We start from the raw sequence: 121,896 nt of genomic DNA, 5'->3' as shown, positions 1-121,896 counted from the left end.
GGTCCCTCCATGCTGAACCAGAGGGTACAAGATTCTTATTTTGACAATGAAGTGATGTAGTCTGTATTTTAACTCAAGACCGTATTCTCATGCACCAGCCTTTTAACAAAGTATAGGGGAAAAGTTCTTATATAGGTATCCATTCTAATTTGACCGAGTGCTGGAGAAGCTCCCATAATTTTGCATAAAGCGTTCCATGAGATTTATGTCATCTGCTCTTATAATTTTATTTTGGCTTATCTTTTCTAATTGGTTGCAGAAATCGAGAAAACCTAATACAGCCAAGAGTGAAAAAGGAGACCTAGATTCTCCTCACCTAACTTTCCTAGGAGGGGAAAAATAAAAAGAAATCAAGCTGATGCCTGTTGAACAATTAGGCTTACAACTGACCAACTAGGGAAGATTCATAGAATCTTTGGGTACTTTATCCAGAACCTAGGGATCTTCATTATCCATTTCATCATAATCCAACCATGATCAAGGATAGCTCGCATTTTCCAGAGAGAGGTACGACCTTTATGAACACTTGAAATGGGGAATTATCTTACTGGGGTTCCTTGTCATGGGTGAAATGATTACAGGAAGTGGTCTAATGCTTCCAGTATGACACTTCCACTTGGAGAGCCATCTGAGGTGGGCCCGTTATAGATACTGCCTTAGAGTAAATGGTCTTTTGTAACTGGTCACAGTTTAAAATTGGGCTTTATCTCCTATGAACCCCAGAATGAAGAAAAAATGAAGTGTTCCAGGCTTGTACTTCCCACCAAGAGCATAGGATATATTTGTGCTTGTTTGTATGAACTTAAAAGACTTGCCTTGCTCCCCATGGGATCTGGTAAGTTTGTTTTCTTTCCAATCCTGCTTCCCAACATAATATAGAAAAAATTGGGATTTAGGAATAAAAATGGTTTGGGTGTGAATCCTATTTGTTCAATAGCACTGAGGAACACACGTCTAGAATTAAAAGCTGTTTCTGGTTGGATGGAAGTGTTTTTTTGTTTGTTTGTTTGTTTTTTAATTTAACCTTGCTGTGAATGTCAGAACATGAAGTCGCCAAATCACCGTTAGCGTAGAACCTACAAACAGAGTTCTCCGTGACAGGACACTGAGGGCCAGGAGGTTTAAAATAGCTGTCATATGATACCAATTACAACGCAGTGAAATTTCGCAGTCCTGAGAACCTGTGCAGAGTGTAAGCCAAAATGGAAGATGGTTCTCCTTTCTATGGCTTTAAAAACATTTTTGTTACCATGTTTGCTACTTTTCTTTTCTTCAAGCTCTTAATTAAAGTTTTTTTGGCTCTCCTAACCCATTTCTATGTCGTCAAAGGAAATAGAAAAGAAGCAGCTAGGATAGCTGAAGAGATCTATGGTGGAATATCAGGTAAAAAGACAGCGTTTGTTAAAAAGCTGATGCATGAGAATAGAGTCTTGAGTCACAGTACACATTGTTTAAAAACCTCCCAGATAACTTCTATATATAATATTGCTAGAAGGCAGACTTAATTTATACTTTGGCTTTGAGTGGGTAATTTAAAAAATATAGATATATTAGTATATATTATTTAAAGTTGCAAATGGTGTTGACTACACCAGTGGTGAAGGATTTTCAGCTATAGTTTCTGCATGGTAGTTCTTCAATTAAGAGTTACTACTTAAGAAGTAATTAAAGTAGTGGCTTTCTAAAAGTATTTTGAGAAACCTTATTTCTACTAACCTAAGATTATTGTGTTTATATTTTTAATCAAATGTTAACAATGCCTTAGGACAAACCTGAGTTTTCTCAGGAAACAGAATGACCAAGAACTTTGGTTTAAAGCAGCAAAGTTGGCAAGTTGTGTTTATTTTGGTGCTGCCATTTGCAATCCGAATTGATTAGCCACTTGTCACTATAAGGAGAAAGATTTTACTAAACCCGTTTTACTCAGTACCGTGCAAAGCACCGCAAACAAAGGTTACTATACAAAATGCCAACATTCAGGTAAAACATTTTGCAGTCGCCTGCTTTGTAGAACTTGGTGTCCTACCAAGAAATGATGCAACTTAATTGTAGTGAGATGCTACAAAAGTGAGTCAGATATCCTCGCCACTGCCAGGATCCTCGCTCAATGGAGGAGCATTTATTCATAAACAGTTTGGAATTTCCCTATGGGTTTTTGGTGTTCCTAGGGTTCCAGGATTACATCAGTCTTTATCAGGTATCCATTTCTATTTGCATCTAGGGTTCTCTTTCAAAATAGACCAGTGCTTTGTGGTTAGAATACACTAGATGACTTGGAAGACATTAAAGAACAGCAGTCTTATCCAAGGAAATAAGACCTCCAAAGACAAAGCATCAGAATGCTTCAATTAACTGGGGAAAGTGAGAAGAATGTGGAAGTTTCAGGAAGTGCCAGAAGGTCCGGGGTGTGGAAAGAGCTTTCTTTTGGGGATTACATTTGCCACACATTTCAGGGAGGTATGTTGCTCAAACTCCCTTTAGCTTCAAGCCTAGTATGACCTGAAAAAGCTATTTTCTACTTTAATATGTAAATTTGGGCAGGGCCTGTTTAAACGTTTCAGTAACACAGTTTTGATGTTCTTATAGATCCATGGTTCTCATGGTGTAAATTCGTTCAAGTCCAACAAAGTCATTGCTGGCAAGGGCCTTAAAATGTTTTCTGTTGCTCGTGTGCATTATTTTTCTCTTTGTGACCCTTGATCAAGTACACTCTTGGAAGGGTTTTCTAACAGAATCTATGGAAGCATGGTTTAAGTTTGGGGCCACAATGTGAACCTCTTTAATTGAGCTCATTTATTTTTTAGCTGAAATATATTTGTTCAAGGTCCTAGGATTGTATTCATTTAATTTGCAAGTAGCATAGTGTTTAAAGCTGTATTTTTCAGTTATCATGAAACAGAGGCAACAGAGAGGAGAGTGCATGTTTATTTCTCAGTTTAATTTCCTTCGTGTGTGTGTGTGTGTGTGTGTGTGTGGGTGTGCACACACACTTATGCCCATAGTAGAGAGTACACCCAGATTTGGTAAAAGAAGGCTTTCTATAATAAGACAGTAGTAACATGCTAGAAACAGTGGTTTTTGCAATGTTCTAACAGTATGTTTTCTGTTGACATTGTTAGCAGTCAGATGCTTGACACTTGAAAATGAAGAACAAAATTTTGTGCAAGGATTCAACTCGAACCTGAAATTGCCTTTGCTGTTCATTGATCTAATGTTTGTTGGGAAAATATATAACATTGAATTAGTAAGTTAGCTAATTAAATTAGCAAAGTCTGAGGAAGGTTACTTTTTTTTAATTCCAATAGCATATTATGTTCCTGTACATTATCATCATTGCTATCAAAAACAAGGGGAGGGCAGGAAAATACTTAGCCAGGGCAAAATTGAACCTGTCATAGGTGCTGGCATTTTTTGGAAATAGCATCTGGCGTCATCTCTCTTATTAAATAATTTCTTTTCCTTTGTAAAATCTTTTGGGGAATTTTTTTTTTTAATTTCTCATTCTGGAATACATCATTCAATATGTCTTTACGGTTTAAGCTATTACATTTGTAGATAACTTGTCAGGATTGAGTTAAGCTATGGTTGCTTATTTTATTTTGCTTTTTTTCAGGCTGCTTTGTGTAGTTTGTCAAATTTATATTTTGAAACATTGTCATTGGCCCTTGACATTATATTTAAAGCACCAGACAGGTCACTGGATCCCACCTTCACCCCGTAGATTTTCCTCAGGTGTTGTCTTTCTCCAGAGAGATGTGGCGTATGATTTTTCAACCTTTGCTAATTTGGCCAGAACTAAAGCTGTATTTATGTCCAGCAACTTGGTCATCAAAGTTAATAAAAAGAAAGTATAGGTACAGGCTGATAATGTGTTTTCATAATCCTTGGACCAAATAGGATTCAGGAGTTTTGGGGGATACTAGAACAATTACATAGGGTATATAGTGTATATTGCATAGCATTCCCAGCTGGGCCTAGAGCTGCCTCCCATAGTCAAACATTTTGATATTTCCATAGTGAACATATAAATACACATACCAAGTGAAAATACAAAATTGAAAATAAGTTGCTTAACCTGAGTCTTGGTTAAGTTTTGCTGCCAAAGGAGTTTGAGTCAACCTTGGTGAAACATGGTTTTTAGAATGGTAGATAAGATATTATACAATAATTATACAATTATTGCATTTTTTAAAAGGGCTGTTTTGAGCTAAAAGATTGATTCTATTCTAAGTGTTAATCTTAAAACTAGTTGCCCTTGTTCTAAATTAAAAGGACTGGCCTTGATTTGATGGCCACGCCTCGGCCAGACTCATCAATCTGACTCCTTTTTCTCATTTTTCCCATTTGCACAGGATTTTCCTGCGTTTGGTACATTCATACCTTATCTTCTATCTAGCTTTCTATTCTTGTTTCCTCAGCCTTGGCTCAACCATCATCTGAGTGATTACACATCACAGGTGCTTGCTGGCTTTCCCAATTTGGGACAACCAGTCCTCAGTAGGGACTCTACCTCCCCACCTGTTACCTAACCCAGCTCGCCTGTTCCTAATAGGTTTAAAGGAAACACTGCAAAAAGGTGTCCATTGACTGTGGTTCACCTTCTGGCCAGAGCTGAGTATTCTAAACAGAGTGCATTTTAACTCAATTATATTATAACTAGTAGCCCTGCGCATGAATTCCTGCGCCAGTAGCTCTCTGCTGCTCTCCAGAAGCTTTCCACCTGTTGCCCTGTCCTCCTATAGCTCCCCTACCCTCCTTACTCCCACCCCCCCTCATAGCTTGCTGCCCTGCCCCCTCCTGTAACTCTCTGCTACCCGCTTGTAGCTCACTGCCCCACCCTCCTGCTGATCCGTGAAACTGTCATTACAGTCAGTCATTACACTTCACAGTGTGACGACCATTTGCATATTACATCTTTATTATATAGGATATCTTAGGTATCTCAGGAAATTTATTGTATGTTGTTTTTTATAATTACCTTTGTGTTGCTTAAAATATCATTAATTCCACTAGGCAAGTGGTCGGCAAACTGCGGCTTGCAGGCCACATGAGTCTCAAGAGCCGTGGTTTGCCACTCTGTTGACTAATGAGTTTGCCAACTACTGGTTAGGGGCTTAGTCACAAGAACAACAACAGCCTGTAATTATTGGAATCGAGAGTCTAGGTCAGTGGTCAGCAAACTGCACTAGGCCCTTGCCTATATTTTGGTTCAAAATTGAAATCCCTTTAGGATTTTGTTTCCTTTGATAAATGATGCAGGAGAATATATTACTTCATATGATTTTGGGACTTGACTAATGGGAAGAGATTGTTTCATGTGAACTAGATATTATAATCAGATGGCTATATGTTTTAAAAAATAACAAGCCAGCTGAAACTGGTTTGGCTCAGTGGAGAGAATGCCTGCCTGCAGACTGAAAGGTTCCTAGGTTCGATTCCGGTCAAGGGCATGTACATTGGTTGCAGGCATATCCCCCGCAGGGGGTGTGCAGGAGGCAGCTGGTCGATGTTTCTCTCTCATCGATGTTTCTAGCTCTCTATCCCTCTCCCTTCCTCTCTGTAAAAAATCAATAAAATATATTTTTTAAAAAATAACAAGCCAGCCCTAGCTGGTTTGCCTCAGTGGATAGAGCAGCCTGCAGACTGAAGGGTCCCAGGTTTGGTTGCAGGCTCTATTCTAGGCTCTATTCAGGGCACATGCAGGAGGAAACCAATCAAAGTGTCTCTCTCATATCAATGTTTGTCTATCTCTCTCTCTCCTTTCTACTGTCTAGAAACCAATGAAAAGATATCCTTGAGTGAGGATTAACCTAACACACACACACACACACACACACACACACACACACTCACACACACACACACTCACACAACTAACCAGTAATCTCAGGTACTTGTTGGAATTTTTGCAAAAACTTTCAAAAATAATAATTGATTTTTATCTTGAACACTTGAAATGCAGGCAACTGTTTTCCATCTGAACCAATTTTGTTATTGAAATCTATGGTTTTGAAAGTTGTCATGAAATTGTTATTCAGAGTCTTGTAAGTAGAGATATAAATCATATTCTGAGAAAAAGTCAAAGTGGGGGGGAGTGAAAAAGTACTTGAACATTTTCCATACGCCTCGTCAGGAACAAGTAAACATATCTGTAGAGTAAACTATCCTCATAACATGCTTGCAGCCCTGTGATGCGGGCATTCTGCCAAATAAGTAAAAATAGACTATCTCAGAAGAGAGTGACTGATTCCTACTTAAGCATTCATTTATTTGGAGAGCTTGGTTGCATATTTCCTGCAAGGAATGGAAAAACTCCCTAGCTGCCAAATAACTTTTATCCTTAATTTCTCACCATTAGCTCCAATTTGCAAAACAGGAATGATAAGAGTGAGAGACTGAGTGTTGGGAATAAGAGTAGAAAAGCAAGAGAGCCCAGCTTGACAGAATTTTCTGGAAAAGGGTTTTGTGAGAAAACTCTTCAAGATCCGAGCAAGTGCTAGAGAACAATGTGATTAGGAGGGTGACTTGGTTTTGTTTCTAGTTTGGAAACAGAAATTATTTCTACACATAAGGTGATGTGATTGGCTTCATTCACATTATCTATAGAGAGAAGGTGGGTGTTAGCAAAGCACTCCAGACAAGTCCATCTCTCATGAGGACAGGCAGAATTTAAAAACCAGTGGTTCTGAAAACCAGAATAGGATGTGTTCTGAAATCTCAAACTGGATGTTAGTCCGATTTCTCCCACTGACTAGAAGTGAAATCTCTTCATGGGGGTCAAGGGAGTTATGCATTTGGGGGCATTTCAGTTCATGACACAGGCTCTCCCCTCCTCTATTAAAAGCCAAGGGATATGAGCTCCAGGAGGGAGCCTGGTGTTTTGTTTTATTTTATTTTATTTATCTTGTTTATTTTTTATTTTCCTATAATTCATTTCTTTATTGATTCAGGTATCACATATTTGTCCTCAACCCCCCATTCCAATTCCCCCCACTCATGCCCCCACCACCCTATAGTCTACTGGTTAGGCTCATATGTATGCACACAAGTCCTTTGGTTGATCTCTCTCTTTTATCCCCACCCTCCCTTTGAGGTCCAACAGTCTGACCCATGGCTCCTTATCTCTGGGTCTGTTCTTGTTCATCAGTCTATGTTGTTCACCATTTCCCCTAGATGAGTGAGATCATTCTTATAAGTGTATTTCCAGTAGGAACCTGGTGTTTTACTCTCAAATTAGAAGTGTGCTTAGATAACTCACTGAACTACCCCCTGTCCTCTCCAAATAGGGGAATAGATTCGGAAAGCATTGGTGGGTGAGAGAGAAACCCAAGACAACCTGCTGTTCTTTCTTTCTTGGTGGCATGGGTGATGGCCCCATGGGTTTGCCACAACCTCAGAAGCACGGGTGGGAGTAAGAGGCATCAGAGGACGCTGCATGGACGGTGGACTCTAGAAGAGGTGGTCAAATGCCAGTACACAGCAAAGGAGCCTGGGATTGTTGAGGCCCGCTGAGAAGGACCGACCTGTTCTTTGTTAGTTGGGAAGACATCTTCTCTGTCCCCCAGTTCTCCCCACTCCTAAGACACCAGATGAACTGGCACCTAGAAGAACCAAGAGCGGACCTACTTGAGAACATGTTGATTTTCTCCCTCCAGCTGCTGGGGCTGCAGAGAGGGCCGTACCCTGCCTGGAAGCTGGCAGAGGAGCAGAGCGCAGCTGGTCATTTAAAACGGGTCATTTTTAAATCTCTGCATTGAAGTCTGATGTAAATACAGACAAGCGCACACATCCTAAGCGAACAGTTGGACACTTTTCTCAAAGCAGACACAATCAGCTATACCACCTTCTGAGAGCAAGAGCTTGCATATTATCAGCATGGTCTGCACCAGGTCCTCCCCCAGTCAGTCCCTGCCCCCCTCAGGCACTTTGCAATCCTGACACCCAAGGTGAGTTTGGCCCTGTTATATACTTTATAGAAAGGAATCGCATTGCACACGCTCTTTTGTGCCTGGCTTCCTTCACTCAGTGTTATTTTTTGTGAGAACTCTCTGGCTTGTGCAGAGTGGGTCTTATGGGACTAATGAATAACAGAGTCACTAGAAATAAGATGCAGATGTGGCCATGGTTCCTGCTTCCTGGGGAATGGGGACGGCACCACAGCCCATGTGGAGGCAAGTTTTACCAATAATGAAGCCATTTCATGTTGACATCCTAAGTTAATAATGGTGAGTTACCACTGAAATCTTATTTTTATTTTTGTATAAGTACCGCGTGCTAACCGATTGCGCTACTGGAGCTCCCTATTTTTATTTTTGAATCAGATACTTGGAGTACCTTTAGGTGACTTTGATTGACTGGCTATTGTTAGAACAAAGGAATAACAGAAGGCTGTGGGTTTGCTTCTTTCATTGGTCAGGGTGCTGTGTCACCTTCCAGGGGTGAAGAATGTTCTCAAAACCCCGGTGTCCAAGAGCAGTTAGGCTAGCAGTTATGCAACATATATGTTATATGCTTCATATGGATGATATGGAGATGTATTACAAGAAACCCAAGACTGACCAAGTGAGGATGCATACAATATCTCATTCTCAGTTTATGGAAATTATAAGTAAATGTCCAAGAGATTTAAAAATACTCCACTCACTAACTTTTTTATGTTGTTGTTAATCCTCACCTGATTTCCCCCCATTAATTTTTAGAGATAGTGGAAGGGAAGGAGGGAGGGGGAGAGTGAAGAAGAGAGAGAAACATCAATGTGAGAGAGACATGTCAATTGGTTGACTCCCTCATGTACCCTGACCAGGGTGGGTATCGAACCAACCCAGGTAGTTCCCTTGACCAGGAATCAAATCCTAGACCCTTCAGTTCAGGCTGATGCTCTCCCAGGGGTCCTCAAACTTTTTAAAGTGGGGGCCAGATCACAGTCCCTCAGAGAGCTGGAGGGCCGGACTATATGAACTACTAATTCCTACTGTAACACCTCGGCTGCGCTCACTGCCCAAAAAACCTGGTGGGCCGGATCAGACTCCTCTGCGGGCCGCATGTGGCCCGCCGGCCGTAGTTTGAAGACGCCTGCAACCGCTGAGTACACAAGCCAGGGGCACTCATTAGCTTTTAATTCTCTCAGGAACAAGTGGAGATGCAAACAATTGTATCTGGTTTTTTTCAAAGTAAATTTGAAATATGATTTTTTATTGATTGCTAGAGAGAGAGGGAGAAAAGAAGGGAGAGAGAGAGAAAAACAAAACAAAACATTGACCAGCTGCCTCCTGCGTACCCCCTACTGGGATCAAGCCCGCAAGTTGGGCATGTGCCCTGACCAGGAATCCAACCCTGATCTCCCGGGTCAATGCTCAACCACTGAGCCATACCTACTGGGCTATTTTTTGTTTTTGTTTTTTATAAAAGCATTACATATATCTGGAGTATGGAAACACTAGTGATTTTATTTATATATAACATTATATATATATATACACACACACACACACTTTTTTGTTTTTAAACTAATTTCAAAATGACAGAAAAGTTGCCAGTGGTACAAAGAATTTCCACTTCACCCAGAGACCCCACTGATGTTTTCCCAACTGTCCTAACGTCCCTGGTAACAAAAAACTCTAATCCAGGTACACATGTTGCCTTTTGATGTTGCGTCTCATTAGCCTCCTTCAGTTTGGAACAATCTGTCAGTCCCTCTTTGGACTGGTTACAGGCCAGTTATTTTGTAGACTGTCCCTCAGTTTGAGTTGGTTAACGGTGTTCCTATTAGATTTGGGTTATGCGTTTTGAGCAGGAGTATCACAGAGCTGTGCTGTGTTCTTTACATTGCATGCCTGCCATGGTACATGATGCTGCTCATTGTGTTCCATCAGATGGCACACGGCCAATTTGTGTCCATCATTTCTGATGTGAACTTCAATACCCTAGGTCAGTGGTGGGCAAACTCATTAATCAACAGAGCCAAATATCAACAGCACGACGATTGAAATTTCTTTGGAGAGCCACATTAAAAAAAAAAAAAGATTTTATTGATTTTGTACAGAGAGGAAGGGAGAGAGATAGTTAGAAACATCGATGAGAGAGTCATCGATCAGCTGCCTCTTGCACATCCCCTACTGGGGATGTGCCCACAACCAAGATACCTGCCCTTGACCAGAATCGAACCCGGGACCTTTCAGTCCCCAGGCCGACGCTCTATCCATTGAGCCAAACCGGTTTCGGCTGGAGAGCCACATTTTTTTAAACTTAAACTTCTTCTAACGCCACTTCTTCAACATAGACTCACCCAGGCCATGGTATTCTGTGGAAGAGCCACACTCAAGGGGCCAAAGAGCCGCATGTGGCTCTCGAGTTGCAGTTTGCCAACCACAGCCTTAGGTAAAGTGCTTTCCACAATTTTGTTTGACTGTAAAATTACCTCTGTTGCTTTTATAACTGGTAATTATTTTATGGGGAGATAATTTGGGGCAGATTCTATTATTCTACATTTCTGATTTAGAATTTTACTCTAAGAAAGAACTTTCTTGCAATTTATATAATATATTCATATAATAAATTATATAATAATTGGTATAATAAATTAATAATGAGGACTTATAGATTCCTATTTTATTAATAGGAATTAAATTATTATTTAATCTCTTAGTATCACTAAGTATCATTTAGTATCACTGTTTATTTTGATGCTCATATTGTTCCATATTTGGCTAGTGGAAGCCCCTTCAAGCCAGCTTCTGTGTCTTTTTGAATTATCCCATTATTAAGCACTTTCATACTTTCTGGGAAGGTATTTGAAGTCCATCTTACATTTTTCCTGGACCAGCCCTGGAATCAGCCATTTCTCTAAGGAGCCCTATAACATACATCTATAAACACATACATAACACACAGATACACACACACACACACACACAATCACATTTTCATACCAATTACTACAATTTCAATCCAACCTTATAGAGTTCATTCTAGTTTTCCCCCTATTTATACCCTAAAGGGTTAAAGAAGATAAAACCTGAGTTTCAAGCTAAGAAGAGAGCTTACTGAACTGTGTATAGCCCTGATTCTCATCAATTGAAAAAATTTACTTTGTCTCTGAGGCCTCAAATTCACATTCATTCCATCTTTGGTGGGATTGTTTCTGTCAAGGTAGCAGGTATGGGAAAACCAGAATTCTTTTTTTTATTATTCTTTTTTTCTTTATTGATTAAGGTATTACATATGTGTTCTTATCTGCTCATTCCTCCCTCCCCCTCCCCACACAACCCATCAGGATCACCTAGGAAGGTTGATAAGATGGACCCTTTTTGTTAAATCCAAATCTTTATCATCTGATATTCAGTGTTTGAAGAGCACAATTATAATTTGATGAATGCCCAAATTTTGCAAACCAGAATAGGTTTCCTTCTGAAACAGATGATCGATTGTCCTTTGGCATGTTTAACAGAGGGTTACATCTTAAATGCCCATGTAAGCTGGTTAGTCTTGTTTGCTGACTAGCAATAACAAGAGAACTATGTTTCTAAGGCAGTTCTGAAGCTGTTCCCTAGAGCACCGTCTTACCATATGTACTTATTAGCAAATTGTTTTGAACACCTACCATCATGAGTATATATTATTGGCCTACTGAGAGACCAGAGCACTCGCATAATACTAGACTACTATACCCTCATTTTATAGATCAGGAAATGGAGGCTCAAATAATTTTAGTAACTTGCCTATTTTGGCAGAGAAAGTGGTCAAGGAAGAGCTTTAACCCAGGCAGTGGGATCCACTGGCCCCATGCTTAGCCATTACCGTCAAACCCCACCCCCCAACAACGCTGTTTAGGGAAAAACTTCTGTCCTCTGAAAAAGGACTTTCTGCGTTATGATGATACATATGCTCATTACCAAAATGAAACAGGGACAATTCCCTAAGGAATTTAGACCAAGACCATTTCCGCTGACCCACTAGAATCTCCTTCATGGTACATGACAAGCTGTTGAGTCTAGAGTAGAGGTAAGGGTGAGAGGCAGGGGAAAGATGAAACTGGGGAAGCTCTTTGTCCAGCTTGGTCCTTCAATTCACTTTATTTAAAACTACTGATTCAAGCACTAGACTACATCTATTGCTTGTTTAAACTGGCCCCCAACCACAAAAGCCAGAGAGTTTGTGCTCTCCCTCTGCACCCACCGACAAACTAATGGACTATACATGCAGTTGCTTGTCAGCCTGAAAGTGACTGACAAGAGAGCCTGCTGCTTGGTGCAAGCTGTCCTCCTCTTCCTCCTAACCTCCTTTCACAGTGGGTGGGCAGCATGGATGAGCTGCGGGAAGACTCCAGACCTTGACACTGAGTTTGCTTTGTGTTTCAGACTGCTGGGCTGATCGATCCCCACTTCATGAAGCTGCAGCCCAGGGACGCTTATTGGCCCTTAAAACCTTAATTGCACAGGTAAGTAAACTGTAGACTGGATCCTTTGTGCTTCTGCTAGAAGCAAGCATCCTTCTTTATCAGCTTTGCTTGTAGCGGAGGGCTTGCTTGCTGGGTACCAGCATAGCCATGTCAGGGGTATGTATCCTCTTCCAGCTCACCATTTGTTCATCCTGCCTCTCTATTCTTGGGAAACTGGCTCACTTTCTGCCCAGTTCCATCCTCCCCATTCTGGGCCTCTTTCTTATCTCATAGGAAGTTTCCCTGCGAAGCTGATGGGAGATGCCCTCCAATTTATGTGGCACTAACTCACCTTAAATTCTCCCATGTGCCTTCGTGGCAGCAGCCCTGAAGTTGCATTAGTCAGCTACTGCTGTGTAACAAATCACCTCAAAACGTAGGAGCTGGAATCAACAGACACCTAGAGTCTCACAGTTTCTGTTGGCCAAAGAGCAGCAGTTATCTCAGAGCTCAACCAGGGAAGGATCTGTTTCCAAACTCACTCACCTCACGTGGCTGCTTCAGTTCCTTGCCACATGGGCCTCTCCATGGGATGCCTGCATGATGAGGTGGCAGCCGGCAACCCTCGAAGAGAGCACAAGAGTGTCTAAGGAGGAGGTCCAATGGGAAATCTCATTACTTCTTCCATAGTCTCTTCATTGGATGTGAGTCAGTAAACCAAGCCCACACTCAGGGGATAATGCGAGTGAGCCAGTGCTAGAATCAGGGCTCACTGGGAGCCATCTTAGAGGCTGCCCACCCCAGCAATACACCGCTATTTCAAGAGCAAACATTAAAATAGATTGACAATCGTGTACATCTTCTCCTTTGGGAAGAATGATTAAAGTCTTAGTTCTTAAGGCTACTTTATTGATAACTGTATCCCTTGAACAATGAGCAGTGGCCTTGTAAATATTTGCGAAAGGAGTGAAAGTGTGTGCGCTCCATTTGCTTTGTTAGTTTTAGCATCTGTGTGTGTACAGAGGAGGCCAGTCATGTAATCTTTCTTCCACATTCTAGCTAACGCCAAATCTGGCTTCCTTACCATTGTGAATTTAAACAGCTGAGCACACTGCTCTGTGTGTGTGTGTGTGTGTGTGTGTGTGTGTGTGCGCGCGCGCGCGCACGCATTTGCCTTTTTTCCCTTTCCTTTATGTGTTTTCTCCATTTTTAAGAAAGTAGAGGCAAAAAGCAAACTGCCAGTAATGATCAAATAGGCTTTATACTTTATTTTATCTCTTGCTTGTTTATTTTTAAGCACTTTACATTTTATTTTATTTATTTTTAACATGTAATATATTCACATAGTACAAAAATTAAAATGATATAAGAAAGGTCTACAATAAAAAAAAGTTTTATGTCTACCTTCTCTCTCAGACTCCCACTTTAATACTTTTATTAGTATTGTTAATAAATGTATTTTTGGATTTATTTATTTATTTATTTATTTACTTTTGCTAATCCTCACCCGAGGATATTTTTTCCATTGATTTTTTTTTTTAAGAGAGAGAGAGAGAATGGAAGGGAGGGGTAGAATCACACAGAGAGAAACATTGATGTGAGAGAGGCACATCAATTGTCTCCCACACATGCTCTGACTAGGGCAGGGAATCAAGCCTGCAACCAAGGTGTGTGCTCTTGACTGGAATCAAACCCAAGACCCTTCAATCCAAGGGCCCACACTCTAACTGCTGAGCCAAACAGGCTAGCGCTGGAATAATGTTTATGAAACATTGCAAAGATAGTGCAGTGAGTTCCCAAATACCCTTCCCTCAACTTTCCCTAGTGCTGACATCTTACATAGCCGTGGTACTTTAGTAAAAAAAAAAAAAAAAAAAAAAAAAAAAAAAGAAGAAGAAGAAGAAGAAGAAGAAGAAGAAGAAGAAGAAGAAGAGATCAAAATCGATCCAATGCCATCAGCTAAACCACAGACTATTTGGGTTAATACCAGTTTTTCCCATTAGTGTAGATTTTCTCTTCCAGGAGCCAATCCAGGATCCCATGTTGCATTGAGCATGTCTTTATTTTTAACTAGACTTCATAAGCATGTTGGTTTCTACAGTGTGCTTAAACATGTTAGGGAGCATTCTTCATAGAGCAGTTCAATTTTTCCTCAATACCCCTCACTTCCTTGCTTTTATTCACTAGCCAAAATGCATTACTCCATTTTATGTTACATTAAGATAGTGTGGTGTGCTGTAAAACACTCAACCAAGAATCAGGAGCTCCTCATAGTCACGCCACTGTCACCGCCAGCTGGGGAGCCTCAAGTCTCGCTAATAATGTCAACTTTCTGCTTCTCCTATTTCTCATGCACAGTGAAGGTGATGCACTCTCAATATTCTTTCAGGCCTGCTCAGCATTACATGTCTACGATTTCAGGGATTTTGAGTTTGCACTGATCAGTTTGTTTGTTTTTTTCTGGCACATAGCTGCCACCTTGTGGACTAGCCTGTTTTTTCTTTTCTTGAAAACATAATATGGGGAGAGAAAAAGGGACTTTTAAAATTGTATTCGATACTCAACTTGAAATCTATAGCACAGCTGTGGAGTAATGTTGTCATATTCAGGACATGAAAATGGGCGGGACTAAGGAGGCATAGAAAACCCATAAGGTGAAGGGATAGGCAATATTGGAAAGGGAGAGGCAGCATCATGGAGATCTGTCAAGAGGTGGTGAGTAGCTGAAACTGGTTTGGCTCAGTGGATAGAGCGTCAGCCTGTGGACTGAAAGGTCCCAGGTTCGATTCTGGTCAAGGGCATGTACATTGGTTGCGGGCACATCCCCAGTCAGGGGTGTGCAAGAGGCAGCTGGTCGATGTTTATCTCTCACTAATGTTTCTAACTCTCTATTATCCCTCTCTGTAAAAAATCAATAAAATATATATTTTTTAAAAAGAGGTAGTGAGTACTTCACTTGGGGTTTTGGGGTCAGGGTCATGCACCAGGGTTGGGAAGCTTTCAGCAGGCCAGTTAGTTACAAGGCAGAGTATCAAAAACAACTCAGCCAGGGACCTAATTCTTTTCACATATAGAAAGTGGTAATCCTGGGGGGAGATGGTAAGGGCCAAGTTACAATCAAGGCATGCAGTCAGAGTTGGGCAGCGGCTGGCTGATCCTGCCCTCTGTCACCTGGACTCCAAGACAAGGAAGGTGAGCATGGCAGTTTGGAAGGGTTTGTGTGCTAGGACTGGGCAGATTGCTGGGAGCTGGGTGAGGAGATGGGATAGGACAAACCCTTGGCCCCCAACCCTGGTACTACAGACTTTCGGACTCAGTGGAGTTGTGGCATGTGAGTCCTGGAAGCACCATCAACTTTACTTTCTAATCTTAAGCAGGGGGTCATCTTTCTGTTTCCAGTCAGATTACAGTACTGTAAGTGTGTTTTCTCTTCCTTATCATTTCCGTAATAACATTTTCTTTTCTCCAGCTTACTTTATCATAAGAATACAGGATACAATAGATATAACACACAAAGTATGTGTTAATCAGCTATGTTATCAGTTAGGCTTCCGGCCCACAATAAGCTATTAGTAGTTAAATTTTGGGGAGTCAAGTTATAGACAGATTTTTGATTGCATGGGGGTTAGGGTCCTTACTTGCTGCATTGTTTAAGGGTCAACATCTCTCTCTCTCTCTCTCTCTCTCTCTCTCTCTCTCTCTCTCTCTCTCAATCTCTCTCTTTCTTCTTCTTCTTCTTCTTCTTCCTCCTCCTCCTCCTCCTCCTCCTCCTCCTCCTCCTCCTCCTCTTCTTCTTCTTCTTCTTCTTCTTCTTCTTCTTCTTCTTCTTCTACTCCCCCTCTCTTTTTGCCTCCCTAGCTTGAAATTTTTTATGCTTCAAGTCTTAGTTAAATACTACCACATATGTGAAGGTTTCTTTTACTCTCCAAGCCAGATTCAAGGATATGCCCTGAGCTCCCAATTGAAATATGAACATGCATCCTGTACAGCAATATTTTGCTGCTCCCCCCATTTCTGTTTCCCCACTAGGCTCTTGGGGGAGAGAGATCTGTGTCTAAATACAATGCTGAATTAGCATTAGGTGAATCAATGAATTCAAGGCCCCCACTGCCATATTTAGATTCCTTGGTCAAGGCTCTTTCTCCTTTCTGTATGATCCCCATAGGCCTGTAGTCGGCAAACTGCAGCTTGCAAGCCACATGCGGCTCTTTGGCCCCTTGAGTGTGGCTCTTCCACAAAATACCACGGCCTAGGCGAGTCTATTTTGAAGAAGTGGTGTTAGAAGAAGTTTGAGTTTAAAAAATGTGGCTCTCAAAAGAAATTTCAATCATTGTACTGTTGATATTTGGTTCTGTTGACAAAGGAATTTGCCGACCACTGCCATAGGCCAATAAAAACATGTCTAACAACACTGCTTTCATTGCTATTGCTCATGCAACCTTTAACCCACTTCTCTCCACATTTTAGGGTGTCAATGTGAACCTCGTGACAATTAACCGGGTTTCTTCCCTCCACGAGGCATGCCTTGGAGGGCACGTTGCCTGTGCCAAAGCCTTATTGGAAAATGGTGCAAAGGTGCGTAACGCTCCCACCTCGCAGGTCTGTCTACACAGGTGCAGGCACTGCTGTCTGAGACAAGACTTACCGTGCTGTGGGTGTGCGGGTGTGGCCCCATCTTTATCTGTATTTCTGCATGGTCATGAAGACACTGCTGCTTGATGCTCTCTCTCTTCAGCCACTATGTCCATGTGTGAACATTCAGATGCGGTAATTCACAGGAATCTCGAAATTGTTATGTTGCCTTTTAAAAAATAAACTTCAACTAAAGTCATTTGAAAACTGATCTTGGAAATTTTATTGTAAAACACTAGAAAGAACATATTTTTAAAGGACAACAAAGAAACCCACCTTTAATTCAAAGCTCTAAACCAACAACTACTTTTTGAGCAAAATTATTAAACTGAATGAGCTTTTACTAAATAGTACAATGAAAAAAAAAACCTACAAAATTAACATTATCTTATTTTTAATGATATAGTTAAACAATATTTTCCTAGTATAGTAGACATTTAATATTATTTTATATTAGTTTTGGGTGTATGCATAGTGGTTGGACATGTATATAACTTATGAAGTGACCCCTCCTTGTTATGCTCAGTGCTAAGGTCTCACAATACCTCATTGTATTGTTCTTGGATTCCCAGAGAAATACGCCAGAGGACTGGCTGTAAAAGTCATGGGTTTATTAGAACTTACTGGTTGAACCAATAAATTCCATCCGGCCTGCGGATGGGCTGCACAGAAGCAGGGGGTGGGGGAGGGAGTTGGGGGCAAAGGAGCTATTGTCTCATCACCACCCAGTACAGAAACCAGAGAAAAATAGAGCATTCAGGGGGGAGGGGGATGTTTTTACACACAAGCTGTGTGAGATAAAAACTGCTAGTTGTTTTCTTGACTGAGGAGCTGGCTGGGTGCCCAAGGTCTCACAGTCTACTTACTGATGGCCTTCACTTTGTTTCCCACGGGATGGGAGGGGGAGTTGGAGCATGAGAAGGGGCCCATGTTCCCACTTACCATACACCCCTGACTTTATCTTATTTTTAAATTCTCTCTTTTTTTTTTTTTCAAGGAGTGACTCGGGTGCAGAACGTAATTAGATACCAGAGTAGAATTATAAAAGAAAACCTTTTGAAAATCTCAATGACATTTAGTTGCCATATACTGTTTTCCTGATCATTTTATTTTTAAATTAAGTACTTGCATTCTTTGTCTTTGAATGAGCTGTAATGTGTTAAGTGCTTAATGAAGGTTTTCTTTAGATTTTATATGGAAGTTGGGTTTCTACACATAGAACTGAATAGCAGAGTTTTCTGTGGGCAAAGTGATTTTCCCGATGCCATAATGGTTGTGTATTTCCATTAGGTAGTGTTTCCTCAAGATAGTCTTAGTCAACTCACGTGTAATGGCCAAGGCAAGCTTGGGGGCAGGCTTTTTCCTTTAGGTTGAATGATTGGAGTCACGGACAGATTGTGGGTGGGAAATATCAGACAACATCAGGCCATAGAGAAGCATTTGCTGGTACAATTCTGGGACGTTCTGTGAGGGGCAAAGAAAAGAGTAAGACATGGTCCCTTGTCTTTGGCAATATTATGAGGAAACAGCCAATAAATATTATTTAACATTTAAATCAGAATGACTGATGGGATAAGAGAAAGTTGGTCAATCAGTAAAAAATTCCTCAAAATTATGAGTCCCAAGGGTACCTCAAATTCAGTGCATCTGCAGTTGTGCTTATCATATTCTTCCTTTTGGGACTGGTTCCTCCTCTTGGATTCTCAGCCTCAGAGACCAGATGAAACATATTCCTTATTTCCCAAGCCCCAAACCAGGAATCATCCTATTTATTCTATCTCCTCTTTAATTATTCTAATTAATCACAACATCCTGCTAGTTTTACAATACTTCCTAAATATTTCCCAAGTCTATGCTTTCCTTTGTCCTGTTCCTATAGTGGTCTAAAGCATCTATGTTGTATCAAAATGATCACTTTTTGTGTTTGCCTTCTCTTGTAGAATTCAACCTATTCAACAAGAAGCAATTTTCTTATCTTTGTTTCTAAAAACATTGGCACCTAATAGATGCTCAATAAGTATTTGCTGACCTGAACTGAAAGAGAAACTTATAGAAAATCTAGTTAGAAAACTTCCTGGATTCAGGAAGAGGATAATACTTAGTAAAAACAAATCAAACCAGTTCTATCAAATATTTTTAGGAAAAATGTAAATAGGTTAGAAATCCCTAGAATGTATAAATTAACACACATGTCTTCCTGTCCTTGCCTGTCTCTGCCATCTTAGCATCTCATGTTTAACTTTCTAATTTAATGGGGTTATCCTGGCTCCTGTGGAAAAATACTTTTTGTTTCTGAAACAAGGAAATTTAGGATCCTGATTATCACAAGTATATATGCTTAGTTGTTGAGGCGATGTGATTTGACATCAAGCCCTTATTGTCCTATATTTCAATCCTATCAGAGCCTCCCCACCAGTGTTCCCTTGATATTATTTCCAATCTATTTCTAATACTCAAAGATGGCTCCCAGCCACACTCATTCCCAACTGCCTCCCACATCCCTAGTAGGCACTGGAGATGATTGTAAACACTATGTTAATGGATATTTTTTTTGTGCCATTGGCTTGGTCATGATCTCTTTAGGAGTCACTGCTGGCATATGTAATTTGTATGGATTATGGTAGTCCAGGAAGGTAATTTGTGGCAAGAAAGAAAGATGTGAGGAGTTGTTGAGGATATATATATATATATATATATATATATATATATTGTATATATATATATGCAAGCACAGATTTTGAGACCTTAAACTAGTTGATTTCTCTAGTACTTTTGGTTTCAGCCACATTTGTTCATGATTGAGAGGGAAGTCAGCTACATATTAATGAAAAGTGGATATAATTATTGTTTATTAAATGTTTACTGGGCACCAGGCAATGTTCCAAGTGTTTAACATAGAGTAGTTCAATCTGCCCAATAACCTCAAAAGATACATTCTTTTATGATCCCCATTTCATATGTAAGGAAACTTAGGCACAGAAAGTTAGTATCCCAACCAATATCTCTTAACAAATGAGAGAGAGAGAGAGAGAGAGAGAGAGAGAGAGAGAGAGAGAGAGAGAGAGAGAGAACAGTGATTTGAACCAAGCTAATGGTTCCATGGGCCATATAGGACCGCTCCTCAATGATTAGGAGGCTCCTAAGAATCTCTGGAATACCCTCAAATGCATTTTAAAAGCTTTGTCCATTTCCCCCCATTTGGGATATTATTTATAGAGGTGAGAGTTGATAGGCTAATAGTGCCTAAATAACATATACTGTAATGATGTAGAGTTCCCTCACTCATTCACTAGCATGGGCAGTTTCTCCAGGTAGATATAGATATATAGGAATGCAACTTGGAGATGGTGATAGAGAAATAGCAAATCCTCTGGGTCTCTCTTTGCCCATCATTAGGTCAATGCAGTGACGGTTCATGGAGCCACACCCCTTTTCAGTGCTTGCTGTAGTGGCAGTGCTGCATGCGTCAACCTGCTGCTGGAGTTCGGAGCCAAAGCCCAGCTAGAAGTGCACCTGGCTTCCCCCATCCATGAGGCAGTAAAGAGAGGTAAATGAGACATCACATTACACACAGAACATGGGTGGACTCATTCCAGTCTGCATGAATCTGTGGTAAGGATCACTAGATCTTTACAGTATACTATGTGTAGCTTAGAAATCCTGCAGCAGTAATTCCAATTGGCCTAAAACTTCATGAAATACCACCGGGCATGAAGCAGCTCTTCTTATAACCTGGGAATGGCTTTATGTCTCAGATGTCCCATTTACTGAGCACAGTCTCTTGACAAATATTTCTTAAGGCTCTTTGCTGGTGTTTGGTGCAACTGGTACAGTCAAGACTGCAGAGGTGACTTCCATGAGTCATACTGTGGTTATGTCTCTGTCCTTACTAGAAAAGAATAGCTCATCCCCCAAGCCCAAAAAATATCAACCACTAACATAAAATAAATTATAAAAGTGTTTGAAAGCCAAGGCTGATAGTCTCTCTAATGGAAGATTAAATGCAATTATCCACAAAAGGCAATACACTCTAGATGAGCAAATGACTTTAAGGTCCTTAATTACTGGGGGGGAAAAGTTGCAACATTAAAAAGCATGACTTTGGAATCCTCGAAGTTGACTCTAGAATTCTGTTTCCTCATTACTTTTAAAATGAGGAGAAAGAATAAAATTAAGGAATTTAAAAGTTTTCTGCATAAATTAAACATGAACAAGAAGATGCCACTGAAATGCCAAGGTCATTTGTCAAAGGTCATACTTAAAGAGCAACATTTCTATTACCCAGTGGTTGAATTATTCTCTTATATTGAGATCAGAAATAAAATGGATACATAGAAGCACACAACAGATTGAGGAATCTCAGAGGGAAGGTGGGGGAGGAAAGAGATTAACCAAAGACTCTATATGCTTATTGGCACAGCCTATGAACACAGACAATAATGCCTTAAAGGCACGTGGAGTGGGTGGGAGTGGGGAGGAGGGGCCAATGGGGGGAGGAAAGGGGAGCATCTGTAATACTTTTAATAATAAAGATACATTTTTAAAATAAAAAGATATTATTGTAAAATGAAAAAAAAATACAATGGAGAAATTAGAATACTGTAGAATAGTGACCTTTGCTGGTATAATTTGGGGTGAAAGTCTTTCTTTCAAAGGCAATAGTGAAATATTTGCCCCAATTAATTAAACATGTCACTTGGTAATTCTTTTGGAGTGGATTACTTTAAATGATACAAAAGACTCAATGTCCATTGCAGGGGTTATTTATAATAGCCAAGATTTTGAAGCCTCCAAGTGTCCACCAGTAGATGAGTGGATTAAAAAACATCAATATATTTACACAATGGAGTACTATTGTGCTATAGAAAAGAAGGAAATATTACCCTTTGAGATAGCATGGATGGACATGGAGATCATTATGCTAAGTGGAATAGTCAGAGAAAGACAAGTACCATATGATTTCACTCTATGAAATTTAATGTACAAACTGAAGTACCAAGCAAAATGGATACAGGCTCATAGATAGAGAGCAGGCTGACACCTGGGTTGGGGAGGTAGAGGGATTGAGTAAAAAAAAAAAGGAGAAAAATCTCAGACATGGACAACAATGTGGTGATTACTGGGGGTAGGGGGATAGAGGGCGGTTGAGGAGGATATAAGGGGAGTAAATGGTGACGGACAGAGACTTGACTTGTTGCGGTTAGCACACAATACAGTGTACAGATGATGTGGACCTGAAACCTGTATAATTTTGTTAACCAGTGTCACCCCAATAAATGCAATAAAAGACCCAAATCTCAGTGTATCTATGATTTTGATGTCCTATATATATTTAATAAACAGTTATTTATTAATAACTGATGATGGCCTTTCACAAACTTTAAGTAAGCTCTTTAAGTTGTAGGGAAATAGTCTATTTTGGAAATGATATAAAAATCTTTAAAACTTTAAAAATTGATTTGAAGTAAAAATTAATCTATTATTTGCATTTCATCTAAACATTTAAAAATAGATTACTATTGGGAATGATTTGAATTACTTAAATAATTCTGCAGTGCTTAAATGGTTACATATGTTGTGTTTGGTATCTATGTCTCTACATATTTTTTCCTGTATCATAAAAGCATGTTAGAGACCTTCACAGAATGGAAGGATGAATAAAAAGTCCACTATTTTAGAAATTATTACAGTAGTGCTAATCATTTTACTTTTATGTACTTTATTCATTTTTAAAAACTTCCTGAGAATACTTAAATTTAACTTGAACTAGGATCAGTTTCTCCTGCAAAAAAGGGATAGAATTATTCAACAATATTTATTAGATATCCTGTATTTACCAGCCAGGTTTAGGTACCGATTAGATATTATTTATACAATAGATTCTTAACAGCTTTAAACCTCTATGAACAAGCTTGGTCAGGCTGGGACAACACTTTGACATATTGATGTTATCATACAGGAATAATATTTACTTATATGAAAAAAATAAATAGTTTGAAGCCACAGAATCCTTATCTGTACGCTTTTAATGCATATTTATACATAACTCAGAATTTGTGACAAATCAAGCAAGTTTGAGGTGAAACTAATTTTTATGTTATCTGTAAAGAAAAGCTTGGTTCAGTTAATCAGCAATGATAAAAAAAATGTTTAAATCTTCACAGAGAAAAAAACATTTGCTCCTGAAAAAACAACAACAAGTTAACCATGTTTATCAGCTCATTGGGCAAACTCTTTTAGGAGAGCACTTGTACAAAGTTCTTGCTAGTCATTGAATTTGGAAGTACATTTAAATTAATTCTCACAGGTATCTTCCAGGTTAACCAAAAGAAGGAGCTTTTACTACATGGCGCAATCATACCCAACCTTGCACGCATGGGCGAAGAAGTGAATGAGAGGTTTGCAATGGAGAGGGATCAGGGCTTGGTCTTGGATTGGAGCCCTGGCTTTTCAGGGTAATAATAGGATGAGTCATTTACCCCTCTGGGTCTTGTAGCCTCTATTTGTAAACTGCTGGCTTCACTCCAGAGGATTTCAACTCTGCTCCTTGGTTTAGTTGGACCTACCTCAAAGGCTACAAAGAGGAACTGAATGGGGGAAACAGAGTCATGCTTCCCTTTCTAATAGTTTAGTTTTGGAGGTTTCTAAGATCTTCAAAATTCTTTCTGCTTAAAGAAATCTGTTATTTCTAAAGCCCATTCCAGATAAACAATCCTTTAATTCTGCAGATAGTCAATATCTGTATATATATTTTTTACTTAAGTTAGGTTTATCTTCTATTCCACCAGGTCATAGAGAGTGCATGGAGATTCTGCTGGCGAATAACGTGAATATTGATCAGGAAGTGCCTCAACTTGGAACTCCCCTGTATGTGGCCTGCACCCACCAAAGGGTAGATTGTGTGAAGAAACTTCTAGAATTAGGTAACTTCCAGAAATCTTGTCACGAAAAGAACCTGTTAACCTTGTTGGTTTCCCATGGACTTCCAAGACAAAGTTCTTGTCAGGCTGGACAAAATCTGGCAGCATTTCATGTTTGCATGCTGAAAACAGAACTTCTCCAGAGAACGAGTATCTGTGTTCTTTAGTTCTGCTTCCTCTGATATTTGTTTAATTGGTATGGGTCTCCTTGGTGGTCTCAAGAGAGTACAAGAGTCTTTTCCCCATTAAAGTCCCAGGGAGAAAAGCAATTGTATTTCATTGGCTCTTTATGAGTCACATACTCTTGTCTGAACCAATCATGACAACATTTATTGGTTTAGCCCTAGATTTCAGTCTACACTGCCATTGCTTGGCTTCATTTGTAACACATGAACTAGGAATCACGAGGATGGTTCCCCAGGGGAAATCTGAGTGTGCTTACCATGAAGATTCTGGATAGTAAAAACAACAGACATATGCCACAGACTACGTCTGATCACTCCTGCTTATTTAGTGATTTGTAAAAAATATGTTTATTAATTTTTTTAGAGAGAGAAGAAGGGGAAGGGAGGGAGGAGGGAAGGAGTAGGGGAGAGAGAGAAGAGAGAGGGAGAGAGAGAGAGAAAGAGAGAGAGAAGAGAGAGAGAGAGAGAGAGAGAGAGAGAGAGAGAGAGAGAGAGAAACATTGATAGATCAGTTGCCTTCCCTTTTCACCAACTGAGCCACCTGACTGAGGCAGTAATATTTTTAAATCTAAAAGGCATGTGCAGAAACTGAGAGTCTAGGGAAAAGTAAAATATCTTGAAACTATTATTTGTTTAAAGATTTCCCAAACTTAGCCATTGACACAAAGGTAGAACTTGTAGTAAGAGCCTTTAAATAAGAATTTTTCTCCCCAAGATTTTTCATGTTTTCTTTTTATCTGCTATCATATACTACTCCCTATGGTAGTTCAGAAATATTATTTGTGAATTCTGAATAATATAATTACTAGATAAACTTAGCTTTGTTCTCTGCCAAAAAGAAAAGAGTCACATGTAAAAGGAGCTTCAAATATTTAATTTTGTATGCCACAAAGTTCATATGGGAAAGCAAGTAAAGTATTTTAAGTGACTAAAATTTTTATTCACTTTTATCATCAAAGTATTTTAAAATACATTTTATTGATTTCAGAAAGGAAGAGAGAGATAGAAACATCAATGATGAGGGAGAATCATTGATCAGCTGCCTCCTACACACCCCCTACTGGGAATCAAGCCACAACCTAGGCACTGGGAATTTAACCATGACCTCCTACTTCATAGGTTGACATTCAACCATTGAGCGACACTGGCTAAGCTCTTCAAAATATTCTGTAAGAGTCTTAATAGGCATTGCTGAGGTTCTAGGCTTATGTCACATTTTCAAATATTTGTGAAACAGTCATGGCATTTAAAATGGCTTTATCTATACAGCTACTATATTTTAGGCTCATTGTGTTTCTACATTTGACATTTATTGTTGAATCATGGCCGTCTGCTTTGTTAAGGAGCCAATGTTGACCATGGCCAATGGCTGGACACTCCTCTGCATGCCGCAGCGAAGCAGTCCAGTGTGGAAGTCATCCACCTGCTGATAGACTACGGGGCTAACCTGAAGTGCAGAAATGCTCAGGGGAAAAGTGCACTTGATCTGGCGGCCCCGAAAAGCAGAGTGGAGCAGGTGCTCCTGCTCCGGGAAGGTAAGGAATGGCTGGGTGTCCATTTCTCTTTCTTAAGTGCATCTCTCTCCTTTCTATCTCATCTCTAGGCTTTCTTACCTTTTTCCTCTTCTCTTTTTAATTGGATGTGACATGTAGATGCAAAGTCCTAGCATCACTGAGGTGGGATTTTATATGCTGTATGAATTCACTTATAACCAAAGGGATTTACATACAACTGATATATTGTTTTGTACTTTCCATAGCAAGAAACTGCTTATCTGTCTATATCTATCTATCTATCTATCTATCTATCTATCTATCTATCTATCTATCATCTATCTATCTATATCTATAGAGAAAGAGAGGAGAGAGAGAAACATTGATCTGTTGCCTTCCATGTATATGTGCCCTGACTGGGATGTAACCTACAATCCAGGTATGTGCCCTGACTGGGAATCAAGGCAGCTACCTTTCAGTGCTCCAGAGGATGCTCCAACCAACTGAGCCACTCTGGCCAGACTAAAGACATCTTTATTGATAGAGTCAGGTTACAAAGTACTAGGACGTTACAAATGCCCCTGTATTTAATAACTAGTATTCCAGTGCAAAGCTACTTCATCCTACTCAACCATATTTTGGACTCTCATTAGTTTAATTGCCCTTAGAACTCAGAGCTGCTTAATGTCATAGGCATGATGACTCCATGAGACTCCATGAGAAAAAGGTTCAGGTTATAATGGGGTCTTAATGAGTTGGGTTCTTTCTCCTGATCTTCTATTGAGCTGGGATCCTTGTGAAAATGGGGGGCCCTCCAAGTGTGAATCAGGACACATGCAGCACCACCTTCTGGGAAGCTAGAGCCAGACAATACAGGGGAACCTTAATTCAGGCCCCCCCCCCCCCGCCCTGATACTGCATCTGTGACCATATAGGCTGGGCTTCCTGCTGACATCTTCTTGGCTGTTTTCCCTTGCTCTGCAGTTCTGTCTCAGGATCTTGCATGCCTAGTGCTTCTATTTGCATTTTCTCTTCAGCTCATATCCATTAGCACATGTGGTACATGAATATAGCAAATTCCCTTTAGACCATATGCCTCATTTCTAACTTGCCTCTGGTTAGCCTAATTTTTTATTATTATTGTTCGAAGTATTAAGTATGTCTCCTTTTTCCCTATCTACCCCTTCCTGGCCACTCCCACCTTCAGGACAAGCCCCCACTGGCCCAGTGTCCCTGTCCATTGGTTATGCTAATATGCATGCATACAAGTCCTTTGGTTGATCTCTTACCCCCTTTGTCTCTGGATCTATTTTTGTTCATCAGTTTATGCTGATCACTCTGCTGGCTTATTTCACTTAGCATAATGCTCTCCAGGTCCATCCATGCTGTTGAAAATTGTAAAAGTTCCTTCTTTTTTATAGCAGCGTAGTATTCCATTGTGTAGATGTACCACTGTTTTTTGTTTTTTTAATCCACTCATCTGCTTATGGGCACTTAGGCTGTTTCCAAATCTTAGCTATTGTAAATTGTGCTGCTATGAATATAGGAGTGCATATATCCTTTCTGACGGATGTTTCTGATTTCTTGGGATATATTCCTAGAAATAGAATTACTGGGTCAAATGGAAGTTCCATTTTTAACTTTTTGAGTAAAGTCCATACTGTTTTCCACAGTAGCTGTACTGGTTTGCATTCCTACCAGCAGTGTACAAGGGTTCCTTTTTCTCCACCAGCACTTGTTGATTTGTTGCTGATAGCCATTCTGATAGGTGTGAGGTAATACCTCATTGTTGTTTTAATTTGCATCTCTCTGATGATTAGTGACTTTGAGCATTTTTTTTATATGTCTCTTGGCCATCTGTATGTCCTCTTTAGAAAAATTTCTATATATGTCTTTTGCCCATTTTTTATTGGATTGTTTAATCTTCCTTTTGTTAAGTTGTATGAGCTCCCTGTAGATTTTGGAGATTAAACCCTTATTGGAGATAACATTGGCAAATATGTTTTCCCATGCAGTGGGCTCTATTGTTGTTTTGTTGATGGTCTCTTTTGCTGTGCAGGGATCTTTTTTTATTCCAGATGAATTTTTGGAGAGTTTGTTCTAGGTCTTTGAAATATGCCATTGGTGTTTTAGTGGGGATTTCATTGAATCTATAGATTGCTTTGGGTAGTATGAACATTTTAATTATGTTGATTCTACTAATCCATGAACATGATATATTCTTCAATTTGTTTATGTCTTCCTTTAGCTCTTTTTTTTGGTGTCTGTAGTTTTCTGAGTGCAAGTCTTTTACCTCCTTAGTTAAGTTTATTCATAGGTATCTTAATTTTTTTGTTGCAATGGTAAATGGATTTTTTTTTTTAGTTTCTCTTTCTGTGAGTTCATTATTGGTGTAGAAAAAAAAGGCATAGGTTTCTGGGTGTTAAATTTGTACATTGCCAATTTCATCTATTAAGTCTAGTAGTTTTTTGACAGAGTCTTTAGGGTTTTTTATGTACAATATCATATCATCTGTGAATAAGGACAGTTTTACTTCTTCTTTTCCAATTTGGATGCCTTTCATTTCTTCTTCTTGTCTGATTACTATGGCTAGCACTTCCAAGTACTATGTCCAATAGGAGTGGTGAAAGTGGGCATCCCTGTCTTGATCCTGTTCTTAGAGGAAATGGTTTTAGTTTTTGCCCATTGAGTATGATGTTGGCTGTTGGTTTGTCATATTAGTTAGCCTCATTCTTAAATATCAGTAATATAATTATCATAGGAGGTTCAACTTAAAGAAACATGACCCTGTCTAAGGGGGAAAAAACGGAATCCTGGGTGTATTGAGTGTTTGCACATCACTTTCTAATTCCTATGCAGATACAGCTTCTCTTAATCTTTTTAGAAAGTTTCAGCCTCTTCTAATCTTCTGGTCTCCCCTTCCCTCAACCCTGGCCATACTAGCACAAAGTTCAAACCATTTTAATTTCTTCTCTAGGCCCACCTGCTCTTTCCCAGCTCTGTCGCCTGTGTGTCCGAAAGTGCTTGGGTCGAGCGTGTCATCAAAGCATCCACAAGCTACATCTACCAGAGCCACTGCAAAGATTCCTCCTCTACCAGTAGTCCCAACTCTCCATGGAAGGTCTTGGGAATAATCAGGTAGTTGCCTGCTGTACACAGGATACTTAGTGTAGATGCCCAACAGCTAACCTCTCAGTGTCTTCAAATGAGTTAGGCCAGTTAGAGTAAGTCCCTGATGAATCAGAAACACGTAGGGAGTGGAAACTCGTGGTTAGTTTAATGTTCTCATTAATCAAGGGGCAATCAGAAACCTTTCATTTTTACCACTTGTTGTAGACACTTTTAAAAAAAACCTATAAAGTAGAATAAAAATAGTAAGCTAATTTTGAAGTCTCATGATCTACATTTATCTAAGGGTCAACATTCTGAGTATCATGTAGATACATGTAAATCAGGTTGAATAAGATTGTGATGAATGTGAATATTATAAAATGTGTTCCTCTTGATTTAGTCCCTCCCTCTTTCCCCCTTTCTTTCCTTCTATGAATAAATCTCTGCTATAATTTTGATTTTCTTGCCTCTTTAAATTTATTGGGGTGACATTGGTTAATAAAATTATATGGTTTTCAAGTGTATAATTCTAGGATACATTATCTGTATATGCATTGTGTCCCCACCACTCAAAAATCAAATTTTCTTCCATCACCATATATTTGACCCCCTTAACCCTTTATGACCACTTGCCCTCTTCCCTCTGGTAATCCCGATACTGTTATCGTGACTATGAGTTTTTGTGTAGTGATTAGCATAGCTGCCTTCCTTGCCTTTAAAAAACAAACAAACAAACAAAAAAAAAACAAATGAAAAAGAGGAATACTTTAAAAAACACAGCAGTTATCAAGGCTCCCAATTTTGGAGCTCCTGGTTGGTAAGAGAGTTGTTGGAAGATATTAGCTCACCTGAAGGTTAGGGGTCTGTTTCCCATCACTTTTGATTCTGTTATGTGAGGTAGACAGTTCTAGGATCCAGCAACACCAAGTGTTCCCACTACCTGAACCCACAGGCACGAGTTGATGCATGTTTCAACCTAAGCTTCCATCAGCGTATTTTCAAGACCAAGAGTACCAGGGTTTTTGAAATAATTACAGGTTGATGCCAGTCACCAAGATTTGTGGGTCAATATTATTTCTATAAGTAGGGGCCTAAAATAAACAAAAATACTCAGAAACAGCTTTCCTCTTCCCTTTTTTCTTCTTCTCCCTCTCCTTTTTCCTCTTCCCAACCTCCTCCCCTCATCCCTTTTGTGAATTTAAAACATGAAAATTGGATAGACTTTAATTATTGTAAGTACCCCTATTATGGTTCAGTGACTATAGTAATATTAGCTTCTAAATAGAAAAAAATTCTCTTTGATGATCCTAAGATTTTTCCCAAACATGTCTTTTCCCCCAGTTTTTCTAGACCACTTATTCTCAACTGGGGGACAATTTGCCCTACTTTTACCCAGTCTCAGGGACATTTGGCAAAGTCTGGAGACATTTTTGGTTGTAACATCTGGGGGAGGGATGCGACTGACATCTAGTGGATAGAGGTTGGAGATGCAGCTGATCATCCTACAAGGCACAGGACAGCTCTCCACAGCAGAGAATTAATCAGGCCCCAAAAGTCAGCAGTGCTGAGGTTGAGAAGCACTGCTCTACACACATGCTACTCACTACAGAAGCCATTAGCTACATGTGCCTACTAAGCAGTTGGAAGGTAGCTAGGCTGAAGTGAGAAGTGCTGCGAGTGTAAAATACATACCATGTTTTGAAGATTCAGTAGAAATAAAAAGAATGTGAAATATTTTATTAAAGATTTTGATCTTGATTGCACATTGAAATGATATTTTGAATATATTAGCTTAAATAAAATTCATCATTAAAATTATTTCCAATTATTTTTATTTTTTAAAAGTGACTACAATAAAAATTTAACTTAACATGTCATTAGCATCATATTTCTGTTAGTACTGTTCTGGACCATTTTCCTCATTTTGATGACTTTAGAATATGAAGTAAGTTAATCTTGATTATTATTTGTGGAAATATTAAATTCTTACTTTACATCATACTTCAAAAACAAATCTCATTTTTTTAAATGTTAAAAACTTAAAAATGATGCTATGAAATACTAGAATAAGATGTTCATGAATATGCATGAAAAAGATGGTCTTTTCTAAGCATAATATCAGACAGAGAAACTTTAAAGGAAAATATTGATAAATTAAAATACATATCAGCCCCAGTCACTGAGTTACCAGTCAAAGGCTCAGCACCTTGAGCCCCCTCTCTTTCTGATGCTCTGTCCCAGACACCTGCCTTCTCCCTCAGCAGCCTTCCAAAAGTGAAGGTCAGCCACTTCCACAAAGGAAACGGAATCCTATTTTAGGATTTTATTATATTGTATTTTATTTATTTATTTATTTTCTGTTCTCAGTTTATTACATGAAGGAATTACGCTAGTCCAAGTTAAAAGCAGAATCCAAATGCTTACACTTTACAAGTGAGGTCTTAAACTTGTGACAATGGACAGAAAGGAAATTCTCCTCATTGCAAGGAAATCCTCACTTTGGCTTCAGTGAGCCAAAAGCACTTAAAACCCATGAACCTTCAGCTGGTTATCCTTAATTTTTTAATATAGGATAAGAATTCACTATCCACAACCTCCACTCTTTTGACCCCTTTTCTGATGCAAGTAAGGGTAATTATCTGCTTCCTGCTGGAACTGAGGATCAATTATATCCATACTAGAGGCCCTGTGCATGAAATTTATGCACAGGTAGGGTCCCTAGGGCTGGCTGGTGATCAGGACCAATTTGTGGGGTGACTGGTGGGGTGATCAGGGGTCCCCCGCTGGCACTCACTTTGGCCAGCCTGGCGCTACCTGCTTACTGACCCCACAACCTCTGCCAGTCACCTTCCTCTGCAGAAGGCGACTGGCAGGGCAATTGCTGCCCAGCCCTGCCCTCCAGTCACTCTGCTGCTGCGATTGGGGAAGGTCTCCTGCTGGCACCTGCCTTGGCTGGCCTGGGGCCTGTGGGCTGGGGGCAGCTCCTGCTTTGAGCATCTGCCCCCTGGTGGTCAGTGCACATCATACTGACTAGTCATTCTGCTGTTCAGTTGATTTGCATATTAGGCTTTTATTATATAGGATAAGAATTCAACAGAGGAGCAGCAGGGAGACCCTTACTACTGTCCAAGGGATTTCTGTGGATGATGATGATAAAAAGAATCTAGTGAAGGCTTTAAAAGAAATTTGCCTGCAATGGTGTATTTGAACATCCAGAATATATGGAGAAATAATTTAGTACAGGGTGACCACCACAAGAACAAATTCTGTTCCTCATAGAGACTGGACTGGCTAAGGATAACCAGCTGAAGGTTCATGGGTTTTAAGTGCTTTTGGCTCACTGAAGCCAAAGTGAGGATTTCCTTGCAATGAGGAGAATTTCCTTTCTGTCCATTGTCACAAGTTTAAGACCTCAGCTTGTAAAGTGTAAGCATTTGGATTCTGCTTTTAACTTGGACTAGCGTAATTCCTTCATGTAATAAACTGAGAACAGAAAATAAATAAATAAACAAAATACATATCATAGAACATTCAGCAGTCAGAGGCTTTGTACCTTCAAAGTGTTATCACGAGGGCATTTTTTTTTAATTTTTTTTTTTAGTCAACCTGTTTCTTGCTGAATGTGTTAAGTCCCAAGGTGTCGTAGGATATTCAGTCTATCTGTGACCCCAAGGAACTACAGAATTCTTCTGTTCCATCCACTTCCTGAATCTGCAGACCACGGATCTCACAAATCATGTGTATGGACCTCCCACCTCTGGTAGGTGTGTGTGTCTGTCTGTGTGTCTGTGTGTGTGGAGTGGGACACTCCAATCCTGAACTGGGTCTCAAGAGACCACTTACCAGAACTGATTCTCTGGTTCCATAAATATGTGGAAGCAGAACAGGTCCCAGTGCCTATCTCTCAATGTGCTGCAGTCAGTGTTTTGTGATTTATGAATTTAGAGATTGGTCAGAAGGCAGCCTTTAATTTCACTTTAAAACCTACATCCATCAAGCTAGAATTAGAGCATCAGAGAAATCATCTGGTTTATGTGAGGTTATATGGCTTTCTTTGGGGGGATTCTAACACGATAGAGATTATTTCATTTTTCACGGGATGTGGAATGTTTTATTCCACAAATGGTGCACTTTTTTAAATTTCTTTTCTTTTTTTTTTTTTTTTTTACAATTTCTATCATATTTGAAGTGCTATAGGCTAACTTCTTGAGTCATCCAACACGTTTTTACTCAGCATCTATTATATGCCAGACTCTTTGAGGCTACGAAAAGGATAGCTTATGTGTTAGTAGAGGCAACAGGACATAAGCAACATGTACATAAATATCATTTCAGAACTGATAAGAAAAATAAAGCATATGGAGGTCAAGAGTAATAGGGAGACCTACTATTTTTAGATATGGTAATTAGGCAAAGACCCTGGTGAGGTAACTTCATTTAAAAAGAACTATTCACATATATATCTAATATTAACTAATTTTTACTATTAAATTTGTAGTGACTTTTTTCAGTACATCATGGTATTTATTTTTTGTTTCTTTGCCTGATTTAATATAGCAGTCCTATTATGAAAGTATTTTTTTATTTCTGCTTTTCCAACAAACCATATTGCAATGATTTTCTAAGTTTCAAATCCTTTGAACTATCCTTTTAAATGGTTGTATCATTATTATTTTTTTTTAGCTATTTCCATATTGCTGGATACTTACATTATTTTTAATTTCTTGCTATTATAAATGACAGTAGCACGAACTTTGTACTTTTTAAAGAAATGTTTTTAAATGTTTTAAGTATTGTAACTGAAAATGTGAGTTCGGCTGGCCACAATGAGAGCCAACCTCATAAGACAGGTGCTGGTCCTCTGCACAAAATGGTGGACTCCCGTCTCAAAGGCCATTTCCCCTTCCTGCTCAAGGCTGCTACAGGGATAGGGAGGGGAGAGTTTTTTTTCCCCTATCCAATCATCTTTCTAGCTTTTGGTGGGCTGCAGCCCTGTTCATTCATCTTTCTAGCTTTTGATTTGCTGAGTATAAGAACCTGCCCCCTGCACCATCTTGCCCAGTTGAGGAGGCTTCCGAGGATCTCTGCGGGTCTACAGCAGCTTAGGGGGCCTTGTCCAATCATCTTTCTGGCTTTTGATTTGCTGAGTGTAAGAACCCGCCCCCTGCACCATCTTGCCCAGTTGAGGAGGTTTCCGAGGATCTCTGTGGGTCTACAGCATCAAAGGGGGGCTGCTAGGGCCCTGCCCGGTCAGCCTTCTAGGTTTTGATGCGCTGAGTATTAGAGCTGACCCTGTGCCATCTTGGTCAGTTGAGGAGACTCCCAAGGCTCCCTACCAGTCTACAGCAGGAGGTGGGAGAGGTGTGTGTGTGGGAGGGCAGAATGGGGGAAGGGGGGCTTCTGGGTCCTGTCCAGTCACCTTTCTAGCCTTTGGCGGGATGAGTCTCTGTCCAATCAGTTTTTTTGGGGGGCGTGCTGGATGTAAGAACCACCCCCCAGCCATCTTGGTCAGTTGAGGAGACTCCCAGAGGCTCCTTGTGGGTCCAGGGTGGGTCCTGTCCAATCATCTTTCCAGTTCTTGGCGGTCAAGGGTCCTGTCCAATCATCTTTCTAGCTCTTGGAGGTCCAGCGCCCTGTCCAATCATCTTCTAACTTTTGGTGTGCTGGGTGTAAGAACCACCCCCTGCCCCATAGGGGAGTCTCCCTAATGTTCTGGAGTGGCGGAGAGGCAGGCTGCAGGACCCCCGCCAGGGAGCCTGAAGTTGCTGATTATCTCGGCCCATCTCCCAGCACTGGACACGGTGCCCACAGGACGCCTCTGGATCAGTGTGCCTGAGTCCTCTGCACAGCCCACACGCGGACGAAGAGGCCAGGTAGGTCTGCGCCCTGACGGCTGCCCAAGGCAATACTATTTCTTAGAAAGTATTTAAAGTGGTATTTACTGACTAAGATTATTTTTTTTAAAAAAAAGCGTTTAAAAAGCATTTTATATATACACAAAATGAGTCACTTTAAGGGAAAATGTGTTTTTTTTTTCCTGTTTCCTTTCCCTTTATTAATTAATTTTTAAATTTCTTTATTAAGGTGTTACATATGTATCCTTATTTCTCCATTACCCCCCTTATCCCCACCCCCACTCATACACTCACCCCCTGTTGTCTGTGTCCGTTGGTTAGGCTTATATGCATGCATACAAGTCCTCTGGTTGATCTCTCCCCCATCCCACTCCTCCCCTGCTTTCCCTCTGAGGTTTGACGGTCTGATCCATGTTTCTCTGTCTCTGGATCTGTTTTTGTTCATTTGGGGGGGCGTGCTGGATGTAAGAACCGACCCCAGCGCCATCTTGGTCAGTTGAGGAGACTCCCGGATGCTCCTTGCCGGTCTAGGGTGGGTCCTGTCCAATCATCTTTCTAGCTCTTGGCGGTCCAGGGCCCTGTCCAATCATCTTTTAACTTTTGGAGCACTGGGTGTAAGAACCACCCCCTGCGACATCTTAGGGGAGTCTGTCTATTGTTCTAGAGCTGCAGACAGGGAGGCTGCAGGACCCCCGCCAGGGAGCCTGAAGTTGCTGCTGTCCTCGGCCCATCATGAGATCATGTGATATTTCTCTTTCTCTGACTGGCTTACTTCACTTAGCATAATGCTCTCCAGTTCCATCCATGCTGTTGCAAATGGTAAGGATTCCTTCTTTTTTACAGCAGTGTAGTATTCCATTGTGTAGATGTACCATAGTTTTCTAATCCACTCCATCTGCTGATGGGCACTTAGGCTGTTTCCAAATCTTAGCTATGGTGAATGGTGCTGCTATGAACATAGGGGTGCATATATCCTTTCTGATTGGTGTTTCTAGTTTCTTGGGATATATTCCTAGAAGTAGGATTATGGGGTCAAATGGGAGTTCCATTTTCAGTTTTTTGAGGAAACTCCATACTGTTTTCCACAGTGGTTGTACCAGTCTGCATTCCCACCAGCAGTGCACAAGGGTTCCTTTTTCTCCGCAACCTCGCCTGCACTTGTCGTTTGTTGATGGTAGCCATTCTAACGGGTGTGAGATGGTACCTCATTGTTATTTTGATTTGCATCTCTCAGATTATTAGTGATTTTGAATATGTTTTCATATGTTTCTTTGCCTCTGTCTTCTTTTGAAAAGTACCTATGTAGGTCGGTTGCCATTTTTATTATTGGATTGTTTATCTTCCTTTTATTGAGTTGTATGAGTTCCCTGTAAATGTTCGAGATTAAACATTCATCAGTGATAACATTTGCAAATATGTTCTCCCATACAGTGGGCTTTCTTGTTGTTTTGTTTATGGTTTCTTTTGCTATGCAAAAGCTTTTTATGTTGATGTAGTCCCATTTTTAAATTTTCTCTTTAGTTTCCATTGCCCTAGGAGCAGTATCAGTGAAGAAATTGCTTCAGCATATGTCTGATGTCGCTGCCTGTGGATTCCTCTAGTATTTTTATGGTTTCATCTTATGTTTAAGTCCTTTATCTATTTTGAGTTTATTTTTGTGTATGGTGTAAGTTGGTGGTCTAGTTTCATTGTTTTTTCATGTATCTGTCCAATTTTACCAATACCATTTATTGAACAGACTGTCTTGACTCTGTTGTATGTTCATGCCTCCTTTGTCAAATATTAATTGGCCATAGTGGTTTGGGTCGATTTCTGGGTTCTCTATTCTAAACCAGTGATCGATATGTCTGTTCTTGTGCCAGTACCAGGCTGTTTTGAGAACAGTGGCTTTCTAATACAGCTTGAAATCTGGTATTGAGATCCCTCCTACTTTGTTCTTTCTCAGGATTGCTGTGGCTATTCGGGGTCTTTTTCAATTACAGATAAATTTTTGGAAAATTCTTTCTAGGTCTGTGAAATATGCCGTTGGTATTTCAATGGGGAGTGCATTGAATCTATAGATTGCTTTGGGTAGTATGGACATTTTAATGATGTTGATTCTACCAATCCATGAACACGATGTGTTCTTCCATCTGTTTATGTCTTTCTCTATCTCTTTTTTCAGTGTCTTGTAGTTTTCTGTGTATAGGTCTTTTACCTCCTTAGTTAAGTTTATTCCTAGGTATCTTAATTATTTTGGTGTGATGGTAAATTGTATTGCTTTTTTAGTCTCTCTTTCTGTAAGTTCATTATTGGTATATAGAAATGCCATGGATTTCTTGGCATTAATTTTGTATCCTGTCACATTGCCAAACTCATTTTTTGTTTTGTTTTGTTTTGTTTTGTTTTGCTTTCTGTGAGTTAATTATCGGTATATAAAAAAAGCCATGGATTTCTGGGTGTTAATTTTGTATCTTGCTACATTGTCAAATTTATTAAGTCTAATAATTTTTTGATGGAATCTTTAGGGTTTTCTACATACACTATGTCATTTGTGAATAAGGACAGTTTTACTCTTTTCCAATTTGGATGCCTTTTATTTCTTCTTCTGGTTTGATCACAATGGCTAGTACTTCCAGTACTATGTTGAACAATTAATTATTTTAATCTTTATTGTTGAAAATATTACATAGGTCCTCCCCCCCCCCCATTATCTCTTCCAGCTCACTCCCGTTTCCCCTCCCCCAGGACTTCACTATCCCATTGTCTGTGTCTATGGGTTATGCATACATTGTATGCATACAAGTTCATTGGTTGATCTCTTTCCACCTACCCTCCCCTGCCTTCTAAGTGAAATAAGCCAGTCAGAGAAAGGCAACTATTATATGATCTCACTCATATGTGGAATCTAATGAACCAAATAAACTGATGAAAAAAAAATAGACTTCAGAGACATAGAAGCATGAACAGACTGTTGAACCTCAGAGGGAAGGGAAAATGTTTTAATTATCAAATACCCAATATTACCTATTCATATACCATGTATCTCTGTAGCATCTAACCATTCATTATTTATTTGACTATATCCATCAATTTCTGTGACCCATTATTTAAAATAATATGTTTGCCTATGTCACTTGAAGATTTAAGCTTCAATTCCTTTAAAATCCTTTAAGTTACTTATAAGGTCAGGCATGTCATTCAACATCTATATGTTTTGTTGTTGTTCATTTTATTAAGGAACTGTTTTCCCAAAGTGATTCTTCTTCATGATATTTCTAATAGTGCCACATCAAATCAACCTGAGGTTTACAGATGATTCATTTTTCAGTAACAGTACTCATTGCAAGAAGATTTTATGCACTTAACACGAAGAGAACAGCTGATGTTTCCGAGACATTGCCTGAAGCTGTCATGGTGAGGGATGAACCTTGTCTAGTCACAGCTTGTCAGGGGAGGGTGTTCTCTGCACTGGAGTACCTTATGCTTTCTCCCATCACAAATCATTGCCAGGGGCTGCTCCTGCGTGGTCATTTGCATACAGAATACATCATCTCCTTCCTTTAGCAGAATATTAGGATGAATACATGGCCACACTCAGAATAGCAACTTTGCATAGGGGTGCATATTTCTCCATTTGTGTCATGCTCCCACATGGCTCCACACTAAACACTTCAATGTGCATCTCCCAAGAACACAGAGACTCTTCTACATAACTTGGTGCAGTGACCACATGAAGGAAATTTGACATTGATGTACTATGATTATCTGTTTACGTCCATTTTAAGTTTCCATGATTCTGGCACTGATGTCTTTTATACCTTGTCCCCTATTCCCCCAAATCAGGATCCAGTAAAAGCTTATGCATTACATTTAGTTATTAAGTTTCTTTATTCTCATTTCATATAGAAAGCCTCCCCGCTTTGGTCCTTCACACCATTGACATTTTTGAAGAGTCCAGCTCCATTGTTATGTAGACTCTCTCTCAATTTTTATTTGCCTGTTTCCTCAAAAATACTTCATCATGACAGATTTTTAAAAACACATTCTTGTTCGAGTCTTATTGTACAACTAGATGGAATAGGAATGAGTGACTGCTTTGTAATGAATGATGTTGCTTTATAAAAGTAGAAACATCAGATATCTCAGCATGCAGAGCCAGTTATGCGAGAATAACTGAAGCAGATAGGATTTGTACTGGAAAAGTAGTTCATTCCAAATTATCAGAGGAAATGTACTCCTTTTAGGTTTTAAAGACTTTGTGCTAGAAAAATTGCTGACTAGAACGACAAGAGGTTTCAGCTCCTGGGCCAGCTTTGGCTGATTGGAGGTGACATTCAAGGCCCTGCAAGGCCTCAACAGGAAAGAGTCACCATTAGTGATGTCTGCCATGGACAGCTAGATGAGGGGTAGGGCTGAGGATGTGGCTAGTGATAGGACTGCACTAGATAAGAAGTGACTGTGGCCTTACTGATGCTGCAGGCCATAATTCTTACCTAACCTGGGCCAAGTTTCCTGAACATGCAGACATACAACATCTAAGACTGACTAAAAGTTGGTAAGATTGTTCTATTGTGACTCATTGTAACTATTTTTTTCTATAAGCACAGCTCATACTTATGTAATTCAACTTTATACTCAGACAGATCTTTAAAAATGCATGAGCTTCTATTTGTAATGGTTTTCTAATTTCCAACTAAAAGAACTGTTGTTAAATGGTTAAAAAAGATTAGTTCCAATCCTCCAATATTCACAAGTGTTGATCAACATTATAAATATAACTAGAGGCCCAGTGTATGAAATTCGTGCACTCCAGAAGGGGGCTCCCTCAGGTTGGCCTGTGCTGTCTCACAGTCCGGGAGCTCAAGGGGGATGTCTGACTGCTAAGAGCGGGCCTAAGCTGGCAGTCGGACATCCTTATTGCTGCTGAAGAGGTGAGAGAGGCTCCCATCACTGCTGCTGCACTCACCAGCTATGAGCCCAGCTTCTGGCCGAGCAGCGCTCCTCCTATGGGAGTGCACTGACCACAGGGGGCATTTCCTGTATTGAATGTCTGCTCTCTGGTGGTCAGTGTGCATCATAGCAACTGGTCATTCCACCATTGGGCTGAAACTGGCTCTCTGACATCCCCCAAGGGGTCCCAGATTGTGAGAGGGTGCAGGCCAGGCCAAGGGACCCCACCAGTACATGATCAGGGACAGGGAGAGATACAGAAGGTTGCCCAGCCAGGGAGAAACCATGGGAGGGACCCAGGGCATGTCCAGCCCGTCTAGCTCAGTCCTGATCGGCCGGACCCCAGCAGTAAGCTAACCTACTGGTCAGAGCATCCACCCCCTTGTGGTCAGTGCATGTCATAGTGACTGGTTGATTGCCCCCTGGTGATCAGTGCATGTCAAAGTGAGCGGTTGAGAGGCTTTAGCATATCATTAGCATATTATTCTTTGATTGGTTAAATGGCCAACTGGACAACCAGACACTTAGCATATTAGGCTTTTATTATATAGGACTAGAGGCCCAGTGCACAAAATTTGTGCATGGCGTGTGTGTGTGTGTGTGTGTGTGTGTGTGTGTGTGTCCCTTAGCCCAGCCTGCACCCTGTCCAATCTGGGACCCCTCGAGGAATGTCTGACTACCTAAATGGGCAGTTGGACATCCCCCTCAATCCAGGACTGCTCGCCTGCCTGCTTGCCTGTCTGATTGCCCCTAAGTGCTTCTGCGGTGCCAGCCTGATCACCTCCTAACCACTCTCCTGCTAGCCTGATCGACACCTAACTGCTCCCCTGCCAGTCCGATTGTTCCTAACCACCCTCCTCTGCCAGCCTGGTCACCCCTAACTGTCCTCCCCTCCTGGCATGGTAACCTCAAACTGCCCTACCTTGCCAGGCTGGTTGCCCCTAACTGCCCTCTCTTGCTGGCCTGGTCCTCCACAAATTCCCTCCCCTGCTGGCCTGATAGCCCACAACTGCTGGCCATCTTGTGGCAGACATCTTGTGTCCACATGGGGGCAGCCATCTTTGACCACATGAGGGCGGCCATGTTGTGTGTTGGCATGACAGTCCAATTTGCATATTACTCTTTTATTAGATAGGATAAGATTAAAAGGTGATTAATGCCCACGCAGGTTCTAAGGCAAGACCTGGAAATCTTTTTTTGTCATTTTGGACAATAAACTTAAATTTGAGTATAGAATAACCTTATCTTCTTGGAATTTAATTAAATAAAGAAAGTGTATTATGAAGGGTTTACTCAGAAAGAAGGGTGTTGGCATCCAGCTTCTCCATTCTGCCCCTTTGCCATCCAGTCTAGTTGGGAGTAAATTTCTCCTTCTTTGCCAAATGCGTTTTATTGTTCTTCAAATCTTTCCTGTTGGAGTAGTGAGCCACATATATGCTAATGGCCTTCTCAGTTAATTGTGCAAATAGAGCTGAAGGGAAATTTGGCAGTGCTGATCTCAATTTTAAGTGGACACCTTTCTTTCAAATTGAAAATTTTACTGAGATCATTGTAAATTCACATGAAGTTGTAATAAATAATATGACGAGATCTCCTGTGGCTTTGCCCAGTTTTACTTTTGCAAAACTGCAGTATAATATTGAAACTGGACACAATAGGTCTGAGGTCACCTGCTACCTACTGGAGCCAAATTAAGCAGAGACAAGGTTGAATCATATATGAGTGTTTATTCCAATAATGCAGGCTATATGGGAGAGCAGTTGGTCACCCTGGAAATTCTGCTCTGACCCCTCTTGCTGGTTGGTTGATTATGTACACACGAGGGAGAAGATAGCTACGTGGAGCTGTGAGCTGCAAGTGTCACGTGGAAAGCGGAGGGGAGGGTCTGCTGTCTGGCCTGCAGGAGCTCAAAGTCCGATAACAAGATGGCTAATCTTGTGTGAAGTTACAAACAGTTCAGCTATTTCCTGGGACCAGAGAATGGTCAGCCTTCCTGAGAAAACTCCCAGAGGGGGTCAGGGTCCAGGCACAGCAACCAATCAGAGCTGTCCTGTCCTTGGTCTGTTCTCAAAATGTATTTCTTTTCTGAATCATGGACCCATGGAGGCATCTTATCTTTTTACAGCCTTGTTTCATCCTCTGGCTTCCTAGGGCCTGTAAGAAAACTTCTCATCTATAGCTACCCTGTTTCCCCGAAAATAAGACAGTGTCTTATATTAATTTTTTTCTCCCAAAGTTGCGCTAGGTCTTATTTTCAGGGGATGTCTTATCTTTCCATGCGCTAGGTCTTATTTTCGGGGAAACACGGTAGTGAGGTGAATGATTATTAGCCATCTGTGGCTCTATTCTTGCCCTTCCCCACTATCAATATCACAACCAGGAAATGATCATGAACACAATCTACTAATCTCATTCAGAATTCTTCATTTTGATTTGTACGCCTGTGTGTGTCTTTAGTTCTAGAGAAATTATCACGTGTATGAACACACCTTTGACTCAGTATTTCCACTCTTAGGAATCTCTCCTCCAGAAATATTTGCATGTGTGCACAAAGCTGTATGTAAGGAAACAGGGACTCAGGATTTTTTAAAAATAAAAAATGAAATGGTAACATTCTGCCTCCATCTTAGGGAAATGATAAAATATTTTAGAACAATATGGGATACTTCCCATGATGACTGAAAACAGGGACACAGTTCTATATGCTGAAATGTAAAGAGCTCCAAGACAAAGTGTAAAAAAATAGAACTATATGATAATATAATTACAATTATGTGAAAATAGTAAGGGGATAAATATGTATGTGTACAAGGAAATGTATTATGAAATATGAATGACTCTCCTCAAACTGCTAACAATGACCACCGTGTTTTTCAACTGAGGATCCATAAGTCTGAAACAGTGATGCTACTTTGCAACCATTTCACAGCCAGACTCTGCTTGAGACTCACTCAGTCTTCCCTGATGGGGAAGCAAAACTCCCTCCTGGGCTCCAACCAGTTTGGCTCAGCGGATAGAGCGTTGGCCTACGAACTGAAAGGTCCCAGGTTCGATTCCGGTCAGGGGCATGTACCTTGGTTGTGGGCACATCCCCAGTAGGCGGTGTGCAAGAGGCAGCTGATTGATGTTTCTCTCTCATTGATGTTTCTAACTATCCCTTTCCCTTCCTCTCTGTAAAAAATCAATAAAATATATATTTTTTAAAACTCCCTCCTGGTAGAAGAGTAGCTGGAGTCTAGGGATGCCGATCAGCTGGAACCAGCACCATACTTGCTTTTTGCACACGTGTCTTTGCAGATATGTCCTGCTTCCCCGCACCTCTGGGCATCCCTAGACTCCAGAGGTGCGGGGAAGCAGGACATATCTGCAAAGACACATGTGCAAAAAGCAAGTATTTTGTAAAGGCAACACTTACACAAACTAAAACTGTATAATTAACAGTAAAATAGCAGGCTTCTTTCATGCCCCCGTGCTGGCCAGCAATCTATTTTCCAATAGTAACCATTAATTATTTACTGAGAAGTTAATGTATAATGCGTGGAGGAAGGGTCATATAGGGCTTTTCATGAAATCCTTGCTGTTGGAAGGCAGAAAATAAAAGTTGTTTCTAAGCTTGCATGTTTGTAACATATAGACACATTTTCCCATACGAAACTCCCGGAAAAATTGAAACCACATGTGCAGATGGCCAGGCCGTCCTGGGCATGCTGCTGTGCAAGCAGTTCAGCAGGGATGCAGCAACGCAGCTCTGTCTGCTCCTGGGTTCTGGGACTTGTCTCAACAGGAAGCCCCCAAATAACGAACTGATCCCAGCAGGGGAATGAGGCTGCAGCCAGGAACAAGGCTTCCTTCACCCCCACCCTGTTCCTTCGCTCTCCAAAAGTTACAAAGTGTGAGTTTCCTTCCTGATAACCCCAAGCCTTCCTCACTGATTGGTCTGGGTTTTAGAAAGGACGTGACATCAGCGGCTTTATAGACTTGGGGCTAGGGGGCTGTGTCGTGGGCTTTAGCCAGACTCCAGCCAGCTAGGTGGTGCGTGTATCTGTGTGTGTGTGTGTGTGTGTGTGTGTGTGTGAGAGAGAGAGAGAGAGAGAGAGAGAGAGAGAGAAACCACTACAGGTAGCACTCAGATTACTGTGCCTGTTCTCTTCTCTGTTGCAGACGGCTGTTCTACTGTCTGACCAGGACGGTGCAGTGTAGCCAGACACAGCGCCGGAATTTCCCAGGAGCGGGGACAGCCTGGGGTTTGGACTTTTCCTGACCAGCTGAAGAGGGACAGGGAGCTTGACTGACCCACGAGAGCACCATGGATCGCGAACCACCAAGCAGAACTGGCAGCAAGCCCTCGGCTGTAGGAGTCTTTCCTGCCACCACCAGGTTTCTCTCAAATCCACTGATGGGAGGTGAGTTTAGGGGTTGTGGGATCAGCGTGCTGGGGAGGTTGGTTAGTGGAGAGGGAGAGAAGAGGACTGGGCAATTTTAGTGGCTCATTGGGAGATATGTCCCTGGGGCAGTTTGCCAGGCAGATGCACACAGCTTGCTGGTATATATTCTTTACATGGTTATTCCAAAATGTGTCCACCACTATCTGCAGAGTCCTGTAGACCATAGAGAGCTGTCAGTGTTTATTTTCTGATAAAAACTTTAACTCCGAAGGTCAAATATATCACATTACACTGGAGGTTTAAAAGTTACTTATAAATAGAAACATTTGTGTTTTTTTTTTACTGCCAAAACATTTATTAAGACATTTTTGGTATTTGGAATTGAGGTGGGGCTGGGTTAATAAAAGATGTTCAAACATTGAGCACTGAAGTGATTGATTCGCTTGAAAAGGAACCTTGCCCAGATGGTGAGCAGTGGTTGAGTGTCGACTGATGAGCCAGGAGGTCACGGTTCAGTTCTGGTCAGGGCACATTCCCAGGTTGTGGGTTCAATCCCCAGTGGGGGGTGTACAGGAGGCAGCCAATCAATAATTCTCTCTCATCATTGATGTTTCTATCTCTCCCTCTCCCTTCCTGGCTGAAATTAATAAAAATATATATTAAAAATAAGAGGAACCTTATTTTTTAAAACGTTGGAGACAAATCTTACAGGAATGATTATCACCTGTTAGGTGATGTCTTTGCTAAAGTACAGAGTCTACACGTCCAGGAAACAGTCATTTCCTGTGAGAATTCAGCTGGTTCCTGCTAACTGATAGTATTCTGAAAAAACGGTGTAGGGATTTGAGAAAAGATGATTATATCCAGCATCCTGGTAGACTACGCATAACACTTGCGATCAATAAGCAGGAACCTGCGGTCAAGTAAGACTTATTAATTTCCTACTATATAAGTGCTGAAAGAGGAAAAAAACGGAGGAATAAGACCCAAAATGCTTTTCCTATGAATTAATTGAACAGATAAGACTACTCATTCATTCATTCATTTATCCCATTTTGCTTGTAAAATGAGCAGAACACTGAACAGTGACTGGGATTTGGATCTGCAGAGGCAGAGCTGGATTAATCAGATGGGCTGAGCATAAACTTGGAGCAGTAGAAAGCAGAGTGGTACTGAAAATCACTTTTTAAAATGAAGTTGATAAATATATTTGTGAAATAGTAAACCAATCAATATGGGAGAGAACCAGTTATTTAGTGGTTGACTTCCACAGGATTATTTTACAGCTAAGTATTATGTTTATTTTCATATGAGAGAGGTACCAACCACTTTTCCCTGTTGAGGGTTTCTAAAGATCTCAGTCCAAACCCTTGTTGGGGCCGGATGAGTGGGTTGGGGTGGACAGGTGTAAATATACTCCAAAATATAGTACTTAAAAAGTGAGCACAGCCCTAACCGGTTTGGCTCAGTGGATAGAGCATCAGCCCGTGAACTTAAGGGTCCCAGGTTCAGTTCTGGCAAGGGCATGTACCTTGGTTGTGGGCTCCATCCCCAGTAGAGGATGTATAGGAGGCAGCAGATAGATGATTCTCTCTCCTTATTAATGTATCTCTCTTTCTCTCTGTAAAAAGCAATAAAAATATTGAAAGTCAACACACTGTCACAACCAGAATGCAGAGTTTCTTAGAAAGTCTAGTGAGAACAAGTTTGGAGAGATGAAGCCTGACAATGAAACTTCAAAAGGTAGATGGCAGAGTTAGCTTATGAGGCAGAGAATTGGGAACCATAGGTGATTCTGGAGCAGGGATCCAGCAATAATGAAGACTGGACTAAATGAAACTTGGTCGTCACAATCAGGATGGATTGTGGTGGGATCACAGGAAATTCTTGCGCTAACCCACAGGTTCTCAAACTCTCCTGTGCACCAGCGCCCCCTGGAGGGCGTGATAAGATGCAGAGGCCGAGCCCTATCCCAGGGCATCTTAGCAGGGGTAGGTCTGGGCTAAGACTGCGAATCTGCATTTATAAAAGGTGATGCTGATCGTGCTATTTGGGGACTACGCATTGAGAACCATTGCACTAATCCAGGCATGAACCTCACATTTGATCAAACTTAGAAATGACAGAGAAAGGGAAAATAGGAGTGATCATTTGAAAAGAAACATAAATCAGACTCTTAGGGCCAAGTGACAGAAAGCAGCCCAGATTGTAATGTTTTCAAGCCTAGATTAATGTCAGATAAGAGGGCTAGACAAAAGAGAAGTTGGGAGGGGGAGCTGCTTGGTAACAGAGTGAGGAAGGGAGATTAAGGAGTTCTATTTTGAACATAAAAATTCCGTTGGCCAATGCACAGCCTGATGGTGTGGGACTGAGGCTGGGGAATGATTGCAAGGCAGGCTCTGCATCAGATAGGGTAGGAATGACCCTACCCAATCCCGTTCCAAAGACTGAAGGCAAATGCTCCACTCTTTCGGAGCATCTCTTTGTGTCCTCTTGACCTTGCAAAACATTTCTTAGGATAGATACATTTATGCTTCTGTTGGCGTTCACTGGGGTCTCAGAGCTTCGTTAAAAGCTCTTTCTAGAATGTACCAATTAGTGCCTTTTAAATCTCTTTTGAAATAACGGAAATTTAATAAATAATTACAGAAATTACAATAAAAATGAAGTGGCAGCCTTTCTAATGTACTGCAGGGTTTGATGGAGACTCAATTGAAAAGAAAGGTAAGTTTAATGGCACTAATTGGAGGGCTTACGGAGTGTCTTTGTTAGGGCAGCTTCCTGCCCCATTTTGGATCTATGGTATTGCCATCGACCTCATTTAGAACCTATATTTTGGCGGTAAAACCAATAGACCCTCTGTGAACAAACACTGGGGAAGAATCTTTAACATATTCGTACATCAAGGGCTTGGATAATGTGTTCTACACTGATAATGGCTCTTGAGTTTCAAAGAGTTTGGGGTCAGGGGAAAGGGGATTGAGACCTTGAATCTCTATTTCTTCCATAGTCTCCAGTGAGCATTGCCCATGCTCTGGTAGGAAAATGTCCCCTTTCCCATTGATTTTACTTTTTCTAGTTATCAGCAGGAAGGCAGGCAAGGAAGCTTCTGGGTTTAATTTACGAGTTGCCTGCTTGGGTGTGGGCTCTAGAAAACCCTGGAGGAAAATCTCTCAGATATCTCTTCAGTGGTTTTCAAGAGCTAAAGTGTGTGTGGACTAACCCGTATTGCAAATTATACCATTTGCTAAACTGTATACATATACTTGTACTGGTACATGTGTATATATACATATAAAGGTACATATATAAATATAAACACACACTATGTATGTATTATATAATGTGTATGTATTATATAATACATACATAATGCATGCTTTCAATGCTAGAAAAAATACCAACGTTTCATTGTCACAATTTTTAATTTTTATGTAATCATTCAGTTGTTCAGAGACTGATAAAGCTAAAGTCCTTGTATAAATTTGAGATGAATTTTGGCTTTACAAGGACCCACGTTTTTCTTTGGGCAGGAGTATAGCACACTGTGATAGCCTTACTAACCTCTAGGTGGAAATGACTAATTTAGAAAGAGAAGTCTCATACAGTGCTGATAGACTATAAAGTGGTACCGCTGCAGTTCCATCAAGGGCTCAACATTGTGTTACTATATTGTACAGGCAGTTCTACTCCTAGGTGTATGTATACCCAAGAGAATTGAAAGCACATCCACTCAAACGTTTGTACATGAATGTTCATAGCAGAATTATTTATAATAGCTCAGAAGTGGAAGTAACATAAATATCCACCAACTAATAAATTAATAAACAAAATGTGGTTTATCTAGATAATGGATATTACTTGGCCATAAAAAGAGATGAAGTACTGATACATACTACAATGTGGATGAACCTTGAAACATTATGCTCAGTGAAGAAGCCAGTTACAGAAGGCCACATATTATCTATACTAATAAAAGGGTAATATGCTAATTAGACTAGACATCTTCCAAATGTCCTTCCGGACAAACACACAGTGGTGGGCCCAAGGCAGAGGTAGTTAGGGGTGATCAGGCCAGCAGGGGAGAGCAGTTAGGGGTCAATAAGGCCAGCAGGCAGAGGTGGTTAGGGGGGATCAAGCAGGCAGGTAGGTGAGCGATTAGCAGCCAGCAGTACCAAATTGCGAGAGGGATGTCTGACTGCTGGTTTAAACCAAAACCAGTAGTCAAACATCCCCTGAGGGGTCCTGGATTGGAGAAGGTGCAGGCCGGACTAAGGGAACCCCCCTGTCCCTGATGTGTGAACTTCATGCACCAGGCCTCTAGTATGATTATGTTTATATGAAATGCCTAGAATAGGCAAATCCATAGAGACAGTAAAGAGACCAATGTTTTCCAGGGGTTGGTGAATTAGAAATGGGGAGTGACTGCTAATGGGCAAGGGGTTTCTTTTGGGGAAGATAAAATGGTCCTGAAATTGACTGTGGAGATGGTTGCACTACTCTGAATGCACAAGAAACCATTGAATTATAGATTTAAATGAGTGAATTGTATAGTGTGTGAATTAGAAGTCAATAAAGCTGTTAGATAGATATTGTCAACCTCTACCACATGTATCAGGACAATACCCGGTGCCTCTCAAAGACACATATGTCCATGCTCTGTTAATGCTACATTCTAAAGTGGGGGTACAAGACCTCAGCTAGCTTTTTCTTTTCCTCTTCAAGAAGTACATAATTCTTAATTTACACTAAATAGAAGGAGTAATGGTTCCATGATGAATGAATAGAAAGTAAAGCCCATTTTTGTCTACACTTGATAATGTAATTGCATCATTTTAATGAAATTAAACAGATTTACCATGTAGGACCCAAATTACCTGTCTGGACTGTTTAGTCTGTCATCTCTAATTATCTGAGGTTGCCTTAAGAAAGGTTGAGAAGTGTGGCAGCTGAGCACCGTGAAGGAAAAACAGATTACTCATCACACACGGTGATCTATTAGGGTCCATTTGCAAATCTGTTTACAACTGATTTTCCAAACTTTTTGAAATGTTTGGCTCTTCTCACATGATTTGCTGTGAATGGTATTTTGCATTAACACCAACAGGGCAGAATTAGTTATCCTTTAATTCTAATTGAGAGAAATGTTTCTGTTTCTACAGTGTATAATAGATTGTAGGCTCTCAGTGCTAGAGGCAACAATATTTTTTTTCTGAGAGAAGTAGGAACCTCAGAGAAGGCTTTGAGGATCCCGGGTTTCTACTGAGCCTAAGGTTTTTGAGGTAGGAAAAGCCACTTCTCTTAAGGTGCCTCCTGCACATCCGTGAGCTCAGAGGAAAGCATTGGATGGGCAGTGTGTAGGTTGACTCATTCAGCTTTCCCTCGCCTATTACATGCTTCATGAGTCCATCTGGGAAGATGGTAATTTGCTCACTGGGACAGATTTTCCGGGACATTGCTAGCTCCATGGAGCAGGCAGACCTCAGCCAATACGTGTCAAGTACAAAGCATTCTTCCCTCCTCCTTTATGGCCTTTCAACTTGCAAGGCATCAGTAACTACCCTGGTTCTCCCGGTCTTCTCAGCTTTTAGGAAACAGCAGTCCCTCTACTAGATGTGATTGGCCTTGTCTGCGTGCAGTAGTGGGCAGAGCTGGAACTGAAGTGGGCAGGGCCAGAGCTAAAGCAAGCTCAGAAGAGCTTTTTCAACATTCTGACTTCCTGCATTTGTTCTGGAAACCAGTCGCAGTTTAAGACAAGAAAAATTCAGGTCTATGCCTCATTCAGATTACATCCACACTCAGTTAGAAAGAGGAAAGCATTTAGTGTGTGGGGATAGGGTTTACAGGCTTCCTTCCTAAGAATGTGGGTTCCTTCCAAATGGTAAATAGCAGTGGTTGTAGAGTGTAACCAAAACTCTGTTTAGTGTGAGGGCATGATAGTAATAGTATCTAATAGGTACTGAGCCATGGCTAAGTGTATTGCTGTTCTCACTTTACAGAGAAGGAAACTGAAGCTTAGAGCCTGTCCAGGGACCCACAACTCAGAAGAAACCAAGTGGGTCTTGATTCAGAGCTTTCTCTTAACCACATTAGCACACTGCCTGTGGGAGTAAATAACATCCCTGTTACAAGTCAGACTGAGCTCTGATTTGCACTTGATACTGGGACAGGAGGTATAGATTTAGATTTAGATTTGATTCCATACCTAATGGTGTATGTAATTATATACCTGATTACTACTATTAATATATGGCACTGTTTGCTGAGATGCCAAAGTTTGTATTTCACGTAGGAAACTAGTCTGACAACTGCAGCTGAACACATTAATGCTGGTGATTAGTGAAGCTCTAACTTAACTAAATGGACCATTTGAAATCAGTGTGTAAATGGAAGTACAATAATCCATCTGTCATCCCAGTCTACCTCTCTTGTCCTTAGTTTGGACACCGGATATAGTTCTTTAGCCACATAGATATTTCTAATAAACTGTGTACCAAAACCATCAATAAAGGAGAGAAATGCTGAAGTCCTGATAGGGCTTTTGGTTGAATGACTCCAACCAATAATGCCCATTAGGCTCTTATTTGATGGACAAGGATGAGCGTCTGGTCTAAAGTACATAAGCTGGATGTAACCTGTTCCTCCTTTTCCATACAGGGGCTGAGTCTGATTGGTCTCCAGTGCATGAAGCTGCAGTCAATGGGCGTCTGCTCACTTTGAGGAATCTCATTGGCCAGGTAGATAGCGTTTTGAGAAAAAAAAAAAAAAGATAAACATTAAGCACATCCTATTGCTCACCACACTGAGAAAAAAAATCGTAGTCTGATATCCTATCTAATGAATAGGGAATATGCTGATTGACCCTCACACCTTTGCAAAGATGGCGGCACCCACAGCCAATAAGGAGGGAATATGCTAATTGACTGCCCTGCCCTCAAAGATGGCAGTGCCCACAGCCAGTAAGGAGGGAATATTCTAATTGACTGCTACTCCCTCAAAGATGCCAGCACCCATAGCCACAAGATAGCAGTGCTCAGTCTCCTCAGCCCTGCCAGGGCCACAGGCACCTGGCAAGGCTGGGCCCATCCCTGCCACGAATCTGCCTCCGGAGTCCCCCAGTTCTCTAAGACCCCCAGCCACCAAGGGCCAGCCTGAGGCACAGGCAAGCCTGGGTTGGTGGCTTCCCAAGGCTCAGGTAACCAGGGCTGACTGAGGCTTGTGCTTCCGGCAGTGGCAGGAGCAGAGGTGTGATGGGGCATCGCCTTCCCTTGATCACTGGGTCACCTCCTGCTCCTGAGGGCTCCCAGACTGTGAGAGGGGGCAGGCCTGGCTGAGGGAAACCCTCCAGTGCATGAATTGTCATGCACCGGGCCTCTAGTTAAGATATAAATTCCTCTTCAGCAAAGTAAGGCAAATCTCATACTATCCAACCATTTTTAAAATTTGGAGGCTGGGATAATCCTAGAATTTGTTACAATTCTATATACATAGTAGATACTGTAATAAGTATCTATTAAATGAATAAAGGGAAAATTAGTGTATTTAAGTTGTCTTTATTTTATTCATTAGACTATGTTCTTTAAAATTATCATGTAATTTTGGTTCTTAACTGGAGTGATTTTGCTCCATAAGGGACATTTGACAATGTCTGGAGATGTTTTTGGTGCTCACTACTGAAAATGGGTATGGTAGGGTGATACTGGCATCTAGCAGATAGAGACCAGAGATGTCACCTAACATCCTACATTGCACAGAGCAGTTCTGCACATCAAAAAATTATCTACCCTACAATGTTAGTAGTTCTATTGAATCTCCAGTTGATAGTAGCTCTGCTCAGTTTGATACTAAGTCACCATTCAAAATTCTAAAGTTTTTGTTCAGTATGTTCTGTTCTCTGAAAATATAATATATCTTTTAAATTAGGAGCTCTTGACCTTTCCTGACCATAATCCCCTTTGAAAGTTTGGCAAAGTCTATAATTCTCTTCTCAGATTAATGTTTTAAATACGTAAGACACAATACAGAGAAAAGCTATCAAGATATTACATGACAAGTGTGTGACATCGTGATATATTCACTTTTTCATTAATGCATCAAAGATTTAGTGGTGATTCTAATGACTACCATAATTTCTAAGTAGGATGAACATATATTTTGGCTGTTTTAAGTATTTGTAAGAATTGATATGTAATAAAAATATCTGTGATTCCTCTCCATGATAGTCCTATAAACTGTTATTACTACTGTGGTTTAATGTCTACATCAATAATTGAATAAATAATTGAAGGACATGATACATATCAGGTAGTGGTTAGTGAAAATAAATGTGCTTTCAAAACAAATTCCAATTTCATGGATTTTTCTAGAATAAACAACTCTCCTATCAGAAAGCAATTTCTTAAAAAAATTTTTAGACTACCCTAAGTCCCTATCTTAAGCTGTTTTTGATAGCAACAGCTTATTATAAGTAGAAATATAGATACTAACTCTAGCTAAAAGAAGTTAAGCTTCTCAGATTAAATGTAACATTTACCTTATTTTAATAGGATGAAAAATGATCATTGCAGCTTTTACATGTCACTCATTAAATTGGACTCATACTCATTTATATTCAGTATTTATACGTTTACCGAACATCAGCCAGAACTATGCTTTTATCTAAGCTCTATCTCATTATCTGGGCAAGTTATCTTTGTGGAAACTCAATTTCTATCTTTTTAAATGAGCATTCCAATACCTGTCTGCTTTAGTCAGATCTTCCTGTGTAACAAACCGCCTCAAACTCAGTAGTATATACAATAAACATTTCTTGCTAACAAATCTTTAGTCTGGGATTGGCGTCAAGCTGTGGGTTGGGTACATCTCTGCTTCACTTAACTCCCATCCTTCTTTGACCACTGGCTACACGGGAAATTTTCTTCTCATGGCAAAAGACTGGAACATAGCAGGGCCATCCCAACAAGGCAAGAGTCCATGCAGGAATAATTCCTTGCCATGGAGCTCATCAAAACAGTAAGCCAACAACTGAGAGGACGAGAGAGAGAGAGAACAAAATGAAAGTCAATCTTGAGTGTATGTACCTAAAAGTCAAATTGTTGGATCATAAGTATATATATCATCAACTCCAATAGATACCCTCAAGCTTTTCCTGAGTGATTGTGTCATATTACATTCCCATCAGCAGTATGAAAGATTCTCTTTTGTTCTTGTTTTTTCTGCATCATCATATACTGTCAGATTTTGAGCCAGGTGAGCTTTTAAAAGAATTGTCATAGTACTGAATTCCTGGCTGACAACTGATGCTTTGCATATGCAAATGAACACGAAAAAAATCCCCTTATTCTGCCCACTTTCCTTCCTCCAGGGGTGGGGTGTGAACATCACCACAGCAGATTGTGTGTCCCCACTCCATGAAGCCTGTCTTGGAGGTCATGCCTCTTGTGTATCCATTTTATTAAAGCACGGAGCTCAGGTAAGTGCTGCTCAAATAACATCTTAGAAGCCATGAAGGAAAAATTACTATTTCTATCCCTTTAGAATAATCCCCAGCCTTTTTTTATTAGCCTGATTTGAAATGTGAAGAGGGATGTTTTTCAAAAGTATTATGTCCATCAAGCTTGTCTGCTTTAGCAATTAGATGAAGTACTGAATTTTCAGCTAGAAATGGTTCCTGTCTATCTCATTCTCTTTGATACTCAGTACTATTAAATAGCTGTTAGATTTCTGTCTTCATTCTAATGGCTTGAAGGTAGTGAAATATTTGTAGAAATCACACAACATTTGGCTCCTGATCTGAGTAGTGGTCCTAGGCCATCTTTACCATTTCCTAACATTGAAAACTTGAACAAGTTGCTTATTGTTTGAGCTTTAGAGACTACATCTGAAAACTGGAAGAAATAACAGAGTTGTGTAACTTACTGTGCTATTTCAGAGATTGAAATATATATAGTATATGATTATTATTTGGAGAATGAGAATCAGGATAGCATAATCCTAGAGGAAGAAGGAGGAGGCAAAGCCATTTAATTTTATAGTAAGTCTTCCATTAACTAAGTCTTCTCATGCTCAAAAGTGATAGGAAAATCTGACCTGAAAATTGTATATGACTTTCTCACATTCTCTCAACAAGCATTTATTATATTTATTCAGCATGTATTGAGCATTTATTATATACCTACTGTGGATAAGAGTTTTAGGAATTCTTAAACTAAATGAGGAGACAGCCCAATAAACAGGTGCTTTAAAAATGGCTGTAACACTAGCTGCTTCAATAGATGAATGTTTATATCTCGGTAGCCTAACAAATGAAAGTTTGTTTTTTGCTCAACTGAAATTCCAGTGTGGGTGTTGCTAGTTGGGTGGCTCTTTCTCAAGGGTTATTTAGGAATACAGGGTTATTCTTCCATCCTGCTCCACTGTTTTCAACAAGTGGCTTGCATGTGTGCTCTTGGGGTAATCTCCATTCCAGGTGGTTGAAAAGACGTGGAGATTTGTTCATAGAAACTTTTAAAACAAGTCTAGAGTGTAACACAGATCACTTTTGCCCACATCCATTGGCCAGAACTCAGGCCACATATAACTGCCAGGGAGGCAGGGAAATATAGTATGGTTGCATGCTCAAGAGAAGAAATAGCATCTCAGCCAGAGAAAGCATTTACAATACACTATTGTTATCCATTAGTATTTGCTAGGTAGCAAATCACCCCAACCTAATGGCTTAAGACAGCAGCCATTGTTACCTCACAATTCCTTGTGTTGGCTGGACAGCCCTTTTGGTCTGGGCTGGTTCAGCTGACCTCAGCTGGGCTTACTTATGCATTTGAGATTAGCTGATAGATTAGCTGGAGCAGGCTAGTTCATGATGACCTTGACTGGGTTAGAGGAGATGTCTGGTGAACCAGAAACATCTCTATGTGGTCTCTCATCCTTTAACAGGCTGCCTGGGCTTGTTTATATGGTAGCAGGGGCAAGGGAAGCAAAGGAGGGCGAGGTCTCTGCTAGTAACACATTTGTTACTGTCCCATCAGCCAAAGCAAGTCACATGGGCAAGCCAAGATTCAAGGACTGAAAAAAATAGTCTCCATCTTATGAAGACTTGCAAAGCCACACTGCATACCATGGAGAGAATCTGTGGCCATTTTTGCAAACTACAATGTACTAAGTGTTCATTGTAAGGGGGTTGTTGGGAGCACATAGACGCACTCCCAACCCATTATTTCTGATGGGGAGAGATTCAAAACAGGCTTCCTGTAAGAAATGATGTCTAAGCTGAAATCTCAAGGACCTATTGGAGGTACTCAGCTAAATGGTTGGGGACAATGGTGCTTCCTTTCCACAGGCCTCTATGCAGGTTTATATTTTGGTTCAGAAAGAGTACCCCAAACTTATAAACAGAGCCAAGACTAAGGACAGGCAAGAGAGGTACCTACAGAGCAAACTTGAAAGAGCTGCTCACTTTTAGAGGCATACAGCTCTTTTGTGACCCTGAGAGTGGGTGTCTCCTTGAATTTTGTACCCCTGGGTGTCTTTTGTGCCTCCCTGGTGCTGGCCTTGTCTCACAATATTATTGTTTAACAGTTCGCCAAAGAATTTCTTAACAGTATAGAAAAATGCATCAGCCTTTGGCTTTGCTCTTTCTTATTCAATTATAGCCCAAATCCTTGTGAAGAGAGATGCTAACTTGTAGGTTTCTGCTTCATTTCCAACATTAGAAAAATATCCCTAAAGGTTATACTTTTATGCCCCAATAGGGCATTAATTAGTTTTGTGTCTAGCAAATTTATTTCAGCATTCCCTTGACTGACTTACATAAATTCTCCTTTCAGCATGCCATGCCATCTTACTGGTTCCCTCATTAATGAATGAATTGGAAAAAAAAAATTTGGCCTGTGCTCACTCTATTTATATGAAAGTCATGTTTTAAAAATTTTAAACATGCCGAAACCAGTTTGGCTCAGTGGATAGAGCATCGGCCTGCGGACTGAAGGGTGCCAGGTTCTATTCCCGTCAAGGGCATGTACCTTGGCTGTGGGCTCATCCTTGGGGGGGAGGGTGCAGGAGGCAGTTGATTGATGTTTCTAACTCTCTATTTCTCTCCCTTCCACTCTGTAAAAAATCAATAAAATATATTTAAAAAATAAATGCATTTAAACAATTTTGGAAAGTTACTCTGGCTGCTGTGAAGACACTGGATTGATGTGGCATGGGTCTAGGATGGAATGTTTAAAATAAAGATATTTCTTTGTAAGGTATTGAAATTATCCTAACTGGTTTCAATATTGTGTTCTTGGGGAGGGCATGAGGGAGATAGAGCACTCAGTAACATTCTTGGTGCCTTATATCCCATGCCTTATTCAATTTTTCACAATAACCTCATGGAATTTCATATTTTTGCCTCCATTTTGTGGCTGTGAAATTTAAGGCTCAGAGAAGTTATAATACCAGCTTGGAAGTGGTGGAGTATAGATTTGAATGAAGGTCATCCCATTGCCTTGTCTGCATTGTGGAGCTTTTAATTCCAGGTGGATGGCGTCACCACAGACTGGCACACTCCTTTGTTTAATGCTTGTGTCAGTGGCAGCCAGGACTGTGTGAAATTGCTTCTGGAGTATGGAGCCAGCCCCCATCCTGTGTGTGACCTAGCATCTCCCATCCATGAAGCTGCCAAAAGAGGTAAAGTTGTTGAGAATTTGTTTTCCCACCAACCCTTCAAGGAACCTCACTGTTGAAAGAAAAAAGGGAGAGGAAGTCAGTTTTAGAGCAGTAATTCTCAAGGTGGGGTCCAGGACCAGAAGCATCAGTGTGACTTAGCATACAAATGCAGATTCTTGGGCCTCACTCTGGACCCATTGAACCAGTGACTCTGGTTCGGCCATCTTTGTTTTATTTCAAAAGCCTCTCGGGTGATTCTGATGAACAGGAAACTTGAGAACTACCTTTTCAGAGCATTCCAAATGTTGGTCCCAGGGCCTGTCTTTCGTGAGGTTGTATGTGGGATTTCCTGTCCCATGGCCCACGCTGTGCACTTTCTTCTTCAAGTCCATATGCAGTCTCTGTTCCTCCATACCTCTGCCCAATTCTAACTTCCATTTCTGTACTTGGACTGATTGCAAAGCTCGAAACATTTTAAAAGGGTGGATGGTTGCTAGTAGCTTAACATATTGCTATTAAACTCAACTGCAGTTTCACCCAGAGTCGATGTTACATCTATGGTCAACCCATGAACTGATGGCAGTATTTGAAATCATTAACTATTCTAAACAAAGGAAATACTTTAGGTCCCCTGGATAAGTTGCTCGCAGATTTAAAAATATGCTTAGTAGAGGTAAGGGGTGGTAGTAAAGGAGGCCAAATATATATATATGGTGACAGAGGACACTAGATTTTGGGTGGTGGGTACACAATGCAATATAAAGATGATATATTATAAAAATGTATACTTGAAACCTATATAATCTTTCTAACCGGTGTCACCCCAATAAATTTAATTAAAATATTTTTTAAAAACCATGAAAAATGGGGAACGTGTTTGCCTAGCTAAGAGAATTCATTGTGTAACTGTTTTCTCCTATTTTGGGCTGCAGGTCATGTGGAGTGCATCGAGTCCATTGTAGCTCATGGGGGTGACATTGACTATCATATCAGCCGCCTGGGCACTCCACTCTATTTGGCTTGTCAAAACATGCAGATCGCCTGTGTCAGGAAGCTTCTGCAATCAGGTAAAACAAAAACGAAATGAGGAAAGCTGATGAAAAGTAAATTAATTGCATTGTAAAATTCTCTCTGTTGTATCAGAGGAAAGAGTGTGGGCAGTGGAGTTAGACAAAGTTGGGATTAATATTGACTGGGTTCCCATAGGAATCGTTTAAACTTGTTAGAACTTTGGCTCTCTCTTGCGATAATGATGATGGTGGTGGTGGTGGATTCCCAAGGTGGTCCTCGATGATAAATACTTCTCCTCTCTTTCTTCTACCTTCCTCCTTCGGCCAATCATATTATTAGGCCCTGCACAACTCCCAAAGCTGCTAGACTAGGGCTGAGTCTTCTTATTTGGGACATTCTTCACTACTTCTCTTCAATTTGGAAATTTAACTTTCTCCATTTTTAGTCCACTATAAATATCGTATTATCATTGAAAAGGCCCATGTAGTATTCTTTTTAACCTCCCTGCTACTGTCCAATCTGTTCTTCAACACTTGGAACACCATTCCCTCCCCTCTTTAATCATTTGAGTCCTTTAAAAACTCCAGTAATTTTTCCTCCCCTGAAAGTTTTTATAGTTCTTATTGCCCTCTGCTCATCTGATAGTCATTTCCATGGATTCGGAGAGTCATGTTTATTCATTCATATTTACCCTCTCTCAGTCTCTCCCTCCATCCTGCTCTCTATTATTATTTCCTCCCCCTCCTCCTCTCCCTCTCTTTCTCTCTCCTTTTGCCCTTGGTAGATTTTAAGCTCCTGATAAGGACAAGGTCAAGTTTGGCATCCCCCACAAAACTGAGCACAACACAGTTAACATTTGTTGAGTGGACATAGATTCCCATTTTACTAGAGGGACTGCAGCTTAAGCAAAGGCACATGTCCGCACGTTTCACAGTGTGGTCCAGCATCCAAGCTGGGGTAGGGATTTATTGAGAGTGTAGGGATATAATTAAGTGAGATGATCCTAGAAACCCACCCAAATCCTAGAATCCTGAAGAGGAAGACTTTGCCACCTTCCCTGTGATCTTAGGATTGGCCACCCTGATCTAAGAGATCCCTCAAAAGTTGGATGCTCTTCACAAACCCAAGCACAGAATTCCAAATCCCAGTTTTTAGACCCCCATGGCAGTTGCTCAGCACGTGAATATGGCTGCTTGATATAGATGGGATTTCGCCATCTAGCCTCACTTCTGGTCTGTACCGGTTAACATTAGGGCTGCATTAATAATGTGCAGCTTAGGCCACCAGGATTTTTCTTGTATATATCCATACCTATGGAAAGTGCTCACAGGTGATATTTTAAACACTATATACTACAAAGCTCATGTTGTACAGTCAGTGACGTGGTCAAATGGCATGTTCCCTATGTTATTAAATGGAATCAAGTCATCTTCCATTTTCTCAGGAGAATTGCCATGCCCAGTATGGATGCCCTTTGGTTAGGGAATTTGGAGGCATAGTCCTCTGAGTAGGGGGATACTTGAACTTTCCTCCTTGGCTGACACTCTCTTGTGTCTCTTTAGGAGCAAATGTGAACCGAGGCCGAGACCTGGAGGCCCCTCTTCATGCAGTGGCTAGGGCGAGCAGTGGGGAGCTGGCCAACCTCCTCATGGACTTCGGAGCAGACATCCAAGCCAAGAATGCTGAAGGCAAACGTCCCTTGGATTTATTGTCTCCAGATGACCCTCTGTTTCACCTCTTCTTACAGAGAAAAGGTGCTTATCCTTTGCCTGAATCTAAGCACTAATCCATAGAGTCTTATGTGCAGGAGGCAGGTATTGACTGAGTTCTGACTTGTGACTATACAAAAAAGATAATACCTAGCCATTACCAAATGTGAGAACTGAGGTAATTTAGTATTCCACAAGGTACACACAGCACTAGTGATGTAGTAAATAACCATCTGTTGTTTGGCATGTGGGAGACAGGCTTGTTTGGATGATCTAATATTCATTTGTGTAATAGGCCAGTTTCCAAAGAATGAAGATAATGTTTTACCATTTTTAATTTTTATTCCTTTATTGATGAGAGAGAAACATCTATTTGTTGTTCCACTTATTTATGCATTCATTGGTTGACTCTTGTATGTGCCCTGATCAAGGATTAAGCCCACAACCTTGGAATATTGGAGATGATGCTCTTAACCAACTGAACTACCCTGCCAGGACTAAAATTTTAAAATATTAACTTTATCCAAAACATGCTTTAGAATGAGCAGAAGCCTCTTTGGTATTTTATAGCGCCCCAGGATGTCTTACTGCAGTACAGATAACAAACTATTGGTCATTTGGGTTTTGGGGGGTAAGAATGCAATTACTTGAGCATTATAAGGTATTACTTTAATGGCTCATAGCAATTGGAAGCATTTATTAGTATAACTTAATCAACACCAAGTCCACAGTCCTCCATAAATAAGAACTGACACACCCGATCCTAACAACTAAACTTGTAGTTGAGCAGTATGCAAGGGGGTAAGGACAATGCCCTGGGCTGCAAGTCAGGGGTGGGGAGCAAAGACCCCTCTGATTTCATTCATTTTTGAAATACATTTTTATTGATTTAAGGGTGAGGGATAGAGAGATAGAAATGAACATGAGAGAGAAACATAAATTGGCTGCCTCCTGCACGTCCCCTACTGGGGATCAAGCCCACGACCCAGGCACATGCCCTGGCTGGGAATCAAACCAGTGATCTTTTGGTTCGTAGGTCAATGCTCAACCACTGAGTGACACCAGTAAGGCCCAGTTTTATTATTAACTAGAGTACCAGTGCATGAATTTGTGCATGGGTGGGGTCCTTCTGGGTGGCCTGCAGGGATCAGGCCGAAACCTGCAGTCTAATGCCGCCTGCAGCTCCTTCCTGCCACTCCCGCTCAACCTGGCCCCACTGTGCCTGCCGTGGACTTGCGCCCAATTGGTCCCTATTGGGAGAGGCTCGTGCTGCCACAGCAGTGCTCACCAGCCATGAGCTCTGCGTCTGGCACCCTCCAAAGGGGAGTGGCCTGTGAGATTGGGCTGAAACCGGCTCTCTGACATCCCTTGAGTGGTCCCGGATTGCAAGAGGGCACAGGCCAGGCTGAGGTACCTCACTGGTGCACAATCAGGCTGGGGAGGGATCAAGGGAGGACTCCATGGCAAGTCCAGCCCATCTCACTCAGTCCCAATTGGCTGGACTCCAGCAGCAAGCTAACCTACTGGTCAGAGCATCTGCCCCCTGGTGGTCAGTGCACGTCATAGCGAGCAGTTGAGCAGCCTTAGCATATCGTTAGCGTATTATGCTTTGATTGGTTGTTCTGCTGTTCAGTCTATTTGCATATTACCCTTTTATTATATAGGACTAGAGGCCCAGTGCATGAAATTCATGCACAGAGGTGGGGGGGTCCCTCAGCCCTGCCTGCACCCTCTGCAATTCAGGACCCTACACCTTTTTCTTATCCAACTAAATTCTTCACATTTAAAAAAAATAACTGAAATATCACCTACTCCAGGAAATCCTCTTTGAACAAATGTCTTTACAATCTTTATTATTTTCATAGTATATCATTCTTTTTCTTTAACAGCTACTTAGAGTGGATGCAATATGGTTTTCATTCTTGTATCTGATTTTTTTCTTCTTCTTCTTGTAATGGCAAAGCTTATCCAATTTACATTTGCCCTTCAAGGGCCTATATTTGGTTCAATTTTTAGTTGGCTCCCTGCTTTTTTTTAAGCAATAAATTTGGGTTGTGATAGTAAGCCTCACTTGTAATCAAGCCTGTAGGTCTCCTTATCTGAATATTTCTATAATACCTATCCACTTTAGCATACCAGAGATTGTGTTCATTTACAGAAAATGACAAATATCACCTGATCATTTGATCTTCTAGTAATATTTTATAGCAAGATGTATTCTAGTAATTTAACTATAAAAAAACTGAGGCATACAGAAATAAATCACATTGAATAATAAAGAATGACTCAAATATCAAAGCATAGTACACTTAGGGCCTCCCTTGTCCTGTGCCTCAGATATCATAGCATAGTACACAGTTCACGTGGAACTCAGCTTCCTTTAAAATAGGAAGGGATGCCATACTCTTGAAGCAGCTACTTCCACACATATTTTTTATTTAATTCATAGCACATACTCTGTACTAATTATTGTAAAATCATCCTAGCAATTGCCTCTGTTCCTCTCTGTATTGTTGTCTTACATTTTGATGTGATCACTGCACTTTCATCATCCACTCGCTCTAATAAGATTGTGAATGTTTTAAGGGCAGAGATCAGGACTTGAGCTTGTGTTTCTCTGTCATGGTGCCTAGATAAATATTCAAATGCCATCCAGTCCAAATGATAGTGATGAGAGAGGCCCACCATTGCTGGAGACCTCTGATTTTTATTTAAGGGCCTCACTTGTTCTGCACCTTTACAGTGGGGTGAGTAGGGGCTGAGAGAATTTGAGGAAACCCAGACAGAATTCTCCTCCTAAAAGATTTTGCTAAGCTGGCACCCCCAGATGCCAGGCAATTGTCCAATTAAAATCTGGACACACAGCAATAACAAAAGCACTGATCTCTTACTGCTAATGCATGGAGATCAAACCCCAACCTGCAGGAACTCACCCCCGCAGTCAGGATTAGGTCGCTGGGTAGACCTGGCTGGTGTTCCTAACTCTGGGGAGAGGGAGACTTTCTGTGGCTTCAGGCTAGAGGCCCCGGACTCCATGCCACGCGCCAGAATATGTCCCTAGTGCAGGTTGGTCAGCTGAGCAGATTCTTTGCCAGAGGTTGTGGGGCAGCTTGGCCAGGCTTGGCCTGGCCTGTTCGCCCTGTGATCGTGGGATGGCTAGGCCTGGCCTGTTTGCCCCAGGATCACAGGGAGGCTCGGTCTGGGCTCTTTGCCTTGGGATCTCAGAGAAGCTCTGCCTGGCCTGTTAACCCCGTGATTGTGGGGATGCTTGGCCTGGGCTCTTCATTCTGTGATCATGGGGTGGCTTGGTCTGGCCTGTTTTCCCCGTGATCGCAGGGTGACTTGGCCTGGGCTCATTGCTTTCCACCAGCTGCAGCTTACCAGTCTCCTATGGGCTGGAGGGAGCTGGCCAGTCGAGCCCACAGCATGTGGCAGTGGCTGTACAGGTCACCACAGCAACCCAACACTGACTTCCGGTTGGTCAGCCTTTGGTCTTGATTGGTCCTTACAAGTTACAACCCTGGGCTTTTATTATTAGGACTATAGGCCCATTGCATGATATTGGCTTTGCTCCTGGCCACCGGGAGCCTACAAGTCCTCCCTTCTGGCCAGAGCAATGCTCTTGTAGTTCCCTCCACCACCCTGCCTCCACATCATAGCAGACATCCCACCCCTTACAGCTGCTCTACGCCTGAATATGCAAATTAACCTGCCATCTTTGTTGGGTTAATTTGCATACTCACTCCAGATTGGCTGTGGGTGTGGCAGAGGTATGGTAAATTTACATGTTTGTCTATTATTAGGTAAGATTGTCCCTAAGGGAGGAGAGCAGCTAGCTTAGGACCTATTTTATTTTACCAGAGTGTGGACATTAAATTTTAGGGGTTGTGGGACTTTCCCTTCCACTTTATTTCCCAAAACCATTCCTAGACACCTATGTTGCCTTTAATTTTGTTAGTTCACATTTTGGTGAGAGTGTGAGGCTAATGATCCCAGTGGTTCATACAATGTTAGTTACCATTAGAGAGAATCACCCTTTTTTTTTTGCCTCCATGATCTTTCTACCTCTCAGCAGCAGGCTGGAAGTCCATGAGAAATAGGGACAGGCAAATACAGAAAGCCAGACTTGTGAATTTTTTTTTAATCCTCACCTGAGGATATTTTTTTTTCTATTGAATTTTCTTTATAGATAATGGAAGGGAGGGAGGAGGGAGAGAGAGACGGGAACATCGATGTGTGAGAGAGAAACATCTATATGAGAAAGAGACACATCGATTGGTTGCCTTCTGTTCTCACCCAGATCTGGGCTGGAGCCTGTAACCAAGGTTTGTGCAAGTGACCGGGAATTGAACTGGCAACCCTTCGGTCTGCGGGCCAATGCTCTGACCACTGAGAAAAACTGGTCAGGGCCAGACCTGGGAATTTAACACAGCAGTTTCTATCTCTGGGTGGTGCCAGAAAAGAGTTGAAGAATATTACCATCCCACCCAACTGTAAAAGTATTTCAAGCAGTATTTACTCACGGCAAACAATGAAAATTAAAATCACTCTCTCTCAGCCCAGCCTGACAGGAGCCACTTTGGAATTTGCTTTGGCCTTACAGCACCATGAGGGTTGCTGGAGAAGAAAAAGAAACTGAGACCCAGAGAAATATTCCAATTCATCAATATAGAATGAGATGATCTTATTATTGAGTATGGCAAATGGCTGCAGAACAGAATGAAGGCTACAGCTGCTGTAGATCATCCAACTTGTGGGAAACAACAGATACCCTGTTTGCATCAGTAGTTACGCTGACCTTGCTTGGTCATCCTGCTTTTCCTAAGTCTCCGTCAGGCTTGCTTTCCATAATTCTTTATCAGTACCTCCTACACTTGTCCCTAACAGTGTATCTAGCACAGATGATTAGTCACGTCCCTCAATGTTCTTTAGTAAGGTAAGTTCTTTCCCCATGAAACGGTGTATTAATATGCCTTGAGTACACTGAACATAATCTGGAAGGTACCCTAAATTTCAACAGGGGCTTCTGAATGTTCTGTGGGGGCTTGATTGAAAAGATTGCACTTATTTTTTAATTGTATATGTGTCCTTTCCACCTCTCTTTGTTCTTCATCACCTGAGAAATATGCAGCTCACTTTATCCTGCAGCTTGTGGTGACCAGAAGCCACTGTAGTTTTTGGTTCTATTCTCAACATTGACAGCACAATCAAATGACCTGGGGCCCCTGCCTTTAATAAGTTCAGATGCATGCATAATCCCCACCCAACAGTCATTGAAGCAACATCTTTGGAATGGGGACAAACATGTAATTGAAAGCCGTTCTCCCCCAATAGGTGATTCTCAAGTGCAGTCTGGATTGGGGTTCTTGAAGGTACATAGCTTTGCTTTATAAAAATGTTTTTTAATGACCGAAAGAGAATCCCCATTACAGTTTAGTGCAGGGGGTGGGGTGGGAAGTAATTTCCCACCTTTTTAACCTATAACACTTCCCACCCCCACCTTCTGTTGACTAATGAGTTTGCCAACCACTGACCTAACCCCTTGTTGAGTACCGCTATCATAAAATGTCAACTCTTGGCTGGTTCCCTATGCAAAGTTTGTGCTAGTTCACTTTTCACCTATGAATTCAAGCACTAGGCTGGCTCTGAATGCAGAATATACAAACAAGTATGACTTAAGAGAACATACACTTATGATTTATTCATTATGTTAGAATATCTTAAAATTGCTCAAATTACAAACATTTTTGGATCTAGAAATAATATTACCTTATTTTTAAAGGTTAAAGATAAGAAAGCCATTAACACAAATTTTATTTTCATTACTGGGAATTCTTTGTAGCTTTATAATTCCAAAATTAGCTTCTTTAAGCCAACATTAGTGAGACTAAGCTTTGAATTGTTTTAAGACAGTACTAAATTAAAAACTAACTAATTTCAATTATATCAGAAAAGGGAGAACATGGCCTAAAATGCCTCTTATAAGAAACAGAAAATGGTCTTAAACAGTACCATATTATTTCTTTATAAAAATATTGTACAGGGTGGGGCAAAAGTAGATTGACAGTTGTTAATATGGAAAATAATAAAACAATCTTATATAATAAAATACGCAAATTAGCCCTCACACCGTCACAAGATGGCTGTGCCCACAGTAGAGGCAGGGTTCCTGTAACACAAGATGGCTGAGCCCACAGCAGAGGCAGGGTTCCCATAACGATTGATCAGCAGGGACCTGAGGCTGCAACCCCCCCAACTGGTGGGACTTGACAGGGGACCTCAAGGCATGCCCTCTGCCCCAGTGCCAGGCCAGGGGACCTCCAGCCACACTCTGCACCCCAGGCTGGGGGACCTCAGGCCGTGCCTGGCGCTGGGCCAGGGGACCTGAAGCTATGCCACCTGCCTGGCATGCACCAGGGGACCTGAGGCTGCACCCTCCTCCTGGTGGGGCTTGACAGGGGATCTGAGGCTGTGCCCCACCTGGTGCCAGGTCAGGGGCCCTGAGGCTGCACACCCTGCCTGATAGGGGTTGACGGGGGTGGGCTGGCCAGGTCTGGATCTAGTCCAATTGGGGTGGGGTTGGCCGGGTCTAGGACTCATGCAATTTCGAAGCATGAGTGGGTGAGCAGGGACTTAACTCTGGGTCATGTGGCATACTCAAGAATCTGACAGGAGAAAGATTTTCATACACTGTATTTTCCGGCGTATAAGAAGACCCCCTAATTTTACAGTTAAAACATAGGTTTAGGCCTATATTCGCTGTATAAGACTACCCCCTACTTCCGAGGCAACACCAGTTCTTTTTTTAATAGACCGCCTCTCTGACTCTGGCCAATCCAAGCAGGCTTTTTATGCATGCAAATTATACATGTTCTGTACCCAAAGCTACACTGTGTTCTAGTAAAAAGCCTGCTCAGATTGGCCAGAGTCAGAGAGGCGGTCTATTAAAAAAAGAACTGGTGTTGCCTCGGAAGTAGGGGGTAGTCTTATACAGCGAATATAGGCCTAAACCTATGTTTTAACTGTAAAATTAGGGGGTCATCTTATACGCCGGAAAATATGGTACATTTTACTAATTTTCTTCCATATTTGACACTTCTATTATAAAGGACAAATAGCAATATTAAATATTTTCTCTCATTCCCTTTTAATGTGCATGAATTTTGTGCACCAGGCCAGTGGTAAATAAATAATAATACAAGGATGAACTGTTTTGCATACTCACAATTGTAAATCTAACTTTTGCTCCACCCTGTGTTTTGTATGCTTAAAAGAACGAAGGGAAAAGTCATCTTGGGTCACTGAAACCAATGCTGGCTTGTCTTATGATCTCTCTACAGAGCCCCCTTCTTTGATGCAGTTATGCCGCCTCCGAGTCCGGAAGTGTTTTGGGATCCAGCAGCATCATAAGATCAATGGACTCCTCCTTCCAGATGAACTGAAAAACTTTCTCCTGCACCTTTAAGTGTGTCAAGGCAAGCGTGATCCCTGTGCTGCAGCCACAGGAATTCCTAAATAAAGTTGGCTCCTTTGTTTTCAATGGCAACACACTGGGTACTTTTGTATTATTGGTTCCAAGACATGAAGACTTTTTTCCCTCCTCCCTGGAAGAGGGTGGCTAAAAGAACAACTATTTTTTTTAAATATCTGCTACGTGCCAAACAGTGAGCCAGGAACACATGATACATTGTATAATTTAGCCTTCGTGGCAACCCTATTAGGTGGGTTCTAGCCTTGCTTCTCCAGGTGAGACCCAGATCTGCAAGGTCAGTGTGTCCAGTTACCCACAGCAGGGACAGGAGAGCCAGGTTTGAGCATAGTTTTGCTGATGCTAACCTGGACTTTGGAGCGAGGCAGAATTTTCCAGTGTTAGTATTCTGGTTCCATTTCTGTTACATGGGAAGGCAGATAAAGAAGAAAGAACATTTCTTTGATACATCTCATTTTTTTTAACCTTCCCTGTTCTTATGACAAAATCACAATTGTCATAGTATAGTATAGGGACCATTTTTTCCCTCAACCCAAATAGTATATACATATGAGGCATATTCTACACTTTACTGTCCAATACAGTAGCTACTAGCCAGTAGTTCTCAACTGGGATGACTTTGCCCCCTCTGGGACACTTGACAATGTCTGGAGGCTTTTTGGTTGTCAAAACCAGGGAAGAATGGAAGGTATGTGCTATGGGTTGGCATCTAGTGGATAGAGGCCATGGATACTACTAAACAGCCCACAGTACACAGGACAAAACCCACAGCAAAGGTTGAGAAACCCTCCAGTAGCTATATGTGACTATTTTTAAAACTGTAGCCTGGCTGGTGTGGCTCAGGGGTTGATGGTCAACCTATGAAACAAGAAGTCACTGTCACAGGCCCAGGTTGTGTGCTCTATCCTCAGTAGGGGGCATGCAGGAGGCAGCCAATTGATGATTCTCATCATTTATGTTTCTACTAGAGGCCCAGTGCATGAAATTCATGCACTGGAGGGGGCCGTCCCTCAGCCCAGCCTTCCACCTCTCACAGTCCAGGAGCCTTCAGGGGAGGGAGGAGACCCTGCAGTCCGGGGAAGGCAACACCCACATCACACCTCTGCTCCTGCCACTGCCTGCAGTGCAAGCCTTGTGTGGCCCTGGTTACCTGAGCCTCAGGTGGCCCTGGGTGGCTGGGAAGCCAACATCCAAGACTTGCCTGCACCTTGGGACAGCCCTGGGAAGCTGGGGTGCTGAGGGGACTGGAGGACCCCGGAGGCAGGCACGTGGCACAGCCAGACCCACCTGGGGGTGGGTGGGCCTGGCCTTGCTGCGACTGCTGCACTGGGGGAGGTGAGAGGACTGGGTACTGCCGTCTTGTGTCTGTGGGTGCCACCATCTTTGAGGGCATAGCAGTCAATTAGCATATTCCCTTCTTATTGGCTGTGGGTGCCACTATCTTTGTGAAGGCATGATGGTCAATTAGCATATTCCCTATTTATTAGATAGGATCTCGCTTTCTCTCCCTCTCTCTCTAAAATCAATAAAAATGTTTTTAAAGTGTAAATTAAGATTAGATAAAATTAAAGTTCATTTCCTCAGTGTTATTAGCCATATTTCATATGTGTAATAACTATACATGTCTAGTGGCTATTATATTAGACAGCACTGATATATGTCATTGTAGAAACTTCTTTCGCTCCATTGTTACAGAAGTTTTTTTTGAGAAATTTCTTTTGGACACTGCTCTTCAGATGCTCAAAAAACTTAGCTGCCTTTAAGTTTCTAATTTACATGAGACTTGTGATATAATTTAGTAATGAATGGCTGTAGTTTCAGACTTCTTTCTGAGAGATGGATTTGGAATTCCATTTCATCACTATGAATAAAGAAAACATCGTACCTACTTAAGGACAATATTTACCTGGAAGATTATATATGGCCTATATGACCTCTAATGATGTTTTCGATATAATTTTCTGTAATTCTAAATTCAATTTGCTACAGGAAAAAAAAACAAAAAAAAACTTCAAATGTTGTTTTACAATGTCCAACTAGTAATCCAACAGATGGCGCTGTTGCCACATAGACACAAGCAAAAGGCTTGCTCCTCATAAATAACCCATTGTGAGATGGTTTACAACATAGGCTCTGGAAATTTCCATCTGGGAATGAAAACTTTGTAATAATAAATGTCATTGATACTGGGTTTCCTTCTTTTCCAATGTACCCCAAAATTTAAATGTGGCTTTATAGAACCTCACCTATCTGCTGCTGCTTTTTTTTCCTTCTTGATCTGATCATGTTTTAATTTATAACTGCTCAGAATTTAGACAGCATCCTGCCATTTGCTAATTAATTTCATTTCATTAATCCATTTACTCCAGAAATATTGAGTGAGTGCCTGTGTCTGTGATAAACATTATTCTAGACACCAGGGTGTACATAGTGAACAACACAGGCAAAGATACTGGCTTTTTGGATCTTATACTCTGGTCAGGGGAGTCATTTGCTAAGGAAAAGGGGGCCGTAGACATTTTGCTATAGTATTATTTTCTAAAACACGATTTTAAAAAATAGCCTATTTTCCTATCTAAAATGTATTTTACAGACTCTTGCTTATGTTAATCTTCCCTTGGCTAAATCCTCTGAGTTTAACCCAGGACTGCACAGAATTACAACAGCATTTTTCTTCTTAAATCTTCCAATTAACCAATTTGCAAATCCACATAATAGATGGTCATATCTGCAAATGGGGAAAGTATTACCAGCACTTCCCTTCTTAGAATTTAGGAAAATTTCAAATTACCTCACTTAGCAATGCTCAGAAAGAAGGTTCTATTAACATAGAAGGTCTGCGTTTAGGACCTCGCTGTAGTTATATTTGTAAATGGAATATACCTTTGAATGTGTTAGCACAGTCTGGCACAACTTCATAAATTCTATCATTGAAGCTGGTTCAGTGACTTTAATAGATCCTCGCCACCTTAATGAATGAGGGATGTAAATATTTAGCCTTGTGAAACCGTCTTTTAAAAATAACTACTTTGTTTTTAGAGAAAAAACAACCCATATTTATTGTAGCTCAGTCAGTTTACTATTATTTCCTTGGCTTTATCCAGTAGAAGGGCTAAGCTTTGGGTACACGCTGATAGCACAATTTATTTTATAATGAAGGGAGAAAGCAAGAAGAGGCCAGAGAAGGACAATTGACTTATTCTGGGTTTATATTGGGGCTGACTGACATGGTCTGATACTCCATATACTAGGCTGGAGTGGTTAGTCATTAGGCAGACACTCCAGGCTCAGAAACAAGGGACCAAAATATTCTCAGCTGTTTATTCTGGGGCATGGAGTTGGGCATTTATTATATGATGAAAGCCCAGCATTTGGGAATTGAGTATAAGACCCAGTCAGCATCAAAAGCAACTAAACAGCTCCCATTTTATTTTATTTTTTAAAATATATTTTATTGAGTTTTTACAGAGAGGAAGAGAGAGGGATAGAAAGCTAGAAACATCAATCAACTGCCTCTTGCACACCTCCCACTGGGGATGTGCTCACAACCAAGGTACATGTCCTTGACCTGAATCAAACCTGGGATCTTTTAGTCCGCAGGCCAGCACTCTATCCACTGAGCCAAACCGGTTTCGGCCAGCTCCCATTTTAGAAGGCTTGTTAACAGAAGGCCCCATGTATCAGTGATTTACAAGCCTCACGTGAAACCTTCACAACTCCGTCATCCCCATTTTACAGATGGAGATGAAGAAGGGCTAAGGAATTTGCAAAAGTCACACAGTAGGTGGTGAAGCTAGAGTTTAATGCAGGAGCAGGAGCTCTTACTCATTACCTGCTCTGCCTTTTATTTTATTCAGTAAACCTCCCTGGGTCCTAAAACCCCCTGCCTAATTTTCCCAGAAGGTCTTGGAGGTGGAGGTGGAGCCGAGTCTATAGGTCATATATCTCGGCATGATGTGAGAAGGCTGTGCCAGCTTCAGGATGGACACTACTCAGCCCTTGCTCTAAGGATATGAACCAGCCTGGGAGGCCCCAAACTTGCTGCCTCTTGGACAGGTAGGTCAGCTTTGCCCTTTTCCAGTGAAGATGGTGAGTACAGAACACCTTCCTAGGGGGACTAGCCCAGTGTGGCAAATAAGATTTTTTTTTTTCTGTTGAGTATTTTGTAATAACATCATCAGTGACAAAATCTTTATTTATAATGTGGCAGGATGGAGGGGAAGCTGCCTGGGCTTTGAACAAAACCAACTGACTGAGGATTTGATAGCTGAGTACATTGTTGTTGTTTTCTTTTCTTTCTTGCTACTCAATATATTAGTTTTCTACTGCTACACAACAGACTATCACAAGTTTAGTGGTTTAAAGCAACACAAAGTTATCTCATAGTTCCTGTAGGTCAGAAGTCCAGGCACAGTGTGCCTGCATTCTCTGCTCACGGCTGAAATTAAGGTGTTTGCTAAGGCTACAGTCCTGATCTGTGGTATAGGGAGGGGTCTTCCTTTAAGATAACTGGTTGTTGGCAGAATTCAGTTGCTTGCTGTTGCAGGACTCTGGTCCTGTGTGCCTGCTAGCTGCCAGCTGAGGACTGCCCTCAACATCCAGAGACCACCCACATGTTCCTTGCCACGTGGCTCCCTCCATAGGATGTTCACAGCATGGCTTTCTTCCAGGCTAGGCAGATTGCATCTCTCTGAGTGCCTATGCTGAGGCCAGCTGGAGGAAACTGATAGGTCAGACCTACCTGGATAATCTCCTGATTTGAGACCTTAATTACATCTGTTAAAGCTCTTCAAGGGAACACCTACTAGTAGATTAGTGTTTAATTGAATAACTGGCAGGAGGAGTGTGCATAGGGAGGACCCAGAATCTTGAGGACACTCTTAGAGTTCTGCCTACCATATCTGCTAATGGCTAACAACCATCAGTTTTGTGTTGGTTTTAGTTACTCTTACCGCCACGGGAGGTCTGTCTTGTCAGATGGCCTAGCAGCCCCCGAATGCCAGAGGCACCCACCATCACAGGCAGGATAAGGGAGCTTTCTGTTAGATGTAACCTGGAGGCTTGTTCTATTGAGTCAAGAACAGGCACTCCTAGGATAAGGTGACCAGACATCCTGTCCTGCCAAAAGCGGGACGTCTGGTCACCTTATCCTAGGACTTCTTGTGTCTTGCTCCAGTCTGAACCCCCCCCCCCCCATTTCATGGTGTTGGGGCTGGGACTGAGGCAGCCAAACTCAGGTTTGGCTTCCACTTTAGGCTCATTTTGATGAGGAATATGGCAAAAAGCCTTAGCACAATCCCCTTAGCACAAAGAAAAGTTCAACCTTCATGCTGTGTCCTCCATGATGTGATGTAGGAGAACATCCTACTGCCTAACACACCCTCCAAGACCCTTAGATTCCTTCAAGTGTATCAATTCTCACTGATTTGACAAGATTGATTTTCTACCCTTTACTCTGTAAAATCCATTGTAAGGCCAAGGCAAGTGAAATTGATTTCTCCTCACTCTCTTCCCCACTCAGGGCCTCTTTGCTCACTCCTGGTGATGGATTTTTCAACTTTCTCAGCCTTTTTGAAAAGCTTGGCTTTTTTGGAGTACACTGAAATCAGGAGGTTCCACAAGTCTGTGTGGAAATTTTAATGTGATGTTTTAGATGTTTAAGCTCCATTGGCTTAGAAGATACTCTGTGGAAACCTAAATATTTATATCCTAAGTGTTGGGCCATGGCCATGAAACCTGGGGATAGTATCACCTGCTTTTTGTCCAATTCACATCCCATACATTTTACTTAACTATTTAAGAATGCACGTTAGAAAGCCACCAGTGAAAATTGTACAATATTAAATGTAACTGGTATGCGCTTTACTCTTTAACATAGAACATAAGGAATGTTCTATTTATTTTAATTCTCTAAACTGAAATTAACTGGTCCCAAATCACTATCAGCCTGGATATAAATTCAGTCTTAGTCACAACATAGACCTATTTGAAGAGTTAAAGAGAGAACTCAAGGGTCTTATGTTGCCTGGACCACGCAGGGAGGGCCTGCTGGTCTTGTCTAGGTAGGCACTGATGATGTTTGTTTCTCAGGTCCATGTGGTTCCTTGGAGACAGGAGGCAATGAGCCAACCACATAACTTAATGTCCAGGGTGGGACTGGGAACCGTAGTGCCTGAGATCCGGCCTCCCTAGAGAGACCTTGTAGCCATTGTCTCTTATTGGTGTACCACTTCCCCAAGCTGTTGTGTGGGAAAAGAACACAGTCCCCTTACAGTCTTGGGGAATTTATCCCTCCTCATGTTATCAAATTCTACTCTACATCTCCAAGTTTTCTTTCCCTTTCAGAACTGTGGGAAAACTTAGCATGATCCCCTTAAGTGAGTTTCAGAAACACAAACGAAGAGAAGGGGCACTCCACAGAGGAAGTGTCTACTTTCAGGAAACGCCAGCTTTCAACCTTGTATCAATGTTTGTGAGCTCAGGGAAATACAGGCTTGGGTATATTCTATTTTCCCAAAGAAACAAAGAATGAGTAGGAGGAGGTCACCTTGGAGGTGAGAGGATAGAAAAGATGTAAAATGGTTGTATCTGAGAGCAGACAAATTAACTCTGTTAGAGAATTATGGTAGGATTATTGGGTATGTGGAATACCCATTTGAGAGCCATGGTCATGACTGTACTTTTCTTCCAGTCATTCTCAGTGCTCAGGTGCAGCTATGCCATGGATGCAGAACTGGGAGAGAATGACAAAGGAGTTAAGGGGAGTACACAACTGTATGATTTCTGTGTAAACAGAGCAATGAGCTATAGGAAGATATGGGAGGGCAGGCACAGTGAAAAAGTGGTAGGGCCAGTGGATTGGAAGTCCTCGTTACCTCAATGAATCAAAGAGCTGTTGGGATCTAGAATAAGTGGGTTAGAGCAAGAGGGATTGATTGTTAGTGAGAGGCTTGAAATCAAGATATTGGAGGTAGGTTGGTTATTGGACTAGTAGAACATGGGAAGATTAAAGAAAAGATCATTGGAAGTGAAGGCTGCATGGCACAGAGAAGAGAGGACATAAGGTTAATTGTCTTCTCTAAGAGCACAATAGTTGCCAATAATAATGGCAAACAAAAGATTAAGAAGAAGACAGGTAGCCAGGTCTATTTGTTGATGACCATAATAAGCAGAGGTCCATAATAAGCTGTATGACCATAATAAGCTGTATTTTCTGATAGTGTACATTTAAAGGGAGATAAGGGTCCTAACCTCTTTTGCGCAGTGGTTAGAGCATCAGTCCACAGACTGAAGGGTCTTAGGTTTGATTCCTGTCAAGGGTATATACTGATACCTGGCTTGCAGGCTCAATCCCCATTGCCAGTTGGGGCGAGTCCAGGAGGCAATCAATTGATGTGTCTCTCTCACATCAATGTTTCTCTCTGTCTCTTCCCCTGGCTTCCACTCTGTCTAAAAATCAATGGGAAAAATATCCTTGAGTGAGGATTGACTAAGTAACTAACTAACTAACTAAATAAATAAATAAATAAATAAATCGAGATTTGAAGGAGGAGGAAGAGAAATGATCTGGAACAGAGTTTGGAAAAAATGATTAGCAGACATAATCCATCTTTCCTCATGCTTTTGTAAATAAAGTTTTATTGGAACACAGCTATACTTCTTCATTTACATATCTATACCTGCTTTGGCACTACATCAGAGTTGAGTAGTTGTGACAGAAACAATAAGCCTGTAAATCCTAAATTATTTATTATGTGTTCAGTTACAGGAAAAGGTTTGCTGACTCTTGATCTAAATTACCAATGAAGAACATTAACCTCCCAGTTAGAAATAAGTACGATTAAGTTCACAATAACTTATCTTGCCACACCAATGTGAAATCCTTCTGTTTCTTTCAGTCTCGGTCTGATCTAGGTCACCACATCAACCACTTTGACTCAATTGATTTTTTTTCTCATAGTTAATCAACCCATTGGGTGACTGAACTGTCAGATGGCTGGCTGCTTTAGTATTGTGTATGGATATATTTTTCCATCTAAGCCAGAACCAGTATACATGATTTGTAATGTACGAAATTTATAGAGGTGAATTTCATCATATGCAAATCCAGATTACCATTTATTCCAGAATAAACTGTAGACTATGGCATTACTTTATGGCTTGTTAGGGTGAGTAAAGAGCTAATGGATTCATCTTCCAAAACCAATTTTCTATTCTAGCTTACCTTGTCCCTTGCTATTAGTCTTAAGTTTGGGAAACTCCTGCATAGCTTTTCCCAGTATAATGAGACAGGCATGGACAGCATTCCCAGAGTAATCAATCTGAGGCTTGCCAGTGGTCACTCATATTCCTTTTCTGGAAAATTTGAATCAAGCAGTAAAAAGACTCAGAGAATAGTCTACAGTCAACTAAATGGTGGGATACCAGAATAAGTATTCATGTATACTTATTGTTACACTTATTGAAATGACTTTTTTTTTCATTCCTGAAGCCTGGACTCTATATAAATTCCTATTCCATTAGATCTTTATCATTTTACTTAAACTAGCTTGAATAGATCCTATTCCTTAGAACTGTTGTCAGCAAACTGTGGCTCCAGAGCCACATGTGGCTCTTTGGCATCTTGAGTGTGGCTCTTCCACAAAATACCATGGCCTGGGCGAGTCTCTTTTGAAGAAATGGCATTAGAAGAAGTTTAAGCTCTCAAAAGAAATTTCAATCGTTGTTGATATTTGGCTCTGTTGGCTAGTGAGTTTGCCGACCACTGCCTTAGAACAAAATGATCACTAAAATGGTCTGAGTGCCAGGTTCTTGGTCATAGTGGGTTTATTGTCTTGTCTCTTCTAGGATTTCAAGTAAGTGTGTTCCCTAGGCAAACAGTCCATACTACCCTTTGTCATAAAGAAAAAAGAATATGGAGGGAGTAGCACAAATGCAAATCAGACTTTACTCTTGGGAAGGCCACTGACAGCACACACCCAACTGAAGCAGTCAGTAGGCCAACATTCTGAACAGATACACTTTTCTCATCTTAATGGAGGATTGACACTCGAACAGCAAGAGCCACAGGGAGTACTTGCCAAACAAAGATAGCCTAAGGATTCTCTCAGACAAAGCTAAGCGTGAGCATTTGAGGTGAAAATGGTTGCTTTGGGAGATTTTTATTAACTAGAGCATTTAGTTGGCTGTTTTCCTCCATGCATTTTTCAGAACTGACATTCACTGTGGTGTTTGGAGAAACGTATTTAAAATGTGGTTGTATCATTCATGCCCTGGACCTGTCACACTGCAGTAATGGGGAATAAAAACTTAAAAAAAATATTCCTGCACAGCCCCTAGCTACCAACAGCTACTGATGGAAATAGACCCTGGTGTGCCTTTTGGCTCATTAATAAGTTCTTCTGACCCAGTCATTTCCTATGTTAGCTGGATTTAGTGAAAATGCACTTTGATTTTTTGGAATTTAGCAGCCAAAGTTCTACAGGAAAAACCAAACACGTGTACTAGAACCAGCTACAGCAAAAACACTACACCAGAGCTTTTGAAGGATTTTGACCAGTGAGAATCCTGATGTCTCAGGTTCCATTGCTCTAAGTGCACTATCTTTCCCATGCGAGGTTAATGATGACTCCTTTCCCTCTGATTAATGGATAAGCTGTTGTCTGTCTTTAGTTCAATAAACTGGATTGAAAGCAGCTGTTCTGCTGTGGATCCCCACCAGTGGTGGGGATGCCAAATTGGTTGTTAAATGAGGCTGGCAGATAGTTTTCCTTGGGCTGTGAATTTTTATTTGTGTCTGGTGATTTCCACTCTAGGTCAGGACTGGAGATAGCTACTTGAGGAGGGAGAAAAACTTCAGTCTGACGTGAGACTTCCAATAGTCTGTGCTGTAAGTAGACATGAAAACAGATGCCTTATTCAGTGAACCTTCATCTTGTCATAAGGGGCAAAGGTTCCTCTTTATGTGAAGAGTCATGGGCAGATTAGCTTCTCTGAATGAGTTTGTTAGTCATGAAAAGAATGACTCAGAAATGAGTGAGAAGGCTTGTTTTCCCCTCCCCACCATGTGGAATAACAGGAGAATGTTTTAATATTTGGCTATTCTCAATGTAAATGACCCACTTCATCAAACAATTTACCTGGTCAGTGGAGGCAACATAATGACATTTTAGTTTAGTCTGCCTTGGCATGGACAATAGCTTTTGAGTAGGGGTATGCTGCTTAATGTTTAATGTCCAGGTCTCTGAAAAAGTATAAACATCTTATTAATCGTGGGTACTAACTTCTGTGGTGTAAGTACACGCCCTGTGGCCAATTTTAGGCCACCAAGGTGATACTATTGAATGCAGAGTAGAAAACAAATGTGCACAATTAGCTTTTAGGAGCCAATACCAACTGCCTTCTAGGAATGCTTAGACTAGGGGTGTCGAACTCAATCAGAGAAGGGGCCAAAATCTAAAATCCAGCCTAAATCGCGGGCCGAATGGTTTATTGAACAGTCATAAACTGTCATTGTGATGGAAACGCAGTGGAGTGCAGTGATGACAGCGCGGTGCGGGCCACATTGCAAGGCCTGGCGGGACGGATTTGGCCCGCGGGCCTTGTGTTTGACACATGTGGCTTAGACCATATAAAACAAGGTTGGCTTCTGTCAACTGCTTCAGAAGAATATCCACTGGAGAGGAAAGTTAAAGAATACATTTTGATAATGTCACTTTTATTATACCTGTGCCTCACCTTCATTATTTAAACACAAGCTGAGGAGAAGCTGTCTAATTTAAAAACAAACAAACATGTGTATCTTGATTTTTAGAGAGAAAGGGGAAAGGAAGACAGATAGAAACATCAATAATGGGAATCATTGATTGGCTGCCTCCTGCACGCACTCTATTGGGGATCAAGCCTGCAACTTGGACATGTGCTTTGACAGGGAATTGAACTGCGACCTCCTCGTTCATGGGTCGATGTTCCACCACTCAGCCACACAGGCCTGGCAGAAGCTGTCTAATTTGATGGGATTTATTTGGCCTCTCCAGATAATTTGTATGTGACCTCTGACTACTGCAGGTTTTTTTTAGTGTGGCAGGACTGAATTGTGGAAAGAACATAGTTTTGGAGTGTGGGTGGAGCCCATTGGGGAATGAAAGACAGAAACAAGATGTCAGCAAACTCACCAAGCCTGGAGCAAACTGCACAGTCTGCTCTGAAAGGATTATATCACTTTAACACTTAAAAATGTAACGTACAGCATGGTGTCCGTAGTTAACAACGCTGTGTTGTATGGGGTGGGCAAAATTGGGTTTATAGTTGTGACTACATGAAACAGTGTATTCTTGTATTATTTATTTATTAGTTTATTATTTATTATTACTTACTTTTGCCCACCCCTGTATATTTGAAAGTTGCTAAGAGAGGAGATTTTAAAAGTTATCATAACAAAAAAAAAAATGATCACTCTGTGAGGTGATGTATGTGTGGTGATAATTTTGCAATATACACATATATCAAGTCATTATGTTATACACCTGAAACCAATGCAATTATATCTCAATGCATCGAAGAAAAACAAACAAGTTACTTCAGAGAAAAATGAACATGATAAAAGAGGAGTTTTCTCTTATAATCGAAAAGAAATGAATATAATTTGCTCATTAAAACTACTAATCTCTTTTGAATTTGCTGACTCTTCATAATGCAATTTAAAGAAGATATTTTCCAACTGTAAAATCACACACAGAAGTTCTGAAAATACTGATTTTCCAGATTCCACCTCAGACCTGATGATTTAGAATCCCGATTGAGATGGAAGTGAAGAGGAAGGACAGACCCTGTATTTTACAAAATTCCTCTGATGATTCAGATGCAGGTGAAGATTCATAAATCACTGCTCCAGACCAAAAGGGACTTTGCTATTACTAAGCTAAGCAGTGCTCAATATTAACCTATGTTTTCTAGATTACCAGTCCATTTGGGAGTCCAGAGAGACTGAGGCATTTACAGATTAATGTTGCCAGTCATAAGCCAAACCTCTGTGTCAGTGGACCATAGTCAATTGCTTTAGAAGAATATTCACTAGAGAAGAGAGTCAAAGAATATGTTTTGATGATGTTAATTGCCAAAATTTTAGATCCCTGAACTTCACTGCTAATGTCTCTGTCTGACAAGCTGCAGGGTATTTGCCAGCCACCGGCCATTTTGTTCTCCCATCCCTTGAACAAAGTCTCTGAAACACAAGCACATCTGAAGGTATTATGAAAACTGAAAGATGCCCATCTGGGTGATTCTGGTTGCCTTCAGAGGCTCGAATAGCTGTCACAAAGAGAAGCTCTTAGCCCCTTGCTGCCCTTCATGGGCATCAGTTTTTGTCTTCGAGTCGATGTAGACTAGGTGCATCAATTCCTATTGCAGCCAACTGTCAGTTGATATCTCTGTCCCATATGATAACTGACTTGAGTATAATCAGCAGGTGAACATACTCTTTATCATTGTCTATCTTTCGAAGGTGCTGTGTATTGATTTTTGACCTCAGAACTGTGGCCAAACAGCCTTGAACTCTAAGTGATTTTTCTACTCTGCCTCTTTCTTCAATTAATTTATTTATTCATCAAGTAATAAATACAGAATGTCTGCTATGGTCCAGAGATACTGCAGGGGAAATAAAGACCAGAAACCCTACCCTCCTGGACTCCCCACTGTGGGAGGATGATAAAAATTAATAAACAAGGTAATAAATATGTTAATGTGCACAACAAAATAAATAATGTACATAGTTTGTCAGATGGTGCTAAGTGCCATAGAGACAAAAGGGGAGGGAGAATTGGGGTAGTGATTGTGCACTAATAGTGGCACTTAAGTGGGGTTTGATTACTAAAGAAAACTTATAGGACTATAAATGATAGTGCTTACACATCTGAAGGTTAATACAGGAAAAGGATATCATAAAGGAAGATCATTGAAATGAGGATATGCATCATAGACAAAGCTGTCTCATAGCAAGAGATCTAGAGAGGTTGGGACTACACTATGCTCTGGCCTTTTGCTATTCCTTTTATTGAGGTTCTGAGACAAAGACATCCCTTAGGCAGAAAATTCCAACAACAGAAAATCAACAAGAATTTACATATGATTAACAAATTGAAGTTGCCTCAACTACCACTATCTCCACTAAACAATGAGTTAATAGCTCCAACCATTCAGAGCCATCAAGGTTGGCCAGCTCCCTTTACATTTTACTAGCAGGGAACAATGTTCGGTTTCCAGCAATGATCAATGTCACTTTTATCAATAAGCAATGCTGAAAAGCTAGTACAAACCTCCACAAACTCTTCAAACCCATGGATAACGTTGCAGCACTATTAACTAATAGGTTTCATGACTTGGTCAGGGGTCATTCCCACCAATGTATTTCTTATTTCAACAGTTGAGGCTAATTCTAGGCATGCTGCGATTGACTTTTAGCACAGATTCTAAATATCAAGTCAGAGAGGGCTTAATGAAAAGGTAACATTTAAGCCAAAAATCTCAAAATGAAGGTATCCTTTTCCCTCTCTAAGGCAGGGAGATCAGCAAGGGTAAAGGCACTGAGGCAGGATAATATTTGGGTGAAAGAAAGAGGTCTCTGGGGTCAAGGCTAAATGCATTGTGGGGAAACAGAGTACATGATTTCAAAGACGTGAGCAGATGCCCAATGGAAATCTGAATCACGTTCTCTTTGAAATGTTCCTGGACTCTCCCTTGCTTTTTCCTTTTGTGTTACAACGGAATATGTCAGGCCATTAGAACAAGGATTATTAACATGGGAATCAATGGGTAGAATTCAAGAGACCTAGTAAATTTAAGTTTCAAATAAATGTTTCTTTTCAGTAACCTCTATCTGAAATTGAGCATTTCTTTCAATTATGACTGCAGGGAACCAGAGAAGTATTAGCAGTACTCATAACACTGCCATCCATAGATCTCACAGATGTTTTTATATCAGATTGTAGTTGCAAAAATTCTGAAATATCTTTTAAGTTCATCACTTCTTTGAAACCACTCTAGTTATTTAACTGCTGCTAGATTGCACATGACCATGATCTTCCTGTCTCCAGGTCAAATGATGAAGTTGAATATTTTCACAAACAGATTTGAACACAGAAAGCTCTAGAAAATTCTGTCATCTTCAAGAGAAGATGATCTTTGCCTTGTAAAACAAACTAAGGGATTTCAATTTCATTTGCAATAATGTATGTCTGTTGATTGGCTTTTCAGCATTGGTAACCATTAAAACAAACAAAAAATGATGTTGATTGAATTGTCAACATAATGTGCTTTTAGCCTTTCAAAGACCACGCCAGTTCAATGTTCTTTTTGAAACTAAGCAACAACAGCTTTCAAACGAAATGGCTTTGAAAAAATCCTGTAACTTGCATAGATGTGTTATATTATTTTCTTTGTTATTTGGAATGATTACAAAAAAGCACTTAAATGATTATGCCATTAATTTATTTAATTTACTTTTTAAGAGTCATTGAGGTATACTTTCTGTACAATTCAAAGAACTTTAGCAACTGCAAAGAAACGAGTTCAACAAGAACATTTCCCATCAGCTGTTCCAAACAGATATGCAAGGTCTCTGGAATAACAGCTGGTATCTTGAGAAATTGAATTTTCCAGTGCCAGGTGAGGTTGATGAGGTATTAGCTCCTGAATGGAATATATCATATAAGATTTGACAAGCTTGAATTAATACCTAATGTTCTCGAAAGGGGTGGGAAATGATTGCAGAGCAATCAGGGAGCGCTCCCAAAGAGACCACAGACAACGTGAAAGCAGATAAATATGAAAATGCACCCCATTAGCAGGTCACAAATGGACTGGCATCAGTTTATTGCTGAGGGCGAAATGAAAGCTTAAGGAAATGTGTGAGCACAGCAGGGAACTGGCACCTCTGCTGATTTTTCTCTCAGGTAACTAGAGATTTGTTTATACAGCTTGGCTATTCAGAAATACTTTTGTCTGAAGGCTATATTTAAATAATGAAAAAGTGCTTGCTCAGCCATGCCCTCTAAGCTGAGAAATACGTGCCTCTAGGTTCTTTTTCAGTTATTGATCTGGCCTCCAACCACATCAGACAATCGTCTAAATTCCATGATGACAACCAACATTTAATCCGGCAGCCCTCTCTCCATCCTGCACAATGCAGTAGAATCTTCAGGGGTCCTCTTGGGCTCACTCATTTCCTGGGCCTGCAGGTATCCGCAACTGGGGTGATATATAACCCTTCTGCCAGGGCACATCTGGCATCATCTGGAGATATTTTGGGTTAATACAATTGGATGGTACTGGCATCTAGTTGGTAGAGACTACAGATGCTGTTAAGTATCCCACAATGTTCAGGCCAGCCCCCAGGACAAAGAACCCTGGTTCAGAATGTGAGTAGTGTCAAAGTGAAAGACTGGTGTAGAGGATGTCTGTTTTGTCTTTTAGGTGTTTACCTATGCCGTCATCTTGGTTTCTCTCTAAAATCTTGATAAATCATAATATTGATCTATTACATATCAATTATAATACACTGCGTATGTCATCCTCCTTCCAATTAATATTATTTTTAGCTCCTATCAAAATAAATAACTTGAATGCAGTCATAAATCAGATGGAAGAGCTACTAGGTGATCAAAGGATTTTCAAACAATATTCTAGTGCTGACTTAAGTCAGAGTTAGAGGTGCTCTGACTTTCCTCATAGCAAGGAAAGGATATGATGGGACAATGACAATAGATAGGAGAGAAGTGAAAAAGTACATTCTCACAGAGTTTTGAGAGGCAGGAATAGGACTCAGACCAGCACTATGGCAGATTAAGAAGTAGGGCAAACTTTGAGTGGCTGTTCTTAGTTGCCTCTGGTTCCTCTTTCCACCATAGAATCAATGACTCATTTATTGTATATAACCATCTTGTGGTCTACTGGCTGCTAACTATTCCTACTCTGATGTTTGCTATTAAAAACCTAAGATATCTTCGAAAAAAGTATTTTAAGATTATGGAAAACAAAAATGTCCTCAAAATACAAAAGAATAGCTTCTAGTCATGCTTTTTTAGGTTGGAAAAACAAATATTGGGGCTAAATGGTAAATTTAGAGACTCCCTTCCTAGGGTGTCTGTTATCTCTGTTCTCTTAAACAGAATGACTTATTTTTGTACACCACATTCCTTATGGTCCATAAAGTCTTAGGTGGTCTTATTCATCTCCATGACTGTAAATACCACCTGTGTACCAACAACTGCCAAACATAAGAACTGAGAAGCTATCATTTGATTTGCCAATCACTAATATAATAGTCAAACTGTAACTCAGCTTTATTGAGTTTGAAATTTGATCATGGTGAGTTGAAAAATGGCAGTCGGCTGAAATCAAATCATAGGTGAGGAAGTGGATTTGGAGATAGCTGCTTTTTCTTCTTCTCCATCCCACTCTCCCCACTCACTCATATATGCCTGGCAGTGACCACATGCTTTTGCTTATATCTTCTCATTACCTGTACTGAGTGACCTCTTGGCTCTGCAGTTTTGGAAATTTAAAGTTTTACTGAGCATATTCACATATGACGCCAAATGTCCTCTGTGGACACTGAGCTCTGCCCTGTGCTACAGGGATTGAAAGACTAAAAACAACTTCCAGAGTCCTTGCCATCAGGGTTATAGTTTCATTCTGTTACTGAGGGCAAAATTTGGAAAACCATTATCTTCCTGGGGCTGCAGCTACCGGACCAAGGTAGCTGGGGAGGAAAGTGATAGGAGTGGTAGATGTACCCTTGATAATTGGTCACTCTAGCACTGCAGGCATCTGAGGTCGCTGGTTGCAGTTCCTGTGACTTCTGTTCTCTGATCAGTTTCCCTGACTTTCATTCCTCAACCCTTCCAGGAATTCTATAGGCCTCTAATCCCCTATGGCAAATCCCTTCATGTTTAAAATACCTGGAGTGGTTTATGTTTTTGTGGCCAAACCCTGACTGAGACACATACATTATCTAATTATTGAGAGAAAATGTGTAAGAATTTGATTTGCCAATGTTGATGGTTAATGGGTGAGGGGAAGGTAACAAGATCCTGCTCAGTTAACAAAGCAAAGGTATTTTGAGAGATGTTAGAACAATAAATCAAGTGCATTACAATTAGAAGTCAAGGTGGAAATAATTTGAATAATATTCAAAATTCTCTTGTCTCCCCAAGAGATGCCAGCCTGTATAAAACTGATGGATATAAAACAGTACATGTCTTAAAGTCGAGAAATTGAAACTCTCTATAAAAGTCTATGCAAGTGAAAGAAGAAGGAAAGATGAGTCAACTGTGGAAACCTCATTAACATGCACACCATGGCCATGTTTTCTGACTTCTCGCAGGTGTTGATGCAGTGATAGTGGGAATTGTGTATACTGTGTGGTGCTGTGAGGTGGAAAGTACAATTTACTACAAAAATTAAATATTCTCGGTGATATTGCAGTTCATAAATCTGTCATCTAAGTCTTCCTTGACAGATCAGGAAAGTGGAATTTAAAAAAATAGTTTTTTGGATTTTAAAATCTTGCTTTAGTTCCTTGGCATGCTGGAGAATAGAATGAAGGTTTCCTTTCCCCGGTCGTTAGAGTAAATAGTGCCCTAGTCATATGGTTCCAAATGCCCAAGTCATATAAAAAATGAACACAAGTTAGTTTCCAAGGTAGCAAATTCACACAATTATAGAAGCTGCCAACAAGCTCGAGACGAGACCCAGAAGAGCTGATAATGGAGTTCCAGTCTGAGTCTGAAAGCTTGCGAAGCAAGAGAACTGATGCTATAGTTACAGTCCAAAGACTTGTAGGCTTGAGACCCAGAAGGAGCCAATGTTTCAGTTCAAGTCTAAAGGCAAGGAGGAAAAAACTGATGTTCCAGCTCAAAGGTTCCATCTTAGTTGCAAGACAATCAGCATTTTTGTTCTATTCAGATCTTCAACTGATAGGGTGGGGCCCATGTACATTAGGGAAGGCAACCTGCTTTACTCAATCTAGCCTTTCAAATTGTAATCTCATCAGGAAACACCTTCACAGACACATCCAAAATAATGTTCAATCAAATGCTTGGACATCCTACCTGAGGATACTTAAGTTGATACGTAAAATTAATCATCACAGAGTTGTGAAAGGGAACACATGATCTCTGGCTAAGAACACCCAGAACATTTATAATAATAAAAGCATAATATGCTAATTAGACTGGACGTCCTTTCGGACGTCCTTCCTGATGACCTTCCAGATGAAGCTGGGGCTGCAGCTACAGGATCGAGGTAGCTGGGGAGGTTGCAAGGGAGGGATTGAAGCAGCCGCAGAAGCTGTGAAGGCCTGCCTTTGCATGAGTTTTGTGCATTGGGCCTCTAGTATGTATGTGTATCTTCATCTGACAAGCATTTGCAAGGCCAAACTCAGGAAGAATTCCTGTTTCAATTGCTAGAGATACGAAGACAGTAACCCTTTTTGTAAGGCTCCTCTAGTCTAGTAAAAGAAGCAGACAAGTTTAGGAAATCTGCATTGCAATGTGATAGAGATACTAATATGTCTGGATGCAGAGGGAGCTGGATATAGGCTCTTAGAAGAGATGACACATTTAGGTATAAAAATATGATAAACAGTTATATGAAATGATAAGAGGTAAGAAAGAGAACAGCACATTCAGAAAATTCAAGTAGTTACCATGAGAATCAAATAAAATAATACATCTAAGTACCAATGAAATAATGGCTCTAAGCACCAATATTTGGTAGTTAGTAAATGTTAGCCTTTGTCTGCCTTCTCCCTTTCTATTGTAGTTGCTGTATATTCTTTGGGGAAACTAGGAGGTTTTAAAATGTCAGACACCATTTGGGCAACAGAGAAGTACTGCCATGTAATTCACTACATTTAAAGAAATCACTGCTGTCTTGTAGAAACTGCACCTTAACAGATGTTTCTGAGTGAATTTATTCATCATATCAAGCATAGCTTTGCAATGTGGGATGCTTTTCAAAAGCCCCTTTTGGGTGAACAGATTGTGTTACTGCTGAGGGAGTTCACAGGAATGAGGCAATCACTGTAATTCAAACAATTTCTCCTCATTTAAGAGCACCAACTGTTTATATTAGCACTGACATGGTGCATTTATGAAGGATCTTAGCACAGTTGTGTGAAATTTTTGGCTGTCAAATGGTCATCAGAACTGAGTAGGCACTAATTGCAAGCAAGATCCTCCTGATCTCTTTATTAAACCTTTGAACAGCCACCATGTTTGGGTTCAGTTGGCTGGCTTGTGTGTAATACTACAATATGAAGGAAGTATGGCCTAATTTAGTTTTTTATTCATTAATCAGCATAGTAGGAAAATGAGATGGCAGGAAAAAATTAGAGGTAGAGACATTAGATGATGGCATTAATTCCTGAGAAATGATGCGGTGCTAGACTGAGCCTATAACACTAGGGTGGGAAGGAAGGGATAGATATGAAAAGTGAAATGTTTTCACCCCAGCTTTATTGAGATATTAGAGGCCCAGTGCACGAATTTGTGCACAGGTGGAGTCCAGCCAGCCCAGCCCCAGTTGATGGATCGGGGCTGGGCTTATTGGAAGGAGGAGATGGCAGGAGGTTGGCAGGTGGGCCCGCCCTGATCAGGGCCCAATCAGGGCCAGGATGGCTGGGGAAAAGAGCCGTGGGAAATTAGCCAGTGGGCCCAGCCCCTGATTGGGGGTCAGGGGGCAATTGAGGCAGGCTGACGATGAGGAGGGGCTGTGGGTAGTGTGCCAGCTGCCCCTGTCCCTGAATGGAGCAGGGGAGGGGGCCATGGGGGGTTGGCCATCCAGTCCCACCCCAGATTGGTGTGTGGGGGCCGATTGGGGATGGAGCTGGCTGGGGGGAGGGGCTGCAGGCTGATTGGGGTGGTGGGGGCTGATTGAGGGTAGAGTCAGCCATAGGGAAGGGCTGTGGGTGGTGGGCCAGCCGGCCCTGCCTCTGAATGGGATAGGGTTCTGATTGGGAGCAAGCAGCCTGAGGGGAGGGGCCATGGGTGGTTAGCTGGCTGCCCTAGTCTCGATCAGGGTGGGAGAGGCTGATCAGGGGTGGGGCCAGTTGGGAGGAGGAGCTGTAGGAGGTTGTAATGCCAGCCCCACCCCCAGATCTGGCCAGTTTGTTGGCCACAGTGGGCATCATAGCAATCGATCATTCCTGTCATTACGATATTCTGATTGCTGGCTTTTTATATCCTATATAATAAAGAGGTGATATGAAAATTGACCCTCACACCCTCACACAAGATGGCCACCCCCATGTGGTTAAACATGGCTGCCACAAGATGGCCTGCAGGGGAGGGTAGCTGTGTGTGATCAGGCAGCAAGGGACGGCACATGGGAGTGACTGGGCCTTCAGGGGAAGGGAAGGCAGTTAGGAGGGACCAGGCCTGCAGGGGAGGGTAGTTAGGGACAACCAGGCTGGCAGGGGAGGGCAGTTTGACTACTAGGCCAGCAGAAGAGGGCAGTTTGAGGAGACAAGGCCTGCAGGGGAAGGCAGTTGAGGGCAACTAGGCCTGTAGGGGAGGGCAGTTGGGGGGAGAGGGACCAAGCCAGCAGGGGAGGGCAGTTGGGGGTGATTAGGCTGGTAGGGGAGGGAAGTTGGGACAATAGGGCTGGCAGGGGAGGGCAGTTGGGGGGACCATGCCTGGAGGGGAGAGCAGTTAAGGGTGACTGGGCTGGCAGGGGAGGGCAGTTGGGAGCAACTGGGCCAGCAGGGGAGCAGTTTGGTGTTGATCAGGGTGGTAGAGCAATGATTAGGTGCTGATGAGGCTGGCAGGCAGGCGAATGGTTGGAAGTCCTGGATTGTGAGAGGGATGTCTGACTGCTGGTTTAGGCCCAATCTTGGCAGTTGGATATCCCCCAAGGGGTCCCAGATTGAAGAGGGTGCAGGCTGGGCTGAAAGACCCACCCCCACCCCCACCCAGTGCATAAATTTCATGCATCAGGCCTCTAGTATATAGATAATTGATATATAATATTGCATAAGTTTAAAGTGTACAATGTGATTATACATACATATTGCAAAAACTAACTACCACAACAGGGTTAATTAAAATCTCCATCACCTCACATAAGTACCATTTTTATGGGTGTAATGAGACCATTTAAGATCCTAGTCTCTTAGCAACTTCAATTATTTAATACAATATTGTTAACTATAGTCACTGTACTGTATATTAGATCCACACAATTTAATCATCTCACAACTAGAAGGTTGTACCCTTTGACCAACATTTCCCCATGCTCCGCACCTCCAAACCTCTGGCAACTACCAGCCCAACTCTCTGTTTCTATAAATTTGGTTTATTTGTTTTTAATATATATTTATTGATTTCAGAGAGGATGGGAGATGGAGAGATAAAACCATCAACAATACGAGAATCATCGATTAGCTGCCCCCTACATATCATTTACTGGGCATGTGCCCTAACTGGTAATTTAATCGTGATCTCCTGGTTTATAGGTCAACACTCAACCACCAAGTAACATTGTCTGGGCTGAACTTGGCTTCTTTAGATTGCACATATAAGTGAGATCATATGGATTTATCTTTCTCTGTCTGACATTTTTAATTTAGAATTATGTCCTCCAGTTTTATTCAAGCTGTCCCAAATCGCAGTATTTACTTCTTTCTCATGGATGAATAATATTCCATTATACAATATATACATACTCACATCTTTCTTATTCTTTCATTCATTGCCAGACACTTATGTTGTATCCATATCTTGGCTATTATGAATAATGCTGCAATGGATATGGGCATGCAGATATCTCTTTGAGATCCTGATTTTATTTTCTTTGGATACATACCCCAAAGTGGGAATGCTGGACCACATGGTAGTTCTATTTTTAATATTTTGAGGAATATCCATACTGTTTTACACAGTGGCTGAACCAATGTATATTCCCACCAATAGTGCATGAGAGTTTCCTTCTCTCCACATCTTTGCCAACACTTGTTTGATCATCAACTTTTTGACAATAGCCATTCTAACAGGTGTAAGGTGATATCTCATTGTGGTTTTGATTTGCATTCCCTGATGATTAGTGATGTTGAGCATGTTTGCATGTATCTGTTGACTGGTATGTCTTCTTTAGAAAAATACTCATTCAGGTCTTTTGCCCATTTTTTTTTCAATTACAGTTTACATTCAATATTATTTTATATTGGTTTCAGGTGTACAGCATAGTGGTTAGACAATTATATACTTTACAAAGTGTCCCCCCCAATATTTCCAGTACCTGAATGGCACCATACATAGTTATTATAATATATTGACTATATATCCTATGCTGTACTTAACATCACCATGAGTATATTGTAACTACCAATTTGTTATTTTTTTGTTGTTGTTACTCCTCACCAGATAATATTTTTTTTCCATTGAGTTTTAGAAAGAGTGGAAGGGAGGGGGAGATACCAAGAGAGAGAAACATCGATGTTAGAGAGACATATCTATTGGTTGCCTCCTAGATGTGCCCTGACTGGGAATGAGGATCGAACCTGTACCCAGCGATGTGCCCTTGACCAGAGTCGAACCCAAGACCCTTCAGTCCTCAGGACAATGCTCTAACCACTGAGCAAAACCTGCCAGGGCCAATTTGCACTTCTTAATCCCTTTAACTATTTCATCCAGTCCTCCATAAAATAATCTTTCTTTATAATAGAAATAAGTAGTTCTCAAACATTTTAGTTTTGGGAGACTGTACAGTCTTAAGAATCATTGATGACTTCAAAAAGCTGTTTTAATGCATTTCTTTTGGCATATGGTGCTAGTGACAGAACCAAAGCCAAATGGGCCAGAGCCGAGTTCCCAGGGGCATGGAGTTGTTCATGGGTCTCCAGCCAGGACCACAGTCAGTGAGTCAACCAACCTCCTGGATATGTGTCTGTCCTCTCAATATGATTCTCCTCTTTCTTAGACTTCACTGGGGCCTTACAGTCTCCTATCTGGATCCCATAGCTCCAATGAAGGGAGAGAAACATCGATGTGGGAGAGACACATGAATTTGTTGCCTCCTGCATATGCCCCAACTAGGGTGGGAAATGACCCTGCAACTCAGGTATGTGCCCTTAACTGGAATCAAACCCACACCCTTCAGTGCTCACACTGATACTCTGACCACTGAGAAACCATGGCCAGGGCCCAAGTATCCCTATTTCTAGAAAGTCCCACCCAGGCTGCTTTATTTGTTACTTCAGGAAATCTACTTCAGGTATAACAAGATTTTTAATTCCCAGCTAATATTAACCAGTTCTAGCAGTTCTTGGAGTAAAAGGCATTGGTTTCCAGAAACGTCTCATATTCCCTAGATTATTTTTAGTGTTATTTCAAAGGAAATAAAATGAAGAGAGTTGACGATTTTTATTAATTTTTGGCACTCTTTAGGTCAGCTATGAGCTAAATCTAACAAATAGTCATTTGTTCAGTCACATTTTCAAGAAATATCAATTAAGTTTTCCTCTGTGTAAGACACCGTACTGGCTATAAAAAGATCAACAGAACCTAATCCCTGCTGGTGGGTTTGTTTGGAATTTTGCACAAAGCATGAGTGAACCCTCACAATACTTACAGGCATGTGGATAAGAAAACACAAGTATATAGGTTTTGTTTTAACTCTCTGTCTATTATCTTTCTAAATAAAAGCAGCTAATGTTTATTGAATGCTTACATATGAAATGCTGTTCTAAGCACTTTACATAAGTTAATTCATTTAATTCAAATCATAACATCAGAGAAGGGTGTTACTAGCCTATATATATATATATATATATATATATATATATATATATATATATATGAGAAAATACAACTGTGATTAAGTAACTTAACCAAGTAAGTAGAAGAAATGAAATAGGAACTCAGAGTGGCAACTGTGATTAAGTAACTTAACCAAGTAAGTAGAAGAAATGAAATAGGAACTCAGAGTGGCTCCAAATCCCAAATATTTAACTGTAATATTACATTACCTATTTTTCTAGGTTTCTATAGCTCTGAATCTTCTACTCATTTATCCTATCCATCCATCCACCTACCTACCCAACCACTTAAAAATTCATCTATCAATTCAATCACCCATTATCTTATTCCCAAAGAAGAATTAAAGATAGAAAGAAATAAGCAGGTAACCATATCATATTAAAAGCTCCATGAGACATCATCAAGTTGAATGGTTTGGGAAAGCTTTAATAGAATGTTTAATATAGATATGATTTTGAAAGTTTGGGGTGGAGAATAATAAGGGGCCATTTCCAGCAAAGATTAATAAAGACCAATGTATGTATGAAATGAAAATATTGTCGATTATGGTAATGTTGGTGATGACGAAGATAACATTTTACTTTTTACTTATTCTGGTTTGATTATTATAACCCCCATGTTAAGTGAAAATGCTGTGTAAATGGGAGAGTTCTTTGCAAATGTCAGGTATTATTATAGAGATGATTACAGGTCACCTCCTTTGTCTGCAGCCAAAGACTATTCCATCTTGATCCAAAGGCAGACCAAAAAATTAAGTGGCTGGCAATGCCGATTTATGTGTGTCTGAGTATTTAATTATATTTTGCTGTTTCTGCATTTCTGGCAAAAGTCTAGCTGTGGAACATGGTTTGTTAATCTTTATACATGCGCAGTGTAGCTGGGTTTAAATAAGGCCCCTTTATTCCCTGTCTGTTTTGCCAAAATGGAGCTGTAGCATCTTTGTGAGTCCAGGGAAAATATAAAGAGATGCATCCCAGAGGACCTGGTTGGTATTGTCATCAAATGACAGTACCTGGTGCCTTTCTCATTGTTACCAACTGCCCATCTCAGGATTAAGACTCGCCTGGGGCAGGTTCTCTCTTTTTAAAATTAGAGTCCTAAGCTTTCATTTCTCTGCTAATCTTTTCATAGCCACAGAATAAAGGGGGCTCAGATAATGAATTTTGACTCTTCTGGATTGCTATCTCTATTTATTTTATCACAGCTTCAAGGTTCTGGGCTTTGATTTGCTACGGGATTGCTATCAGTATAACACACCTTTGACTGAATACTCTGGTGACCAGGCCTCAGAGGAACGCTCCTGTCTGTCAAGAATATTCTGTCCTAGCCTTAGCCAGTTTTGCTCAGCGGATGGAGTGTCAGCCCTAGGACTGAAGGGTCCCGGGTTCAATTCTGGTCAAGGGCACACACCTCAGTTGCAGGCTTGATCCTTGGCCCTGGTTGGGGTGCATTCAGGAGGCAATGTGTTTCATATTTATGTCTTTCTCTTTGCTTCTCTCCTTCCCTTCCACTCTCTCTAAAATATCAACAGGAAAATATCCTCAATATTTTTTTTAAATTGAGTTTTTAATTTATTTGTTTTTTAATATATTTTATTGATTTTCTAAAGAGAGGAAGTGAGAGAGATAAAGAGTTAGAAACATCGATGAGAGAGATATCCTCAATATTTTTGAGGGTTAACAACAACAACAAAAGAATATTCTATCTTAGTTTACGGATTAACTGTCAGATTTGCAGCTGGTAAAATTTTTAAAGCCATTTGGCGTGTTCCTGAGATTTCTGGTCCTAAGTTTTACAAAAAGGAAGTAACTTACCTTTAGGGCCCAGCATGATCCCATAAGCCTGCAGGGAGTTGGGGTGGAGAAGCAATGGATGGAGTAGATTGATTCATTTCTCTTCTTTCACAAAGATCATGCTAGCACCAGCAGTTGCAGCCCATTTGAATGAAGTTATCAAGTCTCAAGACTTTGGTAGCTTCTCCCTGTTTGCAGGCTTATGGCTATTATCACCCAGTGTTGAAAAAACATTTTTCTTTGAATGAGCTGTATGAAGTGGAGACCATTAACTTTTCTTTGAAATCCTCTGCTCTTTGCACAAGGCTAGACTACTTCTCAGCTTTCCTCGAGGTTAGATGTGAGTATGTGATTGAGTGTGACCAGTGGAATATAGACAGAAGTGTGCCACATTCAGTCTTGACTCACAAAAACCTCCAGTATGATCCTTCATATTCCTCTTCTAGCAGGTTTTGAAGGAGGGAACTCATGGAGTATACTTCGGGAGTATATCTTGAAGATAATGCAGCCACAGATGGAAGGGGTTTGGGCTCTCAATCACTTGGAGAAATGTTGCATGACTGCTTACACTGCATTGAAATTTTATATGAGTGAGAAGTAAGCCACTACTGTATTAAGCCACAGAATTTTGGAGATATATCTATTAAAGCAGCTGGTGTTAACTTGTCTCATGTATAAGGGACTGGATGTTGTGTAGATTTCATTGATTCTGAAAGGGAATTCTGCACTGGGAGGAAGATACGCAAAGCAGAAGGGAACTCCAGAACTAGGGAATCCCATCAGAATGCTTTATGCACTTGCTTAGGTGTGGCAATAATACCTAGGTGGCTTCTCACCAATTCAGTCCCTGAGCTCCACACATTCAACAGTGCTGGGAAGAGGCCCAAGATATGCATTTTTATCACTCGCTTACATAATTTTGGTGCAGGTAGACCAGGGAGGCGATTTTGAGAAATGGGGAGAACACGGTCTCTCGGAGTGCTAAAGACATGTTTGTCAAATGAATAATTAAAGGAACAAGGAGCAGGAGATGAGTGCAAATGAGATTACAAATGAGGAGATGTAAACAAAGGAGCCAACAGCTGGGGTGATCCCAGCCCTGTGGCACATTAGGGGGTGGGGACATTCTGTCACAGGTGGCGATGGCTGATGACGGTAGACAAGGCATATGGAGTGTGCTCCCGAGCTCACCAGCCCTAATTTCCCAGGGGAAGCTCTTTGTTTTGAGGAGCCTGCTTTTCATCAGGCCTCCATGTACATCATGCTGTCACTGTCCTCTGACAAGCTGCTCTTCTGCTAGAGGCGTTTCCATGGCTAATGGCACTGCCTATTTTGGAGATCCTGGAGGCAGCGGAAAGCAGGGATCACTGTATCGATAGATGTAAATCAGTTGCCACATGCCAGCATTTGCTCATTTGCAGCACAAATCTAATTTAAGCCGAAGAGATGAGATTTTTCTGGTTCTATAGCCGTATCTTGCTTTCCTGATGCCTAGGTAATAAGGGCCCTCTTTTGCTTTGCTGAAATAAATGCCATGTTGTCATTAAGGAGGCTGAAGAAAAATCTACCCAGGGCCCATATGGTGCTAATGGCCAGCAGAGTCAGGCAGAGAGCAAGGGATTAACTGACATCAGGAACTAAGTGGTCAGGATGAATGTGAGTAAAAGGCAATCTGAGGCTGGATGTGAAAGATACAAATGGCATGGTGTGTGACTAGAGAACACGGACAGGGCATACCAGGTGGACTAAGAACTCCAGCAGCCTGCTTAACTACTGCTATGGGCACGCAGGTCTTGCATTATACACACTTTTACGACAATCCTATCTTAAAGGTCTCATGCATCCCTCTGCTAGTATCCTAATATGTTCTCTTCAAAATAAATGCATATTCCAAGGTCACCAGTTGGTTATTGATACTATACCTGCGAGAATTTGAGTATGCTGGTGTGTTGGATCAGTGTTCCTCCAGGAAAGTCTATTCGAATTAATCTTCATTTCTCAAAACTTTATGATGGTTATATTATAATATCACATTAATCCACTATAACAAGAACAGTACTTAATGTGTGGCTCATATTGTGCAAAGTACTTACTACATATGTTGCCTTATTTAATTCTAGCAACAGTCTTGTGAGACCAAGTCCTTGACTCTATCAGGTTAGAGTCAAGGAAAGTGAGTCTTAGAAAAGTAAGAAATATGTTCAAGACCTCAAACCTAGTAAGCAGTGCAGCCTGCATTTGAACCTAAGCTTGAAGGTAATTGCTTTAGTGTCAATACCTTTTAAAGCACATTATGGTAAGTAAAATTAGCCACAAACAGGAAGAAAAATAGTGCGTGATTTCACTATATATGAAACCCAAGAAAAAAAAAAAGCCCAACCCACAGACACAGAGGATAGAATGGTAGTTACCAGGTGTTTGCAGTGGATGGGTGGGGGGGATAGGAAGATGTTAGTTGAAGAGTACAAGACTATAAGATGAATAAGTCTGGAGATCTAATGTACAGCGTGGGGACCATAGTTAATAATACTGTATTATGTATTTGCAAATTGCTAAGAGATTAAAAATTAGGTGTTTCACTACACACACACACACACACACACACACACACACCCAGACACAGTAGCTATGTGCGGTAATGTCTGTGTTAATTAACCAGATTGTGGTAATCATTTCACAATGTATACATAAGTCAAATCATTACCTTAAATTATATCAGTTTATTAGTTAATTATACCTCAATAAAGCTGAAGACTATAAACTATTTAAAATGTTTTTTTAACCTATTGATTTTAGAAAAAAAGAGGCAGAGAAAGAGAGAGAGAGGGAGAGAGAGAGAGAGAGAGAGAGAGAGAGAGAGAGAGAGAGAGAGAGAGAGAGACTTGTTGTCCCACTTGGTTGATTTTTGTATGTGCCCTTGTGCCCTGACCAGGGATCATACCTGCAACCTTGGCGCCTCAGGACAACATTCTAACCAACATAGCTACCTGGCCTGGGCCTCTTTAAAAATATTTTGCAGCTTTTATTGTGGGAGACATAATGAACCATTATACACATCACATCCTTTAGTCTTCCCAACAGCCATAAGGAGTAAGCTGTTGTGTTTAAGGAAATAAGGGGTAGAGAGATTAAATGACTTGCCCAAAGTCATACAAATCTTAAATGAGACAGAGTTGTATATGTTGCTTCCACGGGTTTCTGGATTGGCTTTTACCAGCTCTTCTGTGCTGTCATGTAAGTCAAGCTGAGGTGTGGCGCTCCCAAAAGCTGATATCCAGTCTCTATTTGCCCAGCCTGTCAGCCTGTTATACGCGCCCCTGAAAGAGGGTATCTTTTATTATTTAAAACTTCAGTCTCTGAGTTGTTGACATTGTTGAAGTTATGAGGCTCTGGGGTGCTTGTTTGAGGGGCCTGGGAGATTAATTTTGGTGGAAATGCTGGCAGAAGAAAACATGAAATGGTGGATGCTTCTGAGATTTAAAATAAATTGCAGTTTGTGTGTTTTTATTTTTTCTTCTCATAACACTCTTGGGGGTTGAATAAAGAAAAACTATCAGATGCTCCCTCCAGCCCCAGTGCTGTCCCAAGAATGATAAAAACCTTGTCTGAACTGGGGCCAGGTATTTGCCTGAAAAAGGAAGTCAGGCGTACATAGAAATATTCATGCAGCTGGCATCCAATGGGAGAAATGTTTAATCTGTCTCTTTTGAATCGATTAACAGTTGGCTTTAAGAAAGCACTTCTGACTTTGGGCCATGAGAAGACCAGAAGGAGAGGCTGTGCTACATAATGAGGATGTGAACTGAGAGGGGATTAGTTGTGTATCTGCAATCAGAAAAAAAAAATAGCCATAAATTTTTTTCTAGCAAGAGCCAAAGTGGAATGAAAAAAAAGTCACTCACACAGGATCCTCTCAAAAGCAGCAGTGCATAGAGCTGGGCTGCCCAGTATGTGGCTGTAAGGGTAAAAGGCACATCCGATTTCAAAGACTTAGGAAGAAAAAATCCAAATACCTCTTTGATAACTTTTTTCACATTGATTATATGCCAACATGATAGTATTTTGGATATATTGTTCCAAATGAAATGTGTTATTCAAATGAATTTCACCCATTGAATTTTGCTTTTCAAAATTTTACTACTAAAAATTTGAAATTACACATAAGCCTGTCATTACATGTCTATTGGAAGTCAGTGATCTAGACTCTGAGTGTGGGCTTTGATGTCTAACAACATTAAACTAAAAGTATCTCGGCCAACTACTTTTTCTGTAACTCTGGCAAGAGATACCAATCTGAGATTCAGTTTCTACTTGTGTTAAGCAAGTAAACTAACACCTCTACTTTATTATGATGGTAGAAAATGATGGTTATTATGATGGTCAAAATAATGAGCTTGTTGAAAGTGGCTGGCAGAGTAGCCCACACTAGATAAATATTAGTTTTCTTCTTCCCTTCCCTGTTGCCACTATTTTTTTTAAATTGGAAGGAAATGATTTTAAATTTTATATCCTATAACATGGCGAGCTACCATTCAAATATAAAGAAAAATAAAGATTTTTTTTGGATATGCAGGGACTCATGAGGCATTTTGAAACGATTAATTAAAGATCGTTACCAATGAAATGTGAGCGAGAGAGAAAAATGTGACATAAGAATAATAGTGGTAAGCAAAATACCAGAAAAAGCTATCAATAATTGTACATGATTATAGATGCAAAAGTAAAATGATACTACTACTACTAATATGATCTAGAATCTAAAATTCTATATATTAAAAGGGAGATCAAAAGGAGAGAAGGAAGAGAGATTTCTGATTGGCTCAGGAAGAGGATTTAGATACTGTTGAGTTGACAAAACAACTAAAATTCTGTAATTATAAATATACTTTTGTTAAAAATTTAGAGTATCAAGTAGCAAAATAGATAAATGGTGACTACTTCTAGGTTACTATTGAAAATTAAATAGAATGAAAAACATTTAATAGCATAGCAATAGGCAAGGAAGTAAAAAGAAATAAGAAAAAGTCATTATAACAAGAAAAATTGAAATATGATGGCATGAATGAATAAATTCAAGAATATTGATAACTGCATTAAATGTACATAGATTATATACACCTTTTGGAAAAATTTAGATTAGTTTTTAAAAAGCCAGCTTTCTGCTATTTATAAAAAATAACCTTAAAATAAGGTCACTGGTTGGATTTCCCATCAGGACAGATTCCCAGGTTTTGGGCTGGATTCCAAGTAGGGGATGTGCAGGAGGCAGCCAGTTGATGAGTCTTTCTCATCATTGATGTTTCTATCTCTTTCTCCATCTTCCTGAAATCAATGTAAACATATTTAAAAAAAGAAAAAGAAAAATGAAAGCGTAGAAATATTAACATTGTTAAAAATAAAATTTAAGGTAAAAAGTAGTAAAAGAGCTCATATTGACAAACATATTGCTTTAAGAAGACATTATAGCTATGAACAATGGAATTTTGAAATATATAAAGTAAAACTGAATAGAAATACAGGAGAATAAACAAATTCTCAAGTATATTGGTCAAATTTAACCGAACTTCCCAGAACACAATTATCAAAACCACAAAAGCATTGGTATCTAAAGATTTTTATTGCACATTTATGAAGTTTAACTTTATATTTTTTCATAACCAAGAGACTTAATATAGTATTCTTTCTGAACATGTATGACATAAAATTCTCCAAAGAAGAAATCACAGGCCATATCTTCTGATCACAATGTAATAAAATTAGAAGTTAATGACAAAATAAAAGCCAAAATAACCCAGATTATTCTTGCAGTGAAGAGGAAAGAAAGAAAATTAAAAGGAAAATCAATGTTAATAGAAGCTCTACAAAAAAAACCCACAAAATATCTGGGGTAGAGCCCAAAAAGTACTTGAAGAAAAATATAGTTATAAATGCATTTCCTAAAGAAGCAGAGAAAATGAAAGTAGCAGTGAAATCTAAAACCCAGTAAAAGAACAACAGAAAAACTTTAAAAAGTAGAAACAAATATGAAGATAAAGCAGATGTTAATAGTGTTTTTTAAAAATTGTATTGATCAATAGAATACAAACCTGATTCTTTTACAAAAACAGATCCAGAGACAGAGAAGCATTGATCAGACAGTCAAACCTCAGAGGGAAGGTAGGGGAAGGTGGGGGTAAGGAGGAGAGATCAACCAAAGGACTGGTATGCATGCATATAAACCTAACCAATGGACACAGACAACAGGCAGGTGAGGGCATGAGGGGGGATGGAGAGGGGCAATGGGCCGATAAAGACACATATATAATACCTTAATCAATAAAGAAAAAAAAACAATTAGAAAAAGATCTCCCAAAATTGTCTATACTTTGGCAAGTCTAATGTCCAGGAAAATAAATAGATAATCATACACTCAGGTGCCATTTTTGAGTATATATATTTATAGTAGAAAACCAAATAAAAAGTACTATAAGATAGAAGAAGAAGGACTGGAGTGACATCTAACAATTTGGAAGGAATGATGGCCTTTGGGGAGGGGGTTGGTGAAGGGCTACGGGCAGTGACTTGGGTACTTTGATGTTTCCCTTCTCAGTGCTGTCTGAAAGGCCTTTGTGTGATGAGGGAAATGTTCTAGATTTGTGCTGTCCCGTTCAGTAGCCACGTGAAATGTAGCTGTCGAGCATTTGAAATGCGGTTAATGTGACTGAGGAAATGAATCTTTAATTTTATTTAATTTTACTAAATAGCTATATATGACGTGGCTGCTTGTTGGACAGTGCAGCTCTACATACATTTGTATTGCTTGTGGGGGAAAAACAGCACAGCCCATAATTTTTTTTAAACAATAAAGTGCCTATCTCTTTAAGGTTTAGGTTATGGTGTAATGACAAACTTCCCTAAAAACATCTGTGACTGAACACATGCTTAGTTCATATTGTATATGTTCATCATGAGTTGGCTGGTGGGCTCTGCTGCACATCTTGTCCTAAGGACCCAGGTTGATGAAGCCACACCTGAAGCTTCACTGGTTGTCATGGCAAGAGGACAGATACGATATGGGCTCTTGCAGTGGCAGTGTAAAGTCTCTCTCCTAGAAGGAATAACACACTTACCTTTTTAAATTTCTTTGGACAAAGAGAGTTTCATGGCCATCCTGAGTCCCTAAGGGTGGGAAAATACAAATAGACCTTGTGTCCAGAGAGAGGAGAAAAGCCCTAATATCTACCACATTTGCATAGTTTTCTTTTTAATTATGAAAGAAGAAAAAGCTCACTGAGAAAACTGGAGCTCTGACCTCTACATTCATAAAAGTTTAATCAGCATTTGCAAGTTACTTCCTGCATATGTAACACCTTAATCAATAAACAAATGTATAAAAAAGAAAGTTACTTACCTACTCCCTTCCTCATTTGAGTATAGAACAGTCACCTTTATTTATAGAACCAGAGAATTTAGAATATGTTGAAAAAGTAGGTTGTAGCTTCTATTGATTGAATACCTGGGAAAATGTTTCAATTACAGTTAACATTTCTTATCTGATAATCAGGGTGATACTACATGCATATCTACTTCCCCCAAATACTAATTTATTTCAAGAAAATATACCAGTTGCTGATAATACTACGATTAATGATATTTCTGCAATGGTGTATGCATGTCTTCTAGTACCATGGTAGTGTATGATTTTGATGGAATTTAGAAAATGGGTAGAAGTGAGAATTTACTGCTCATTTCTACTCTTCAGTGACTGCAAATGACAGCAGTGTCATATAAGAAAGTATGAAATACTCATTGGAAACAGTGAAGGTAAATGAACTAGGAATTCAGGCCACACAAACTCTAAGAAATGAGTCTCTGGTTCCTCATAAGAACTGATTTTGCTTACTCAGTGAAGGTTTGTACCTGATAAGAAGTTAATGTGGGGGAATGAAAACCATTTTATCTTACACAACCTTACTTTGTCTTATTGGAGTCTAGTTACTAATGGGAGAATAAATACACTCGCTGGTGACATTATTGACTATTCTATTCAGAACTTATAGTAGAGGAACATCTTGCTTTACCAGTGACTGTGTCCTGCATCTATCTAGTACCTAGCGTATTGTCTAGCCTAGGTAAATACTAAATTCACATGGTGACACCATTTAATCCTCCTTCATGCTGCTCCTCTGTGCCTGAAATCCAGTGTGTTTCAAACCAGGCCTGAGTGCACATAACCCTTTGTATAGGGATGAGTTACCAGAAGGTGTATCAAAGTCTACTGAACAAACACCCCTAAGAAGGCACCTATACTCAGAGTTAGGATTATTGAGCTTGTGGCCATAAGAAATACCATCTTTCAGAAGAATCAGGAGCATCTCAGTAAGAGGTTTTGGTGAAGGCCTACTTAGAGGGTTTTGACTTGTATTAAATCCTCTAGAGAGGATTTAAGGAATCAGGGCCCCTTCTAGCTTGCTTGTTATCAAGGATAGGGACACTTTGATGTTTGGGTATCTCAATAATGTTCACCTAGGACAGTAGTTGACAAACTCATTAGTCAACAGAGCCAAATATCAATAGCACAACAATTGAAATTTCTTTTGAAAGCCACATTTTTTAAACTTAAACTATATAGGTAGGTACATCATTATTCACTTAATTAGGGTCCTCCTAAGCTGGCCTTCGCTAAAAACTCAAGGGGCCAAAGAGCCCCATGTGGCTCATGAGCCACGGTTTGCTGACCACCAATCTAGGAGGCAGGAGGATTAAAGCAAGGCTGAGTGGTCACTGGTAAAGAAGCAGTAGTCACTCATGCAGATCATAAGGGGAGGAGGGGTAAGAAAATCATTTTGTGGTTGTGGATTAGCCTTGTTCCAGTCATGGTCACCGGATGGCCTTGTCGGAGTGGAGTTCATTTTTTGTCAACTTTTCTTATAGTCAGCTGAGAATATGAGGGTTGGTTCCAATAGGGCTGTTTCTCAGGCACATGACTGCCTCCTTGTTCAGGACAACTTTAGGACTTGCTCCTAGCCTCTTGTATTTAATTACTCTATTAGATTAAATTTCAGAGGAACTTCAAAGAAAGAATAAGCTGTAACGGTTTTTGGAGGAAAGAGGAACCTTACCAGATCTCACTAGGGTATTGGAGGGTGTGATAGGGCTTCACGTGGAGGACAAGCCTAGCCAACTTTCAACTCTATAATGTCCAGGTGAGCGCTGGCATCTTCCTAATCATCACCTGTTCACACATGGAAAAAGAAATTTAGTGATTGCTTTTTTGGCCCCAATTCCTCCCTCTTCCCTACAGCCATACATTTTCCTGGGCATTATCATAGTATAAATCCTTACCTTTTGACATTGGACTTGGCCATATTACTTGCTTTGGCCAATGGAATTTTTATCAGACATAATGCAAGCAGAAAAGACTTCTCTTAGGAAATGAATTAAACCCAAGCTCTGAAAGGTGAGCAGGATTTACCCAATTAAAGGAAGGGGACAGGCTTTTGTAGGATGAGCTTTCCTTGAAGAGGGAAGAATACTAAAGAGATACAGAAATGGGGAGCATAAAATTCAACGGGGATGCATTGAGATTGACGAGAAAGGCAGGAACTACAGAATAGCTTCACAGGCTATAGAGCAGATTTAGGAATTTATCAGAACAGTAATGGAAAGCTATGGAAGAGGTCTAACCCAGGAATGACATGATCTAATTGACTTTAAAAAAAATAGCTTTCGTTGCAGAGTAGTTATAATTAGGGATAGAATTGGGGACAAATGAATCCTAGCATTTCTCCGTCTTGTCAGGGTGCCATGCAATACAAATTGGCTCTCTCCTTTGTTCCATTAAAATCAATGACTTTGTTTAGGCAAAGTGGCTCCTGGACATCATCCCAGAGAGAGGTTAGAAGGGTTCTTCATAAAATTCTAAATTTACTAAATAAAAATTAGAGAGTAGCCGAGAGGATTGATTCTGGGGACAGCCAACATTCCTTGGTGGCACCAGGCCAAGCAGAGAGAGGCCATTAGGCTGGGTGTAGAAGGTTATGCCTGTGAGTAACTGAGGGGATGCCATTTTCTTGCAATGGTGACTCATTGTGGAAATGAGGTTGATAAGAATAAATAGAACTCTTTGTATGAAAATTTAGAAGATAAAACCCTTTCCAGCATAACCTCTCTCTAATTATTCAGATTTAGATCTCATCTGGAGGTGCATTTGAAGCCATGTCATGTGTCATAACATTAGATTCTCTCATTTGGAAGCTCAGGAGGGCTGATAGCACATAGTCGTTCATAGGAAAACAAAATGAAGGCAAAAGTGACATCAGATGACAGGCACTAAGTCTTAGAAACTTGAAATTCTGAGAACAAGAAATTAAATTACAGGAAGAAATTGGGCTTGCTTTTAAATGTTGGCTTGTTTTCAAAACTGAAGAATTTTAGAAACATCCAAAAAACTGTCTGTAGATTGCTGACTTTTCTGGTTAAGGTTTGTGGCCTGGATTGTCTTTACAATCTGATGCAGCTATGCTTTTATTTCCAGAATGATGGACTTATGAGGGAAACTTTGGTGGCACCAAGTTGTCTGCAGGCTAAAATGTTATGTAATTGTTCAGGAAGTATATTTTTAGGAAGTTGAATTGTGCAAACATAAATTGTGCTAAATGTTGACAAATGCTTTAAGAGTTTCTCAAGTTCGCCCCTATTGACATTTTGCCGTAGATAATTCTTCATTGCAGGGGCTGTTCTGTCTATTGTAGGATGTTTAGCAGCATCTCTGGCCTCTACCCACCAAATGCCAATAGCATCCCTGTTCCTGCCACAGTAGTGACAAATAAAATGTCTCCAGATATTGCAAAAGTTCACTGGGGTGCTAACTCACCCCAAGTTGACAACTACTGGTTAGATACTGTCTAAACACTGTTTATGAAATGACTGTTGGACAGATTTTAGCTATTTCTTACTATTTAAATTATGGTCAATTAGAAGACAGGCCATTTATAAATAGGTACAGTCCTGACATTAGCACAAGAAGCAAACTTCTGGATGCATTATGCTGTAGTTTCCATTACGGCTTGTAGATGCAACTGAACATTGGGGTGAAATGTCAGAGGTGTTTGTTGAGTTTTATAAAATCTTTCACTGGTCTCTGATATGAGTGGAAGAATTTAAAAGGTGTGTGTGTATGTGTGATGGGTGGAAGAATTTAAAAGGTGTGTGTGTATGTGTGATGGGTGGAAGAATTTAAAAGGTGTGTGTCTCTGTGTGTGTGTGTGTGTGTGGAGAGAGAGAGAGAGAGAGAGAGAGAGAGAGAGAGAGAGAGAGAGAGAGAGAGAGAGGGCCTCAATATACCTTGGAAAGGTCTTAGAATTCAATGTATTTTATGCATGTTGACAGAGCATGAAAAATAAATATTCATTAAATAAATTATTCATTAAAGTCAAGTTTACTTTTTATATTTACCTTTAAGTATTAGAACAGGGATTGAGAAATTCTGTGGATTATCAGGATGAAGAGCTGCTGATTGAGGTCATGTGTGATTGTGTTTAAGAACACGTAGGAAGGACCAAATAAAACTTGTGACCACAAACAAGCAATAAAGGAAATTGAGAGAATGGTTTTAGAAATGACTTTCATTTAAAGAATTATTGGGATATGAAACAAGGAACTAGGCTCCCTAGAGAAATAGCTGAAGTCACCAGTCATCTGAAATAGGGAGGATGACTCATAATACATCTTAAGAGAGTTTGTCTAGCCCTGAAATACTCATGGGAAGATTAGAAGATTAGTCCAGAGAAATTAATGAGATAAATGTACATGTTGGCAAATTATCAAGGACAGCTAAGGATGAAAATGGAGACTACAAATAGCCATTAAAAAAAAAAAAGAGTGAAACACCTACATGCAAATAACCCTGCAAGGTGCTAACATAAAATCATACTCTTATAGCTGGAAGGGACCCATAGTGACTGGTTAAGGATGTCAGCTCTTGAACTATCTGGGGTCAAATATTGGCTCGAATACTTATTAAATGTACAGACTTGAGCACAGTACTCCCTTTCTCTGTGCCTCAGTAATCTCATTTATAAAATGAGAAGAATAGCTGAAACTGATTTGGCTCAGTGGCAGAGCATTGGTCTGTGGACTGAAGGGTTCCAGGTTCGATTCCGGTCAGGGGGATGTACATTGGTTGCAGACACATCCCCGCTGGGGGATGTGCAGGAGGCAGCTGGTCGATGATTCTAGCTCTCTATCCCTCTCCCTTCCTCTCTGTAAAAAAATTAATAAAATATATTAAAAAAATAATAACGAATGTTTTTAAAAATAATAATAATAAAATGGGAAGAATAATAGTACCTACATCATATGTTTATTGTGTGGATTAAATAAGGTAAAACATGCAAAGTAGTTCAAACTGTTTTGTTCTATTTAGAAAATGTTAGTTTTAATTCTATATAGTAAGTGTTTGCTATTATTATTAACCAAGTCTCAAGGGGATTATGAATTGCCCATAGTCGGTGTATATTGTATGTGAATTGGGAGTGGTAAGAGATAGACATGGAAGCAATAATAGCAAAACAAGTGTTTCATATTTTATCTAACCTTTATAACACTATCATATTTGAGTCTTAAGCCAACTTTCTGTTATAAAATTTGTAAATTCACATTTTATAGACATACAGTAGAAAAGTTAAGCAATTTGCCTAAAATGTCAGAGTAGCTAAGTAGTATAATTGGAATTCAAAACCAGGGATTCTGACTCCTGTTCTGGGCCTCTCTTTGTGCTACACTCCCCATGATGACTAAAGCTGAATGTAGGAGGAATGACAGTGGAAACATGAGTGGGGTTCTAGAAAGCGAATGGAAGGAGGCAAGGGCCATCAGGAAGGGCTTATTGGAAGAGAGGACGTCAATCTAAGTCCTTTCTATTCTTCTTCCAAAGAGATTTGGAATCCATTCATTTAGTCCCACCGCCACCTCACAACTTTCCACATATTCTATTATCTCTTCCTTGGACTTTGTTAAATTAAGTCATACATCCTGGGACTATTTCAATTTTTCAGAGATGGCTTCCTTGATGGCCTAAGGTTTACTACTGAACTAAAAGATTATGGCATGATAGATATTGTGGTTAATTTTCCAAAACCCATTCTACCCCAGCCAATTAGTCTCTAAGCCAATTATGAATTTTTTTTATACCTCTTGCCAGTGATTAGTTCAGGGCTGGGCAACCAGTTTGGACAAAACGATGCTAGGAGAGACTTTCTGAGGGTATATGGGAAAGAAACTTTCTCAATCTTAGATCTAAGAAAGAAGCCTCCCCTCACTTGATAGATATGAGAGAGGGTGGATAGGGTGTAGATTACTACCTGCAAACCATCCTGCAACTACAAAGGAAGCTTAATTTAGGATGAAACAACCTACAGGATTGAGAAGAAATTGCTTCTTCTTTTTTGCCAATTTCAAATCCTCAGAGGGGAGAAACAGAAAGAACTCAGGTCCTCAATGACTCAATTGAATCACACCCTACTTCTGGACTTCTTGTTGCATGTCTTATCATATTACTTCCCTGCCTAATTCAGTTTGATATGAAGTTCATTGCTGCCCACAACAATAAACATCCCTACTCATTCATACAGATCATTGGTAAGAATCCTCTTTATGGCAAGCATGACACAAAGGTATAATTAGCTTGGATTTGCAATAGTCATTTCCAAAACTATCCTATTTAAAATCACAGGCACTTACCTCAGGTGAAAGAATACAATTGTTACCAACTATAATGAGATTCAACAATTACAGCAGATTAATTTTGAAAGCAGATTTCATGATACTCCCATCTTGGGCAAAAGTTATTTTAATATTTTTATTGGCAATACTTCACAAAGTGCTCAGGGCTGCTGTAATTGTAATGAATAAGACTGATTGAATCATGAAGGACAACAGCATGCTAATTGTATTTCAACTTTTAGACTGTATTTATTGAATTGATTGTGTGTGAAAACTCCCATTGTTTTCCCTTGAAAAGTTTAAAACATGACTCAGTTTTACATTTAACCTGTATCATGTCTGGAATTTGCATCTCAGGGAAGAAGGTGAATTTAGAGGCTTCTTGGCAAGTTGGGTAACTGATTAGACCAGTTAGGGATGGAAATGCAAGTCTGGGACTATTATTCCTAAAAGAAAAAAAAAAGTGCCAGAGAATCCCATTTTTAATGTTAATACATTAAGTCATTTGTCAAATATTATTGCTCAAAATTCCCCATATGTTAGTTCTATTCCCTGGGATGGACCTTATTTTCTCTGCTATTTTGAATCCCTGATTTTTAAGACTTAGTACCAGTCCAATTCCTTCTTTAACCCTTCTTTAACTGAGTCATGCCATAGATTTGAGGATAAATGGTGCCATAATGACAAAGCTGGGTCCTTAAATTTTAGCAGATCATTTCAGCACTCAGAAAATTAGAGAGATTGTACAGAAATCTTATAAAATCCTAATCTGAGTTCTAGATACGCCCTGACTTCTGAGCCATAATATTTTCATCTATAAAATAGAAAAATTAAAAGCATATAATGCAAAAGTTTTTTGTAAAGATGAAATGAGATCATCCAAATAAGGCCTTAATCCACACCCTAGCACATGAAAAATATTCAATAAAAGTTGTTATAGTCTACACATAAGATTTCAGTGGGATGATATATCCTATCTAATAAAAGAGTAATATGCAAATTGACCATACCTCCACTACACCCACAAGTCATGCCCAGCAGCCAATCAGGAGCAAGTAGGCAAATTAACCCAACAAAGATGTCTGTATACAGAGCGAGCAGGAGGCTTGGGTTTTCCTGGCGATGGAGGGATCCAAACTTTCCTACTGCACTGGCCTGCTCTGACCTCTGCTCAAGGCTACAAAGCTTCAATTATAGAAGATACAATAAATAAATCACAGATACCAGGGCCTCCACTTGGGTCACTGGGGTGTGTGACCAGCCTGCAAACCACCACATGCCCCTGGCCTGGGCCATCTCATGCCCCAAGGGAACCCCCAACCTGATTGGGGACACCCTTCAGGGCAAACCAGATGGCCCCCACCCATGCATCAGGCCTCTATCCTATTTAATAAAGGAATAATATGCAAATTGACCATCACTCCAACACAAGATGGCTGCCCCCGCCCATGTGGACACAATATGGCCAGCCAGGGAGGACAGTTGGAAGGAGCCAGGCCTGCAAGGGAGGGCAGTTGGGGGGGGGGCAGGCCTGTAGAGGAGAGCAGTTGGGGGGGGGGGAACCAACTGCAGGGGAGGGCAGTTAGGGGCAATCAGGCTGGCAGGGAGCAGTTAGGCATCAATCAGGGTTGCAGGGGTGTGGTTAGGGGATGATCAGGCTGGCAGGCAGAAATGGTTAGGGACAATCAAGAAGGCAGGCAGGTGAGCAGTTGGGAACCAGAAGTCCTGGATTGTGAGAGGGATGTTTGACTGCCCATTTAGGCCCAATCCTATTGGAGAGGGTGCAGGCTGGGCTGAGGGACACACACCCCCATACCAAATTTTGTGTACTGGGCTTCTAGTGTGTGTGTGTGTGTGTGTGTGTGTGTGTGTGTGTGTAATTATAAAATTTTTTAAATTTATAATAATTCTGTGCTAATTTTGCTTATTAAAAAGAAAGTCTGGGTTTTATTTCCTTGGCACAGCTCAAGCTCTGGGTTTTGTATTTAATGATGAAAACTTCTCCTTAATCAAATGATTTGATATGTTTACAGCAAAAAAGAGGCTACTTTACTTATGTGGGCATCTTATATATGAGTACATGTACATAAAAAAATCAAGATTCATAAGGGACAGCCAACTATTGAATTTCCTTTGAGATTCTGAATAACAGTAACAGTCCATTCAACAAATACCAAGTCTTTGTTGCTTAAAAGGTATGGTGTGATTCCTCAACAGCTATGGGAAGAAAAAATAATATATGCAAAAGGGGAGAGGGTTGCGTGGAGTGGGGGTAAGAGATCAACGGAAGGACTTGTATGCATGCATATAAGCTTAACCAATGGACACAGACATTGGGGAGGGGTGAGAGCATGTGCGAAGGGATAGGGGAGGTCAATGGGGGGAAAGGGAGACATATGTACTACTAGTTATAATACTTTAAACAATTAAATAATAATAATAATAATAATAATAATAGCAAGTTTTTATAAATAAATGCTTCATGGGTTGTATAAACAAATTAATTTAATTAGAGGTTGTCTTTCAAGATAAATGAAGACCTGTGACATCCAAAATTTACTTTCAATCGATAGTGGCTGCATCTAAACTGTGAAATTTGGATATGAATACTGGCTTCACCACTTACTCTCTGGGTGGCCTGGGACAGCTCATTTAATGTCTAGCTTCTCATTTTTTCCCCCTCTGCAACATAGAATTTTAGCAAAAGGGACTACGTTATCCTCTATTATCCAATATTGTATATTAAGGGGCTAACCAAACCTGAATTTAGCTTCTCCCATTAAAAATTAATTTTGCTTTTGTTTCAATGTTTGTTTGTTTTTGGTAACCAATTACATTGAATGCCTAACTCCGTTAACCAATATTGGAAATTCTATTGATACTCAGGAAAATTACTACTACTCACCATTTTTTTTCAATTACTCTCAGTAGTTATCCAGTCTTTCTAAAAATTATTTGACTAATGTGTTCATTTCTTGTGGAATACATCTGGGATGAATTTAAGGAGAAACACATGCTTTCATATTTATGAATGTTTACCAGGCAAGTGCTCACAATGAAGATGAAAGATGTGAGTGGAGTGGCTTAGCCAACTCTTGTCACACTTTATTTGTTACAAATGAGAAAACATATTCAGGAGACTTTGGAAATTCTAATGTCCTATGTATAGAGAAAGCAAAGGAGAAATTTTGTTATCATGGATCGGATAAAATAGAGCATGTGGAACTTTGGGGGAAGATGCTATGCACCGAAAATAGCACAAATAAATTAAAAGGAACACAATAAAACAAGAAAAAATATTTGCAACACACATCAGAAAGAACTAATTTCCCTACTATATAAACTGCTCATGCAATTCAATAAGACCCACGATCCAACAGAACAAGAGATAGTTCATAGGAAAATACAAAACAAATGTCTTATAAACATACAAAAGAATAATAATTATTGCTCCTAGTTAAGAAAATGAGAATAAATAAGTTACCATTTTTCACCTATTGTATTGACACCCAATGTACAGTACCCAGTGTCAATGTGGGTATGAGAAATCAGACATAATTTGTTAGTTTCTGTCAAAATTGCAGTCCCATGCCATTTATCCTAACAATCCCTTGCATAGTAATTTGTCTTACATACAGACTTGCATATATGTACAAAACCATATATTTGAGACTATTTATTGCATCATGGTTGATAACAGTAATAGACTGAAGAAAACTTCACTATCACTGGGGACTGATAAAATACATTATGGAACACCTGTACAATGGTGAAAATGCAGGCAAGTAAAAAATGGGTCTTTGGAACGAGGCATTCTTCATTAAAATAGCATATAGATTAGATAGGACTAAGTCATTTTAACCAAGCACAATGTGTGAATTGAATCCTTATAACAAATCAACTTTAAAAGTGCATTTATGAGCCATTTAAGAAAGTTTGAACACTGACTGGATATTTTGGTGAGTCTAAGTGATAATTGTTATTTTATTAGGTTTGATAATGATGTTGAAGTTATATCTAAAGAAGAGCCCTTATACTTAAAAAAGCATGATAAAACATTCTGGGTAAAATGATACAGTGTTTGTGATTTGCTTATAATAACCTATGGATTATAAAGATTAATAATCTATTAATATGTGGGAAAGAAGGATAGTGTAGATGAGACATGGCTGGCCCTGAGCTGAAGATTACTCTGGCTGGATGATGAAATAAAACATGGGGTTTTATTACACTGCTACTTCTTCAGTGTGTGAAATTTTCCCTAATAAAATGTCAAAACTAACAGTTAAAAATGAAAGCTAAAAACATTAAAATAAACCAAAAAAATAAAAATAAACAAGCAAAATGGATGATAAGTGTAATAATCTAATAATGAATCTGCATAAAAATTCTGGGAAAATATGTTTTCCTTCTTTGAAGAGGTTATGAGGGCCTAAGATATAAGGAATACTTGCTTTTCAATATTTGGATAATGTTTTCAAACAAAGCTATAAAAATGAAGTACTGTACAAATATTAAATTTCCTATAAGAAAAAATGTATGCCACAGTTAAATCCAAAATGAGTTAAGGGTCTCAGTAGGGCTATTCAATAAGCACATTTATTAATTCAGATTTTGCTTCGACTTCTACTGACATGTTGATTATTTTAATTAAAGTCTTCAGCTTGCTTGCGATCATTTAGTACTTGGTATAAATGATAATATAATAAAAACTCTATTATTTTATTTACATATAATTTATTTATGTATAATTAAATATACATGTAATTAACTGTTTTATTATATTGGATATGTGTATATGCTTAATTAAACATATCATTAAATCTGCAGGCTTGGTTTAATTCATTAGACATTTATTGGAATATATCCATTTATCAAATAAACATAAAAGAGAAATATAACCGACATCTGTCATCTAGATTTTCCCCCATATTTGCTTCATCGATTTTATCTGAAGTGTTTAAAAGTAACTCACAGACCTTGTGACAACTCCTAAATCCCTCAGTATGCTTCTCTCTGCTGTGCCCACTCTATTTTTTAAAAATATATTTTATTAATTTTTTACAGAGAGGAAGGAAGAGAGCTAGAGAGCTAGAAACGTCGAAGAGAGAGAAACATCGACCAGCTGCCTCTTGCACACCCCCTGCAGGGGATGTGCCCGCAACCAAGGTACATGCCCTTGACCAGAATCGAACCCGGGACCTTTCAGTCCGCAGACCAAGGCTCTACCACTGAGCCAAACCAGTTTCAGCTGCTGTGCCCACTCTACTAATAAGCCCATCGTTATTTCTGTGTGGTGCTTTTGATCTCTAGCATTCTTTTTGCTTCTTCCTTAGGATTGCCACCTCTGCTTACATTGCCCACCTGTTCTTGCATGTTGTCTACTATATCCATTAGATCCCTTAGCATAACAATCATCATTGTTTTAAATTCCAGCTTCGATCATTTCAACATCCCTGGCGTGTCTGGTTTTGATGGTTGCTCTGTTTCCTCAAATTGAATTTTGCCTCTTGGCAGGCCTTGTACATTTTCTTGAGAAGTAGGTAAAGGAACTGCTGTAAATAGGCCTTCTGTGATGTGGTGGGGAGGTGTGGGGAGGGCAAGACTTGACCTTCACAAGTGCTTCTCGGTTTCCCCTTCCTACCTCTTAGATGGAACAGGATGGCTGGAGCGGGCTGGAATTGGGTGTTTTCCTTTCCTCAAGTCAGTTAGGCTCTGGTTAATTAATTTCTCCTGAGGGTAGACCTAGTTAAGGACAGAGTGCTCTGGCATATTTCAAAGTGGTTCACTTTCTCCTCCCCTTGTCAGAAGCACCAGGGGATTCCTCCTCCCTCGCCCCCATATTTACTGAGAGTCAGGTTGAGCGCCTGGAGTTAAAATTGACAAAAGTGCGGGGCCCCCTGGGTCCCCAGGAGTTTTTAGCTCTCAGAGTTGTCCGCTCTGAGCCTCCAGCAATTCATCAATTACACTTCAGGTTTCCTGCCTCATCACTGGTTCTCACAGAGTTGCAACCTCCTAAGTTTCTGCTCTGGTAAGTTGTGATTTCCTGTGTTTGCCTCTCTCTCCAATTTTGGGGGCAGTGGTTTCCCCGGTGACCTTACTTCTCTTATGCATCTAAGAAGAGTCATTAATTTTTCAGTTTGTTTTTTACTTGTTGTTAGGATTGAGTGATGGTAACTTCCAAGCTTATACACAGACACAGGAATTCAAGTTCTGTCTTTCTCTCTCTCCCCTCCCTGCATTGACCTGTTGAAGAGACCAGGCCAGAAGTCCCCAGAGGGCAATGGTCGGCAAACTGTGGCTCTTTGACCCCGTGAGTGTGGCTCTTCCACAAAGTACCACGGCCTGGGCTAGTCTATGTTGAAGAAGTGGCATTAGAAGAAGTTGAAGTTTAAAAAATTTGGCTCTCCAAAGAAATTTCAATCATTGTACCGTTGATATTTGGCTCTGCTGACTAATGAGTTTGCCGACCACTGCCATTAGGAGATTATTCCTCTAGAGACAAGTAGGTTTTGTCTACTGAATAGCTCTCTCCAGGTGCTCTGCTATCTGGAATCGGTAGCCCAGCAAATGGTGCTGACATGGCCTCAACTTCCCACAAGACTGCTGGATGCTATGGGCAGAGGCATCCACTACACAATACTTTACTGCTTTCTGAGTTCAGGATTCCCAGACTCCCTCAGCTTTCAAGGCCGCTCGTTAAAGGGAGTCAGTCCCTCTTTTGTAGCATCACTCATGGTGCTTTCTGCTGAGCACACATCCTACTGTAGAATCCTCCCTCTGCCTGTGAGTTCCAGCATACACTGAGCCAAGATGGTTGGTGTTTGTCCAAAGCCTTTGATAATCAGTGGGACCCTCTGCTTTAAACAATAGCTCCATACTACTTTCACTTCCTGGACTTGTTCAAGTTTTACCTTGTAGAGTCATTTATGCCCTGCTCTGCCCTGTTCTTTCCTGTAAAGTGGAAGTCAGCTCATCAGGCTTGATTGAACTCACATTAAACATTTATTGGAAGGAATACTTCATAAGTGATGTTGGATATTTCCTGCTTCAACACCTCAGGGAGTTCCTAAGGTCTAATTGTCCCATTATTATTGGAAAATGCTGATGGATCACTGGGTGAAAGTGGTGACAGCCTAATCCCTCCCATGTAAAGTTACATTTCCCCCCTGGCAAGCAGTTTGTAATCTCTGGCATAACTCTGATACCATGTGATTATCCAATTCTTCATCAACAATCCACCTAATGGTTTCAACATCTGTGGATAATCCTTGCCCTAATGAAAGCCCACATAAGAGGCTACGGATTGGTGGTTTTCTAATTCTATCATTTGTGCTACAATTTATCAGCTGCCATTCTACTTTGAGAAAGAGCTTTCTCATCAGCTGTGTCAATTTGGTTATTCTGAAGTATAATTCCTATTGAAAACTGGGATAAATTCCAAGGTAGAGTAGGTGTTCTAATCTCCAGTGGTGGCAAATGAGTGTTTTGCTGTTGTTTTCTTCTTATTGACTTACGGGTTTTAATATAGTTAATGCCTTTCAATCAGTGAGAGTCATTATATTTTTGGAAGGCATGTGGTTTTCATTTATTGCTATAGAGGTTTATAAACGTGCCAACTAATTTCGATTAGAATATTATGAAAATTAGTTTTTATTTTTTAAATAGACATCCTTAATATATGGTTTGATTCTTAATAAGCTCAAATGTTGTCGGTGGAAACTCAATCCTATTAGTCTTTGAGTGCTTCCTTACTTTCTGGCTCACCAGTCCATCCCATGTTTACTACATCCCATACCTAGAAACAGCTGTTACTCTCAAGAACCCTGCCACTCTTTAGCTGTTAGTGGCATTTAGGATTGTAGTTTAGAACATGTCATTGTTTCCAGGCAGTATCAGCAGACAGCCTTAGAATACACACACACACACACACACACACACACACACACGCACACACTGAATCTAATTGATATTTTTAGCATTCTTATTTGTTTTGATACTTATGGCTCCTTTCTCTTACACTGAAAAATCTTGTATTCTACTATTTACTTTTCTTGAATATAAGTGGAAGGGTTTGAGAAGGATAGGTATCAAATCTTCTTTAAATGTTTGGTAGAATTCACTAATGAAGCCATCTGGTCCTACACTTTTATTTTTGGGGAGGTTTTTGATGGTTCTTTCAATTTCCTCACTGCTTTTTTTTTTTTTTTTTTTTTTTTAGAGATAGAGGAAAGGAGAGGGATAATCAGATGGAAACATTGATGAGAGAGAAACATCATCAATTGGATGCCTTCTGCAAGCCCCCTACTGGGGATCGAGCCCACAACCTGGCACGTGCTCCAGGGGAATCAAACTGGCAACCTTTCAGTGCACAGGATGCTGCCCAACCAACTGACCCACACAGGCCAGGGTAGAAATCTAGACTATTTAGATTGTCCAGTTCTTCATATTTCAGTCTAGGAAGTTTATATATTTCTAGGAACTTATCCATTTCTTCTATGTTATTGAATTTGGTGGCATATAGTTTTTCATAATATTTTAGTATGATCTTTTGCATTTCTGTGATGTCTGTGGTAACTTCTCCTCTCTCATTTATGATTTTGTTTATATAGGTCTTCCCTTTTTCCTTAGTGAGTCCAACCAGAGGATTTGTCCATTTTTTATTAATCTTTTTAAAGAACCAGCTCTTTGTTTTATTAATTTTTTTATATAGTAATTTTGTTCCTTATTTCATCCAATTCTGCCTTAATTTTTATTTCCTTCTGCTGACTTTGGACTGCTTTTGTTCTTTTTCTAGTTTTTAAGCTGCAATGTTAGGTTGTTCACTTGAGATTTTTCTTGTTTCTTGAGATGGGCCTATAATGACATAAACTTCCTTTTACTATTGCTTTCACTGTATCCAAGAAGTTTTGATATGTTGTATTGTCATTCTCATTTGCCTTTATATATCTTTTGATCTCACCTTTTATTTCTTCTTTGATCCAGTCACTTTTTGGTAGTATGTTGTTTAATCTCTACATAGTTGTGGGTTTTTTACTTCCTTTTTGAAGTTGATTTCTATTTTAGGGTGCTGCAATCAGAGAATGTGCTTGGTATGATTTCAGTGTTCTTAGATTTGTTGGGACTAGTTTTGTAACCCAACATATGGGCCATTGCAGTATTATTCATGGTGGCCAAGACATGGAAGCAAGCAGACTGTTCCTCCATAGATAATTAGATAAATAATATGTGATACAATACACAATGGAATACTACTCAGCCATAAGATGAGCTGAAATTACTGCCATTTACAACAACATGAGTGGACCTTGAGAATATTATCCTAAGTGAGATAAGTCAGTCAGAAAAAGCTAAGAACCATATGATTTCACTCACATGTGGGATATAAAACTGAAACTCAGAGACAACAGTATGGTGGTTACCAAAGGGAAGGGGCTGGTGGATAGTGAAGTCTAAAAGGGGCCAAATATATGGTGATAGAAGATGATTTTACTTTGGGTGGTGGACACACAATGCAATATATAGATTATGAATCAAACAAATGTACACTTAAACCCATATAATTTTATTAACCGTCACCCCAATAAATTTAATTAAAATACAATATATAATATAGTATTACTACTAACCAAAAAACTACTGAATGAAATTTAAGATTCTTTTTGCATTTCTTATTTCCCTTGTAATATATATCCCAAGTATGCAAAATCAAAATGTGCTTTAGAGACACTTAAAATAATTATTTTCTCTGGTTATATTGCCAAATTGATATCTAATTAGTTACTTTTGTTTCAGTTGTTTTCCAATTTTAGGATATTTTTCTTTTTATCTGACTTTGTGATTTTTTTTTAATTACAATTTTGTAAAACACCATTATGTTTAATGGACAAGAGTTCTTAGCCTACTATTAAATATTTAATTTTTCCAATGGAACTATACACAGAACTTCTAATCCTTGAATTTTCAACTGGTTCACCAGTCTATAGATAATGGCCTCTGTGTAAACTTGTAGAGTAATTATGCACTTCTATGTATTCAATTATAGACACTTATTGAATTTGAATACTCGCCTAAAATTATTTCTTCTATTTGCACCTCTTTTAATTTCTTCCCCACAATTTCCAGTTACTTTTTCAAATATGCTTAGGGAGGTTTAAAATGATGGTAGAATACCAACTACAAGAAGAATCACAGGATTTAAAGAAAGAAAAAGGAGCTAAAGGCCCGTAGATATGTTTTCTTTTATAAGGGAAGCTTCCTCATTGGCATGATATTTTTTTTTCCAGCTACTGAAAACCCACTGTGGCTGGAAACATTGTTTATAGCCAATGTCTATCTTAATTGGTCTGTTTCCATGCCTAACGTTGTCATGAAATATTTTTAATATCATTTCTGTTTGGAGGCGTGGGATTTCATTTCCCAAATTAGGTCCTGTCCACATTGGGATCCCTTCCAAATACAGATATGCAAGAACAAACTCATGTGATTAAAAACTTCACAAGGAGTCTGCTGAGCAAATCTGAACCGATTGAGTTTAGTTCATATAATTTTATCCAAGAAGATTAAATATAGTTATTTTCTAGTGCAAGCTAATTACCTTCTCCCTTGTGTGCATTAATGGAACACACATTTTGCTTTCATTATGACAACACAGTGTTCATGGTAATGTGCCTCTGGCTCTGAAAGAAAATGAGAAATTTTGCTATTGAAAAATTGATTGCTTTCTTTCCTATCTTAAGATGATAGAATAAAACACTGAAGGTTTTCTTTCAACATGCAATTTGGATGTACTTCACCTTTGAAGAGTGAAGGTGGAAAAGACCAAAGAAAGAAATCAACAAACATTAAAATTCCTTTAGAAAAATAATAGGCACTAGAAATCAAAATCAGAAAATAAGAAACATAAATGGCAACATGTACATCATTGGTGGTCAAGCACTATAAATGCAATTTATGCTCAATAGGGAATCCTTTTGCCTGTGATTTTTAAAAGAACATATAATACTTGGTAGTGGTAAGGGTGTGGTTAAATAGACATTTACAAAATAAATGTTGTGAATCCAAGTTTGTCAACCTTTCTGGAGGGCAGATTTAAAATGTGCATCTATAAGTTAGATATTCATTTTTCAGGGATATATCCTGAGGACATAATTGGCATGTGAGCCAGGTATACGGAAAATAATATTCTTTGTAGCACTATTTAATATGTCATAGAATTAGAAATAACAGATCTTTAGAGAGAGAAAATGATTATATAAATTATGGTACATCTATATAATAAATTCTACGTAGCTTTTAAATATTTATAAAGACTATATGATGGCATAGGAAATGTTAACATTGAATTAAGTGAAAAAGGAAGATATAAATTATAATCACAATTTTTGTAAAAAAAAACAACAACAAAACCCCAAAAGCAAAAAGTACTCCTACATTCACACTTGCATACACCTATGAAATACTGGAAAGAAATATGCTAACATGTACAAATAATTTTATTTTCTTCATTATGACTTTAATATTTTCCAAATTTTAACAATAAAGGTATACTACTTTGTAAAACTGAATATGATTTCTACCTACCAAAAGGTACACAAAGAACAAAATTTTAATTCAAAACCTTGCATGTATATAAGGAGAGACACTAATACTTTACAAAATCTCTGGAGCCAGACACAATAAAATTAGTCTGTTGCATGCTTCCATGTTTCTGGATTTATTTTGTTCATTAGAGTCCACATATGAGTGAAATCATGTGATATTTGTCTTCCTCTGAATGGCTTATTATGCTTATCATAATAATCTATAGGTCCTTCCATGTTGTCTCAAAGGGTAATAGATCCTTCTTTTTTTAAAGCTGCATAGTATTCCATTGTGTAAATGTACCAGAGACATGGAAACATGCAACAGACTGAGGAATCTCAGAGGAAAGGAGGAGGCGGAAAGAGATTAACCAAGGACTTACATGCATATATGCATAACCCATGGACACACACAATAGTGCGGGGAAGGCCTAGGGAAGGCGTGAGAGTAAGGAGGAGGGGCTCATACAGGGGAATAAAAAGGGAGCGTCTGTAATACTTTAAAAAATAAAGATAAATTTTAAAAATAGTCAAAGTTGAGTGATGACTTTGGAGCTAAGAACGATTTTTCTGCATGTGAGGCAGGTCCAATATTACTGGAGTTGAGAGAAAAAGTTTCTGAGGACTAGGGAAGGGCTGAGCTGTGAATTGGCTTTAGCAAGAATGACTGATGAGCATTATTTGTTCAAGCCATTATTTAATCATTGATGCTTCTCTGTCTCTGTATCTATTTTTGTTCATCAGTTTATGTTGTTCATTATGTTCCACAAATGAGTGAGATCATGTGATATTTATCTTTCCCTGACTGGCTTATTTCACTTAGCATAATGCTCTCCAGGTCCACCCGTGCTGCTGCAAATGGTAATAATTCATTCTTTCTTATTGCAGCATAGTATTCCATTGCATAGATATACCACAGTAGAAATTTCTAATTGCAGCTAAATCTTAATTGATATCATGATATAAACAAATAATATAAGTATTTGGGTGAAATAGTAAAGAACCAGTCACAAAACTAGGAGGTGAGAGGAGTCAGAATTTTCTCTCAGTTCTCATAAAATTATTAGAAGACATTATTCCATTTCCACTTAGAATTTTAAAACTTAATATATTTTATATAAGTGATATGTGTGTATGTTAATAAAATATTTTAAAATAAGATGCATGACTATAAATTTACTAGAGAGGAGCTAAGAGATGATAGAGTTATGTAAAAAAGAAAACAAAACAAAACAAGGAAATGTCAAAAAGGCATTAGCCCTGGCTGGTGTGGCTCAGTTGGTAGAGTGTTGTCCCATGCACTAAGGGGTCACTAGTTCAATTCCTGGTCAGGACACTTGCCCAGGTTGCTGGCTTGATCCCTTGATCCCAGGTAGAAGTGCATGTGGGAGGTTGATATCTCTCTCTCTCTCTCTCTTTCTCTCTCTCTCTCTCTCTCTCTCTCTCTCTCTCTCTCTCTCTCTCTCTCTCTCCTACCTCTCCATTTCTCTTTCTCTAAAAATTAATAAAAATAGTTTTTAAAAGATTATTTAAAATATAACATTTTTTATTATTAAATGGAAGAGGATACAATATTTATCTTTTAATTTACATATTAAAAGATAAAAATCTAAGATGGATATTTTAAAAAAACAAAAATGCATGCTCTGTACAAGGAAAAATCTATAATACAAATGAATATAAGAGAACTTATACAAAAGAATCAAATGATTAAAAATAAAAGTATATGGGAAATATATTAGGCAATTACAAAGCAACAAAGATTTAATTAGATATTAAAAAGCATTAAGTAGGCTTTAACTGGTTTGGCTCAGTGGATAAAGTGTCGGTTTTTGGACTCAAGGGTCCCAGATTTGATTGCGGTCAAGGGCATGTACCTTGGTTGTGGGCACATCCCCAGTAGGGGGTGTGCAGGAGGCAGTTGATCAATGTTTCTCTCTCATCGATGTTTCTAACTCTCTCTCCCTCTCCCTTCCTCTCTGTAAAAAAAATCAATAAGATATATGTTTAAAAAAGCATTAAGTAGGACAAAAAAGTCACTTTAAAACCATGAAGGGTAAAATCTACAACAAAGATGTAACTGTCAGAAGGCATTGTATCCCAATTCATGAAGAAAAATGACAAAAATGCTTTGCAAAATGTGGAATAATAGTGAAAGAGTCTAAGATATATTCCTCTGTCTCTGACAGAACAAGAACATAAAACAAAATTAAGGGTTACCTTCTCTTGTTGCCTGTTCTTCCTGTTACCCTTAGCAAGCTAGAAATGGGCTGTGGAGTTCTTTGTTCTTCCATGTAATTTTATTTAAGCCTGAATAATGGGAACTTTGGGAATCGAACTTATGTGGTAAATGGAAAAAAGAATGAAGTAGCTCTGTAACTGAATTTGTGGTTTGCCTATACAAGGGGAGTTATGTCACTCAGGTGTGAGTTCAGCATATCTCTCAAAACAGAAATGAAAAGGATGAAAAGGATGAGAAAGACATAAGAGAAAAAGAAAGTATACCAAATAAGGCAAGTCATGAGTACAAGTCATGATAAATTACCTTTAAGTTTTGTATCACGGATGCCAGGAAGCTGGTTTCAAACAAGTTTGGGAAGGATGGGTTGCTTAAAATTCCAGTGGGTCCAGGGTCAATTAGCCCATTGCCTAATAAACTTTTTCTTTAATAGGTGTCCCCTTACCTCTCTTGAGGATGTAAAATTGGACCGCATCTTCACAGTTTGTACCTAGATAGCATGTTATTCTCCCTCTTAATCATCCTACAAAGAAGTTAATTTGTTAGTTGAAATGAGAACTGGTCAGGTGGCTACTCTAGTGGAGTGAGGAATTTTTCTTTCTGGAACTTAGGGTCAGGATGATAGTGAAGTCCCATAATTCCTAGGGGTAATCTCCCATGTGGTGTCTGAGAGCAACTCCCCTCCTGAGGGACCCTAAAGATAGATCTTCCTTTGGTTGCTGCTGTCTAACTATCCTGTTTTTTACTTTCTTTTGATTGTCACCAGGAATGTCTTATGAAAAGGCAGAGCCTGGTTTATTATATGCTGATGATAGATATGAACGAGGTTATATCCCTTGCCTGTGATGAAGAGGGTGATGAGAGAATAGTGTTCTCTTGTGAACAGTTAGAGTGAAGAATCAGCAGCAGTCACTTGACAAAGACAGCAATACCCTGCAGAGCTGGGATCCAGCTCACAATAGATAAGCTGTACCAGGGGAGCCAGCAGTTTGGCCACGTAACAGGGATGCTGGAGTAGAATGTACTTCCTAGTGTGTGTGAGGTGCTCTCTGGAATCTCTGCTAAAACTGGTGGAGGACCCTTGGCAATAAATATATACAAGTGCATGATCCCAATAATTCCATACAAGGGTATGTGTGCGCACATAAATCTGTGTGTGCATATATATGTGTGCATGTGCATATCTGTGTGTGTAGACCATGAAAGACAAAATGGAGGGAAATTGAGAGCAAACAGTTTGGAAGGATGTTTAAATGTTTCAAATTAACTGTGGCATGACTTTGACTAATTTTTAATTTCTTCTTTGTACGTTTCTGCTTTTTTATTTTACTTTCCTTTTTAAATATGAGAGTATGTCATTAAAATATTTGTACATGGGCTAAGAAAGGAAGCAAATTCCCAGGCTACTGATTTATAACAACACTTAGCAGGAATTACAATAGCAATTTCATGCGTAATTTTGGAATACTTTGCCTTTGGGAAGAAATCCTCTCAATGTGGAAAGACCAATGAGCTCTTTTATGAGACAAGGGATCAGATTTTTCTCCTTTCTAGTCAGCAGCCACATGGATAAGACTAGTTGCTTTATTTCTTGAAACTACTTCCTTAAGGGTGACACAGGAAGGTATTTTTTACCCAATGGAGTAGTATAGTATGGTGTAATTGAATTATATGCATATGCTATGAATTATTATGAAAAATTAAGGTTTTTATCAGTGTTGTTATTATTGTTGTTGTTACTTGTACTGGAATTATGATGTCAAGTTTCAGAGAAACAATTTGCTTTCCAAATTAGATATTTGGATGCTAAAAATGATGAAAAGGCTTACTACTGGCTGTCAAGGAAAGCAAATGAAACTAGGTCAAAAAAGAGGAATTGGATTTGTGAACTGGAATTTAATATGTATGCATGAAATGCCTTACAGAGATGACTTAGAGCACTCAATAAAGACCTGTTGGTTGGTTGATTTGATTTAGTGCAGCAAAATACACGAAAATAAACACTGACCCATCTAC

The 121,896-nt window shown here is 40.0% G+C and overlaps 2 protein-coding genes and 1 pseudogene across 5 annotated transcripts; all 3 read left to right on the top strand.

Annotated features, from left to right (window-relative positions):
• Positions 1-1,038: 1,038 nt before the first annotated feature.
• On the top strand, positions 1,039-29,175 carry ASB11 (ankyrin repeat and SOCS box containing 11). Of its 2 annotated transcripts, XM_036439691.1 has the most exons (8): positions 1,290-1,383; positions 2,222-2,457; positions 12,357-12,436; positions 16,844-16,951; positions 20,405-20,555; positions 23,797-23,931; positions 25,457-25,648; positions 28,584-29,175. In XM_036439691.1, the coding sequence occupies exons 2-8, from the start codon at positions 2,340-2,342 to the stop codon at positions 28,706-28,708; spliced, it is 909 nt and encodes a 302-aa protein (XP_036295584.1). In that variant the 5' UTR covers positions 1,290-1,383; positions 2,222-2,339; the 3' UTR covers positions 28,709-29,175. The 2 variants fall into 2 exon arrangements, with proteins under 2 accessions (XP_036295583.1, XP_036295584.1); XM_036439690.2 differs by lacking the exon at positions 2,222-2,457 and having other exon boundaries at positions 1,039-1,383.
• Positions 28,721-32,149, top strand: LOC118720142 (annotated as a pseudogene).
• An 11,408-nt stretch (positions 32,150-43,557) lies between these two features.
• On the top strand, positions 43,558-66,803 carry ASB9 (ankyrin repeat and SOCS box containing 9). Of its 3 annotated transcripts, XM_045582287.1 has the most exons (8): positions 43,559-43,911; positions 44,365-44,366; positions 50,547-50,626; positions 53,254-53,361; positions 56,411-56,561; positions 57,473-57,607; positions 59,114-59,305; positions 66,601-66,803. In XM_045582287.1, exons 1-8 carry the CDS (start codon positions 43,811-43,813, stop codon positions 66,723-66,725), a joined length of 894 nt encoding a protein of 297 aa, XP_045438243.1. In that variant the 5' UTR covers positions 43,559-43,810; the 3' UTR covers positions 66,726-66,803. The 3 variants fall into 3 exon arrangements, with proteins under 3 accessions (XP_036295586.1, XP_045438243.1, XP_036295585.1); XM_036439692.2 differs by lacking the exon at positions 44,365-44,366 and having other exon boundaries at positions 43,560-43,907; XM_036439693.2 differs by lacking the exons at positions 44,365-44,366; positions 53,254-53,361 and having other exon boundaries at positions 43,558-43,907.
• Positions 66,804-121,896: the final 55,093 nt, after the last annotated feature.

The sequence above is a fragment of the Pipistrellus kuhlii genome, unplaced genomic scaffold (assembly GCF_014108245.1).
Source record: "Pipistrellus kuhlii isolate mPipKuh1 unplaced genomic scaffold, mPipKuh1.p scaffold_m20_p_16, whole genome shotgun sequence".
In the NCBI taxonomy this organism is placed as follows: Eukaryota; Metazoa; Chordata; class Mammalia; order Chiroptera; family Vespertilionidae; genus Pipistrellus; species Pipistrellus kuhlii.
Note: the sequence above shows the minus strand (reverse complement) of the source record. Positions and strands in the feature narration are given on the sequence as shown.

What these genes read in the sequence shown, in the direction of transcription:
- ASB9 (XM_045582287.1), top strand. Translation starts at nt 43,811, where the DNA reads ATGGATCGCGAACCACCAAGCAGAACTGGCAGCAAGCCCTCGGCTGTA. An exon ending in TATTAAAGCACGGAGCTCAG is followed by an intron (nt 53,362 to 56,410) that starts GTAAGTGCTGCT and finishes TTTTAATTCCAG; the next exon opens with GTGGATGGCGTCACCACAGA. An exon ending in CAGGAAGCTTCTGCAATCAG is followed by an intron (nt 57,608 to 59,113) that starts GTAAAACAAAAA and finishes GTGTCTCTTTAG; the next exon opens with GAGCAAATGTGAACCGAGGC.
- ASB11 (XM_036439690.2), top strand. Translation starts at nt 1,203, where the DNA reads ATGGAAGATGGTTCTCCTTTCTATGGCTTTAAAAACATTTTTGTTACC. An exon ending in TATTGGAAAATGGTGCAAAG is followed by an intron (nt 16,952 to 20,404) that starts GTGCGTAACGCT and finishes GCCCATCATTAG; the next exon opens with GTCAATGCAGTGACGGTTCA. An exon ending in GAAGAAACTTCTAGAATTAG is followed by an intron (nt 23,932 to 25,456) that starts GTAACTTCCAGA and finishes TGCTTTGTTAAG; the next exon opens with GAGCCAATGTTGACCATGGC.